This window comes from Glandiceps talaboti, chromosome 17, assembly GCF_964340395.1.
Source record: "Glandiceps talaboti chromosome 17, keGlaTala1.1, whole genome shotgun sequence".
Classification (NCBI taxonomy): domain Eukaryota; kingdom Metazoa; phylum Hemichordata; class Enteropneusta; family Spengelidae; genus Glandiceps; species Glandiceps talaboti.
Genome location: NC_135565.1, coordinates 16,073,079 through 16,217,257, shown reverse-complemented (window position 1 = coordinate 16,217,257; position 144,179 = coordinate 16,073,079). Strand labels below are relative to the sequence as shown.

Below are 144,179 nucleotides of genomic sequence, written 5' to 3'. Positions count from 1 at the left end.
AGTTTTTTTCTCATTTGTAGGAAGAAGACGACGTGAACGATGATGAAGTAAAAGTTACAAAGACAATGTAGAACTCTTAGTCAGTAGTGCTTGACTAAGACAACTTGTGTTTGCTTTGATTATGAGTTTAGAAAAATGTCCTAAATATCAAAAAGTATGTTAGAAGTCTCAAGATTGACATTGGGTTTTTTTTCACCATTGCTGGATGCATTTTGTAAATTTCAAAAAAATCAAAATGAAAAATATTGAGAGCATTTGTGTAAAAATTTCGGACAAATTTTTCATTGAGAACATACAATGGAACATCTCTGACTGAAAATTTTACCATTATTTGAAGTTTTGCAGTCAAACATTCTCAAAACTGCAAAAGGGTTGAAAAAAAGGAAATTGTGCAGAATTTAATATTATTGCACTATGTATAAAAACTGATTTCTGCAACTGTTACCATAATTAATAGTACACATTGTACATGCAGTACCTGGTGTGTGCTTATGGCCTTGCTTTGTAAGGCACACATGGTTGCATTTTGGACATAATGTGCGATCAAACTTTCACTGTGTAAAAGACACATATGCTATTTGCATGTATTGTTATGAGTTGTTAGACATATGTATAATGTATCAAAGGAATACCCTTTGTGTAGCAAACTGTAAATGTCAAAGTTCAAATGTCAAAGTTCAAGGCTTCTACATTGTCTTTATACTAATATGGAGCCAAGGTGTAACATAAATGTACAGAGGACAGGTTTATATGACTATAACTATGTCCTGGGCACAGAATTATGATAAATGAGTTTGTACATGACAGTGCTTCAAACAACAGCCTGCTGTGTTCTCTAATAAGCTTCTGTCAATATGTAAACGCATGGCATTGTGAAATACACTGCGTATGATTCAAATATTTACTCTGTCTCTGTATACCATGGTGTAACCTCTTATGCTTAGATAGAGATATACATGTGTGATATTGTTTGACCATACAAAGGGGTTCACAAACAGTGTTATTGTCTTTTATACCTGGCCTCTGTCTAAGCCCAGATAAAAGTCTTCTGTAAATGATAGAACAGAGGATGAACCAGAAACAGGTTGTTGTAATGAAGCACAGTCTGTCATAACAGGTAGTTTGTGCCTTGGAAGTATTCTGTGTGGCTCAAATTTTTTGCAGGGTGCTGATGGCTAAGAAGTTGGACACTTCCTTCTAGTAACCAAACTTTCTATCTACTGCCCTCGATGGTCAACATAGTTGTTGGACTTTAGTCATGTGACATCCACAGGCTAAAGTCAACAACTTTTTTGGACACTTTCTGATCACGTTTGTATGTTTGTGTTTTGTTTTGTCATGTGACATTACTACAGGTCACACAAGCAGTATTACTATACATACACCGCTACTGGTGAGTCACAGTGGGAATTCCCTACCAAAGATCTGGAGAGACACCAGGAGAAAGTCAGCAAGGATGGAAACGGTCTGGAAAGGTTTGAAGAAGAGAGTCAGAAGTTACATTCCGGGATGCAGACAGCCATGGCAGCCAGTGCTGCTAATATTTCAGTACCTGCACAAGGTATTGGATTTCAATAAGATCTCTTGTCATGTTATGATTTGATATGATTATAAATTATTTTATTTGATCAGGATTTCGTTGATTTGATATGACCTACATTTAATTTGATGTGATTATGATTGATGATTTAATTTGACCTGATCATGATAGCATTTGATGATTTGGTTTGCCCCGATCAGTATTTTAATATGATAAATGATTTGATTTCAAAATGATTTAATTTGATAATGATTTGATAATGATTTAATTTGATAATAATTTGATTTGATAATGATTTAATTTGATAATAATTTAATTTGATAATGATTTAATTTGATAAATAATTTGATTTGATAATAATTTAATTTGATAATAATTTGATTTGATAATGATTTAATTTGATAATAATTTGATTTGATAATGATTTAATTTGATAATAATTTGATTTGATAATGATTTAATTTGATAATAATTTGATTTGATAATGATTTAATTTGATAATAATTTGATTTGATAATGATTTAATTAGATGATTTAATTTGATAATAATTTAATTTGATAATTTGATTTGATAATAATTTAATTTGATAATGATTTAATTTGATAATTTAATTTGATAATAATTTGATTTGATAATGATTTAATTTGATAATAATTTGATTTGATAATGATTTAATTTGATTATAATTTGATTTTATAATGATTTAATTTGATTTGATAATCGTGATTGAATTATCTTACTTACTGTAGTTGTCGCCGTAGGACAAACACCCAGTGTTTCATCAACCCAATCACCCCTAGATGATATATTACCACCAGTACCCGGCGTTGAAGCACCACCCCTCCCACCTGGCTATGATCCCCCACCGCCACCACCACCTCCACCAGATACACCTCCACCACCCCCACCAGACTCTCCAGAGGAAGGGGAAATACTAGACGTTGAAATGGAGATAAGTGATGCCAATTTAGACTTTGCAACCCCACCATTGTCACATTCACCCCCACCACCACCTCCTGGAACGTCGCCACCTCAAAGCACATTCGTCATATCAGCACCTCCTGTCAGAACAGTGGCTCCACCCCCACCAACAGAACCCCCTCCCCTACCAGGGGAGAGTAATGGTAGTGTGTCAAGTGTAGGCAAACCTCAACTGTATGCCAACATTGATAGAGGAGTGACTAGTGGTTCCGTGACGAAAACTCAACAAACGACTGCATTACCAACTGCCAAACCTAAAAAAACAAAAAAGGTATGTGGTGCTACACATTCAACATTCATTAGTTATTATAGTACCAAATTAGTAAACATAGTCACAAGAAAACCCAACACTGATACACAACAATAAAATTTGTCTTTTAATAAAGGGCATACTGATCACTATATTATATGGTTCATTATGATAAAACTAGGTTTATACGCAGCACCATAGCATTGTTCATTGTTAGACATTGGAAAAAAGTGAAATTTTCACCCGCATTTTTGCATATTTGACATAATTTTCTAGAGTGTGTGCTTGCATCTGTACAGGAATGGAAAACAAATGTGTACATGTAGTTGAAGAGAAGTACACTAAAAGTTTGTTGAACTTACAGAGTGTGTGCATACCTCTGAAAGTCTGGACATGAATGGGAACCAAGCGCGTGTGTAGATACCGTTATATAGTTTTGAAGACAGGTACACTAAAGTTTGTTGAACTTTGTGTTGCAGGTGAAGAAGAGTCTGACGAATAAAAAATTGCCAACTTTGGTGAAAAAATGGCAACAAATCAAAGAAGAAGTGGAGAAAGAAGAGGAGAGTTCATCAGAAGAGGAAGACAAAGCTGTATTAGCTAAGAGACAGATTGATAACTGGAAAAAAGAACAGTTGGAAAGGTAACAAGAGAGCAGAACCACATTGTGTGTGTGTGTGTGTGTGTGTGTGTGTGTGTGTGTGTGTGTGTGTGTGTGTGTGTGTGTGTGTGTGTGTGTGACTGACAGTATAGTGTGGTGCAATCTAGATACATGTATCTACATGACTGTGTGCAACAGTTGCAAACATGAATGTAAATATGCAGAGTACCTGCACTGTCATATGTCATGAGGTTTTGTTATTATTACATATGTTTATCAAAAAAAAATGCAAATTTCGCAAAAATACACAACTGTGCACTGGCGTGATTTCATTTATATAGACCAGTCGTGCTCATGAGGTCATGAGGCACTGTTATTAAATTATTTATCCAAAACAGCAAATTTCGCAAAAAAACCACAAAAACTCTGCACTGGTGTGATTGCGTGTATATGGACTAATCATGCTCATTTGCATACAAAGGCATACTATTGCATGTAAGATTTGAAATGGTGGATGTGATGATGTGGTCCAAGCCTTCATAGCCATTAACACTGTATCTGTCTAACTTTGTATCTTTCAGTGGTACATCAGCATATAATCCAAATTTCACTACGATACAAGGAGACTGGAGAGCAAGACTTAAAAAAAGGAAACCCACCTCTGATAACTAGATGTTTTGATATGTAGATAAATTGTAGTTTCTATCAGTTAAATCATGTTTTGATACACATTTTGATCTACTATTGTTCCTGTTCAGCACCATAGAACATTACGTCATATTGGATTTTGGCGCTATACACATTTTGATTGATTGATTGATTGATTGATTGATTGATCGACGGCGCTCTACTACATTTGTTGTTAAAGTATACCTGTTTTGATGGGCACATTGACCATTGGTGGCGCTCTACTATAGAATTCCACCTCAGGAACATTTGGACCATGTACAGCGTACTCTGAAGTCATGGATATACATTATACAATCTACAGAAATACAATAACCTGTCTTGGGCGTCATGTGAAAACAGGATGTGTACCTTCAAGGAGATTACTGTGTCCACAGATGTTGTGCTCCTGGAAATTCATGTATTTTTAAAAATCACTTGTGGAATGTTCAACAAATTATGGAAATTTTTAGAACATTTTGTCTATGAAAGCCTTGAAAAGGTTCCCGATACCTGACTTGTAAGATGTCCACCATATGACAACATCCAAGCAGTTAGGAAATATAGACAACTGATAAATGATTTGAGAAGTGGATATTTCAGTGTTTTCAAATGAATGAATGCGTGTATTTGACATGAAGGAGATACTACTAGTATTAAAATTGACTGTTACTACGACATTGTTAGAGCCCCAGTTGCTATGACAGTGGCAAAGTTTTCAGTATTTTTGTTCCAAAATGATTTACCTTGTGATCTATGTATTATCAGACAACACTGTATGTACAACCATTGTGGGTCTATACTTTATAAGTACTAATTTGTTGTAGACTAAAAAGTTCAGAGGCAGTGGAAATACACACATCCATACATGTGCTTTTTTTGTTTGTCAACAAATATGGTGCATTACATCTCCATCACTGTGTAGACTACTATCCATCTCAAATTCTGACCACATGATGAATTTAGCTTATTTGCATAATGCAAGAGTTGACTTAGGGAAATTGTCTTTAGTAAATCATGTAAATTTTTGCTCGTCAACAAAATTCCATTTGAGGGCTCATAGTCACTGGCTAGATTTTCGTAGTGTGGGACCCCCAGTATGTGTCCGTCAGAATTAGACGTCTGTTGCCCATTAACGTCTTTAATTTAGGTCTCTAATTGTTATTCAGAATTCAAAAATTATACAAGCTCAGGAACATCAGCATACATTTCTTACTATGTAAGGTAAAATCAGCATATTATTAAGAATTAAAATCAGAACATTGTACAGTTTGCAGTAATGTAATTTTTGGTGGATTTTTCCAAGTATCCAGTTACATCTCAAATGACTTTTAAACAACATTTATATGTGACACCATTTTCCAGCTGTTCTGAAATAATAATAAGTATTACTTTGTAGTTTGATAGCCAATATACTATGTCTCTGATCGTATTACTGTATAATACTTATTTTGTCAACAACTGTATAACACACCTTCACCCCTTTTATAACGTTAAAGTAAAAACCGGTTGTAAATATTTATTAACGCTTTCATTGTTAGCAATAGATGTTAATATAACTTGGCCAGTAGTGTAATATGCAGAAAGAATAGGCAAGCTGTACACTTAGGCAAGGCATTATGGGAAAAAACAATGTTAGGAGCTCACTCGTTTTGAAACTGGCCACAGTGCTGAGGATCGCTGTTAGATGTTAGAAGAAAATAAGCTTCTAGCATATATATCCCATAATACTTTGCCCCAGTATACAGCTTGCCTCCTTTCAGCTACTAAGATTTGCCATTTTTATAATCTATTCTAGAGAGGCCATGCTTTGTAGAATTGGTGAAAATCACTTTTTTGGTTCCGTAAACATAATGAAATCCGTCCTTGCCTTTGTTCCTGTAAAAGTATACAAACTAGTAACACTGTGGCAAGGAAATATACCTGATAGTTTTAGAATATTTGAATGCATATTGTAAGACTTGTTTCTGCAGATGTACTTTTTTTGACCAAATATATCCTGACCTGGCCCGACCCAGTAATTCTTGAGGGTCTAGTCTCTGATGTCTAGTGCAATTTCTATGGAAAAATCGACTGTCGTGACCTTTGACTTCACGAAGTCATGAAAAAATAAAGATTAAAGTCCAATAGAGTACACAGATGATTAGTGCAGAACAATGTCAATGGAAAAAATCAGAGGTTTGCTTAAAATAGACCACATGCAGTTAGTCATGCAGAAAATTAGGTAGTTTCCATTGACTATATGCAAGGTGGTTCATTTTAACTGACCTGTCAACAACTATACCTACTTGTTTGTTACGCATGAGGGGTTACAGTGGTGAGCTTATTTTCAACAACTTACGACACAGACAAAAAAATAATACAATTACTATATGTTGACACCAGTAGGGTGGTGTCTCAGATAATACATCTCATGATGAATTTAGACCTGCAAATTTCTAGCTTTACTACCTATAAAAGAATGGATCATTCTCTGGGAAAGCCCAGGCAGTGTTTCATTTATGTAGACTTCCAGTGTTTACACTTTCTCAGTTACAGTGTAATTATGGCCAAATCACCAAAAGACGACTGTAACATTTACCAACTGTGTTATAATGTGTATGTCTTAATTTGTTGAAAGTGAGCGTGCCACTGTTGTATTTGGATGACAAAACAAAGGTTGGTAAAGTATGTACAATGGTATCAACACAGCTGAAAAATACAGCTGCTGAGTAGCAGTGTTTTTGAAGGATAAGGAAGGGACCCAGTATTAGTACAGGGAAAATTAGTAAAAGTATTCAATGTATGATGTTGATACACCCATGCAACATAAACAAGGCTAGACAACTTTTGATATCTGTTGACTAGGTGTTTTGTTGTAAGTAGTCCACACATCTCACATGAGACATGCAAGACACATGCATACACACACGCATGCACAAGGACACAAAGGCAAAAGTAGACACAAGCACACACACATAAAAACAGACACATAAGGACAGTCATAAACACAAGCACAATAAAACATAGATGTATACACACACACACACACACATAAATTGTACAGACAAGCAGACACAAATACACATACACCTTAAATCATAGAATGTAAGGTACATCATGTCACTTCACCCTCCTAAATGGTTTTGATCTTGAAAGAGGTTTGCTTAGGGTGCCGTGACATGGTATCCTTTCTAAACTGCGAAAAACACACATACACATAGGGTTATACAGCTACACACATCAACACAAATACCCCCAGATACACACACTCGCACATGTATGCGAAAACAGCTTTCTTATTACTTATTATTCCTCCCTGTACTAGTTGAGTTTGTGATTTGCTTTGGTCATTATTAGCAAGAATGGCCATAATGAATGACAAATCCCACCAGGAGACAGAATAGACATGATGCCCACTTGTGTTCAGTTTATTGTACACAAGTCTGCAGTTGAACAGAACTCCTTAGCTTACTATTATAACTTTCCTGTACTTTGAATGTAAGACTAAGAGAACTCCTTAGCTTACTTTCTTGTAGTTTGTCTACTGGTAGGTTTATAGTATTCTGTTTTGTATTTTCATCAATTTTATATGTACTCGTGGCTTTATTGATAAAAAAAGACTTCATTACATTTCACTAAATGTCGATGTCCAAGACTTAATTTCATAGTGAGATGTCAAAGACTGTGTGTGTGTGTGTGTGTGTGTGAGACTAACTTGTGATGTCAAAGACTGTGTGTGTTTGAGACTTGTGATGTCAAAGACTGTGTGTGTGTTTGAGACTTGTGATGTCAAAGACTCTGTGTGTGTGTGTGTGTGTGTGTGTGTTTAAGACTTGTGTTGGATTAGGAATCTGGTGAAGATCACAGTCTTGCCTAAGTGACCTGGACTGCTCTAAGCAAGTTTACATTGTTTTACTTTGTCAATAATTATGCTGTATTTGTTATGTGCTGTAGATCGTTTTAGCAACACCAAGTCATATTCCTTTTTGATGTTTAGTCATATTGGTCAATAAAGTAATCTAATCTAATTTAATCTAACAACACTTTACTGCTTAATACAGGAGAGTCTAAACAATTGAATGAACATAAACAAAACCAGTCACAATGCTGCCATGTTCAGCAATAAAAGTTCTCTTATCTAGCAAGGAAAAGAACAATCTCAACTTGCCAAATAATCAGCTTTGTGTTACTTACAGCCTTTTGGCTAACACTATCTGTTTAAGCTGTAAATGTATATGTTATGTACAGTCTTCTGGTGAACACTCCATATTTTAGCCGTAAGCAAATGCAAAACTGGTGTACTCCTATTCTAAATACCCTGCAATTGTACCCAGTATAAAAATATAAACTTAAAATATATACATGTACTGATAGGGTTCAAAAGTCATGGCATGTTGATAGATGTACATTATGTATCTATATACTGCCACTGGGTTTTTGTTAGCCCTGCTTGCATGGCAAGTGTGGGTTCTTGACTCGATTCCGACTGTTGTCACTTGAACCTCCCCCTCCCCATGTGTGTGTGTGTTGGGGGGGGGGGACAACATACACTACAGCCATATAAGTTGGGCTAGGTTGTTGAGATATCAGTACCGTTTACTTACATGTTACAGGGGAATGCCACTCCGTTAAATAGATGAATAAGCACTTAGGAATCATGGATATTCATTGTTCAACCATGAATACTCAATTTCTACCGACTTGCATAATACATTGTGACCTACAGCAAAGATACCCGATAAAGGCACAAGATCAACTTGATGTTTCTCTGCAATTGTAGGTGATGTAAAATCACGAAATGACTCTCCAGAACCCATAGTTTATGAATATGACTACATTTCCCAGCGTAGCATTCCACCTATAATTATTGGTTTACTATCTAAATGGTTGACACTGTTTATAAAATGATTATTTAAGGTATTGCCCACTTGTCCACCTACTAACTATAACAAGAAATCACAATGCTGGTCAAAAATACTTGATTTATGCTTTATTACAAAAATCTGATACAAAGTTTCACATTGAATGTGGGGGAAGTTATCAAATGCTGAAGGCTGAAATAGGAAAGTTAGTTTTGTACAAATCAAGATACAAACACATTCTGACTGGCTGAACATTACATGTGGCCCAGGAATAGCACTCATTGATGATAACAAGCAAGTATCATAACCTTGTATAAGTGAATAATAAATGTGAAATATGGCTACTCACAGAGTCAGAAAATTATGACGAATAATCCCAAAGTTTTGCCAACATCTTTTCGACATGGCCATACTACACTAATTTAAATATTTCTTTAATTTTCTGACTGCGAGTGTAATATTTATTGTTGTAAAAAACCCAAAAGTCCAAAAAAATTGTCAATTTTGCAACAGAATAGTAGTCAGTGTAACTTACATAAATAAATACTTATCAGCCTCAGCTTTTGCAATAGCTGGTCACAGATATTGTACTGTACACTTTGGTATTTTCTATACTAGAGGAATCTGCCAATATTAGGTCTTATCTTTCTCAGACTACATTGTTGGCATTCTTGAGGCTGTTGCATTGCATTATTAATACACATGGTAACACAATACAAGTATCCACTTTTTTTTGTCATCCATAAAAAAAGCGAAACTTTGTCTTTGACAAAAATATTCATGTTTACATTCGGATTTTGTTACCCTGGTTACCCGGAAGAAAGCTGTACAAGTTACACAGATTTTTAAATCAGGTTACTGGAAGTTTGGGTGGGGGAACTCTAGTCTCTGGTAAAATACTTGAGGGAACCCATGTAGAATTTGCCTACTTATCTTCCTTAGCAAAAATACTTAGCAGGGAGCTCATGTACAATATGTGGAGAACCTAGGTACATTTTACTTACTGATACCGCTTTAACAAAAGCACAGAGTACCCCATTTATTCATTGTTGGCTAACTTTTATATTTGGATAGAACTAAGGATGTAGACAAAAAGTCAAGTTAAACATTGGTGATTTTGATTTTCAAGAGCATTACAGATTACAAGGCACTTTTTACTACAAATACAGATTGATGTATTTGATGCACTGCTCTGGAGACTGGTGTTATAGAAATTGACTGACGTCACACAGACACAATCAGGAACAAAATGACATCAATAAAAATAAAAAAATAATGAAAATAATATTGTTTTATAATAACAACAAGTTCTTTCATGTCAGAGGAGAATAATTACTAAGACAATTGCTTTATTAGTAAACCAGATTGTATAATAACTCATTTCTCCTTTAAATACGTTCATCGGGCCAGTAAAAAAAGTAATAATTAGTTCTTGTATCACAACCTAGTCTCGGTTACCCAGACTCTCGCTGCTGGGGGCTCTGCCTACGAGACCTCCCCAAACGAGAGTCTGTGAAAACCACGTTCCAACTACCCCATGACACAAGTCACACAGTACATTTCTTCCAAGCATAAAAAATGGGCTTACGAGGCCTGTTTGTTGCAATTAATATATAACAGTTGCTTGAGAAGTGATAATCTGTAGGGAAGGTACCCAAATTGTTCAGCCTGCAGTGTTGGATGTGACGTCTACTCCCCATGATGCACTGCTCCAGAAGCTACTTCCTGCGTGGGCAAGTTGAATCTCAGACTCTCGTTTGGGGAGGTCTCTGAGGCAGAGCCCCCAGTGGTGGGAGTCTGGGTAACCGAGACTAATAACAACCATGAACAAGTGTCACAAGTCTTTACCTAGCAATAATGCCAGAGAACTGACTGTTTGACAAAGTCTGTCAACATAAACAAGACAAAATATTACTTGTAACTTGTAAGTAATAAGAACAGTACCCTTTGTCATAAAACAAGAACTAATTCTTATACATGTAACAACTCATTTTCATTTCATTCAGACTGGGTTGCCTGATTATCCAGCCAATTATTTAGATAGCAACAACTTGACATGACAACATTACAATCTATCTAAAACATTTCTTAGTTTTCATAAGAAAGTATATCACAGGACATCATCTTGTTTTTGACTGGCACATTGCTAATAAATATAAACTGTGATATGTACAAAAATAAAGTTCATCTCAGGACAGTAGAGATTCATGTGACATCCAGAGTGAACAATTTCCACCTTCAATCTTCAGGTCTGCTATTTCAAACTTGAATACGAGTATCTTCCATACCACTTACTAACTGTAAAAGAAAAATATCAGTGTTATAGTTACAACATTTTGAAATGAAATTAACGACTCCTAAGTGCTTATTACCTTAAGTGAAAGTGCTATGAATATTCATTGTTGATCTATTGCATATATGCATTTCTGCAGATTCCCAGGAAGCAATGTGGCACCACAGTAAAACTCACCAAATGAGACTGGAAATTATTCCATTTGGTGTTTTTCGGAATTCATGTGTAATGCAGGTGATGTAAAATCATGAAATTACTCTCCAGAACCCATAGTTTACATAAATGTCTCTATTCCCTGGAGTGGTGTTCCCCTTTAAGAACTTTACAGTATGGAATGTTGAGACTTGGGAAATGGCTAGGACCCCTAACAAACCATATGATATAGCAAGAAAAGTGTCAGAATAAAAGAATCACTAGATATAAAAGCCAAAAATAAATACCTGATTTATGCCTGGTAAACTCAATACAAGGCCTAGAACTGGTATTCTTCTTATAAAATTTATAACAACGGGAAAAAAGCCTCTGTAAATAATTAAGATATCCTTGTTTACTCTTTATTATGTCTTACACACAAATATATATACATTGTGTAAATTATGTACATATCATTTCTGACATATCACACATGTATGTGAGGTCAATAAATTATCAATATAGCTATAAACATGAACTGCATAAACACTAAACAAAGTACATACACCATATACCCACCCTCCATCAACATGGAGGGTCTATGCACACACACACACACACACACACACACACACACACACACATATGCGTGAAACTCCGAGTTACAACCAAGAAAGAGTTCCAGTACTACCAAAACTATATTTGTATGGCTATAAAGAGACCATTATCTGTAAATTATTAGCATACTTTATTAAACATTATATTACATACAATATTAACGCAAATACTGCTTACCTGAAAAGAAGGAAAAATCCATATAATTCAACGATCATACCAATCAACGGCCAGCCAACTAAAACTACTAAGATTCCACCAAAGAAGAAAGTACTACCTTTGAGTTTATGTTTTTGAAAGAAAAATCTAAACGTTCTTTCTAAACCAATGATAAAACCTAAACCACTAAGAAAAAGTATCTGTAAGAAAACAACAATAAATGTGATAAGTTAATAAAAACATCTATCAAATTGTCAAAGTTAAACGTAGGTAAAATCTATGTGTGTCATTCACACATTGACAGGGGTTATCCATCCAGGTTATACATAAGATGGAAAGATGGTACAGAAATATATATTTGAACTACAAATGCAAGTCTAACTAGATTTCCTCTCTGTTACTAAGGCTTTCAAACCATACCAGAAACACAAAACTGCAAAGATGTCTTATGTTTATCAATAAGGATACCATCAACAGTATGCAATCTAAACCAATTTGACACGTTACTTACTAATGTACAACAATTTCTTATGACATATCAACCACTGTGGTCCCATACCCCTCACTATGTGTTCACTAACAAGAAATACCAGTTTTAATCATTTCCTTGCACAACAAATAATGAGTGCAACTGTGTTTTATTAGACAGTGCACTGATCATCAGGTGTAGTATTAACAACAGTCATGAGAGCGCTACATTTCTCTCTGCATCCTTCCTAATGTTTTCAAGGGCATTGCTCTTGTGGCGACCATTCAACAAATTTCCGAATTTATTTGAACGCATACAGATTATTATTATTATTATTACTAATTGTTTCTCAGTCTGTATCCTTTCATTTTGTTAGTAGTTGTGTGTCTGCGCCTGGAGCTCTTCGGAGTACAGGCACATTATAACCATTCTTTGTTATTTTTGCTATAAAACTTCTTAAACTATAGGCTTGAGACTTGACTATCTGGCTTGACAATGTCATCCAATAGAATATTCTGTTGAGCCATATAGCCAAGTCTCTGGGCTACTTATAATAATACTTCTTACACCAATACAAACACCTCATAACCGAAGTGGTGAAATATCACTTACATTCCCAATTGCAAGAAGTCCTTTATCAAAAAAGAATAAAATTCCAAGGAAAAGGAAAAAGACACCAAATCCTGTAAGGCCAACGCCAATTTCTGTGAAAACGAGACAAATGAATAAAAATTGTCAGTATGGTGATACGAAATAGAAGGATATTACAATTATTTCCGATGTAATGACTACAATAAAGACATCCGTCTCCAATGTTTATGTTCCGATACTGCCAACATACACTATTGGAAGAAAATAACCTATCGTGAACACTTGCATCTGGGAAGTGGCAGGCGAGAATAAAGCATGGGTGTGTGTGTGCGTGCATGCGTGTGTGTGTGTGTGTGTGTGCATGCGCATGTGGTGCAAAGAGCGATCATCTGAGCACTTGATCTTATCATGCTGGATTTGAACATTTCAAATTTGAACACACATAATCATGCCAGATCTTCTCAAGAGGTTATGATTTTATGTCATTTCCAAGACACTGTCAATGAATATGCCAATGAGAGGAGGTGGCATCACCAATCACTTACACTGACAGTGTAACATGAATATAGAACAGTGGACATGAAATTGAGGTGCTATATCACCGAGATCTACACATAAACCATTACTCTGTAAATGAACATTTTGGTCTGACAGCCTTACACATGCAGTTTCTCTGTAACACACGTGTAGCAGCTTCATGGGCACCTGTTGGTGAGAACTGCAGTATATAGCACCCGGACAGTGTGCCCTTTAATCCAATTTGACACGCCACTGACGCACACAATTTCTAGTGACGCACCAAAATTTGGTGTTCCCCTATCTCTTATTATGTGGCGACTCACAAGAAATGCCAGTTTGTCTCATTTTGACTCAAAACAAAATTTAGCTATCATTAGAGGGTACACTGCACCCAGACAAGTATTAGCTCGCGCAGCGGCAGCAAAGCTGCCGCGAAGCGGCTCAATGCCTAGTACGCATGCGCGTCGTATATACTATGCGAAAAAATTTGGTGGTTCTCCCAATGATGCATTGCGGCGCGCACTGACTACGCATGCACCTTCCATATACTACGTGCATTCTCCACGTGCTACCGTATCATCGTATATCATAGGCGACATAACATCACCATGTATTGCAATATTGTAACAGTAGGCCTGTTGGCACGATTATCGTAACATTGTAACGAGTATCGAGGCATCACTGTACCTCAAGGAGAAATTGTTACACTATTTGGAAGTCTGATGCACGGCGGTACGCGATACGGACCACTGGTGACATAGCGCAGTTTAATTTCCGGGTTGTGGAAGTGTGGTTTTGACATTTATATTGTCGATAATTGTTTTTTTACATGTATTAAAAAGAATATCTACTTCCCTATGTTTGTTGATACAGTAACATTCCTAAATCATCGAGTTGATTTGTCCAAAGACCAATGTACGTTGGTGGAGGGTCTATGATAAGTTGGCTGATTGAAAATGAACAATATTAATCTAATGGCTATGATGGTTTTTGAAACCAACAACTGCATAGAGTGTTGACTTGCTTTACTTCTCGTCCATGTCAGAGAATTAGTTGTCATTCAATAAAATAAATTTTGATGGTCAATACCCCTGGCAAATGACCCAAATCAAGTGTATCATCAACCCTGGCCCAGGCAGCCGGTCACAACTGAATCTACCCTGCGCGAGCTTATGGGCTTTGCCTAGTTATGATATTATTTGCAAGGACTACAGTGCACACACACGTTCCAACAGGTGGATAAGTTTGTCTCTGAAGTCATGGGGTTTTATCTTATTAAACGTCACACATATTCGTATCTACTTTAATATTTCAAGAGGATTTCTACCTTTCATACAAAACAGGATGTGTATTACTAATACTATTATACTTATAGTAATAGTTATACAAACCATTGTTGAAAGAATTTCATTTTACAAAAAATATGTTTCATTAGCTGGGTTATCTATAAATCTGACGGTGACAAAATGGTGGTGAAAGGCTGAATTATTATCCGTAGTGTGACCTGAATTTGATTATTTTTATTATCTTGAACCCATTGACACGGAATCCGGATGGATCAAACAGCTGTTTGACTATTAGTAGGGTTAGGGGTTTCGATAAGGCTAGTACAGTGAGGAGTCATGCACAAAATGAAACAACCTTTTCTCGTCTGATATCATTTTCGTCACAGAAAACGTAATAATAAAGGTACCACCATTTGTACACGCTATGCTATAACGGTTAGCGATTGAATGTGGCGTACAGATAGGCGGTTCGCTTGTCACAACAGCGAACAACATGTACGTCCAGATGTGAACGTGTTTTCTACGCACGAGATAACAAGTACCTTAAGCTCATAAATACCAACTAACTGAATCAAACGAAAATACTTACTTTGATAATCTGTTATTTCGAACATTCTCAACAAGAACTGTTGCTAATCATGAATTTTCACGTTTACAACAATATTTAGATTTGACATCACACCGAACAAGTCAATCTGGCCACGTCTATGCGGAAGCAGTGTAGACGGTTATACTACCATTTAGAGGGGTGACTGCATCCTAGAGAAAAGTCTTGTGTCACTTTGTATGGAAATTTGTCAAAAAGTCATCAATTGGACATTTAATATCATTACTTATTATTATTAATATACTAAAAAGGAATGTATTTTTATGTGTACAGAAAAAAACTATACGGTGATTGGTATGTTAATGGGAAAGGTATTCACTCACATCTATTGCATAGTAGACTGTTCTCTGAATATTCTGTAACGTCATATACGATTGGCTGAGATAATGACATTTTGTCCAATCGGTTCAACTTTTTTGTAAAACTTCTAATTGCATCACATTTTGTATACATACGTACATAAACAGCCAGGGTCGAGTCCCCAGAGTGACCAAACGTGATGGCATCCAAGTTGTGCTAAATATATTCCCATTTACTTGAAGAACCAACAGATAACTTCTTTGAATGTTACATTCGGGTAAAAAGAACCATTTACTTCACATGCAACTGGACCAGAGAGCTGAGAGCGTACGGATTCACAACAAGGTAAAACAAATCACTAGTCCAGTACTCAGTTCTCTTTGCAGAGGAGAGGATGGACTTCGCATGCATGCTTCGTCTGCAAAGACGTCAGCGCTGTGCATCGTAATATAGTACGTGTTATGTTGTTAATTAATTCTGCTTGCAGATGGAGTAACTCGGGACTTGCATCTGACGTTGTCTCGAAGGGAGAATATCAGAATCAAGTCCCGACTTACTCCGCCTGACTTGAAGCTGTTAAATTTTTACGAGTTGACTTAAGTTGTTAATTTTTATAACGAGTTGATCTAAACTACCGAGGATAGGTACACGTGCCTCCTACATCGTATAATATTCATGTACATATTTCTGTAAGTTTATTGAAATGACATCATTTGGACGAAATTGCGTAATAATTTCTCATTCGAGTCCGTTGTCCCTCGATGACTGAGCCTTTAATTTTATACATCACATCCTGCCCTAGTCCTGCATGCATACGGAGTAAGTCGTCCCTTTCTGTGTTGAGGGGCATGTCAGTAATCTAGACCCATGCACCGTCTGCCAGCCTAGGTATCACGTGTATGGTCTGACAAAGTGATATACATTATACGTACATCTGCATCACAGTTTCGTAATGAATGCTATCATGCTTATGAATGCTTGTATTGTAAATAGTTTTGATACCTAACATTTTTTAATAACTATAATCTTTTCTCACAAAGTCCTCAAATAGCGCTATTCCACGAATATTGGTAGGTATGGGAATTAAGGTACACTAAAGCATAGACCCTTCTCTTCGTGGAGGGTCTATGACTAAAGTAACAAATAGCCACAAATATATGACATGCAGACATCACTTTAGATCATGCTTGGATGATAAAATTGTTTGCTGGCTCAAATCCAAAATCTTAAAGGCCAGGGGTTCAGGCATAGATTCTCACATAAGTGTTATCTTGGTGTGAATGTTAGTAGAACCATAAGTATTTGATAGGATCATTTTTTTTGTTTTGGATCAACTTCATAGCTCTTACAAACAACTATTTTCCATGCCTACATTTACATGTAAACTGTAATCCTTTAACTCAATGCATCTAACAGCTGTTGGGCACATTGCACTTTTTATGAACTCTGTGCCTTATGCCATGTGCCAGGGTGAGAAATAGTATTATGAAAACACTGTAAGCATCTTAATAATATGTGCTCAAAGTGCTGTCATAATACCGTATTGTAAATAGGTCATGACCAGTGTACACCCTGCTAATGAATGACAACAAATTTTGTGGTGGGTCAAAATGGTAGAAACCTGGTTTTCTTGTGAGTTACCCCCACCACCACCACCACCACCATCACCACCACCACCATCACCACCATGATCAGGGATCATTATATTTTGACGGTTCATAAAGTGTTGCTTAGTCTAGTTTCTATATGTGTAGTTGTTTTCTAATATCTCTCTTTCCACATCTAGTCAAACGGACAAATTCTACCAAAATCTACCAGCTAAATCTCTTGTTTGGGAAAGGGTGAACAGTATGTCAGGAGTAATCTATCAGATAATCACAGACAGACTGACAGTGACAGGCAGTTGTAATTGGTTACTTCATTCAGTTTACTGCAAATCTAACTGCTAGCTTGAAAGTAAGTCATATAAGGATGCGATGACATCATCAAATTTATAGCAATGCTCCAATAACATTAAATTAGTGCTGTTGGTGGTAAGAACAGAATGCTGCACAAGATAAATCCATTTGACTATATGGTGGAGATGAATGTATGTATATACATGTAGATACTAGCATAGGATTTGCTGAGTGTCTGGTGTGTCAAATTGGCTTAGACGACACATCAGTCATGACACTCTTTATGGTCACTCAAGTATGGAACACAATGAAACTAAAAATAGAATACTGTAGGGACAGTCAAACTGAGAAAAACAACCATAACCAGTGTTTATAAATAGGTAAAACTTGCCAAAGTTCCCCAGTTATTTTACCGGGGTTCCCCACCAAAATTATGTTACAATATATATATGGGAACTACGCTAGTTTTACAAGATTTACCCCTTTCCATTACGAATACCAGGTTTCCCACACCTAAAAACACTGATGACAGAACCAACCAACTAACACATTGTAGGCACATTCAACCCCCTGTACTTAATCATGTAACTATGGTTACATGTATCATAGTTACAGTAGCACTTTCCATGGTATGTATGATTATGTAAATAATCCTTTGTCTGAGGACAGATCAGAAGCATGTACTCTGACAGGACAATGAACTCTTGACTCCTGATGATATAATAGCACTTATCAGTAAACATCTTTGTCAGCCTTTCTGAAACAGATACATGTACTGTTACACAGTGCAGTAACTAGGAGAAAATGACTTGTTCTTGATAATGGGCTTCCTTAAACTTGTTAAAGTGGTCATATCCATGAGGATTGGGTATTTATTTTTTATTTTTTATTTATAAAACAATGTTATCATGGCTTCCTACTTGAAAAATCCCTGTAAAATAACCATATGCCAAGTCTGTGTTTGTAACTCAATATATTGCAAAAGAGTGACATGTGTAAAATGTTTGTTATTGTACACACAATAACAAACTTTGTTACTCATTTTTTTAGCATTTTACAATGTATTGAGTCACAAACACATACTTTGTCAATATTTTTTTACAGGGTTTTTTCAAGTAGAACGCAATGATAACATTGTTTTATAAATTAAAAATCCAAAATAAACACCCAATCCTCATCCATATGGCCACTTTAAATATGTAGGAATTACACATTTTCATAAGATTTCTTCATCCTTCAGTTTGTTATTACTAGGGTTCAATACTTTGAGCAAAGATATGGTATCAATTGTGTATTTTCAAAACAGTCAATTTTCATCAAGAAATGTGTCTTTGCATTGTAAATACTACATCCTTTTAATCATGTTTTAAGTGTTGCTATGGAAATATTGCTAGCTCTATGCATGCAATAATTTTCTGCATCATGTCCTGACACACTTTATCCAATGACCTTACTTGGCCCATAAGCACATCAAGACATCTGTTCAGCAGAGCATACTAACAACTCAACTCAGACTTTGTTAAGCATCATTGAATATTACTATATATTGGAGTTTGGTGCTATATAAATCCATTTGATTAATGGCAGTTATTTGTTAATATCTCATTTTTTACAAAAAATATGTAAAGTATTTATTTCAAGTATATTCTAGCACTTCATGAATTAAATATATGATAAAACCTTATTTGGCCTGGATATGGACTGTGGTAGTACGGCTCAGTACAGCTTACAAGGTGGTGTCCTTCTGCTGGATAACCTCGGTCTGCAAAACCCATATGCTGGCCATAAAGATTAATATCATATCATATCATAAATACCCTAGATTTATGTAAATTGCCAACAACTCTGTCATCATTGCCTAGATACAACAGTCCTCTGAGTGGTACAGTATTACTGGTAGTTTATTAAGATATTGACATTCATGCCACGCTATCAGCCAACACTAAGAACCCTGCAGGTTGAACAACACAACGATTTTACAGTCTATATTATTGGTTGAATGTATGTTTATATTTTCATATCCTGTAACTAGCTATACCGATAGATAATAAAATTGTTTAAACATAGGTTTTTTCTTCCATCTGGGATTTTGAAACTGATATAAAGTATTATCTTTTTATACAAGGAATTTGTTTTAAAGATATCTGTTTCTAAATCATAAACAGAGAAAGAGAGCTGTAATTATTTCCCTGATCAACATAATATAATATTATAATGACAAGGTGTTACTACAATGCACATTGTAGTGTAACTGAATTTATAAAGGCCAGTGATTCAATCCCAGGTTCTTGCATTAGTACTATCTTATCCGTGGAGCCGTAAGGATTACAACTGCCGACATCAGACCGTTGACAAATGGAACCTGTTACAAAAAGGAAAAGTAAACAACTGAATTGGATTAATAATACTTTGTTGGAACATCAGAGACTTGTATTACACACCATGGTTTGATAAGAACAGTTTTATGGCCTCGATCTTTATGTGTACATGGAATGCAAGGGGAACTGGAAATTTGTTTGTGAATGTGAACTATCATATAAAGTGGCGATAAACCTTCTTATCATATGATCGAATGTAATACAATTAATTTTCTGTACTTCCAATACATGCTGTGCCAAATGTTATTCATCCAGTTCAGCCGTTTACTTTCCTTGTTTGTGACAGGTTCAGTTCATCCATGGTCTGATGTCTGCAGTTGTATAGAATCATTCTTTTGCTCAGGATCAATTTTTCTATAGCTAATCAGACAATTAGTGAATTACATGTATTGTTCACACCCAAGTTCTAATCCCAAATCTGAAGTAGACATTTTACAGTTTTTACAGTGAAAAAAGTGGGTGTTTGTTTGAGATTTTTTATCAATAAAAATGCCTTCACTTTGTTTTCCTACATAGAAAATGTATGCAATGTGAAATATTATCACTACTTTCACTCCATGCAAGTCTTTAGGCAAATGTAAAATTTATAATCTTTAGCATTATCAGCAATGAGCATGGAGCCCAGTGTTATTATACAGTTTCTGAACATTGGTGGCGCTCTTTACTTTATGCTCCACAGTATATAGTTGGAGCAGCTACATTTGTATACATGAGGTGATTCACCCAATGAGCTAGATGAATACCTTAGATGTATAGAACCACAGAATTTTCTCATAGCAAAGAATCTAGGTATGCAGTATTTTTTATAAAAGTTGTTGATACAGTTGACAAAGATAACCATGTGTTTTGTTTTCTTATAGGTTGACTGCTGATGATGTACACCTGGCAATAAATGTCACGTCATTGAGGGGTATGTTAACAAACCAGTCAATCACAGAATAACCCCTCATCGTATATATTGCCATACAACAGTTAATGTAATTCAAGCTTCTTGAAAAAGCCCACTGAGGTACAAAACTGGTTGATAATTCACACTCATTTACTGAATTGACATGGAACCATTTCCTCAAAATACAGTGTGGATAAAAGTTTGGAAATGTTGTCTAACTGGTATGGATGTCACGAAGCACTTGAGTAGCCCATAAGATCCTGTATATCCTCCAAAAAAACAACATAAGTTTAAGAAGATATTCTCATCACATCATTGACATACAGCATGTACAATTATCCTGCAAGTATCACCATATGAGTTCATGAGTTCATGTAAAACCTTCCTTTGATGTGTGTTCATTCGGTATCCAATCAAACTCAAGCTTTTAAACATGTGATCAACATGGGAATGTCATCTCATCTCATTACATTACAGTCAATGGACATCAGTTTATATACTCTCATTTCACCACTGTTGGTTCAATAAAACAGCAAGCAAGCAAACATGGGTAATGTCACATCATCTCAGCGAAACAGGCGTCATAAACTAGTCATTACTGAATGTGGTCATCACTCGGGTGTCTTAACATTACTTAATCAAATGAGAGAGAATGAAGAACTAACTAACTTCAGTATTCATGTTGCTGATAAAATTATTCCCTGCCATAAAGCTGTCTTAGTAGCTGCCGGTAGTACTAAAATTCAAAAAGACGAAAAATCATGGACCAATCACGATAGCATTACACTAACCGATGTCAAAGCCGAATGTGTCCGTCAAGTCATTGATTACATTTACACGTCAAATATCAAAATTGTTCGACGCAATCTGACAGATATTAAAACCATTGCTAAGAAGTTTGAGCTGTGCTCCTTACTGAAGGCATGTGAACATTTCAGTACTAGCAAACGTTCAAAAATGAGATCTTCAGACTGGCGACATTTTTGCGATGTTAGCAACGCTGAAGGACTGGTCTCCAGGTTAGATGGAATGAGAAAAACTTCTTACTTAACAGACACAGTGATTCAAGTTCAAGGTCGAGAGTTTCCCTGCCACCGTGCTATGCTTGCAAGTTGTAGCAAGTACTTCAAAGCCATGTTCACGAGTGAGATGCATGAGAAATGTTCTACGCGAATCTGTCTCAGTGAGGTTCAGTCGGACATCTTTGATATCTTGCTTGACTTCATCTACACATCAAGGTTTGTGTTACAACCTAGTAACATGCAAGAAGTTCTCGTCACAGCAAATTATTTACAACTACACTCTGATAAGCTATTGGAAATCTGTACCAATTCTCTCCTCGAGAAGTTGACGCCATCAAACTGTTTACAGATACTCGGCATGTCGCCTGCTTTTCTGAGTCCAAGAATTGATCAAGCAGCTGTCAAGATGGTTATTGCTCACTTCTCAAAGTTGTACAAATCGAAGGATTTCCTAGCATTATCCAAGTATCACCTTATCCAAGTAATATCTGATGATAACCTTGACATACACGAGGAAGATACAGTCTTAGATGCTGTTATTAAGTGGATCAGCTGCGAGAAGTCACGAGAATCCGATGCTGATGAGGTCTTGAGTCACGTGCGTTTCCCTTTCATCGATAAAAAGTACCTGGAAACGATGAAGACGACACAGCCACAGATTTTACAGTCTCCAAATGCTAGTAAGTATGTTGAAGAAGACTATGATAAACCACCACTCTCAGCAGAAGCTGGAAACAGCTCTCGTTATACGCCACGACTTAGTCTTACAGTTGACGCCCTTGTAATGATAGGACAACAATGTAGCAGTAAGACAGGCGTCAGAAGTAAGGGCGTTAATGTAGAAACGTATAGACCCGATACCGGGAAATGGAATACGATAGCGTCAGTACCTATGTCTCTAACATCCTGTATAGTGCTTACTCTGAATAACGATTTGTATGTCCTAGGAAAGGAGGATACATTGAGTCTATCGCAAGAAAGTAACGTCTTATGGAAATACTCGCCAATCACTAAAACATGGACACAAAAAGCCCCTTTGAGGATCAAGCGATGGAATCATGCAGCATGTGTATTGTCAGGTCAGATATATTGCATGGGGGGTCTCAGTGTGGGGAAATATCACCTAGATGATGTAGAGATATACAACCCTGATACTGATACATGGAATGAGGGGGTACCACTCCTAGATAGTATGGGCAATCCAATAGCAGTTCCATATGAGGAAAAACACAGATTACTTGTCATAAATGGTGATAGTAGTGTGGACACAATGCATTTCTTCTTACTTGATCTCAATCAGTGGTACTTAATTTCAAAGTATCACCCGCCACCAAACATTGGCCATTTCAAAGCCGCATTTCTGAAGGACTTAGAATTGTACATCCTAGGACTAACCAATGGATTAGAACCATATTTATGGGTGTTGGACATATCAACGATGCAGTGGAAACAATCCATGCAAATCCCATACAATAGTACTAGAAGTGTGGATGTTTTAAGTGCTACAAGGATAGGCAAGAAAGTTTACATAGTGTTGAAGGAATACTTGTACACTAGGTCAGGAGTAGAAGTGTTAGGGGTACTGCTAGATAGCTATGACATCACTACAGAGAGAAGTGCCGTAGTGCAATCATTGCAGCATTTTGGCAGTAACAGACCATGCTGTGGTCTCTCAGTATACAAGGAATACAAACACATTTCAAAAACTTACAGTGATTCATACATATGAATCAAGTATGGAAATTTCACCAAGTATGTCACCCAATATGCTAGGTGGTATTGTACATCCAGTACACAATATTCTAATTTCTAGGTGGATATTGTGTATATCCAGTACACAATATTCTAGGTGGTATTGTACATCCAGTACACAATATTCTAGGTGGTATTGTACATCCAGTACACAAAATACTAATTTCTAGGTGGATCTTGTGTATATTCAGTACACACTATTCTAGGTGATATTGTGTATATATCCGGTACACAATATTCTTGGTGGATATTGTGTATATCCAGTACCTAATATTCTAGATGAATACTGTATATCCAGTACTCAATATTGTAGGTGATATTGTATATCAAGTACACAGTATTCTAGGTGGATATTATATCCAGTGCATATTATTGTAAGTGGATACTGTATATCCATATTCCAGGTGAAAATGTATATCCAGTACACAATATTGTAGGTGTTATTTTGTAATATGTTGTTTCTATGTTTTATCTAAACCTGTGTAGATAAAGCAGACAGTCTTTAGTTTGCTGTATCACTGAAAGTGAGTATATTGTTATTTTGGTCAAACCAAACAACTTACAACCCATAACACTCAAGTAAAGCAATTTCACTCCATACCACACTTGCTTGTAGCAGTCGTGTTAGGTGTAAAATAACACAGTTTCAACAGCAATTTTGCTCATAAGTCCAGTAAGTGGTCATGTTAAACAATCAATCTGTAAAAAAATGTTACTAGGAACTCATCAATGATTACAATGTTTAGATTGAGATGTCTTTAAACAGTAGCTAGATCTGATGGATAGCTCAATATAAAATTAAAACAACTTAGTTGTGATGTTATCTTTTCCTCATTGTACACACAACGAATAAATTGTTTACAATTTCACTACATCAGAAGGACCACTTACTTTGCCTATTGCACCATGCACAAGCCAAGTTATTATCTTTGAACAGAAAATATAGAGTATATACCCTGCTTGTTCTACATCACGGCAACAGGGTCTATGTCACTAGTTCTCGATGCTCAAAATACAAGCCAAAATGTTCCTAAATCACCATTCTTTTAACCTACTTTTGAAAATAAATTTTAAATGCTGAGGCATAATAATATTATTCTCCAATATTGTTCTTCATTCAGTTGCAAATACTTGTTGCCTCAGGTTTTGTTACTACTCATCTAGTGACTCATAGAGACAGTGCCCCTTAGGTCACTTGTCTTTTCCTTGGCTGAATGAAGAAAAACATTGGGGAGTAATATCTAAAACATTGCAATTGTACACTTTATGTGAATGTTATAAATGAGTATGGCATACTATGAAATCACGTTACTTGGGTGTTAAAGGTTGCATAAGCAACAGTAGTGGTATTAAAAAGGGTTGTAGAATTATGCTACAAAGTGGCACAATATGTATTAATCGAGGACCTATTGTCGAGTTGCACTCTACCCAAAGACAATATATTGTTTTGTGCTGTAATAATCTAACAATACTACTATTTGTTCATACAAAGCGGTTTGTGAATCTGAATTGAAATAACAATGAATGATGTTGTGTTTTGTTATAGTTTATGTATTATATAAGGGACGGTCGCACAATGTTGCACAAGCTCAATAAACGAATATCGTTTAGGACAAAACCCTCCCCCTAAATGAACATTTTTGAAAACTGTTTTAATAGAAGTGTGAACATGAAGTTCAGCAATTTGCAATGATGCCATACCCCCTCCCCCTTAACAAATGAAGTTATCTTGTTGAGCTTGTGTGACATTGTGCGATTGTCCCTAAGTTAATACAAGTCACACAGTGCAATATAAATGTATGCTATTTTTCTGTGCTTGCTCACATTTTTAAGCTTGAATAAATATTGTTACTTAACCCATCTCACCTGTGTTGAGTTGTTTTGTCGAATGAAGTTATTAATGTGCAATGCACATGTCATCACTGTGTTGTGTGTCTGTACCTGAGACTAATACAAGAATGAATCAGTTTGTACAATATTGGCCATTCTTGCAAACCAGACCTTATTTTTTCTTCTGTGGCACATCGAAAATAAAAGTATGTTTTGGACTGTGCCATAAAAGTAGATTGTAATTTACAACAATGGTGCATCTGGAACAGTGCTTTAAAAAGAGACTGTGGTGAACGACAATCGTTTTAACACAAATTGGATGAGTTTGGAAGCAGAATGCTGAGAACGTTGCATAAATGTATCACACCCTTAACTCTCTAATATCTGATCTGCAGAATGTATACAAATTAAAATGGCACCAAACATCCAAAGAATTCAATTAATAATTTCAAGTTGAAGTTTACCAGGACTTGTTCTCATTCGGTTTCTTTGAAAATTAGTTTTAACTTTATTGATATCATAAGGGCTATCCATTATGAATATAAAGATTATTACTATCATATCTAAGAATATTATCATTCATTTACAGATGCAAAGAAGACAATCACATTCGGCATTCAAAGTTTTCATAAAATGACACCAGCAACTTCTTGACAATTAAACATTTGAGAGTCTAGAATTCACTCCGTACCACACTCGTTTGTAGCAGTCATGTTAGGTGTAAAATAACAGTTTCAACAGCAATAGTCACAATCGAGTCTATAATATAATATAATATATTAAAGGTAAAGTTTGCCTTTAGTCCCAGCCTTTAGTACACTTGTATTTGTCAAGACAGATTGTTTTTAACATGATGTCATCACCAGAACTTTTCCCATAAACCCTTGCTGGAAATCTGAATAACAGCTGAAACCATATCAAGCACAGTAGGGCATCTTTACAAGATTCTAATGTTGAGTAAGTTACCAAGGTCTGATTTCATCACTCCCATATCATATTCAGTGTGCCCTCTAATGCTTATTTGACATGTCACTGATGCATACCATATCTAGTAACAAACTAAAATTTGGTGTTCCCTTAGTATCTCTTACTATGTGGTGACTCACAAGAAATGTCAGTTTTTCTTATTTTGACTCACAACAACAAAATTTGGCTATCATAAGAGGGCACACTGATCTTGTGTAAGTACTTACCGTGGACAGAAATAAGCCTGACATGACTTCCTTTAAAGCAATACATGATACATATATATATGTACTATTGTGTGGACAGGCCTAGTAGGCACTCCAACAAGACACAGCTCCTGTGTCCTGTATACAGAATAGATCAGTATAAAGTATGATAACCAGTTAGCAATGCAATGCACCACACATTTGTGTTTTGGCAGGATTGTATGAGATTAATACCAAGTCAGAGTGCAGAACATTTGCATGAAAATAGAATGGTAGGAAGATAACAAAAACCCTGAGTTGCATGTGGACACTGAGTGGGCTGCATGGTTGATTTACAAAAATGTTTCCCTTTAGACTGAATGGTTAAGGGTTTAAATCATAACTCCACACATGTGCTGTTTGTGAACATAATATTGGCTGAATGCACAAGAACACAGTGTGGGCTATATGTTAACATGTTATGGACTGCAAGTGGATGATAGTATGCACTGCATGTGGACATGGTGTGTGCAGTGGGCTTGGTATGGACTGTGGACACTGTGTGCTGTATGATGACATGGTATGGACTGCATGTGGACATGATATGGACATGGTGTGTGCTGCATGTTGATATGGTATGGACTGCATGTGGACATGGTATGGACTGCTTGTAGACATGATATGATGCTGCATGTTCACATACTGGTTCAAGTGGACATGGTATGGACTACATGTAGACATGGTGTGTGTTGCATGTTGATATGGTATGGACTGCATGTGGACATGATATGGACTCCCTGTGGATATGGTATGAACTACATGTAGACATGTTATGAACTACATGTGGACATGGTGTGTGCTGCATGTTGATATGGTATGGACTACATGTGGATAGGGTATGAGCATGTAAGCAGATATGGCATTGTCAGCATGTGGACATGGTCGGTTTACAAAAATATTGATGAACCAAACATTTGTATGTGGACATTGAAACACTACTCATTTGTGTAACGAAAGGAAAGCTGTATATATTCATTGATGGACAAGATATAAACCCTTGGCATTAAACAGTCATAACTCAACAAATGCATGTGTTTACATATTTACATGTCCACCTGTATGATGGGACAGTATGAGATAATGATGTAAGAGTAACCAGGAATACATGTCAGAATGTATCAAAAGAGAGTTTTTTTACTTGTAAAGAATTGTTACCTATGCATGATATATTTATAATGTCTAGAAGTACAACATCTGGATGTTTTGTACAGGGACTGAATTATATAAATGTTTTCTTTCCTTTTGCGGTATTAAAGGAACATACATGCACATAAAGATTGTTTTGTGAATGTGTTCATTGCCAGCCAAAAAGGTCCCTTGAAAAGTGAACCACGGCTTAGTTAGTTGTGTATATAAAACAAACAAATATAAACATAAACAACAGCAACATAAACAAACAATAAATAAATACTGACAAAATTAAACATCAACAAAAGACTAATTTAAAGACAAATAAGTATGTTTATGTTTTCCTACATGCGAAGTGGTCACAATATGTACAATTGACATACTAAGAGAGGACAAACCTGTCATTCAATCTACTATTTATGGCAGTTACTGTTCTTTTTATTTAGAACTTTAGAGCAAGTGTGTATATCTGGCAGATGCCATTTGCTTGTTCATGATTGGCTCTGCAGTTGCCTTCACTGAAGTATGGAGGGTTATTTTTGTGTCCCCCCCCCCCCCCGATCTACAGACTGCATGGGCTGGACAAACACGAAACAAAAGACTGACCAGAAACAGTTCTTTTTTACTTTTTTACTTTTGTGTAGCTAATGTCATATATCCATTGTTACGTCATAGACTGTCTCCTAACACAGATTTGACCAGATGAACCCTAGGAATTTAAGTAAAATTGATGAATATGCCTGCCTTTCTTTCTTGTTAGCTTCTCGTGCGGTTTCACAAGACGTTTTCGGTCCCCTAACCTTGACATAGCTTGACCAGCTGCTGAAACGACGGCAAGGCAAATGCAAAGGAACCCTGATGACAACACCCCATGGATTCTACTTCTTAAACTCATTCGTTTCTGGTTTTGTTTCTTTTGATGCCATTGTCGAATTACAATACAACCGATCCATCAGGTAATTTGTATTTTAAGTAATTGCTCCTCTCCAGTCGTATTGTCACAGGGAGCCCAGGAACCGTATTACAAACAAGCAAACAAACAAAACGACAAATAAATAAACAAACAAACAAACAAACAAACAAACATAAAACCAAAAAAGCAAACATATATTCATGGGGTATACTAGACATGTTGTTATACTCAGCACACAAGTGTGTGTGTGTGTGTGTGTGTGTGTGTGTGTGTGTGTGTGTGTGTGTGTGTGTGTGTGTGTGTGTGTGTGATGAGTATAAAAACATATCTAGTATACCCCATGAATATGTTTACTATATTTATTTACTTACTTATTCATTTGTCGTGTGTATGTTTGTTTGTTTGTTTGTTTGTTTGTAACACCGTTCCTGGGCTCCCTGTGGTATTGTGGCTGTTGGAATACCATCAGTGTGCCAAGTGTTGCGTCACAAGTGAGCTGACATCCAGATCACAGGGGCACGTAATAGATTGCCGTTTTCTTATTACTACTAAGTTATTTTATCTAACAAACTTTTTTCAAAAAAGTGTTCCAGTTGCAGTTAGAGCAGCTTTAATTTTACGCCCCCACAAATAAGGTGAGATTATGACCCTGTGTGTGTGTCTGCGCGCGAATGTGTTCATGTGTGTGCGTGCATCTGTCTGTCTGACTGACTGACTGACTGACTCTCTGTTTGACTCTGTCTGTCTGTCTGTCTGTCTGTCTGTCTGTCTGTCTGTCTGAGTATTAGTATCTAAAAAAACAAAACAGATTCAAATGAGATGAAATTGGCATGAAAACTATTTTCGTTGATACATAATTTTATGCTTCATTGTAATGGCTAGAACCTATCCTGCTATTAGTGTATCTAATTTGATAACATGGTACTTTCGTGCAGGGTCTATGCTTTGCTACTGTTTTAGTATCCACTACCATCACATTTATTAATTTATCGAACCAGACAGAGGGGCTTGACATGTACAGTGCAGCTTGCCAGAGAGCAGAGAAGTAGGCTTGGCGAAATTGCAAGAGTAGGGAATATTCGATAGTGGTCTGAGGCCAAAGTTATATCACCCAGTGAATCCACAAGTTGACCAACGAAATATTTGAAAATGTCCCCTTTTTAGATACACTAAATCCCACCCGTAATTATGCCAATGAAGTACCGTGTAAAATACGTGTTGTCGTATTCCATCTTTGGGCTCCAAGTGATTATTACAGCTTATCGGTGTAAATTGTAATATTAATGACAGCTAGGAACGTATACAGACAGCATGATAGTTAAATTCTGGGCAAAAATGGATATTTTACAGGATGGGGGGGGGGGGGGTACTTACCCACTGGTATAGTTGGAGTGTGCCGCCCTGCTGATAAATCCCAGACCCCATGCTCTTATATATTCTTTGAATGTGTATATTTTTTAAAGACTCTTAATTGTCTCTCTTACTCCTCTCGTAAGGCGTAATAGAAGAAATAAAAACTGTTATTAAAACCACTACCTATCTCGGAGGTTATTGGTTATTAACCTCAAACCACCAAGTGGTGGTGGTCTTAGATTAAACAGCCAGGCATACAAATCAGAGAGGGTTGTGGGTATTCTACAGCGTGTGCCATTCAACCGATCTGCAGAATACCGCTAGCCGGGGTACTAGGTAGGTACGTGTATACTTTACACTTTTCTTTTCACATAGTACAAGGAGTACATTGTAAGATACGTAGTGTGATGTTCAGCCCTATCATGCTTCTTAACCACGACTCTACTAATCTACCCAATTTCCCACATCAGCAACCAGATTGGGTTGCAGCGCAGCCAATAAAATACCTTTATGTTCTAATAGGTTTCAAACTGACTATGATCTTTGCCTTTCAATGCTGATTTATGAGACCAGCCACCTAATTTTACGTCAATAGTAAACATAAGTTTCCTGGCCAAAGTCTAGTATTTTATCAAGTACAAACAATTAACAAGTATCACCATAATCTGTCTATTTTGATTTTTCTAATCTACATAATAATGACCTATGTTTAAACTTCTAATCACAAGGTCAAGGAGTGACCTAAATCCTTTTGATCTAGCAGGCACAGTCCCATAGAATAGTACAGACGATAAGTGCTGGCTGATAGCGTGGCACGAACGTCTGTATCCCGCTTGCGGGCAATACGTATACATCATGTACAATAGACAATAATAGTGGAAAAATAAACAACAAGGCGGAGCGGCGTTGCTTATCTTTCCACCGGTGTCTATTGTATACTTAATATGCCCGATAAGTTCTGGCAGGATTAGCCCACAGGAGGCACTTGTTTATCGAGATATGTATCAGAACATTTCTATCAGAATACAATAAAATGTCGATAAGATCGATAATATTGACGTATTTAGCCAACTGTATATAAAAGGGCTAAAATTACACTTGTTTCTATGATCGCGCAAGTCCACCCACAGCGCTTGTTGTTATTTCGCGGTGGTGGACTTGCGCGATCATAGAAACAAGTGTAATTTTACTTCTTTCAACATAAACATTTCGCTAAATACGTCAATATTATCGACATTTTATTGTATTCTGATAGAAATGTTCTGATATATATCTCGGGAAACAATCGTCTGTGGATTAGCCTCAGAATCTCAGACCATAATGGTCTGAGGATTAGCCCATCTCACCCTCGCTAGACTAGATTAGGACACAGACAAGTACTTGCCTGTGATTAGGATAAAACATAGACCCTACCATAGACCCTCCACCAACGTGGAGGGTCTATGACCCTACACATTTCGTATAGGGTCTATGGGTAAAGTACACACCGTGTCACCCCTTGCCAGGTTGAGTGGTGATAAAGTACACACTGTGTTGTCCCTGCCAGGCTAGGTGATGATAATACTGAGATAAAAGTGTACACATTCGGATGGGGACGTACGGCATGCACGTTGCAGCGAGACGTATCTTATAGTCTAGTTCATATGAAGACCTGTGTAAAATTCGGTTTGTTTTTTTGTTGTTGTTTTTTTTAATTAATGTTTACCGTTTCTTTGAAAGGTAACAGTTATGCCCCACCCCTTAAATATTTTACTGTGCAGTCACTACTACAGCCATGGTGCAGTAGTATGACTTATTTTTCTCCGTCTGTAATTTTGGCAAACCATTTTGGTCCGGGCAAGACTCTTGCATTTCATCTTCAGACCATGGAGGCTTCCCTTTGGTGAGGGTCTATGTTCAGACATATGGTTTGTGACTTTGCTTGAGGGACAGCTGTTTTTACTTGAACTACAAATGTAAGGTCAATCCCCTTTGTCTTACACTATCCATTACTGATAAGAGGAGCAGGAACACAGACAAGGAGGTGGTTATCACTCTGCACAAACTTTAATATTAGCTCCGGTAGAGCACAGACAAGTAAGAAACAGATTGAGTACAGACTTGTCTGTGGGTAGATGACTGTTAATCCTGTATATGTCAAACTATGGCGCATCATTGGGGCCTTTATTATGTACAACTTATTTGATTCGAGGAGCCAAAGAAGTTGTCGAGGCAAATACGTTATCGGGGAGCCAAAGAAGTTGTTGAGACGAGTCAAATAAGTTATCGAGGAGCCAAATAAGTTGAGACGAATCAAATAAGATGTCGAGGTGCCAAATAAGTTGTTGAGACGAATCAAATAAGTTGTACATAATAAAGGCCCCAATGATGCGCCATAGTCAAACTCTGAGTCAACATTTTGACAGCTAAAGGCATATATGGAGGTACATGTGTATCATGCATGTATTAATAAGACATTTGATTGATTTACTGTTTACAGTTGATCAATAAACAATACCTTCGATATAGCTGGGGGTGTTTTTTTAAATTCATTTTTATTCATTTTTTCGATATAGCTGATTTGTATCATCAAAATCTGACAATGGCATCAAAAGAAGCAAAACCAGAAACGAATGAGGAGTTTAAGAGTAGAATCCATGGGGTGTTGTCATCAGGGTTCCTAAGTATTGGCCTAGCAATTGGTTCAGCAGCAGGTCTGTTTCAAACTATGTCGAGGCTTGGGGAACCGAAAACGTCCAGTGAAATTGCACGAGAAGCTAACAAGAAAGAAAGGTCAGTTTGGCCTATATTGATAGTTTGATTCCCAAACACTATGGGTACCGACGAGTGACTAAAGACGTCCAAGTGAAATCCCAATCTATCAAGTGTTGATTTTCGACGAGTTTCAAAAAACGAATGTCCAAAAATCGATATCAAAATCCAAAAAACAACTTCATAATTACAATGTCATGTATTTATAAATGTTGATTGCTTAAAAACGTTGAAATTACGTCAAAAAACGAATCATGTCATCTCTGGATAGATTTGGATTACACTCGGACGTCATTTAGTCACGCACCTGGTACGTTTGTAAAGATCTTGAAAGGGTGCGTACGAGTGAATGAAATCCGTTGTATCGCACATTCTTAAGACTACAAAGTAGGCAACTCACATTCTTCAACCAGGGAATGGGACGTCAGGTCACTGCTGAGTCTCAAGGCCATAACAATATATGTACTTTCCTGGCTCTTTTATTACAAATTTATTTCTATTAAGAAGGTGCACATAACTTTCTGAAAAGTTTAGTAGGCCTTAATCCGGAGTCGGCCATATAAGAGCTACTCCACATCCCTGCTGTGGATATTGAGTGGTCCAAAGCCGGAAACAAAATTTCAAAAAATCTTGAAGAAAAAGTTTTCTTATCCTTTTTAAAATCCTGAATGAAAATTTAAAAGAAATCACAAATAAAATGAAATAAAATGAAGAGTTGAAATGTTTATAAGACAAATTATATTTAAAAAGCGGAGAAATATATTTAAAAATAAAATCGTACAACTAAAATAAAAAATTCAGGAAATAAAATGCAAATTCAAAATTTGTACTTTTTGGCCTACTCGACTTGCCATATATTTCGAGCCCCTGTGACTGGATGTTGCGTTTGTAGTAAACTGAACGAATTTACCAATTACAACCACCTGCCAGTGTGTGGTTGATTATGACTGACATGCGCTGTCCATCATTTCCCCAGCAGGACATTTAGTTACATTTTCAATGAAATGTGTCCGTTTGACAATATGTGTAGAGAGAGGTCGTATGAAGCGAAAATGACTACACGCATAGTAACTTAGTCTGAATGCCACCGTGGTTTCTAACTAAACCACGTCTAGTCAAAGTCCCTCAATCAACACAAACAGTTGTTCATCCAATCAGTGAACCCCAACTATTATAGTGACGTAAACAGTGTATAAGTAGCATCCTGAGCTGACAAATATACCATATTTGGACATTACATAACTGCCCCAATAAACCCTAACTTTATGAGGGACTGTGTTAGTGGTTAGAATTTCTGGTTGATTAAAAATGACATTATGTTAATGACTGTGTGGGTGGCTGTGGATGAATTTTAAATCGCATCTCGGGACTTCTAGAGTAACATCTTCGACTATACTGTCAGTGGAAGTGTAAATCGTAACGTTACTGTATAGGAACTAAACTAATAGTAACTAGAGTACCTGTTCACAAAACCGTTACTAATGACGATAGTTTTAATGAAAATGAGCATTCAAACATCACACATACGTCAGTGTATGTAATAAATTATATGGTTGAAAATAAACAAATCATTGCAATAAGACATTAGAATGAAAACCTGTAACTATATAAGAGATTTACCATAGTCTAGTGTGAGATGTTCTAAGTAACAATAAAATCGTGTTTTGTTGTTTTCTGCAGATATGTACGAGAGTGGCTTGCAGGCATGGTCACTGGGAGAATCATTGACTACAACCCTGAGGAAGAAACTTATTTTATATCTCCATCACGTTTGGACTGTCTCCTTGGGGGACAAGCACACGCAAATGTTTCCAGATTAGTGCAAATGGTGCCTGGAATGTGTGAAGCTTATAACGATGTTTTACATTGTATGGATCCTGAAGGACCTAGTGGTAAAACCTTACCTGCCTAATGTGTGTGTGTGTGTGTGTGTGTGTGTGTGTGTGTGTGTGTGCGTGTGTCGTCTCAATCGATATTGGTTATAATGTTAGTACTTATCCGAATACAAGTTTGATATGTAAGTAAGTCCAGTCTTTTGGAAAGGGATGATAACAGCTCCGATAATGCCTGGAAATGCTCATGTAACTGTGTAACTATATACCAACTATACGATCTTCTCAATCGAAATAAGGTCAAGCATGAAAACTGAGGGTGTCACAAAATTGACGCCCTCAACGGCAGGATAAAAAAATCACGCCGCTGTTTGTCAGATGAACTCAACATGAACACTTGCCTTAAAAACGAATTTCTTTAACCGACTGACCTAATATTTCTAAGGTGCTACGATGAGAAACAGAATTAAATATGGATGCCCGAAGGATGAGACTGCGATTCAGAATCTAATTTATTTTTTAAATATACTTTACAGGTGTTCCTTATTCTGCTTATAAGAGTTTTAGTCGTTTAATGAACGAAATCTCAATTACCAGATTTTCTGGCAGTGTTCCTGACTTCATTAGAGATATGGATGACGTCATGGCAAACTTAGGTAATACCAAAATTTAATCATGCAAGTTGTATCACTGTATTTAGATCCTTCTCCGATTACCACCCATCATCGAAATGTAAATAACATAATTCGTACTGCACGAGAACTACTTTCCCATACTTATTTGTACTTTGCACTTCTAAATAAATAATATCCTGTCCAGTTGATACAGTTAAAACAATCGTTATCAATGCCAACACATGAATAATCGCACACTCACTGGACTGTTTTCCTTTTTATTGCAGAATCTGGTATCAGTGTCTGTGATATTGGATGTGGCAAGGGTACAGCTATTCTCGAATTAGCGAAAGCATTCCCAAAGAGCACCTTCTATGGCATAGACTTCGCTGAAGCAGAAATGCAGGAAGCACAGTTGAAGGCAGCTGAGTTAAAGCTTTCAAATCTGACCTATTGCTGTTACGATGCTGCCAAGCTTCCCTCTGATTGGTCAGAAAAATTCAAGCTTCTGCTATCTATTGATTCAATTCACGACCAGGCTCGTCCTGATTTGGCATTGGAAGAGTGTTATAGAGTGCTCAAGAGTGAAGGGTATTTCATTGTGATAGATGTTGATAGCCACACTAAGTTATCCGATAATTTAGATAACCCAGGAGCTTCTATTTTTTATGTTGCCAGTTTGATGCATTGTATGCCAGTGTCTTTATACTTTGATGGTGGCTTTGGTCTAGGCAACATGTGGGGAATGGAGAAAGCAGTTTCCATGTTTGAAGACGCAAAATTCACTTGTGAACGGCATTTTCACCTGGAAGGCACTGCAGAGAGAGTTTTTGTGTGTAGAAAAATATTGAAATAAGAATGGGCCAGGATTTTCACCAACAATATATCTAAGAATAAATATATAAATAACTAAATTCTTACTACATTGAAGATTAATTAACTTTTATTTTGATTCCCATGCATATTTATTCAAATTAATCATTTCATCTATTTCTATAGTTGGCATTTGAAGAAAGGACTACCTCTGTGGTAAAAATGTGTGTATAATTGACGATACATGTTGGAAACTAATATTGAAATAAAATATTACATAATTATTGTATACTTTGCTATTTGTTGTACACTTGAATCTATTCTGAACACGTGTACATGTTTTCGATCTATGATAAGTTTAACAGTGTTACCATCATAACTATCCAGCCATCTACTATGTTTTGTGTCTAGCACACTAGTCCCCTTGGTATATTTTTCTTTTGCAAATGATGTAATCTCATTAACTGTGTATAGCAATTCAGATTATGCAAAAAATATGTCTAACTGTACGGGAGTTTTTGTGTGTAGAAAAATATTGAAATAAGAATGGGCCAGGATTTTCACCAACAATATATCTAAGAATAAATATATAAATAACTAAATTCTTACTACATTGAAGATTAATTAACTTTTATTTTGATTCCCATGCATATTTATTCAAATTAATCATTTCATCTATTTCTATAGTTGGCATTTGAAGAAAGGACTACCTCTGTGGTAAAAATGTGTGTATAATTGACGATACATGTTGGAAACTAATATTGAAATAAAATATTACATAATTATTGTATACTTTGCTATTTGTTGTACACTTGAATCTATTCTGAACACGTGTACATGTTTTCGATCTATGATAAGTTTAACAGTGTTACCATCATAACTATCCAGCCATCTACTATGTTTTGTGTCTAGCACACTAGTCCCCTTGGTATATTTTTCTTTTGCAAATGATGTAATCTCATTAACTGTGTATAGCAATTCAGATTATGCAAAAAATATGTCTAACTGTACGGGATGTTGTAGAATGTGCCTCGGAAATAAAAATTTGCTGTAACAATGTTCATGCATATTGTAGATGCTTTTGTGGTATTTTGTTCTGAAAATTGTTGCGCTGGCAATTGATTCACACACACACACACACACATATATACATACACAGACATAACACAATGCTACAGATTTTCCATTCATTCAAGTCTTTGTTGCAAACTGGCTATCAAGACTGTGGGGACTGTCAATGTTCTCCCAATGCACAGTACCTATAAGCTGTGCAAATAACCATCCCCAAAAGCTGAAATATCCTCCAAATTCACACTCGTCATGAGAGTGAGGCACAGCCAACTCATCCAGTCTGTACAACACTCAACCAGGAATTGGGCCGGTCAAAGAAAATTCTGTCTCAAATGGGCCAAGAGCTTCAAAGTAGTTCTCCAAGGTTCAATCACAGGGAGTCAGTATAGTAACACCACTACAACCACGATCACTGTTTTGTCCAACCTAGACTATGCAACATCATTATATTAAAGTGAACCACCTTTCTGCCCCTTTTGCTTAATGTCATTGAAAATACTTGTAACATGTTTCAACGTTAACTGTATTTGGTACTTAGTTGCAATGCACACCTGGCATAGTTTAGTAGGTAAAGACAGATTATGTTTTGAATAACTTCACAGACACTGTGTTCATTGTCTGAGATAACGCCAAATGTTTTTGACATCACAAGTGTTGTGTCTGGTAGCCTTTAGTTTAGTATCACTTCACTGAAACAAAGTTGCAATTATACCTGCATGATTTAATACTACAGACTCGTAAATAGATGCCCAAGCTGTCACAGAGTGGCATTTTCAAAAGAAAGCCCCCATGGTCAGACCAATTATAATAATATTGAGCAGACTGCACTTAATTCAGAGACAACAATGATCTCAACTTGTATTTCTCAGCAAAACTATATTCAAAATCAACTACATTAAACTTGATGTGTTTAAAAAAAATAACATTTAATACTGTGAATGAATTACATGCCAGAATTCAAACTAAACTAATTTGAAGTTACAGGTGGAGATGTCTGATATAATCGTAATTCTTGGCAAGTCTTAGTTTAAAGTAGAATGCACCTCACAGATCAAAGTTTGTCATACGAGAACATTTTCCTGGTCCTTTAGAAGGTAATGCAAGAAATTCGGAGGTTCAGTCTTGTTTTTAGGGAAACTGAGTCTTTTATTTCTCTCATACAGTTCACACAGTATTTGGTGGCCATATTGGATTTGGCAGCCATATTGGATTTTGATAGTTTTGACCAATATTTCTAAAATTTGTACAGTAACCCCTGACCCCCCCCCCCCCAGAAGTTTGTCAAAGAATGGGCTTTCTTGATCAACGTAATAACAAAAGTTTAAGATTTTTATTTATGAGGTGCATACTACTTTAAGTTACCATGAATTATTCCGAGCATTTGTACGTTACACTATTGTCAAAAATGAGGCAGCATCTTAGGAATATGACACATGAAAAATAACATCTTGACGAAATTCATCAACAACATATGGGCCGGGTGAGCTTGTCAAACTTACCTTGCATTAAAAAAAAGATACCTAACAACATAAACCTACCATCCAAGTATTCTACCTACCTGAGCAGTAGTAAGTTCAACAATTTAGTGACCTGATAATATACACACCTCTGAACATAATACTCAGATTTCAGCTCCAATATAATTCATTCCTAGCTCATCACTATCATCATATAATTAACATCATCAATTATTTGACCTCTTTCAATTCTTTTTTAAAAATAAATTCAAAGTCATTAAAAGTTTGCTTAAAATGCTCAATGACAGATTGGCTGCTGTTCAATTGTACTTGTTGGCAAATATGCGGTTAAAATGTTGCATTTTATTGAAACTGTTGAGTGTACTCCAGGGAGGTTTACGGGGAAAAAAAACCATGATAAAGAAGATGTTTGCTTTGTACCTTTCATCAATATTAATATTTAAGTAAACAAGAAGCTGCTCCAGAGTCTGCTTAATATCCCAATTTTAGCAAGACATTCCAACGAACTGTCAAGACAAAATAAAATAAAATACATTCACTATCATGTCAAGTAAATCACTGATTTAGCATTCCTGTAGCAGAACATTGTAAAGATCAGCTACACAAGATTTTGGGCTAACTTGATCAAATAATGGAAATATCTATAACAAGTTATAACAATTCTTGGTACCTGCAATAGCTTTTTACTTTATCCTAGAGGGTCAAAATAGAACAAGAAGGTCGGCTTATTCTCATGTGCATCTATAGTACATGCAATGCATGTGAAGCGTGTGGAGCGGAAATTATGGGGTCGATAGAGAAACCGAATGTTCATTATTGTTATGTGTCTAGGCAGTTATATTCTATTTCAGTACTGAGAATTAACACATTCTTTTAGAAGACTTCATGCCACCTAAGAAATTATCCACTTACAAATCAAGGGTATAATTTCATGATCCCATCCCAAAATTGTCAAAACAAAGAGCTTGTGGCAAGTGTGATGGTCTTGTCATAAACCCCTACAGCTCATCCCCAAAATGGTCAAACACGTCAAGTGCTGATGGGCTTCTTTACAAGATTTCAAAGTTGAGTAAGTTACCAAGGTGGTATGCCATCATCAAAGATTATTGATAATAATTCTGTACAAGTTCATAATCTTCAAATATTTGAGTTTGTTATTCCCCTTTTAGTTTTTAATTAAAATGTTGTTCTAAACTTTTTAAAACTTATTCCCAGTTACAAGTAGTGTGGGCTTACACGTTCACCCATTGGTAACTATGTTTGCAGTCACTCACAAAGGTCATCATTACACACAAAGGAAGACAGTTGTGGGTCTTTTTTTTTTACTTTTTAAATATTAAAATAAAGAAAAAGCCCAGAGACTTCAGCAAGACTAGGCAGAAATAAGCTTAACTGGACTTTTCCTTTACTGAGTCTAAATCAGACTACCAACCTATCACTGGTGTTCCATTTCAGCATCTGGTATCTCTTGTGACATGAATTCTTCAGGTGGTGGGGATGGCGGTTGGTGATTGAAAGTGATCTCTTCATCTTCTAAGATTTCTCTTTTTGTTACTGGTTCCATGTCCGGGGCTTGTGGTTCTATTTCCTGTTCCTGTTCCTGCTCCTGCTCTCCATTTTCAATGTCTCTCTCCCTTTCCCTGTCTCTATCCCGCTTTCTTTCCCTATCTCTATCCCTATCTCGGTCTTCATGATCCCTGTCTTCTTTACTCCTTTCCCTGTCTCTGTCTCGGCCCCTATCCCTATCTCTATCCCTATCTCGGTCTTTATCCTTACCTCTGTCCCTATCTCGTCGGTCGCGGTCTCTGTGTCTCCTTTCTCTATCTCTATCTCTGTCGCCACGGTCTCGACGTCTGTCACGGTCTCTGTCTCTATCCCTTTCCCTATCACCCCTATCAGGTCTCTCTCGATCCACTCTTTCTCTATCCCCTCGTTCTCGCTCTCTATCCCGTTCTCCCCTTCTCCTTTCACGACTGCGACTTCTTGAACGTCTGCGTTCTCTTTCCATATCTCTACCAACACCAGGACCAGCACCAGCACCACGATCTTCACGTCTTCTGTCCCTGTTTCTATCTCTGTCATCATCACCACGGTCTCTGTAGGAACTGTTTCAGTTGTACAAGACATAAGTCACTGTATATCTATGTATTGAGGTAGCATGATATCCCTTGTGATACCTGACTTGTCTACATTGTAGCACAATATCCCTGGTGATACCTGACTTGTCTACTTTGTTGCAGGATGCTACCTTGTAGTTCGAGTTCGTAAACACGTTTTACACTATCAGAAAGGTTACACAGTCAAGCTTTCTAAATAATTATCATATTCTTCTGTATTGTATATATTTTTGTCATCACTGTAACACGGTTACTAAATACTTTTTGAATTTACAGTTTTTAGTATGAGCTGTCACCCCAGTAGCTGAAATATGGCTATTCTGTGGCAAACAATTATGATGGACGACTTCAAACTGGTACTTCTGTTCCATCATGCATCATTCAGTATTTGTTAAGCAACAGTTCTTCCACTGACATAATTATATCTTTGACAACGAAAAACCAGATCCTTATTAGTTTGCTATCATTATCACGAATTCTGGCAACGTTGGCTGCTCAAACAGATACTCATAAAACCACTACATTAGAAGCTTGCTGTACTACTGTTTTTGTCTTTATGAGTACTTACCTCAACATCATATCTTCTCTACCAGAGTGACGTATATTGACATCGGGTCCACCTTTACGAGTGCTTCCCAAGCCTCCACCTGATAAAAACATACATATCAAATATTGAACATCTACAAAGACATCAACTTCAAGTAGGCACATTGTATGGATTAGGCATGACTAGTTTAGCTACAGGTGATATATGCAGCAAGACTGACAATCAGTACATCATTGTCTATAAACACAGAATGGTATTGCATGTTTCATCGGTTTGGCAAGTTTGGCTATATATCTAATATCATGTTATGCAGTACTACTGACACGTCATTGTAAACATGCATGGCTTCTTTGCAACAATAGGAACACATGCTCTCCAAAACTTTTCATACAAACATACAAACCGAATGAATGAGAAGTTTGAATTTGTAATAGCTCACCTAAACGTCGAGGCATCCATCCTTTCACTGTTCTTGCCCTCTCAACATCTACCAGTACTCTTCTTCCATCTATCTTCTTGCCGTCAGCATATTTGTATGCAGCTGTTAGGGTAAGAAGTTGACATGGGACACATATGTAATATTCCACCAAATAAACACATATTTTATATCAGCAAACTGTTTTAGTTGATACTTACTCTCAGCATATTTCTGCAAATTAAGACAAACTTCCATCATAGGGTGTTAAAAATTGGATTGGGGAATTGATAACTTTTTGTGCAGCTTACCTTATCTGCATTATTGAAAATTAAAACTCGAAATCTATACACTTAGATAAGGGGCACACATTATACATGTACACACACATTTAAGTGTAAACACGATATGAACTTACGACACTACATTATTTGCAGGTCTGCATTTCGTAAAACACCACTTGGGTGACAGGTGCCCAGAGATGTCTTTCCACTTTCTTTGCACTTTCATAATTCTCACCACAGACTGTCATTGTCAAGTTACCACGTATGGCTTTTTACCATACAAGGCGTCACCTGCCTCAACAATGTTGTGAAAATCACCGGTTGCACCCTTTCCTTGCTGTTGCAAGTTTTGATTCACATACAACTCTCACTGAGGGATCTGCTCAGTGCCTATTAACAAACACATAAAATACTACTGTAGCCAATACTGGACTACAATTTTGAAGTTCTCTTAATAACAGAAGTATTGTGTTCTTTCAAAATGATTTTCCTAAAGACATGTTACCATTGGATGATCAATTGCCATCTGATAACAGAAATTTGTCAGTCATGCAAACTTAGTGGTACTGACCAAGTATGTAATTTTTGTTGTTACTCACAAAAATATCACATGATGAAGTGCTATTCAGAAACATGATGCATTTCGTATAACACCACAAACATATGGGGGGAAATATCTTTAGGTGTACCACTATGTCCACACGACTTGACAAAATAGTCATAATAAACGGAGGGGTGGTGGTTAATCTTAAAGAGGAATGCCACTCCAGGAGAGTCAATTCATGATTTTACATCACCTACAATTACTTGCCATTTCAGAGAAACATAAAGTTGATCTCGTGCCTTTACAGGTTATCTTTGCTGTGGGCTATTTCATCATAGGAGCCAGCAGAAATAATGTATTCAATGGTTGAACACTGAATATTCATGAGTAAAAAAATGCTATATGCGTCAGTGTAAAACAGCTGTCATGAATATTCAGTGTTCAACCATTGAATACATTATTTCTGCAGACTCCCATGATGTAATAGCCCACAGCAAAGATAACCTGTAAAGGCAAAAGATTAATTTCATATTTCTCTGAAATTGCAAGTAATTGTTGGTCATGTAAAATCATGAAACGAGAACCCATAGTTTATGAAAATGTGTCAATTTCCTGGAGTAGCATTCCCCTTTCAGTAGTTTCATAATTTGATGATTTTGTATCATCCCAGCCTTACCATAATGATAAAGGCAATAGTGAAAGGGGCAACAACTATTGATGGGGTTGCTAACCTGCAACCACTTACTAAGAACTTTCAAACTGCTTCTTGAAGTTCTTGCCTGTTGTTATGCAACATTCAAAAATACAAGAATACCCAAGCATGCATGTATGTATTCAAACAGTACCTCTTTTAAAAAAAAATCTGTCTCACATTGATTAATTGAAATGATACCTTTCAGACATGCATGCATGTCAACACTTATTAACTTACAAGTAACAGCATTTTGTTCTTCCTGGTCAGACTGATTGCTTCAGTGCCAGTATGGGATGGTTACCCAAAAATGTTAGCAAAATAAACACTAAAGTTCCACAATTAAAAGTTTGATAAAACCTACCGAGGAGTTTATGTCTTGCAAACAATGCAATGTTTGATTGCCACTCCTCTAAAAGTACAATCTGTCACTTACTTGGAGAAACTTACAGGCACTCCACATTAATGTTTTAATACTTTTTACACACATGATTTAAAGCGTGGTATAACCTGGCATATGTTTTTAGTGAAATAGCATAGACTTGATACCCAGTCATATGGTGTTACGATGTAACCACTCATCCTTGTATGCATGTGATTTCAAGAGACTCAACTCCTAGTAAACCCATCCCATAAACGTGATATCCTAACACCATATGGTAAATGTATAACATTAAGACCTCCCACAACCCAAACTTTATTCCCGACTTTAATATACCACTACATGATACCCACCCCCATGAGTCCATTGTGTTACTTACATGTACAAGACCCCTGGTGCTTTCATTATTTCACTTACAAGACCCAAGATGCTTCCTTCGTTTCACTTACAAGACCCAAGATGCTTCCTTCGTTTCACTTACAAGACCCAAGATGCTTCCTTCATTTCACTTACAAGATCTGCAGCCACTGCTGTACTGGTATTCTGCCTAATTCAATCATTTTCATGAGACCCTAGATGCACCCATCATTTCAATTACACCACTGCCAAATGACTTCATCGCTTCACTTACAAAACCTGTACCCACTATTGTTGTTTCACTTTAAACACACTCGATGAATCCTCATTTGCTTACAATACCTGTCCACCCGATTCCATGGTTTCATTTACAAGACCTTTGATGCTTCAATTGTTTCACTTACAGAACTCCAATATGACCTCCATTTTACTAACAAGACCCCAAAATGATTCCATTCTTTCACTTACAAGATCTGGACTTACTGCTGTATTTGTTTTCTGCTTGATTCCAGTTTCACTTACAAGATCCAAATGATATTTCACTTACAAAATCTGTACCCATTGCTGTACTGGTATTCCAAATCTATCATTGATTCCATTCTTTCACTTAACAAGTTTCCCAAATGATGTACATTTAATGATGCAAGGTTTCACTTACAAGACCCTCAAATGATTCTAACATTCACTTACAACTTACAAGACCCGTTGTACACACTGCTGTACTGGTATTCTGCTGGATCACATCACTTCACTTACAAAACCTTCTACAGTTCCAACGTGCCACTTACAAGACCTCCGATGATTTTGTTGATTGACTTACACAACCCCTTTGATCTATGATTTCGTTTTTTCACTTACAACACCTATACCACTGCTGTATTGGTATTCTGCCTCGATAAAGTTCTCAACTTCTGCATACATTTACCAATTTATATTACCACTTGTGTAGCAGAGCTACTCTGCATTTCCACAGTCACCGACTCCAAAAGTTGCACTGGCCTCCAACTCAGGTTATTTCAACAAATAGGTTCACAAACATAGCAAAGAGAATGTACAAGAAGGTTTACCTGAGGACCCTGACAGCACAGTCATTAACTGAAAGTGCCAATGTTTACCTGTTTCCTACCCAATTTTACCTACACCAGTCACTGCTAAGCCATACATACATGTTGTTGTTTAGACACTAGTCCAGTAGTTCATCATGTAGTAGTCCTGGGCACTCGTTTCTAGTGACACCAGTCTTCAAGTTCTGTCCAGAAACTTGGCAACTTACCCGACGACTTACCCGATATACAATTTAACATTTTCTAAATCTAGCCATATCTGTTTTACTTTGTCAAATGATGAACTTTTGAATATTTTTTTTTTTACAAACACTTGTCATTCTTCAGCCTATCAAATCACCTCAGCAACATATATCCAATATGACAATGTGTTCATCTGAAGGGTCTAACTTTAGTTGTACAAACATCCATTGCACTATATGCAAAATCTAATAACACTGCAACTCAGAATTTCACATTTGAACACAAAAGATTTAAAAGCCATAGTTACTTTGGACCTAGCAGTTTCTCTACTTGGGTTATTTTATTTTAATCTGACATGCCTCACTTTTATAGTTACTAAGAGTATGGACATGGTTGCTAGGGAATGTCTAAAACTATTTCTCATTTTCAACACTTAATGGGATTAATAACATGCACTACTAGCATGTAGCTACTAGCAAGAGTTTAGGAACTTTTTCAACGATAAAGGATACAGCTAAATGTAATATCTCTAGCAACAGTACTTAGGAAAGGGTGGTGGTGGTGGTGGTGGTGGTGGTGGTGGTGGGGGGGGTCAGAAACTCACAACTCATGTCCTGTCAAATTCTCAACATGTAGGTTGGTAGAGGCAGACGCTTCATGAGTTAAAAACAGAGATTCCTAGAAATCTTCCATGTTATGCAACCCCAAGTGTATATGCTTGAAACAAATAGCTTGGAAACAAGCAAACCTTTACTTCTAAGTTCTCTTGGTGGTGTAACTTTTAAAGTACTGCAATTACGAGGTGATCTGATAAAACTTTTTACTTCCATTCTTCTTGCCACAGCACAAGACCCAGCTTTTAGAAGCATTATTGGCTATTAGTTTTGCCACATTGATCAAAAAATTTCACTTCTTTTCCATGTAATAGATAACAGATATGACTAGAACACACTGACATATACAACAACCAAATAACTTTAATCAAATTATTAAAGTGGATAATTTATGTAGTATTTGTCTGTGATATCAATTTACCCACTTTGGGGAGCTGTCATTATTATTTGTGTATTTTCTATCATAATGAACACAAATGACATTTATGATTGATATGGTCATTCTAAAAAGTTATCTATTGGTAGGCACATTGTAAGAAAGTTGATTTCTTTTTGCGATTTTAAGCCAAGATTTTTTAGTTCTTAAAAGGTGAGATATATCGTACTAAATTATACCCATGGGGGACATGGGCAATGTAAAAATAGAAGAGTGAATTTTTCTGATTTAGTATTTGATATGGGGCTTTTAACAACTGTCTTATCCTAGGTTAGCTGTGCTTAATTGTTTTACTGGTACTACAATTTGCTCGACTTTTGTCTGGACTGAAATTTGCAAAACTGCATTGTTCAGAATGTAATTTTAGTCAACCGTAATTTGTCAGGCCAATTGGCCGGACTGAAATTTGCCTAACTGCATAATTTGGACTAAATTTGCCTAACTGCTTTATTTGGACTAAATCTGCCCAACTGTGTAATTTGGACTAAATTTGCCTGTTTTGATCAGAGTACTTTTTTCTCACTGAATTCTTAGTCAAGTGATTCCAAAATATTTCATGAATGGATAGTAAAGTATACCTGGGTCTGCTTACCACATACCCACCCATCTTTGAATGTCTTTCATGTCTTTGTCAATGCAGACTTTACGTACTCAACAAAGGTGTACGTACAACATGTTCTCTGGAAGCACTGTGTCAAAAATATAATACAGAGACACAGTTAAAATGGTAAAAAGCACTACCCAAAAAAGATGTGTGTGGTATTGCAACTGATACTAACACAGAACCACCACAAAAAAATTGCCAAAATATACGGTCTTACCTGTGTACTTACTGTATCTCTTTTTCACACCCCCAAAACTTCAATGTAACACTTAAATCAGTCTTTTTCCATTCATTTGGTGACAGTTTAATCAAATGTATTCTAAGACAGTGTATCATTTCCATCACAGAATAAAAGTCTATCTACTGATTTATACTTTGCTTTTTGTATGAACCTACCAATCGTTCCCCATTTTGAAATGACACATGCATCAGCTCGACTATACTTAAAATCACTTACAGAAAGTCATGGGACCAGTATTTACCGTTTCAGATCCCTGGATATTTGTGAATTACTGCTTGTACATTGAAAAGAAAAACAAGTCATTTTCAAAGTTTATACTTTGTACACCTCTACTACTGGAAAAAATGTAGCTGACAGGAATTTTGTAACGATCACAAATCGAAACAGTATTGCTGGAGCTGTATCACATAAATGTAAAGGTTCTTTTGTAATAAGTTTTGTAAAAACGATAAACTGGTAAGTCTTGTATAAAGTTAGATGTGCAGTACATTGGATTTGATCTGATGCTTCAAAAGTAAATATTAATTCAAAGCATGAAACACTGCTTTCAACTCAATCATAAGTCAGAACTAGTAGATTTCAGATTCAGTCTGTGTATGTTTGTTGATTGACACGTATGACCAATACTAGACTATAAGATATGTTGTATTGTTAAGAATGCAATCTCATCAAATAATATAATACATCGTACACTTATTATTGATCATACTTTTCAGAAAGATGTTGATATACATATACCAAGAGATGTTTATTTATTTATTTTATCTATTTAAATGGAAGACCAATGGAGGCAAGTCCCATTTACAGGCTTCTACATTGATGCACATACATCAGTGTTTTCGCTAAGGTTGGGGTGTATCGGTTACAACTAGGGGGATGAGTAAATGTGGCATAGTGTCCAATATAATCTACAATAATTTGATGGTATGACTGGAGACCCTGATATATTTAACCGATTTACAATATATGATCCTTGGCAAAAATACTACATATATGCAATGTATGTAGTTCATGTCATCTTTTGATGTAGCACCTTTTGTACATCACTTTATCCCTTACAATGTATAATACCCGTATGCTCTCAGGACACACTCATTGGTAGACAAAGATATTCGTTGTTGTGGACATATGTGGGGTTAATTCTCATTACCTGAAATAGGATTTTACCACCTAGGCATGCTATACAAATTACAATCATTCAATGTCTTGTTTGACAACATGACTTTGGCCTCATGCATTCTTCTAGCAAATCTGCCACTGAAGTAAGTCTGGTTCATGGTTTATGTTGACAAACAAGTTGACCCTCTTGTTCTATTTTAACCCTCTAGCATGAAGTAAAATGCTAATATAATTACTGAGAATGCGTCAACCTTCTTGTTCTGGTTCATGGTTTATGTTCACAAACAAGTTGACTCTCTTGTTCTATTTTAACCCTCTAGCATGAAGTAAAATGATATTGCAATTACTGAGAATGTGTCAACCTTCTTGTTCTATTTAACTCTCTAGTATAGCATGAAGTCAAATGTCATTACAAGTACTGAGAATCAGATGAATATCCACATCAACAAATCTTTCAGTCTGGTTAATCTGTAGAAAACTATCAGTTCCATTTAATTTAGTTCTCTTGTTTATATCTTTGGTCTCATAATATACTGTAATGGATATGGTGACAATAAAACCAGCTGGTGAAGGAGTGCATAATAATAGCCTTGAATCCATGCTCTCCTGCAGTGTTCTCCCTGAGAACAGTAACACAGATGTCAAGCATTTTTGTAATTTTCTTAGTGCCCACTTCACGCACACATTATTACACCCCAAAATCCTTTCCTTTCATGTGAACATGGTATCAAAGTAGCAACCACATCCAAGACACTTGTTCCTTTTCTGACGGCATTAACAGTCTCTGTGCCTTCTTCAGTAAACATTCTAGAGAGAACATTTTCTGAGCCTTCTCTAGAAAACATTCTAGAGAGAACACTGCTAGCCTCTAACAAGGCAGGGTTACCAGTCCTGAGCGTTGTTGTCTATAAATTGTGGGGGAAGACACTGCTACTATTTCTATCTTTGGAGTCATAGTTTACTGTTCTGTTGCTATAACTTCGGCATCTACCATACATGATAGCACTACAACAGATGTTAACCATTAATTTTACAACTTCAAAACTTGTTACCAATGGACGTTTAACACAAATATATCATTGCCCATCAGTGTGTCCTCTCTGAAGCAATTTAACACACTACTAATGCACAGCAATTTCTTGTGATGCACCAAAATCATTTATGTAGTGTGAATCACGCGAAAACTTGTTTATCAAATTATTTTCACCCACAACGTCTTTCTTTTATAAGACTGCACACTGTTGATCATACAAAACACAAGAGTTTATATTCAACAAACAGGATGAAGATTTGAAGCGTATTATAGGTATGCTGTCTAATATAATGAAATTAAATGGCAGCCTTGATGGGTAAGCATGGATTCCTGGCTATCATTATCCAGTATCTTAACATATTATACGTTTCAGTTTTTCTTGACTTAGATAAACGGTTGATTTTTCAGTTCCAAGATGCATTGCGTGAGACATCACTCGCATATGTTTAGGCCTGTCTTGTTTTTATTATGTCTGCAATAACATTGTCATCATGAAATGATGGAAAGACATGTCAACCTCTTGAATTGTGAGTGATTTCATAGCACAAAGACTAACAGAGAGGGATTTTATTGGTAAACCCAGGGTACTGTTAGGTGAAAAACTGACAATCATCCCCGAGAAGTGCATGTAACTCTATTTACAAGTACAGAATACATGGCATTGTTTGGGGAGACATGCAATACATCTTGGAACCTGCATCCGGTCTACAGATGTCTTTATATTCAATAATGGAGTTACCCATAAATAAATAGTACAAAATTGTACAGGCAATGGCCCTTTGGCTTGTGTTAAACAAGTCTTACAGCGACACTGTATTTTATGTCTGGGTCACCAACTTGTTTTGCTAAACCGTCCCATTATCTGCTATGACAGGACTACTTTGGGTTAACTATGTGAGTGACACAGTGCTTGAACTAAACATTGAAATACAACCCCTAATTTAGCCCTTCAGGGTGGTTCCATTGTCATTCAAGACACAAGAAAACTCTTCCCATTGTTGAGATGCCTATAAAGTTATCTTTACCTCACTTTACTTTCTTATAAACTATCTGTATTACCTCGTATGCTGCCACCACAATACAAAACACACAATTTACATATCAAAATATCAACATTGTTGATCACCTCCTTGCAAAGCACACTGTGTCCCTTTTTCTGTAGAGGTCATTATTTGTGTTCTCCCCAGGATATACTCGCGGCATATTGACAATTAAAGGACTGAATAAAATAATTTGTTATGTTGATTGATTTCTATTGGTTTGCATAAATTAGTGGATATGGATCCATACCTCTAGGGAGAACACTGAATTCATTCACTATGACCATACAATTCATTTTTAGTAAAGGGGAACACCACTCCTAAGTGCTTATCACTGTTTGATAAATACTCATGAATATTCATTGTTCATCTAATGCATACATATCTGCTAACTCCCATGATGCAACATTTGACAACTGCCACAACAATGAATATATGAGAGTAAGTTTAATTTGGCGTTTCTTGGCAACTGTGTAAAATTCATGTTATGTAAAATCACAAAATGACTATACAGAAGCCAAAGTTTATGAAAACACCTTCATTTTCTAGTGTGGCATTCCCCTTTAAATGTATTAGCGTCAGAGAGAAACATTAACGCTGAATAATTAAATCATTGCATGATCAAGGTCTGTAGTAGACGGATCGAAACGAAGCATTCGTTTCCAATTTACTGTTTCAAAGTAACTATCTGGCACTTTCAAATTAACATCTTGTTTTAAGAAGTGCACTCGCGATTTATTCAAATTAATAAACCTTGTCCGTTGAACTATGCACTCATGAAGAATCACACCCCAACCAAGTTACTTCTTGGTGTATAATTCTTTTGTATAGATCATTTGAAGTCTAAAATTTTCAGGATATTATTTAATCATTACCATACAAAAGAACCGACTCAAGTTATACTTGAAATACCTATGACCAAAATTTGAGCAAACTACTTCCATTGACCTTCAAATTTTCACTTCCGAAGGCCCTTTAATGTATTTGACAATTCCCGGAATGGTCTGATGTGTTGTTTCTAATTAATACTTTGTTAGGGAGTTTTGATACTTACAATGCATATCTCTCTCATGCTCATATTCTATGAAAGCATACCCCCTAGGTTTACCAGAGTTAACATCATGCACCATTCGAATCTGTGAACAAACAAAAGCGAGTCGGTTAAATTACAATTTTTTTTATTTATAATATGTCAAATAAAATTAGAACTATATATACGTTCTTTGATACACGACCAAGTTACTTTTGTTGATGTCTATTTGTTAGCAACATCACAGTTGCCTTTCTTAGGACATTCTGAAAATGGTTTCTGCTCACCACTTGGTGGCAGTGTGAAGACACTATGTTGTAAACAAGTTTTCTCTGACATGACAAGGAATCCTTTACCCAATGTACCTTTATGTCGCTTTCCCTCTCAACTGTTTTTCTAATTAAAACAATTACAAACATTTTCATGCACTCTTCTTTTGAAATGACTGCAATAATATGACAACATCATTGGAATGCATAGGCTATGAAGAACAGATGAAAAAACACACCAAAAAAACAAAAAAAAACTTACTGATTTTATTGGTCCATATGATTCAAATTCTCTTCTTAATTTGGATTCTGAAGTATCATAATTCTGTAAGAAATTCACACAATTCACTTGTTATAACAAGAATGGTTAAAAACCACTTGTGATAATGTATAGCATAAACATCATTCTATACATCAAGGATCTTGGTGCTGTACTTGACAGTATCCTACAGTTGATACAATGTTGATATATATCAATAACTGACAAGTAGACTGTACTATTCAGAGCTACGGAGGACATGCAGAAGTGTAACAAATAAGAATATTTGTAGGCTAGCAGACATATACTGTTAACCGAGATACTTTCACTACGACAAAATTTTGCAATTTTACAGTCTTCAGCAATTTCTCAAAAACCAATTTTCTCTAATTACCAGACTGGTACATAGTGTTCATATGCTAGAAGGCATTTTAGTCAGTATTTATTTTTGCATATTTTGTTTTCCAGAAAAATTAGCAAAAAAAGTCTTAAGCTAAAATATCCATGTTTATAGTACATATAACGAACCATATTTACACATTATCAATATACAATACACCGAAGACTTACTATTCTGGCAACAAACAGTGTTTTAAAAGCATCTCCAGAGTTAACATAACTTGTAGGATCCCCTGTGAATAATATAAACAAAAAAGAATTCGTACATCAGAACATGACAATCAGGCCAACTGTTTCAGAGTTTTATGCAGCCACATGGGAACTCACAGAAAATGTCAAGGCATATTCTTGAGGTACCACGATAACTTTTTATTAGCTGAATTCCTTGCAAATTTGGATAATATTCAATATTCAGTATCATACTGTCACACAAAAATTATATAAACGTTACATGAAATCTGAACACCATGAGAACATTACACAGCGTTTTCACTCAGTGTGGTAAATACATCAAATCTACCAGAATTAGTCAGTTACTCAGTCATTTTACTCAGATTCCAAAACAAAAGTATGGTATAATGTATGGGAATCTTTTCAAGTTTCACTTAATTTACTTGTATGTGGTACTGAGGTTATGATAGCGAAAGCACTGATAACGGTCATCATTTTCTATTCTTTCAAAGAAATTACAGGATGGCAAGTACTGTAAAGGCCTGGAGAACACCCTGATAATGATGCTACTAATGGGATATTATCTTGAATATCAAGCAATGCTAGGATTGTAACCAAGCATGCCACAATGATACCAATGATATGGTGGTTGATATACCTGGTGTTTACTACATATAGCATCATTGACTGATACTGTATGTGAAAAAGCCAGGACCTGTCACTCAACTGACAGCAAGCAACACAATTTTACAATCATTCAAAGGGTGGCAAGTAAGTAAATCTACCCATGTTCCTTCGCCATTTCTCTTGGGTTTTCCCACCAACATTATGGTATGATAAATGGAAAATTGTCAATTTTAACTGATTTCTCCCTTTCTGAGAAATTACTGGGGTTTCCAAATTTTAGCAAACACACTTAACATTGCTACGCACCATAAAACCTTAAACCTCACAATAAAACAGCTTTCAAGTGCATGAACAGTTTCATCTACTCCAGTATACTATTCTATATATCTTTTTCTTTGCTTTCATTTTGAAGGTTGGTGTTATATTTTTACAATCCTCTTTCTCCCAACTTCTTACATTGTACTTGGTTGTGTATAAACAAATGCCCCCAGGTAGAAAGTTGAACTTCTGACACAATAAGAAATCCCCTTGAGATATAGTAAGAATTACAACTGATAAAATATGTTAATGCTTTTTTTAAAATCAAATGTCCACCTGGCAATATTCAAAAGTTTGTAGACCAACTTGTCAGGCTCAAATTTGCAAATTTCTCAACTTGTATCTTAAAAGTTAACTTACATGTTGACCGATCTCCTTCTAGTCTCATTGAGATCTCTTCTTCTTTTTCTTTTCTCTGAAAAGATGGAACATGAAAAAAGGTGATAAACAGATCTTTTCAGACACCATAAACCTGCAAAGCCTGCTTACAAAGCATTTGATGGTATACCTTTGCAGCAGAGAGAGAGAGAGAGAGAGAGAGAGAGAGAGAGAGAGAGAGAGAGAGAGAGAGAGAGAGAGAGAGAGAGAGAGAGAGAGAGAGAGAGGGGGGGGGGGGGAGAGGGAGGGCGGGAGACAGAGAGCTATATATCAAATGTTAGTGTAGGTATGAGGTGTTTGTACATTTCTTTACGTGACCAGGAAGAGCTGACCATTTTGTTTTCCTCTCAAAGATAAAAGACCACAACACAAAAGCTGATCAATATTTTCAAGGCCTTCATTGGATTTAGGTGAGAAAGCAGTTGTCTGGTTGTACTACAGACAAAGTGGGTCCTGAAAAAAGAACGACCACCTCCTCCTTAAAATCAATGGCTAAAAAACAATTCTCATACAAGACATTACAGGTTAGTTACAATTTTCAATCTTGCACTGAAATATGAACACTTACCTTTCTTTCTAAGCGTTCTTCTTTAGTTTCTACTCTAGTTGGCGGTGGGGTATCCTTTGGATCCTGTCAGGATAAATAAAGACAACATCAAAAATCAAGCTACAAATTTGTAAATACACTTGTAGTACATATACATGTATAGTAATATTGAATAACAATATACGACAAGTGAATCACCACTAAAAGTAAAACACACTATATTGTTAATTGCTATATATAAATTATAATATTATAATAATAAACCACCCCTGGGAATGTATAAACCTTGATTTTGACCATTTGACTCCAAGCACTTGCTGAACTTAGCTTCATGAATATATTAGTATATCACTAACTGGTTAAAACCTTAGGGGCATACCATCATGGGTGGTTTATTATTGCTTAATTGTGGTAAATTACATCAGCAATTACATTTGAATATATTATAAATTATCAAGTTTGGGGTCTGTCGATATAGACAGCGATGATTAAGTATAACACTACATATCACTGCATTTTAAAACGTAGAACAATATACACCCCTAAAAACGTTTCAATTAAACAGTACAGACGCACCCACAATGCATCAGTCACAACACGCATGGCGTCTAAGTCACGTAAGTGTATGCAATATTATGTGGATCATGTCCGTGTAATATTTCAAAATAATCGATCTTTTTTCAATATCGAATAAATGTGTCAGTGAAGTAAATTATTTTTTAACCTTCTTACCTCAAATTGATCGAGAAAGACACCGACGCCGTGATATCCCGGTCCGGTCTTTTCGTGCGGAAGTTTGTCAAGAGGTGGCATGAATGGCATCGGCTCGCGCGGAGCGAACAAAGCCAACAAATTGGGTGGTAAAAACTGCGTCATTTTCGGAATTTGAAAGGCAACTCCAACTATAAATAATTGAAACCGCCTAATACAGTAAAAACTCTCTCAACTTGCTACGAAAAACGGATAACGCTGTACATAACGCACAATAATATCCGTTAATATTTCTGGACCCTTGCGTCAAAATACACAGCAGCGGCGCTGTCTCTGTTAGCCCACAATGCACTATCAATTTCCGTTTATATATTCGGAAACAGTCGGTATATTTCGTACAACGTCGGAAAAGTACTTTCTTTTTAGTTGTATGCACACAACATGTGAAACACTATCAAACCAATGTTTTCCCCACCAAAGCTCCCTAGATCCTGTAAAGAAGTCTAACCAACATTGAATAAAATTACATTGTTCTATTCCTCCTTCTTGGTATTTCTAGTCATGGAACTGAAAGTTTGATCCAAGCCACCAGTCCTTATAATTGTACATCATGCTGTTTCATCTCAATCTAAATTGGATTATACAATGCACGAGCCAACTTGAACAAAAAAATATGGCAAATATACTCTGGTCGTTTTATATCACGACAACGCGTATCTACGTCACTGGTTCTGCTGTTCAAAATATGAGTCAAAACGCGAAACGTTCAAAATTGCCATTACTTTCTCCAGTTTTTCTTTGATATTACTGGCGCTGGTATAATTACGTTATCCTCCAATATTTGTCTTCATTCAGCCGGAAAATACTCGTGACCTAAGAGTTGTCACTACTCGTCTAGCGACTCGTAGTGACAAAGGCCCGTATTTCCTCGGCTGAACGAAGAAAAATATTGGGGAATAACATCTAATTGTTCTTACAAGGGTGGAGAATGTTTCTTTCTTTTATTTTATTTTATAAAACAACACGTAAAAGCATCATATCAACTTATAAGTTTTTTGAAAAATTTCCGTGTTATTTTTTTCATGTGTTAAATTGTGAAGTCTTTGATCATTTTTTGTATTTTTAATTACAAGACGATTATAGTTGTGTGATAATGTTATGATTATTATCATTTGTTCGGAAAACTGTCGATACGTCGATATTTGTAGTTGGCTATGGTAGTTGGCATTCTACATTGCGCCCTCTTGAGTCTCCAAGGCTACACGTAATGTTCTTTCTTTTTTTTCTTCCCACTCGCCGCGCCATCGATAAAGCGACCTTCCTCTAATATTCACTTCATACTAATCACATATCGTAATCTACTGGACATTGCCTGCTACATATTTCAAAAAGGTGTCCCACTCAACTGAAGGGTCACTCTTAACTGACATACGTGGCTTCCATTTGTTCTTGACAGTTACGTTGACGCCATTGATCGGTGAATGCTTTGTGGATTATGTACTATCTTCTTTCTATCTCACCTAGTTCAGAGTACTGTTCTTGCAATTAAGTTGGCTATTTATTTGGTTAGTTCACCAAGACTCATCAAGAAAGATATATATAACGTTGTTAGTATTAGATACTATAGGATATAAATAGATTTCAACGATGATGTTTATGTACAATGTATATTTCACTGGGAAAAATTAAAGAAAATAAGCAAAACGTGACAGCGACATTTCTGAGACTCTATTATTAAAAAAAATCTGATAAATCTCCCTCCATGGTTTTTTCACATACGCCAACAATTTGATACAGTATTCCACTTCATGTTGTAGGCAATTGTAACAATCTGAAATAGAAACTAACCATCAACATGACAAATAAACTTTGACAAATTAAACATAGAGAACGGATTTGAGGGAATGAAAAACAGAAAAGAAGATTAACACACATCATTACACATAACGGAACAAGCTTTAAGTCGGTTTCATTGCGGTTTTCAGAACTTCATATGATCGTTGACAGACTAAACAGACATAAAGTTATTCAAACAAACCCCCGACTTCAGGAACTTAGAAGACGAACCGGGAGGGAAATGAAAAAAAAATATTAACACATATTGTAACAAAGACGGAACAACTCGATTTTCACTGCGTTTTGAAAACTTCACATAATGTATTTTGGTACATATACACTTAAACGGAAAGAAAAATAATTAATATTACTCTCATTTTGTATGTGCTAGTCTTTTTCCGACCACGAAACGGAAGGAGATCGTTTGTGAGATCCAACAGTTCTAATTTTTATTATGTGCGTAAAAACTTTACAATATAACTCATCAATCAAAGAGATTTTTATGTCCAAAAATAGACAGATTTCTTAACCTAAATGAGAAACTTTAATTAGGAAAGTGTCACGTACGGAAATGGTGACAGAAAGCTAGTCTATAAGACATACTGTCGGCAACACCCTTCATTCATCAACTTAGAATTGATAGCGTGGTTGTCGGTCACGACATACACAGTCTGTACTTGTATGATGTACAGAGAGACATGGCCTCATTCAACTTTACTCAAACAGCTGCAATGTACGTAGCTACTAATGTGAATTTACAATATAAAGCTAACTACATCATGACCACAACATCTAAGGTTGCTTCTAATAGAAAACTATATAGGTATGTACAGCGATGTTATTATTATGTGTGTCAGTATTGGGGGTGATCTGAAACGCGATATAATACAAAGTTACATTACACGTATTCAAACTTTTATATACAACTTTTTAAAATCCTCCCACGCCACAAAACAGACAAACAAACAAACAAACAAACAAACAAACACACACACACACACACACACACACACACACACACACACACGGACGGACGGACGGACGGACGCACGCACGCACGCACGCAAACAAACAATGGTTGAGAAACGTGTAACTTTTCCTACCTATAAAATGATCAAATGGTGGCTGGATTGAAGTAAATTCACGTGATAAAGTGATTCCCATCCCTGATAATCTGGAAATCGATTCGACTGCTGAAATGCACCGACTCAAACAATATTATTATGATATGAGTAGATTCGCTATCTTACTACAACTAATAAACAAAATTATTAATCTCGTTTTGTAAACAAATAAAATATACCATCTTTTGGATATGTGCATTCACATTGGTTCTTTTTTTACACTCGTCGTTGTCCCGCGTTCGTATTGTTAGGCAACTTGAAATTTTCCATGTCACGATATGTTGTATCACGATGATATGGTGTTTTTCTGAAGCTGAAATTAATATTCGCGAACTTTGTTGTTATTTCGCGGTGGGTGGACTTGCGCGATCATAGAAACAAGTATAATTTTAACCCTTTCATATACAGTTGGCTAAATACGTCAATATTATCGATATTTTATTGTATTCTGATAGAAATATTCTGATACTAGTACATATCTCCGGAAACAAGTGCGTGTGACGTGAGTTTCAAGCGGCTCCAGGCAGTGTGGCGGGGGTTCGCAAATGCTCGAACAAATTTCCCTTGCTTGCGTTATAAACGCCACGCTGCCCTGTCATCGGTGTCGGTGGCACTAGTCACTGTAAAAAAACACAACCCAACACATGGGAACTGCATTTCTGTATGGTAGCTCAGACTACTTTGTTTTTATAGTGGTCTGAGATAGCAGGGACCCTAAAGGATAATTGTATCCAACCATAGAGATTCTCCACAACGTCTCTGATCAAACATATAGCATATACCCCGGTATGTATAAAGCAACCTCTCCAATGATATAGTTATACATAAAAAAAATTGTATATCTAGCTGAGAAGAGGCCTGCTGTTGTACACTGGGAAATGCATTATGGGTCATTGCTGGCCCCAAGTATGCATAAAAGTACACAGTCTGTTAGGTTTTCGATAACCCAAAAATTATATAGAGATGTCAATTTTTACGTCACATCTGAATTCCTACCGTTTCCTACCCCAACACAAGCCATCATCTTTTAGATCTTTTTTTTTATATTTGAATAAAAAGAGCCTATTTCAATATACTAGTAGAACAAAATTAATGTAACCACTATGATCCATAGTTCCTTGGTCACGCCTGTTGTCACAAATCTCACACGTCATTGATATAACTCGTGACGCAATCGTTATGCGCCAAAGATGACGTCATTGAATCGATATGCTACACTTGGATTAGTATTCTACAGGTAGCTAGTAATGATGACGTGAATATCGTTTCCCAAAGTGAAATTATATAAGCCTTGACAAACACGCAGACGTGTTTCTTCCTTGTATGTGACTAACATAATGACTTCAAATTAGTCGCACCTTCGTCGTAAACTACAGCTTCGACTCTTTTACGGCACTGACACCGTCAATGTTTCACAGAATTCGAAGAAAAATAAGCTCTGGTTTACGACGGAGAATGAGTTGCATCTACCTACCATTTAACTGTCAATATTACAGTGACACTTAATTTTACACACTGCTGTAAATGAAAAAACACCCCGAAATACAAAACAAAGCAAAGCAAAGCGAAACAAAGCAAAGGAACATACGCATATCTAATACCCATTATGTTTTCCATACGTTTATGACATACAAGTCCAGTTAGACTAGAAGTTATCCTTCTTCAGAGGCACGGATTGACAACAGACCAATCCAATCAGTTGGGAGGTATGGTTATTCACTTATTTTTCAGGGACTGTACCTTCACTGAATGCTAATTATCCTACGTGTATGTCACTATATTAAATAAATAAATAAATAAATAAATAAATAAATAAATAAATAAATAAATAAATAAATAAATAAATAAATAAATAAATAAATAAATAAATAAATAGATAAATAGATAGATAGACAGACAGACAGACAGACAGACAGACAGACACATAGACAGACAGACAGACAGACAGACAGACAGACAGACAGACAGACAGACAGACAGACAGACAGACAGACAGACAGACAGACAGATAGATAGACAGACAGACAGACAGACAGATAGATAGGACAAAACTCCCGCTTAATATTATAGATATGACGTTGGCATATAATCACAACTTGAATAGAGGCTTAGTAGCTTGAGGGTGGCGGTTACATCGTCCCAAAACGAACTCGTTCTAACACTCGTCCCATGACCAACTCTTCCCATTGCTACCTCGTCCCATTGCCGACTCGTTCCACAGTCATCTCGTGCCATCTGAGAACCCTAAATTCGTCCAAGTATACAACACTCCCAGACAAAGACAACTCGAGAATCTAGTACCCTCTGATCTGGCCTGCCGCGACCTCAGTCCGAAAATGGAAACAAAAGTGATGATAAAAATAAATGTAAAACTTGCAAGATTATGATGTATATTTTGTATTTAGTGGAACATCTCAGTAGCTATTGCTTCGCTCAACTATTTTCCAGGAGCAAGCAATGAATATTGAGGAGTTTGCGTTTGCAATCACAGAGAGAAAAAGGAGGAGAACACGACAATACTTGCAAAATATTCAGAGTGTAGAGTTTCATATTGCGGTTAAAAAACGTAAATTAAATGCATATATTAAGAAATCTTGGGGACAGTTTTTGAATTTGATAACTTAAAAAAAGTTTCCAAATATAATTTTAAACATTTCCATTCAAGAAAAGAATCGTATCTTTGTAATAAGCCAAATAAAATGTTATACAACACCCCTTCAAAAAAACAAGAAACCCCCCCAAAATAAAAACCAAACAAAAAACACACACGACAATATTAATAATTAATATTCAACTATTTATAATTATGTTAGCTGCTTCAACCCTAGACTGTAAGATATGTAGTGCCGTTCCACCCTCACCGGCCGCCTCTCACCCTCGATCACTTGGAGCACTTGAAGGCGTTGACCGATGTGTGAGGGCGCCCTGTCACGGCGTATCTTACTACTTCAACCCCTATTTACATCTCAGTGCATAGGTGAGATCGTCATAGTTAATATATAGTTTCTGTTACTTTAATATGCACCTCAAATGTATAGGGTTTGTTACTATTGTGTCATCTGTAGCTTTCTTTGAAAGTTGACATTTTATGCCAATGTTTTATCTGAAAATATCCAAATAATTTGGCATTGACACTTCTAACTTGGTATAATCTTGCTAAATATCGATGATTTTCATAGGAAAGTAACCTTATTAGTAACTTGAATTAATAGTGTATGTGTGTGTGTGTGTGTGTGTGTGTGTGTGTGTGTGTGTGTGTGTGTGTGTGTGTGTGTGTGTGTGTGTGTGTGTGTGTGTGTGTGCATGGTGAATGCCAATCAGCATATATGCTGTTTAGGTGAGTTGTGATCGAATTAGGGTTTACCAGAAAAATATATTCATGAGCAATCCCCTTCACATGGTTACACAGCAACATGAAGGGACAAATTGGCTATCATTCGGACAAGTTGATCGTGGGACAAGTTGATCGTGGGACGAGTTGGTTTTGGGACGAGTTGATTTTGGGACGATGAGAATAACGGGGACGAATCACACAAATTTCGTGTAGAACTGTTTTCTGAATACAACTCCGCTAATATTGTTCTAGTCCATTCGACCGAATCGGAAAAATACCCCGAACAAAACTCCCGCTTGTAGTAGGCAAGCGTATGCTGAACGGGTACATATAGTAAATATTTAACCTTGGTTTAAACACGAGAGGTATGAGGTCATTAAAAGTCTGCGTAATTCTGGTAGCACTGCACACGAGAGGCGCTGTTTTTAAAAGGGGAACGAACTATCACAACAGATACAAGTGTCCGCTACGCTCACTTTATAATTTACGTGTTTCAAGTGCCGGTGAGGGAATAATACTGATGCAAATTATATTGATCGTGGCTTTGTGTTTGTTTACACTTAGATTTCGTCTGCTGGTGCGCACCATTCAAAAATAAACAAACATGAGGGGTATCAAATAATTTTTTTTCTCAAGCGCCTAAAAATGTTACTAACTTCTCATCTTTTTTCCAGTGGGGAATAGGTAGTGACGTCATTAAATATCATCCTTTTGCTTTCATCCGGGTACTGCTTATTAAGTGTAGCTATGTCCGCCATGATGATACGGAGCAGAGCTCGGGTTGATGATGTTATTCGGCAAATTCCAGACTAATATTGCAGAATGGGATCAGCACTGTAAGAAAATTAGAATGTGACTCGATACAATATAAAGGAGGGAATGCGGAACGCGTGTTTACTTTGGTTTGACACTATAGACAAACCTTTGCAGTCGGGGCAGTAGTTCCGTACAGTCGTCCGCCATATTGGCTATCTTGTCAAAATTGTGTCCAAATTAGACTTCATAGAAAAGTGGGGTCTTACCCCAATCTGGAGACCACGAGCACACCCATACACAATGGAGGTTGCTATGGCAGGACTTGAGGGTAACAACGGCTTGAGTTTCAACCGTACCCTCCCCCGCTCATCGGGGAACGTGCCGAATTCGCGATCTATGCCTAAACTAGTCCACGATGACAGCAGCATGGACGAGGGTTATGACAACCAGGTATCGGGCCATGACCAGTGTTGTGAACGGGTAGTTATCAACGTTAGTGGTCTCAGATTTGAAACGCAGCTGAAGACTCTCAACCAATTTCCAGACACGCTGCTCGGGAATCCAGAAAAACGAATACGATACTTCGACCCACTTCGTAACGAATACTTCTTTGATCGTAACAGACCCAGTTTCGATGCTATTCTACACTACTACCAGAGTGGTGGACGGCTACGCAGGCCTGGTAACGTACAACTCGATGTATTTAGTGAAGAAATAAAATTTTATGAGCTGGGAGATGATGCTATTGCAAAATATAGAGAAGAAGAGGGTTTTATTAAAGAAGAGGAAAGATTATTACCTAAAAATCCATTGCAACGTAGTATATGGTTATTATTCGAATATCCTGAAAGTTCACCATGGGCAAGAGTAATTGCTGTCTGCTCTGTTACCATAATTTTAATATCAATAGTCATATTCTGTCTGGAAACTATACCTCAATTCCAACCCAAAAATCCGGTACGAAAGAACGAAACGGGTAAGAATGGAACTTCTGTCTATGTACCTATGCCGCCGTTTTATCATGACCCCTTCTGGATCATAGAGACTTGCTGTATTGTGTGGTTTTCTCTTGAATTTATTGTCAGGTTCCTATCAAGTCCAAAGAAACTACTGTTCTTCAAAAACATTATGAACGTTATAGATATTGTGTCGATTGTCCCCTATTTCATTACGTTGAGTACCACATTGATAGCCCAAAATACGCAAGAAGACAACAAGGCCATGTCACTAGCCATCCTTCGTGTTATCCGCTTGGTACGCGTCTTTAGAATCTTCAAATTATCCAGACACTCTAAGGGTCTACAAATCTTGGGAAGAACGCTTCGAGCCAGTATGCGTGAACTTGGCCTCCTTGTCTTCTTCTTGTTCGTTGGTGTGATTCTCTTCTCCAGTGCGGTTTACTTTGCCGAAACAGATGCAGAGAAGTCACAGTTCCACAGTATTCCAGATGCATTTTGGTGGGCTGTTGTCACTATGACAACTGTTGGGTATGGGGACATGAAGCCGATTACTGCAGGTGGGAAAATCGTCGGATCCTTATGTGCAATCGCGGGTGTATTGACAATAGCATTACCGGTACCTGTTATAGTCTCCAATTTTAATTATTTCTACCATCGTGAGACAGACAATGAGGATAGTACGCAATACTCGCATGTATCAAGTTGTCCCTACCTGCCATCTCCAACTGTTGGGAAAACGAAAAATGGTGCTAGCGATGAAAACGTTTCAGTGGACTATGTTGAAATGGAGGAAGGTATGAGTGGGTCAGTTTCACAGCAAACAACTCAAAGTCAGCCAGGTGGGAGCCGACAAAACCCTACTGATCGAACTAAAATGAACAGTGTGCAACGAAACTCTGTCAATTTGAATATCAATGCAGTAAGTATAGAAACAGATGTGTGACTAGGCCTGATGAACCCTGTCAATATACAATCCCAATATGATAGGTGAAGAGAACGAAAGAGAGAGAGACAGCAAAATTGTAAATAAGTAAAAAAAACTTCAATTTATGCATTAAGCAAGTGAGTGAATAAGTGAGAGAGTGAGTGTATAAATTAATATAAAATACACATTTTCACCTTTTAGAATATTACAAATTATTCAATCTTGTCATGGTTTTCAATTCATGGATTTTTAATATAAGAGGGGGCTGCTATAGGAATAGAATAGGGACGGATTACTGTGTGAAGTTGAACTCCTCAGAAGTTACATAAATACCCATATTTACAATTCTACATGATGGCTACCCCTTCCAAAGAGTAGTACATTCTATGTGTATTTTCTTAGCTTTACTGTTCTTTGCATTGATTTTCCGTGTTAGCATATACACAAAAGCCTACATGTACAGATAATAATTGCGAGGGAATCTGACTCCTGATATGATAATGCAAATACAAAATACCCTCAGAATCAACAATTAGAGCTTTCATTTTTTTTTTACACAAGCATTTTTAGGAGTTGAAATATAAGAAACAAGTGATAATGAGATGCCTATTAAGTTTGAAATAAGAAAACAAAGAGTTTAATGGAGTATTTTTCATGGCTTCGCTATGTTGATATAAGTACACACTACAGTAGGCTGACTGACTGGATAGCATGTGAATCATAATGAAAACCCCTACACAAACTTGGCCTCAATTGCCTGACTTGGAGAGTCACTACAAATGTATGTCTTCTAGGAAGTGTTCATGCCGTAATTCATAATTCAGAAAGCTGTGTGTTGACTATGATAAAACTGTATGGGCTTTGCTTTTTTCTTTACTTGTCCACATACTTTTATATGTTGATCAGACCCTTTCAATTATTTGTTTATCTCTGCTATGATGTGACAAAAACATATTTTTTATTAATGTTCCCACATATTATTTTATCCCAGATGTGTAGAATATATATATATATATATTTTTTTGTCTAATTTTCTGTCTGTGTAAATTTTATTTTCATGATCGTATGAGAGTTTGCAATGTCCAGCAAGTGATAGCCTTACAAGGCATTTCAGGAATTTTATATTCTGAAACTTGTAGAACCCTGGGATACAATGTGATGTTGAAATGCGTATGGTGCATTTACACGTGATTTGATTTAGAAATTGATGTCGAAATGGGTTACCATGTAGAGTTATGACAGGATAACTGAAAGGGAGGGAAGCTCAGATTAGAAGTCTGTCGGCGTGACCTAAATAAATACATAATAGGCCTGATAATGTACCTTTTACAGCAGATCAAAATCACATTATTTTCACATTTTTATTGACACAATTAACATGAAATACCTGTATTACATATGAAACGGTTAAGATGAAACCTCCATAATGCTGTAAGTGCACATTGATTAACAATCAAAATGTCTTGTCAATTATTACCATTACCCTAACAGGGACCTAACCTTGCTTTAATAGGAAATTTAAATTATTGACTTTATTGTTACTCTTAAGAATTTGACTCGCATACATTGCCACAATACTGATTGCTAGTGTTGAGTTGTAGTCAAACCACATGAAGATATTGACATAGTAGTGAGAGTATGAGGGGGGCCAAGGCAGGGTGGTTCCCAGCTGGGCTGGCGAGCTTGTCAGGCTCTCAGAATTACCTTGAAAGGAATATGACTGAAAGACCGGGCTTTATCTTAATCACTAAAGCACTCTAAATCAAGGTATAATTAAATGTAAGTTAACGTATAATGAGTGTGAAACATCTTCCATAAACATCAAATCCAAAAATACTTGTGTACATCTTTTAAGTATACTTGAAGCCATTCATGTTCTTACACATGCGGCGTGTAAGTTTCTAACATCGTTGCCATAGTGTTAATAGTGTGAAAGAACTAAGATTTCTGAGATAGCCTGGTGTGTGAGATTTTATCGGAGAGAATGTACTGTGAAGTTTGTCGGTAATTATCTATCTTACTGCATTGAGAATTTTAACATTGGCAGTGGTTTTCACAATGCCAAGAATGACAGCTGCCGGAATACACATGCACTTACGAGATGGAAATCTGTTCTGGCAGGATGATGTAATGGCTGGGATGACAGTGGTAGCAGTATCTAATGACAAGTGACACTGACTACAGGAATATTTGGACAAAAGTACGGAATATTTGACAAAAATTGGCATGAACATCAACTGACGATATCAGGCATCAGGGAGAACTTGGATTAATGATCGTGGCAAATGGATGAAGGTGCAAGGTGTAGTTTGTTATTGAAAGATCCATGTGTGGATGTGATGCAGACAAAAGACACGTCTCTAATATGGATAATAATCAAAACAAACAGTATATCAACGAAAGTGTCGGAAGTTCGAAGAGAAGCTAATCAAGCTGTTGGGAGACATCATGGTACAAGCACTGTGATGCACATCAGGGACAAAACATTAAAAAAAACCTGAATATATTACTCTGCTTGTCATACATTTTCTTTCTAGCTCTACAAATGTGTATTGAAATCATTAAGCGCGTGCCCGCGGGCAACACGAAGGACGGCTAGTGACAGAATGTATGACAAGTTATTTTCAGGTTTTACCAAGTCAACTTGTGGTACCCAGAAGATGGGAACATCGACACGATTCGGACCAACATCCTAGTACCATACCACTGGTTTTGCACCTTTGATTGCCATGGATACGAAAGATTAGATAAGAACAGGTACGTCAGTTACATTGTATTCAAAGGATAATTGTTGAGTGATGTGTGGTGTCAAGTATTTGATTGTGTGTGATTTAGATGTTTAAGTAAGTATTTTACAGTTCCATTATTGTGAAATGATGTGATGGATGAGCAAGGCTTGGAGATACTTTTTCTATGTACATGTAAGCATTCCAGTGTTTATTAATTTATTTATTTCAATAGCGAAATCAACAGTAATAAGTACCAAGATAGTACACATTGAACATAACAGCATTTTCCCCTGGGTCATATACAGCATGATGGTGTCAGTGCCATATTATTATTAAACAATTTGTTTAACAAAAGAACTTATTATTATGTAAATCATCTGAGATAGTGTTGAAATTCCAGGGGAAAACACAGTATCAAAGCTACATTCTCTGCAGAGTTCTCCCAGGAATTCCTCAACACTGTGAATTTGCATACTGTTTAAAATAGTTTTATATCAATGAACTAATATATTAATTATAGTACATCTCTTTACCTGAAATTATCACTACAACACCCCTGACCCACTATTATATCTTAGCTCTGTGAGAACATATTTTCTGAATGGAAAATATAACAGCGACGACTCTATGTATATCAGCATCATTAATTTTAATGTTTTATTAAAAGTCCATGAACTGCTGTACTACTGGATACTGTAAACATGGAAATTTTCACTGAAGACTTATATTTGTATTTTAGCTTATTTTGCTGGAAAAATGCAAATATATGCAGTGACTAAAAATGCCTTCGTGCATATGAAGACAATGCACAATTAGTCTTTGAGAACTAACTGAAGATTGTAAAATTGTAAAATCTAGGTTTACACTATGAAATTATAATACAGGTCCTTTCCCTAAAGTATTCTATCTTAACTCTGTGAGATCGAGAACACATTCACAATGGAAAATATAATGATGACAAGTATTATATGACTTGTAATTTAAAAAAAATGTTTTTAGCTAAAATAATATTTTATACATGAGCTACACATCCACCCCCACCGCACCACACCACATGTTCTATAATAGACATGTGTAACTCTGTGAGAACTTAAACTCTTTAGAATATTAGCATCTGCATGGAAAATATCAGGAACGAAAAACAAATATATGTATGTGTACGGATGGTATTCATTAAAATTGTTTTTTTTACTGATGACTCGACCAACATTTATGTTCGTTAAAATAATTTTTATTCTCCTTGCCACCCCACCTTCCATGTTTGTTGTAACTCTGTTAGAACATATCTATGCTTTGAAATTATTTTTTCCTTTTGATTATTAACATGTATAGGTACATGTATGAATGTTATTAATTTTTAATATTTTGCTACTGATGACTCTACCAAGATGTATATGCTCTTGAATAAAAATTATTATTTTGAATAACTAAAAATGATTTTGTAAAAATTGTAAGACAGTAAATTATACATATGTTGCATTATTTAGCAAGAATTTTCCTTCTGTCTTTTACAAAAATAGTTTCTGTTGGAAGACAAAAAACAAGTACGCATGTGATCTGAACAATTTTTATTGTTTCTGATGACATGCCCAACTGTGAATTTTTCAAATGTTTGCTTAGACATGAGCGAAATGTAAATTATTTTTTTTCAAATGACAGAGTTCAAACAATTTTGACATCCTGCAAGTAAAGTTTGACCCAAAGTGAACTACTTGTGCAAGGATTTTCTTTTTATATTCAAATTGACCAACTGTTTGAAGGTCATACCCTCAGAAATAGTACACAATACAGTAAACTAAACTCCTCAGGACAACAGAGAATTATAATGCTGTAGTACTGAAGGGCAAGCAGTGTTGACATTCAAACTACATTGCTTCTGTTATGGTTTGGCCACCTTAGTAACGTTATGAGGCAGAAATGGTTTGGCCACCCTAGTAATGTTATGAGGCAGAAATGGTTTGGCCACCCTAGTAATGTTATGAGGCAGAAATGGTTTGGCCACCCTAGTAATGTTATGAGGCAGAAATGGTTTGGCCACCCTAGTAATGTTATGAGGCAGAAATCAGGCACAACTGGTTAAATTTCAAATTCCGAACCACTTTTATGTGTACACTAATTTCTGTTATAATCCTGGTAAAACTAACTTGGAAACTCTGGTATTAGATTTCACCTACTTACTAATACAACCATTAACAAAAAAAAATGGGGAGTTATAAAGTGTGCTGAACTTTTCAACTGAGCATCGTAGGTCATTAAGTTAAACCAGGACTAAAGGCAATTCTAGTTCTATGAATGAAGGATTCATTCTAAGTTGAGTTTGGTGAATTCACTCTTCCTAGTTTGTATGTGGGTGTTGTTTGTTTGGCCTGAGTGGTGAATGCAATGGGGGTTATTGCAATGGATCTGATTGATTGATTGTCTGTTGTTTGTCTGCCTCTCTGTGTGTCTCTGTCTGTCCAACCATTTATGGCACATTATGTGTATCTGTCCATCTCTGTGTCTGTTTGGCCATCCATTTGTTGGCCAATCATCTGCAATGTGTGTGTGTGTGTGTGTGTGTGTGTGTGTGTGTGTGTGTGTGTGCGTGCGTGCGTGCGTGCGTGCGTGCGCGTGCGTGCGTGCGTGCGTGCATGTGTAATTATATAGTGTATCTGGACTACAGTACCATTTTGAGTTGTATATTGTGTGCAATGGACTGGGTCTGCATATAAATCAGGAAAATTTGCATATGTATAATATAAAATGCATTGTTGTATTTGTAGTGTGTGTGATTGATAAGGCCTGAATAGTAATCAGGAGAATTTGCATATTTGCATAAAATACAGTGCTATTTCATATTTATGTATGATGGACAAGGTGTGAATATTAATCAGGAGAATTTGCATATTGTCTAGCAGTATACAATGTCAAGTCATATTTGCATTGTGTATGATGGATAAGGCCTGAATACTAATCAGGAGAATTTGCATATTTGCGTAATACACAATATCAAGTCACATTTTTATTGAACATTAAATTAATAGGAGGATTTGCTTTTTTCATAATATATCATGTCATATTTGCATTGTATATATGACCGATAAGGCCTGAATAATGATAATTTGCATATGTTATAAGTAAAGATTATTTAGAATATGTCTGCAAAGGTCACTGATGTTTTTAGTAATGTTGTATTATTTGTACGTAGATTGGTTATACATGGCACCTGTGCTTTGTAGTTTTTAGCAGATACAGCTTGCATGTTATTATAGGATATTTGCATTTATAAAGTTCTACTAATGTTTAAATGTACATATATTAGATGTGTAACTTATTTACTTAGTAGCATGACATTTGTTGATAAAATGCAGAATGCAGTAGTTGTCAGGTTTATGTGCACACACACATACATGTACTAGTATATATATATGTATCATGTGTTTTTAGTCTCACATTGCAAACACCTAGGTGATAGCAATTGTCGCTTGAACAAAAGTTCTTAGCAGAAATTTTCGTTATCTACGAAAGGACTTTCCCCAAGTCAGAGCAAGTGAACACTGACTATTCAAATACAACCATAACACCATTGCATAATATTAACACCACCAAGTGGTCAAGTCGGTTGTCAGCGTAGGGCCACCTGAGACTTTTTTGGAAAACAAAAATTACTGACTTCACCCAGTTGACACGACATTTTGACCTATGCTGACTACCGACTTGACCAGTTGGTGGTGCTGGAGGGTGAATTTCTCCCTACATAAAATTGGCTACGCTGACCACCGACTTGGCGAGCATCCATATCAAGTGTAGAACGAGAAGTCTACTGTTTCATTTGCAAGTTGACTGCATTAGAAAGGCCACATGCTGGACTTGTAGATAAACCACTTGAAACAGTATACTTTTTTTCAATTGATATGAATGCTATAAACCAGTGTAGCACATAGAGAAAGTGCTTTACTTCAATGTTGCTCATTGTAAGCAAACGTCAACCTGGTGGCTGGATCATGCCATGTTAGTCATCAAACAAATAGCATTTCATCTGGCACATCGTAGGTATCGGATGACCACTGAACTATGATATGTTATCATTTTTTGATAAATGGATTGCATAAATAATTATGTACATTTGCATATATCTCAATGTATTAAAATTGAATGCTTTTTTTTCATAATTTCAGAAATCAATGAAATCAAATCAAATAATTCCTGTTACCTACCACCTACATGTAGGGGCATCATGCAAATAACAATAATTTGACATTTTTGGTTTATGCAGTAATTGCCCCAGGTTGGACCCAATGGTTTTTACAGGGTTTGTTTACTTGATATATATCTGTAGTCTTTCGTTTTGAACATGGGTATCTCATGAGACAGGTGTTTTGTCATGGGACACAGTTTCAAATCACAGGGTCTCACAGGACACATACAATTTACATCATACACAGGGTCACATGGGACATGCAAATGTAGTACATTTTTTTGAAAACCAGGTCCATAGGACATTGGTTCCCTGAGGGACATGATGTACCTCCAGTTCTGATAGGACACTTTGAAATAATGGGAAGTGTCTCATGGAATGCATATTTGAGCCCAGTGGGCTCACGGGACAGAAGTGTAAACCCCAGTGGTCAGGGGAAAAGGGGCACATAGCACATGTTTGAATTCAGTGGTCCCACACCTGTCTCATTGGAGGAGACATGTTCAAACACAATCGTCCCATGGAGGATAAGTATATAGATTACGAACCCTTCAGTATTAGCCATGTCTTCAGTTAGGGTGATATGGACAGTGTGCCCTCCTATCCAATTTGACGTGCCACTGACACACAATTTCTAGTGATGCACCAAAATTTGGTGTTCCTGTATATGGAATAGACATGTTAATTATCTTGTAGTGTCTTATGGGGGCAGGCATGCACATGTGGAGTTTAGAAGTTGTGGTATCTCATGGGACAAGCGTGTGAGTTGTGTTGAGTGATCTATTGTACATGCTCAAAACAGACTCACTTCATCATCTTGTTGACATGTATGTAAACGTAGACCCGCACACCAACATTGGTAGAGTGTCTATGATGTAAACCAATGTAGTTTCAACATGGCAGTTCATGATATTCTGAATCGTGAATGCACACATATTGCAAATCACAAGTACGTAAGGAGTGTTGGGCAAGCTAGAAGCGTATCCTGTATAATGCAAGCTGACAGTATACTTCTGCCAGCTCAATTAAAAAATCATATAAAATTCAAATTTCAAAACTACAAAACCCAGGAAAAGTCTGGAGATGTTAAGAATCACTTACCTGATTACTAGTTATTGAGTAAACAAGGAGATGGTTCCTCCCACTGGAAAACTTAATTTTATGTAAATTTTGCAAGGTTTGTTTATATATACTGGCACTCCTTGAGGAGGCCAAAATATTAATTATACTAAAAAGCAAACAATTATAAAAGCTGGTTACCATAGGAATGTCTCAAAAAGCAAAATTGAAAAAGAAAGTGACTTTGCATTTATAATCATCCATCATGTTCATAGTTTCCGGTCTTTTGTTCATAGTTTGCATTTCACTGGAAGCCATTAGATATTACATGTATTAGTGTCCCATTTGTAATGGTGCATGTACAGTGTGTTTATATTTCATCCAGCCAAAGTTATGAAACTTAAGAAGGCAGTACGTAGATGATATGAAAGATTCTTATGCATACTGTGTGCAAGTATAGAATTCCACCGGGCTAGTAGTAATCCAGGCTATTATATTGTATGAGTAGTGAGTTGTAGTCTGTGTCAATATGGAGAAGTGAGTTGTACTCTAGGTCAATATGGAGAAGTGAGTTGTATACAAGGTCTATGTAGAGTAGTGGGCTTTCCCTAGGTTATTATAGAGTAGTGGGTTCTACCCTAGGTCACTAGAGAGTAGTGAGTTGTACCTCAGAACATTATCAAGTACAATGTAGTGGGTTCTACCCCAGATTGTTACAGAGTAGTGGGTTCTACCCCAGATTGTTACAGATCGAGTAGTGGGTTCTACCCCAGATTGTTACAGAGTAGTGGGTTCTACCCCAGATTGTTACAGAGTAGTGGGTTCTAGCTACCCCAGATTGTTACAGAGTAGTGGGTTCTACCCCAGATTGTTACAGAGTAGTGGGTTCTACCCCATATTGTTGCAGAGTAGTGGGGTCTAGCTACCCCAGATTGTTAGAGTAGTGGGTTCTACCCGAGGTCATTATAGAGTCATGGGCTGTATGTATTTCAGAACATTATCGAGTAGTGGGTTCTACCCCAGATTGTTATCGAGTAGTGGGTTCTACCTAAGAATTTTTTGAAAACAATAACTTAAGGTACTATGGTAATACAATAAATTTATTGAGTGAATAATCATTTACAAGAGGCAAAGAGTTTTGACTGTAAGCCAGAATACCAAATTTGAAGTGACTTTTCAACTTGAACCATGATTAATATATTAAGCATTTGTAAAATAATAATAATCTTGAAACAAGAGACTTTCTTTTGATATTTATGCAGTTGATATTCAATGCAGTTTATCTAACTTCTTAATTATGAGATACCAAAATTAATCAAAGTAAATTTACTTTTTCTCAAAACACTCATTAGTGCAATGATTTCTTTTCTAACAGACACAGGTAGTTCTAGAATCCCTCATGTGGCCTTTTGTTTGACTGAACAGCTTCTTTCTTATGTAAAATGTATATTCACTGCACATCCAATCATGTGAATGTTACAAGTCACACACTGTCAGGTTGGTGACAGGTTGTAATTACGTCTACCAGCGAGGTTTGGTAGAGATTATTTTTTCGTCCTTTTGCTTGGTGTGTGTGTGTGTGTGTGTGTGTGTGTCCATCTGCCCACCTGCCTTCCAGTCTGTCTGTCTGTCTGTCTGTCTGTCTGTCTGCCCGCCTGCCTGCCTGCCTGCCTGCCTGCCTGCCTGTCTGTCTGCCTGTCTGCCAGCCTGTCTGCATGTCCATGTCTGCCTGCCTGCCTGCCACCCTTTCCATTTGTCTGCCTTCCAGCCTGCCTGCCTGCCTGCCTGTCTGCCTGTCTGTCCATTTGTCTGTCTGCCTGCCTGCCAGCTTGGCTGTCTGTCTGTTTGTTTGTTTTAAGAAAAGATGTTGAAGGACTTAGATGACACTGTAGAAAGATTGCCAATGAGACAAGGACCAGTTGATTGTAATTTTGTTGGAGCCAATTCCATTTCTGTTTTATAGTGAAGCCATCTCATAACTTGCAAGCATCTGGCCACCAGGCACCAACTATAGCCTTATAGGGCAGCTGCTCCACGTTGGCATCTACATCTAGGTATACACTCTATTGAGTGTTCTCATTTTTGTTCTGGAATTGATCAGTGTTGCCAGAGATATGTGCTAAATTAAGTGCCATCCAGGTATGCATTTATCTGTTCAATACCGATAACAATTTTTGATTTTAGCGAATTTCCATTCACAAAGTGATGAACAGGAGTTCCATTTACAAGTTTTTGTCAATTTGAATGCTTTTCTCTAGAAATGTTGGACTTCTAGTAGCTAGACATACTATTGGGTTCTAAATACAGACTTAGTTCCCGTTACTTGATTTCACTTGTCTAGAACGTCAACAGTATTTCTGGTAAGGGTTAGTAGCAGAAGGGGTGCATATAAATAATATTATGTACTATAACTTTGGTGGGGACGGGTAAAATACACAAGGGGAACTCAGGGATATCTTACCAACTTTGAGCCCTTAAGGCCAAAAAAGAAAAAAAGGAATTGTTTCTGGTCAGGAGAGTTTGTATAAAATGGGTGTGATGACACAACTTTTTTTTTTTTTTTTTTTTTTTTTTTAATTCTCAACTTACCTGTCACTATTTATGGCAGTTACTGTTCTTTTTTTTTTAGTACTTTAGAGCAAGTGTGTAGTGTGGGGCAGATGTCATTTACTTGTTCATGATTGGCTCTGTAGTTGTCTTCACTGAAGTAGGGAGGGTTATTTTTGCATTTCCCCACGGATTTACAGACTGCATGGGCTGGACAAACACACACAATGTGAGGGTATTTAACAAATCTTTATTTTTGGTCAAAATGGCATACCTGCAATACATGTAGCATTTTACTTTGTGCTTCAGGATCAAAATAGAATAAGAAGACCATCTTATTCTCATGCATGCCTATAGTAATATATTGCAAATGGTATGGAATTCATAGACCAAGAAATCAAATGGTCAGTCTCATTATTTTGATGATTTGCCTCAAGCGGTGGTAAAATTCTATTTCTGTATGGACAAGAAATTTTTGTTCCTGTGCCCAAATGTAGGCTGCAAGTCGGAAAGTTAACCAATAATATGTTTTGCTGTAAATATGTACAGTATGTTCAAGGTTTTACCTGTTGCTTCAAATGTAGAATGCCAGTCAGTGCTTGTACTCAGCCAGAGGTTCTGCAATCTTGTCTGAAGGTCTAAATTTGTTACTGATAGCCGAAAGGACTAAAATCGACATGTCACATTTACATGCAGTCATTGATATTCTAACAGTGCACAATTCACTTGTCCACATTAATTTCTATACACAAAATGAAGCTGCCTGCTACATACTGATGTGATGGTTGCTATTATGTACATTTAGAGACATCAGTACTTCTTTTCAGTCGCAGTCTGTCTACTTCATCAATTCTGGCATTTTTTGAAAAACTAGAAAACAAAGACTAAAAGGCAAAAGACTGCAGGTTATTTTGTATTGCCATCGTTTCATTAGAAATAACAAGGACAATACGATTGTAAGAGCCTTACTGTGGGAAAGTCACGATTTGAATTTATTGACAACAAATTGCATCTTGACGTAATCATTACATTTGAAAGATGGAAAGGAAAAAAACAAATCAAGACAACATTAAAAGGGAACGCTACTACAGGAAATACAGGCATTTGCGGAAACTTTGGGTTCTGGAGAATAATTTCATGATTTTACTTCACTTGCATGTGATTACTGAAAAATGCCACATTCAGACGTGTTCCTTCTTCCTTGTTCAGCGGACATATTTGCCATGGAAATGAAATTTCTACTCACAGAGTCAAAACAATTCTTGCAAGTGAATCCCAAATTTTCATCATCATCGGGATGGGATGCCGATGGGATTTGCTTCCGAGAAAATTGTTTTGACCCTGTGAGTAGAAATTTCATTACTAAATATAGAATTATCATATTCATTTGGAGTTTTAAGATGCAAATATGCTAAACACTTTATTTGAATTTCATATGTATTCACAATTTAGTGGTTCATATCAGTCAAAGCTTCAAAGAATTGAATTGTATGCTCATGAGGTATAACATGTCATATAATCTGAAAAAATGTCGCTGTATGATGGTGATTTAACGTACTTCAGTAAGTACAATGACCAGTGTGCTCTCTAATGATAGCCAAATTTTGTTGTTGCAAGTCAAAATGATAAAAACTGACTTTTCTTGTGAGTCACCACAAGTAAGAGATAGGAGAAAACCATATTGTTGGGGCATCACTAGAAATTTCATGTGTCCGTGGCATGTCAAATTGGGTGGGCACCCTGATAATGACATTGTAACTTGAAACAAATAATTAAGAACATCTTAAGATCTGGCCCATGTCCCTTTTGACACAGACACAAAAAATACTGCTACTAGTACTACTTTATTTCCAGTAGATTAAAATTCTAAAATGACTAAATAACAAAATACAATTGAGCAGACATGGAAATGGAAACAAAAAAATAGTTAACAAAACAACTAATCGAGTTTGACCTCACTCAATGGAGGAAATTAGACAATATTCACAAATTTACAACCAGATATAATACTGATAATAAGTCATAAATTGTGAAGATAAATATTAAAAATATTAATGAAAAGATGACATCTATTAATGGCTTAGGATAGGAGGTAGTTGTTGAAGTCTTTTTTAAACTTACTCCGACAACAGATATCTGTTTAGTAAAAATAGAATTAATGTAATTTGAGTTTCAATGAACACAAGTATTAAAAACTAGGTAACGTAGAATTTGTGAAAGTCGAGTTTCAACGATCCAGGTGAAAATGTTTGAAACATTATTTATAATGTATATGTACAAATATTCAATATTGTATGTAATTCAGTTGTAGGAAAACTGGATCGCATACAGACAATTCACTGTATCAAGTTATACAAATAATACATATCAAAGCAATTGTGTAGTACTACATGTAGTAGATCAAAGTGTGGCACTCTTTGTAAGGAGAACAACAGAACTATTCACTGTTGTAAACCACATAAAACTGCAGTAGTCTCATCCATGGTAGCTTTTCAATTACCATCCTCAGCTATTGAAGTATGTTGATGTGGAAATGTAAAATGCTGAAATGATGTACATCAACACATGACAGTGAGTACAATGATCCTGTATTGAGTACACTCAGTAATACTGGCTACATACTATGGAATGCATTCATAGTGTATTGAATGTATTAAATGTGGGTGTTTGTGTGTATGCATGTGTTTATCTCTCTGCCTGTGCTTGTGTATGTATGTATATATGCCTGTGTCTTTATATACGTACGTACATTGTACAGTGCACATGTACAATGTATGTATGTATGTATGTCGTATGGATGTGTGTGTGTATGTATATGTATGTATGTATGTATGTATGTATGCATACATGCAATCACACACACACACACATGCATGCACGTACATGTCTGTCTGTATGTACAAATGTGTATATACATTTGTATGTATGTATGTATGTATGTATGTATGTATGTATGTATGTATGTATGTATGTATGTATGTATGTGTGTGTGTGTGTGTGTATGTATGTATGTATGTATGTATGTATGTATGTATGTATGTATGTATGTATGTATGTATGTATGTATGATTTGTATGTATGTATGCATGTATGCATATGTATGCATGTACATGTATGTGTGTGTGTGTGTTTGTGCGTGCGTGCGTGCGTGCTTGCATGCGTGCATGCATGCATGCCTGCCTGCTTGTCTGTCTGTCTGTCTGTCTGTCTGTCTGTCTGTCTGTCTGTCTGTCTGTCTCATCATGTACATATATTTATGTTACATTGTATAAATTATATTTTTGGTGGCTCAGAAACAAGTAACACCTTCAGTAACTTGTACATGTATGTTTAATACTTTGAGGAAAGACACATCTCGTGTCTAGTGCCATTGGTGTTTTGACCAAAAAAGAAGTCTTGGACTTTGGAGTGTGATTTTCGTTTCACCAAAAAAGATGATTAGAAATTACAAGGAGGCTGGATGTGTAATTTTGGCTTCAGTAAATCATGACGACACTTGGTGCTCAATCCAAGCTTTATTTGTAGATGATGTACATGTAGGCATTAATTGTCTTATATAGGAAGTGAAATGATGGCGTCACAAAGGTATTGGAAAGGATGTTTGACTTATCAATCCCCAATGGAGACCAACACATCAGATATTCACTTTTATCTGTAAACATAGTTTTGAATTATTGCTGTCACACAGTGCAGGAATATGTCCCTGTGGATTTCTGCTGTCATGTCTATCCAGCCTACTCATTGTGGACCAGTTCAAGGCAGGTGCTCATGGTGCTTTCATTTACATACACATCAAAATATTTCATTGATAAGATTGTCATGGTGCTTTCATTTACATACATGTCTAGAGATATTTCATTGATGAGATTGTCTTGGTGCTTTCATTTACATACATATTTAGATATTTCATTGATAAGATTGTCATGGTGCTTTCATTTACATACACATCTAGATATTTCATTGATGAGATTGTCTTGGTGCTTTCATTTACATACATATTTAGATATTTCATTGATGAGGTTGTCTTGGTGCTTTCATTACATACACTTCTAGATATTTCATTGATGAGATTGTCTTGGTGCTTTTATTTACGTACATGTCTAGATATTTCATTGATGAGATTGTCTTGGTGCTTTCATTTACATACATGTCTAGATATTTCATTGATGAGATTGTCATGGTGCTTTCATTTACATACATGTCTAGATATTTCATTGATGAGATTGTCATGGTGCTTTCATTTACATACATGTCTAGATATTTCATTGATGAGATTGTCATGGTGCTTTCATTTACATACACGTTGAGATATTTCATTGATAAGATTGTCATGGTGCTTACATTTACATACATGTCTAGAGATATTTCATTGATGAGATTGTCATGATGCTTTCATTTACATACACATCAAGATATTTCCTTGATGAGATTGTCATGGTGCTTTCATTTACATACATGTCTAGAGATATTTCATTGATGAGATTGTCATGGTGCTTTCATTTACATACACTTCTAGATATTTCATTGATGAGATTGTCATGTGCTTTCATTTACGTACATGTTGAGATATTTCATTGATGAGATTGTCTTTAGTGCTTTCATTTACATACATGTCAAGATATTTCATTGATGAGATTGTCATGGTGCTTTAATTTACATAGTTTATTACACGTTGAGATATTTCATTGATAAGATTGTCATGGTGCTTTCATTTACATACATGTCTAGAGATATTTCATTGATAAGATTGTCATGGTGCTTACATTTACATACATGTCTAGAGATATTTCATTGATGAGATTGTCTTAGTGCTTTCATTTACATACATGTCAAGATATTTCATTGATGAGATTGTCATGGTGCTTTAATTTACATACACGTTGAGATATTTCATTGATAAGATTGTCATGGTGCTTTCATTTATATACATGTACACATCTAAAGATACATGTATTTCACTGGCGAGATTGTCAATTTTTATGCTCATTTCTAGCTGTCAGTATGTGTTCTTATGTTATGATTTCTAGAAGCTTGTCTGTCCAATCTGCTTATTTAGTATGTCCATTTCCCCTTTAGCATGTCAATGTCCAACTCTCTGCCCTGTAACATGTCAATTTCCAACTCTCTGCCCTGTAACATGTCCATTTCCCACTCAGTACCCTGTAACCTGTTGTCTTCACTGGCTGCCGTGCAATATTCCCCATTCGCTGCCCTGTTATTGACACATTTCTCACACCCTGTCTTGTAATCCACCCATTTCCCACTCATTCCCTGTAATCTGTCCATTCTCCACGCACTGCTTTCAATATACCCTTCCGCTGCCTTGTTATCAACACATTTCTCACACCATTACCCACTCGCTGCCCTGTAATCTGTCCAGACTCCATTCACTGCTGTCTTATCCAAATGTTCTCAGAAAAGTCTCATTCATGCCTTCCTACTCTTGTTCCATTACCCTTTCTTCTTCCTTTGTCGGTCTTTTTAATCCTTTCCCATTATTCCATCTAAGCCTGCCCTTCTCTCCTGTCTGTCATGGCATACACATGTAAAGCATTAAATACACTCTGTCAATCTCTGTCATATTCTAGTGAACTAAAGTGTACATTGATAGCATTTAAGTAGTATTTATAGGTTTGCCATCTGTGGCCAGTTTGTATTCATATATGATGATTAAAACAATTGATTATTAGTGTATTTCAGCACAGTATTAGCATACTATGAACAATGGTCACTCAAGTGAAATTACCTTTTAACTTGTCAGCTCCAGCTGTCTGTGATATATTCAGTGATGCATTAAAAAATGCCCATTTTACCTTGAAGTATTTTCTAGAATTATGTATGACAATAAACTGGAAACTGAATTGATCAAATTGACACATTTGTAATTTTGCTTGGTTACTTTAAGATTTTGTGGACATGGGTAAAAAATGTGTCCATTATGATTTAAATCTATGAGCCAGTACTCTTCATGACTTTCTAATTGCAAATTGAATTGATAAACATATATATATATATATGTTAGTGATTTTGCTTTCAATACTTCTGATATTAGCACTGCAGACTAATACCGAAAATAGTATTGCATACCTTTATGCAAATGATATGCAAATTAGCGCACAGAAGTTCCTAGTACACAAAATCATGTGATTGCAAAGCAGAGTGCCCTCTCATGATAGCCAAAATTTGGTGTTCTCCTATTTCTTGCTATGTGGCGAATACCATTGTGCATTTTGACTCGCAACAACAAAATTTGGCTGTCATTAGAGGGCACAATTTGGTAGTGTGTTGACACAGGACTACCATTAATTTTGAGTTTACCTTATTCATGACTGTTTATCCTGTGAGCCCTGTGAATAAGGTAACAGGGATGCCAAGCCCTCTTGTAATTTGCAAGTACCCTCTTGATATTTTAAAATGACAATTGCACTCCAAACCACTTCATTTTTGTATGTGAAAAAAATAGTATGACAGCAATCACCAGACTCAAGATGCTCTCATCCTGGTCTCCAATGGCAACATCAGACAGTGTTTGTCTTTGAACCCTCTAGTGGAAAAGTCTGTAAGGAGAACACTCATTCACATGTTACTGAGAATGTTTTGATATTGGTACCGTACATAGCAAATGTAGGTGAATGGCATTTTAGGAAATGTCATGTGCACATTAATTTTGATGGACAGTGCGAGGAGGGAATCAGACACTACTTAATATGAACAACTCATCTAGTCCATCCGCCATGTTAGTTTGGATGCCAACGTGGTCTCTAACTAAACTAGTTGAGGTGTACATGTAAATCATAATGATACTGTATAGGAACTAGACTAGCCATGTGTATTCAGTACAGCTAATGTTGACACCTTTCACAACAGTTGACTATAGAAATACATGTAACCTCTATACCAATGCTAAATTTGTAATCTCTATACAAATACAAACACAAAAGTGATATTTCTCAACAGATTAAAAATGAATAAAAAATAGGAAAAAATTCTTATATATTGTCTTGACAGAATAAGTCCTTGCATTTTTCAACTAGAATGAAATTATGGAAAACTTACAGCTATATGTATACTGCATAGTTGTAAAAATGTGTATGAAATGTAGTCTAAATTTGTGTAAAGCAACCCTTGTATCTACAGACAAAAAAATAGGAAAAAATTAGGAAAAGTGACATAAGTAAAAAGCAATCCTTGTATTTTTCAAAAATCTAAAGTTACCCCCCCCCCCCTCCCCAAGAAAAAAAGAAGAAAAAAAAAGAAGTGTTTCTGGTCAGTGTTGCATCACTTAAAATACCCTTGCGTCAGTCTTTTTTTGTGTGTGTGTGTGTTTGTCCAGCCTATGCTGTCTGCAAGTCCGAGGGAAACGCAAAAATAACCCTCTTTACTTCAGTGAAGACAACTGCATAGCAGTGAACAAGCAAATGACATCTGCCCCACTTACACACTTGCTCTAAAGTATAAAAAGAACAGTAACTGCCATAAATAGTAGATTGAGTGACAGGTTCGTTGAGAATACAAAAAAAAAAGACAAGAAAAAGAATTTGCGTTGTTGCACCACTTCAGATAAAATATCCTGACCAGAAACAATGTTTTTTCTTACTTTTTTTTTGCCTTACAAATAGTGGGGTTTACAAATGCACATATATAGTCTTGGCTCTAGAGAACAAGCCTTGTATTTTTCAACTGGCCAAAATGAATGAAAATACGAAAAAGTTACTGCTATGTACACTTCATAATGTGTGTATATTCTTGATAAAAAAAAGCAATTCTTGTGTTTATCAGCTGGAAAAATTAATAAAAATAGTGAAAGTTCCAGACACTGAGGTTTTAAAAAAATAAATTAAATAGTCATGGCAAAAGCAATCATATTTTTCAACTGGCCAAATTGACAGAAAATACAAAAAAAGTTATAGGTATGTATACTGGATGAGGCTTTAAAAATGTTTATATAGTCTTGATGTAAAAAGTGATCCTGGTATTTTTCAGTTTGCAAAAATTGATGAATGAAGAGAGAAAGTTACAGGTACTGGGTGGCTTTAGTTTATAAATGTGTCTTTGTTGTATGTGAAGAATTCCTAGCACCTTGTCATAATAGAATCATAGTGACACACTGTGTTAATGCACATTCTAGAATAAATTGAATATCGCCAAAAATAGAATATAAGAAAAGTGCAAACTGAATCAATTAACAGAGAGCATCACAAAATATAATTGAATTAATTATCTCAATTATTTGGACTTCGCTGTTTGCAATCGATTGACTTCAGCTCTTACTGTACATTTACTTTCACCACAATGGTTGCCCACACAGAGTTACAAGGTTGACAAATCAGCAAGTTGATTGATAAATAGAATAACACATTTTTCTCGTCTTCTACAGTTTTGTATTAAGGAGTTACAACTACCAGACTTCCTTTTCAGAATGATTCCAATGGCTTTCTTATTTGTACCCTCCAAGGCTTGTCTCCCTTACACCTAACTATCAGTGTGCACTGTCAGTGTCAGTGATACCTTTCCTTTCATGTCTAACCCATAGTAGTTGTCAGCGATGACATACAGTGGATATTGACCAAGGACTTTATGGATATCAAGGGGATATCTGTCAACCAGGGACTTTTTCCCAGTGATATATCTCCCAACCAACTTTATGGATGTCTGTCAATCAGGAACTTTTATCACCTATACACCCCTGTCAATCAGTGATAGCACCTATATACCCCTCTGTCAATCAGTGATATCCACCCTAGCATATCCGTTCTGGACCTAGTTTCTGTCAGTCTGTTATATATCCCTAGGATAAACACGTAAATCTTTTCAGCAGTCAATATGTGATATTACCTGTACCATCCCTATAACAAAACATAACTCAGTCTGCGATATCAGCTGTACACCCCTATAATTGCCAATGTGTGAATGCCTGATGTATGTGTGCATAGCCAATTTATGTGTGGTGGAAATGTGTGTGTGGAAATGTGTGTGTTAGGGGATGTGTACATAACTTTATAAGTCATAACACTTGACTTGTGTATGTGTATGTGTATGTGTATGTGTATGTGTATGTGTATGTGTATGTGTATGTGTATGTGTATGTGTGTGGTGTATGTTGGTATGTGTGTATGATGGGATGTATGCATAATTCATAACACTTTACTTGTGTGTATGTGTGTGGTGTATGTTGGTATCTGTGTGTGTGTGTGTGTGTGTGTGTGTGATGGGATGTGTGCACAAGTCATAACTGTGTGTGTGTGGTGTAGGTTGGTATGTGTACATGTATGTGTGTGTGGTGTATGTTGGTATATGTATGTGTGTGTGGTGTATGTTGGTATGTATCTGTATGTGTATGTGTATATGTGTGTAGTGTATGTTGGTATGTGTGTGTGATGAGAGATGTATGCATAAACACTTGTGTATATCTATATGTGATAGGATATGTACATAACACTTGTGTGTATGTGTGTATATATACATACATGTTGTAAATGCTCTTGATATCTTGGTGTCCATATTTGCATCAGAAATTGTTTATTTTGTGTCATGGAAATAAGTTACAGCTCACTACTCATTTCCTAGTACATGGGACTGGTTGAATACAATCCATATGACCAGGTTGAGGATAAATATATGGGGTTTCTATGGTAACAGTGGCTTATTTTTTAGTCGGCTTTTGATCTATCAATGTGAGACATTTGAGTGCAGTAACATTTGTGTCATTTTTATGACTGAATGTGTATTTGACTAGATAGATGACCAGCTGGTGCAGTGACAGCTTGGTTATCAATAACATTCGTATATTTAAATGTGTGTGTGTGTGTGTGTGTGTATGTGTGTGTGTGTGTGAGAGAGAGAGCGAGACCGAGACAGAGAGAGAGGGAGGGAGGGAGGGAGGGAGAGAAAGAGAGAATTATATGTGTTGAATGATCGATGGCCCCTTTTCCTATAATTTCATGAATATTGAAATCAACCTCGAAAAAAAAATAAGTTCGGAGAAATATTCCTCATTGTCTCATTATTCTGGAATATTCTAAAGATAGAGATGGAGATAAATTCGGGAATAATTACTCACTTTCTTCAGTTGTTAACATTTTATTGTCTTCTTTTAGTAATTCTCCATTGATTAATATTTCTATCTGTTGATCAAAATCATATATTCTGAAATTTAGCTATACTCCTGTATAAGGACTTTATAGATTGTCAATTGGCATAAAAATACTCAAGGAAAAATCAGGGCTCGAAATTAGCAGTAGTCCTGTGCCCACAGACTACCAATTCTTGTCATGGGGCTACGATAATTTGCAGCCAGTAGCCCGCTCAGGCTACCACTGATAATGCAGTGATGTAAAGGAGGGAAGATTTATGGACATGAAAATATTAACACACATATTTCCAATAGAGGAATATGGGACTGTTGATCACCATCCTTTTTCTGAAATTGGTAGCCCATTGAGGATTACCAAAGAAAAAAGTTAATTTTGAGCCCAGAAAATGATCATTTACATGATGTATGTTCATGTAGACATGGAAGAAAAGTGACAATGCCAAACATTATCTATTACTGTATAAAGATACAGAAGAAAAAAACATGTTCATTTATGATGTACATGTAAGTGATGAAATTACATAATACAATGGAAAACACAGACATGACGTAAAAGTGATGATGACAATCATTTTCTATTACTGCGGAAAGATACAGATCATTTACAATGTACAATGTACTTGTAAGTGATGAAATTACATAATACAATGAAAAACAGACATGATGTAAAAGTGATGATGACAAACATTGCCTATAACTGTATAAAGATATAGAAGAAAAACATGTTCATTTATGATGTACATGTAAGTGATGAAATTACATAATACAACGGAAAACATAGACATGACATAAAAGTGATGATGACAAGTGATTGTTATCATTCATCACTTAGGCCAAAAAAAAATAAAAATCTGGTTCTGGTCAGGGTAAACTTTCTAAAGTGGTGCGACGACGCGCGTTTTTTTTTTTTTTCCTAATTTTTTTTTTTTTGGCAAATTAGTAAATACACATTTTTGACACTTTACATGCTCTCGGAAGATGTCATACAACTCTGGAAGTTGGCACTGTTGTATGGCAAGTTTTATACGATGCGGATCAATCATCCATCAGGGCATCACTAGTCACATTTACAAATTTATCTTATCGCCCAGTGATTTGCAGTTATAATCCCGATTTGCAGTTATAATCCCATCCAAGATAATGAGTCTTGCCTTGCAACCACTGTATAATGTCATTGTGCAACTTGCAACGTTAAATAACGAGAAATAGGTCTGTCCAACGGACGTAGAGGAGGCAGTGTTTTCTTTCGAGCACCGTCCATCATCAGTCTGATACGCAGTCTGTATACGGTACGATGTTTGACACGTCTTTCCAACTCATCGCAGATGGAAAGACGTGTCGAACATCGTAGCGCATACATCCAGAGCTAACTGCTTACGCTACAGGAAAATCTTTGTATTCAGAAGGCAGAACGAAACGATCACCAGAACTAAGAACACCTCGAAAGTCAGCTGAATTGATATCAAAATTTCGATTGCTCACGACGTACTCAAACTTCTGACATTTTCGAAACATGTGAGCGGTTTACCACCTAGCACAGTGAACACACTATTTCCCGTGATTCCCATCAACCACGCTCATCGTACATATTACGTACACATATCGTACGGGGGATTATGGGTATGCAACAGTACTAGAAGAAAAGGGTACCCGTTACCAAATAGAAGTGCGCCATCACACGAGTTAAATTTTTTCCGCTAGCCTTGCATACAGTGTTGATCGACGGGGAATTGTAAATAAGGAACGGGAAAGCAAAAATTATCGGAAAAAAAGGATCGACGCGGGGGTATTCAGGGCACGCGCGCGCTGACCAGAACCAGACATATTTTTTTTTTTGGCCTTACTCTGGTTTTCTATTTGTATCGTGGCTCATAGCCTGACTATTTGTTAGTATTTTTCTACTGTTTGTGATAATTAGTTTTCAGCCACAAGCATAATAAATAGATAAAATGGATAAAAACAAAATAAACATTCGGGTATGATTGTGAAATTATTTATAAACACCGGGTACATAGGCTTGAATCCATGCTAGCTACGTGTAGCGTTTAAATTATAACCGAGTGGCTGTCAAGAAAGCATAAAACTGCTGAGTCAGGAAAAGCTAATTTGTGTGTAATCAAGTGTCTATTAAAAAAACTGCTGAGTCAGGAATTTTGAAAGCTTAGACTAATCTTTATGGTTTAGATTATCCACAAATAACTGGGTGACTAAATTAGAATGCCCTGACTCATTTACCCAACTTCCTGTCTCAAATATATACCTGTACTATATGAGTCATTGTATGTACAGTTCTGTTTCTAGTCAGCGTAACCAAGTAACTGTATCATAGTGTATGTGTCCATCCTGTTTATTTTCAATTTTGTCTAATAATGTATATCGATTGTGTGTATCTGTATTTATTATATTTTTTATCATTACTGCACGAAAAAGCATATTATGGATGCATTCCTGTCAATAAATAAAAAAATAATAATAAAAAATGTATAAATCTGTCCCCGGTTTGAATTTAGCAGACTGAGTGGTCTTGTGTCCAATGAGTGAATTTCATTATGAACCACTGAGTTGAATATTCAGTGGTTCATTTAGGCTGCTGATTGTTTTCAAAGCATGACTAAGCTGTATGAAGTGTAATCGTGAATATATATGAATATATACCTCGATTAAGCTACTCTAGAGAAAAAATAATGTTTTTTTACCAGGCTCCCTGTCAAAATGATGGTTCAAGGTATTGAAATATGTGCAAGTTTTACAAATTTCAACCCTCCTAAAAGAAACCCATTGCAAAACAACAACAACAACAACAACAACACTGTAATGACAAAATTATACTATCCTGTCCACACTATTTGCATGGTCCTTTTTCCATGTTTCATCTGATACTTTGAATAGACAGATGAGAACATACATGTACATACTGTAATCCAGATTTGTGTGTGTGTGTGTGTGTGTGTGTGTGTGTGTGTGTGTGTGTGTGTGTGTGTGTGTGTGTGTGTGTGTGTCTGTCTGTCTGTCTGTCTGTCTGTCTGTCTGTCTGTCTGTCTGTCTGTCTGTCTGTCTGTCTGTCTGTCTGTCTGTCTGTCTGTCTGTCTGTCTGTGTCTTTGTTTGAATGTGTAATATCTTCCTGCCTGCCTGTCTGTCTGTCTGTCTGTCTGTCAGTCAGTCAGTCTGTCCATCTGTCTGTCTGAATATGTCATTTCTGTTTGTCAGTCTGTGTGCGTGTGTGTGTGTCTGTCTGTCTGTCTGTCTGAATGAGATTGAATGAATGAGATTGAATGAATGAATGAATGAATGAATGAATGAATGAATGAATGAATGAATGTGTATTGTTTCTGTCTGTGTCAGTCTCTCCCTCTCTCTCGCTCTCTCTTTCTCTGTAATGTGCATGTACTTGTACCATGGTGAGATAAACTTGACTATAGGTGAATTGTGTATTATTCATTTCTAAATGTAACTCAAGATTAATCAAATGATCAATGTTAATGGTGAATAGTTAATGAATGTGACTCCAGTTTGGTATATTCCGAGGTAACTACTACAAGTCAAATCACCTTTACTATCACAACACCCATTAACTCACCAACATAGATAATAGTATTACTGTTTTACTACCGGTATATGGTTAAAATGAATAGTTACAGAGTTTTGAGATAGACGTAATTTGGCAATGTACAGCTGTGGCTAGTGGTTGGAAAGATATTATGTAACAATAAGTCGTTACTGACCTTGTATTTGGCTAGTGTGTCACAAGGAATGGTTAGGCGTTTTTTGTTAGGTTTTGCTATTATGTAATAATAACTGGTTATAGACTTGTAAGTTTGAATATACTGGTAGTATGTAACAAACCATATGGTATACACTTTTAATAATAGTTGTGGCTATTATGCAACCATTAATAATCATACATTCTGTGTGTAAAGATGAATGATGTTAGAATTTTCAAAAAGTGTGGCCTTATGTATAAATGATTGCAGCTACAAGTACTACTTATGATTGACTGTCATAGCCGAACTATTTTAGTGACGATCACATTATGTCACACAAGCTCAATAAATGAACTGTGTTCGTTTAGGACAAAACCCCTCCACCCTCCCCCTAAATGAACCTTCACAAATGCGACATTGACACATTTGTATGATATAAACCATGATGAAAATTGTAGCAGTCACACCACTACCATCGATGCAATGTAAAAACGTGATGGTAAACACATTAAAATACTAACTGGAAACCCAGCACTATACAAATGTATATGACATTAGAAGTAAATTTTAATCAACTTATCAACATCACAGTAGTAAATACAGAACCTGTTATCATTGAAGGCATGAACGTTTTTTTTGAAATTTGGTTAGAAGTGTGAAAATGAAGTTTAGCAATGACATTGATACCTGACCCCCTCCCCCATAAACGTAAGAAGTTTGAAGTTGGTTTAATGAGCTTGTGTGACATTGTGTGATGGTTTTGCTATCATGTAACAATAATAAATAGGTAGCCTTTTAGACATTTTGGCTATTATGTAACAATAATCTGATTTAGTTTGGCTACAGGGTAATGCTTTTAGAATGAATTCATGCAAGATAATGTTCTGTGAATACTAAATGTACTAATGTATGTGGGTGGGTATTTTGTTCAAGTATATTTTATATCACCTACATAATGACATAATGTATATTTTGTATAACAAGTCAGTGAATATTGAATTTTATGCTAGATTTCAGTGCTAGTATTTGATCACATCGTGGACATCATTACAGGTAACTATACATGTACAGCATTAAAATGTAATCTTTGGTAGGACTATAGTTATTACCATGGAATTTGTAGATTATAACTGATCTTGCATCAAGTGGAACTGTACTTGTCATTCTAAAAGTTTATGCAACAGTGAAGCTGTATCATGTCATGGTTTGAGAGAACAACTAGGGTGTATTCTGTAGCTGTATGATGTCATAGGTTGAACTAACAACGAGGGTTTATTCTGAAGCTGTATGATGTCATAGGTTGAAAGAACAACTAGGGTGTATTCTGTAGCTGTATGATGTCATAGGTTGAACTAACAACGAGGGTGTATTCTGAAGCTGTGTGATGTCATAGGTTGAAAGAACGACTAGGGTGTATTCTGTAGCTGTATGATGTCATAGGTTGAGAGAACAACTAGGGTGTATTCTGTAGCTGTATGATGTCATAGGTTGAACTAACAACGAGGGTGTATTCTGTAGCTGTATGATGTCATAGGTTGAGAGAACAACTAGGGTGTATTCTGTAGCTGTATGATGTCATAGGTTGAACTAACAACGAGGGTTTATTCTGAAGCTGTATGATGTCATAGATTGAAAGAACAACTAGGGTGTATTCTGTAGCTGTATGATGTCATAGGTTGAAAGAACAACTAGGGTGTATTCTGTAGCTGTATGATGTCATAGGTTGAAAGAACAACTAGGGTGTATTCTGTAGCTGTATCATGTCATGGGTTATGACTGTTTTTGATAAGGACAGTAAGTTATGACATTGCATTGTGAGGGTTTTTTGATAAGGATGGTAAGTTACGACAACTTGGCATTATGAATGTTTTTGATAAGGATGGTAAATTATGGGAACATACTGTTACGAGTTTATATTCACTGAAATTTGATAAAAAAATTAGACATTGTACATGTTAATTGGAGGTCAAATTTATCAATAAAGTAGTGCAGTAACAGTTTGAAACTGATATGTTGGGGGCGCTGATTTTTAAGGTGAGGATCGACTCAAAAATCAATTTGATTGGATTTATTGCACCATATTATTATGTGCACTGCACTACACAGATATGTTTACCGACAGGTGATTCAATACTGTTCAGGGTGTACAATATTACAAGTAAGACATTATATCTAACAACTGTTTTAAAAATCCCATTCCAATTGCAGCTAGCGAATGATTATCATAAAGGTGAATTTTGTCAAGGGTAGTAAAGGTTGGCAAAATCTGCACAACTGCTCTATGCATTTTACTAGGGTAATGCCAATAAAATTTTACCCATGGGGAAAGATTCTTTATCGGCTATATCCTTTGCTGACTCTAGCATTCAAAAAACATTAACATAAAGACTATTCAGGTGTTTTGGGGCCCTCAGACATTGGCAGGTATACAAGTAATTGAGAACGAATATATATATATATATATATGACCTTTTATGTAACACTAATAACACTGCTACAGTGGCTTGATAAAATGTCATAAAAATATTTGAATGTAAAAAGTCTCAAATATCTATATTGAATAACAGTTAATTGTGTAATGATATTAAGTAACTGTGTTGTGAACTAGCTATCTGAAGGGCATGGTGATACAGAGTATGCTAATACATACATGTACAAATCTAAGTCTCTCTGGTCAGGAATTTCAAGACTTTCAACTGTATGCAGAGTGTACTGTGTGCAAGGTTTGTAGACTCTGAATGAATAAAAGAAATGGGTAATTTATATATTTGCCAAATATCTGAAAGATGACTTTCTATAAGTATGTAGATTCTTGAATCAGAGGTTTTGGTAATGTATGCTAGCCAGATGCCAGCAAGATGACTGCCTATGCAGGGATACATGTCCTGGAATAATTTGTTTTTAGGAATTTACAACAAATGTATGTTAGCCAATTACTGCAAGATGACTGTCTATGCAATAATAGGCCAAAAAATCATCGATTGGGTGCATTTATACATGTATAAATTTATTTAAAGGGAAACACCATTCCTGGGTGCTTATTCCCTTCAGTGTAATATATATTTCATGAATATTCATTGTGCAACCATGAATATATTTTTTCTGCTGACTCCCATCATGCAATGGCCCACAGCAGAGATACCCGATAAAGGCACAAGCTCAACTTGATGTTTCTCTGAAATCACAAGTAGTTGTAGGTGATGTAAAATCATGAAATGACTCGAACCCTTAGTTTATGAAAATGACTTTATTTCCTGGAGTTGTGTTTCTCTTTAAACAGTGTAGTATATCACCAGGTGCAACATTTTTTCTTGACTGTCAATTGCCTTTGGTAGAAATCAGAATAGGTCTGCATGTACATGTATGTCTCTAACACAAAATACATGCATGTTAGAGTTAAGTATGTGTAGATTAGCATATGAGAGTCATGTTGTATCAAATGCCGATTTGGACTCATAGAATCAAACAATTTTTTGGGAGTAAATCTAAAACTTTTGCTGAAGTCTTGTCAGCACTATTAAGCAGTGTGCCCTCTAATGATAGCCAAATGTTGGTGTTCAATGTTGTGAGTCGAAAATGGTAAAAACTGGCATTTCTTGTGAGTCACCACATAGTATGAGATAGGGGAACACCAAATTTTGGTACATCACTAGAAATTGTGTGCATCAGTGGCACATCAAATTGGCTTAGAGGGCAAACTGTTGTCAATTATACATCTTTGATTCGATGCTGATGAGATGTCAGTGAAAATTTGGAATTCACTTCCAAAAAAATGTGAGTAGAATTTTTCATTTGGTACTATGAACCGAGAGTCCATGAACATTTGTTCTCATAGGATCAAGTTGATGAAATGCTTGAGGTTTTAGCCAGTGTGAAATTTTTATCATGTTGAAAACTGGACATGTTTTCTTCAATCAGGTGTGTCCAGGCGACTACTAGTACTACTACTACTAGTGTATATATACTGTATCCTTAAATTTAGAGATTTAGTACAATAACAGAATCCCAAGTAAGTTATAAACCACATTCCTGTCGTGTCATAGTGATAATATCATTATATCCACCAACTTGTTTTCATCTATATCGTTTCTCTATAGTAATCAAATGAATCCAAATCTAATTATGAAATGTGGGTTGATGTATATACAGTATTCTTAGAACTCTATTATTCATGCAGGTCTCTGTTTTGCTGTAGACTAACATTACACACGTATGTAATTTTACGACATTCATGGGAAATTAATTTTCACCAGTACCATCAATATTTATGACTTGAAAAAAATGTTGCTACCTGTTTCTTGTCAATATAGTTGCCTTTTATAATAGTTCTAGTACATGAATTTACAATATTATATATGAACTATGGACACACCTGAATGACACAAAGCGTAGCTATGCTGGTGATAAAATTTTGCATGTGGTGAAGACTCTTTATTTGATAAAGTCCATTAATCATTTTATTAACAAAGCCTGTACTCTAAGGTTTGTATTAAACCTTAATATAACTCTTTCCCTGTCATGTCCGGGTTAAGAATGAGCTCGGGTATACATGTACAACATATAGTCTTCTGTAGTCCTGCTGAAATGATCTGTATGTACTGCCTGTCCGTGTGAGCATATTTTTTTTGTCATTTTTTGTCTAAGCTTTCAGTGAATCTGTACTTGCATTACGTTTTAATACAAGTAAAAATGAGTTATTATCAAATTAATCACAACTGTGTGGGCTAGAGGCGATGGGTACACAGTATTATTAGGGCCAGCATTCATTAGTCTTGCCTAAATGATATCTTAATTTGTCCCATGTGACTACATTTGAAAAAAAATTTCTATGTAGTTTTTCAGTGAATTGGTACTGGCTCTACTGTTACAAGTAAAATTTGATAGTATGAATCTCATTCTGTCTGGGAGAGGGCCAAGGATACAATAACACTCGTGTCACTAGTTAATGTTGTGCAATCCTGTCCAATTGGTATATTGTATTTATCCCATATGGACATATTTGAAATTTGTTTTGTATGTGAATTAGTACTTGCAGTAGCATAACGAGTAAAACTGAGATGCAAACAGTGGTGTCATTTTACTTTCAGAAAAAAATGGAAAGAAACAAAAGCATTTTCATGTTGTGTAATCCTGTCCAGTTGGTATACATTGTATTGATCCCATATGGACATATTTGAAATTTGTTTTGTATGTGAATTAGTACTCGCAGTAGCATAACGAGTAAAACTGAGATGCAAACAGTGGTCACAGGTGTCCTTTTACTTTCAGAAAAAAATGGAAAGAAAAAAAAGTATTTCATGTTGTGTAATCCTGTCCAATTGGTATACATTGTATTTATCCCATATGGACATATTTGAAATTTGTTTTGTGTGTGAATTAGTACTTGCAGTAGCATTACGAGTAAAACTGAGATGCAAACAGTGGTCACAGGTGTCCTTTTACTTTCAGAAGAAAATGGAAAAAAAAAGTATTTTCCTGTCATCATGGCTAGGTTATACAACATACCTCTATTACTGAATATATAGACTCAATGGTGTTTAATCTTGTCCAAATGATATTTTTATTGATGACCATTTTTCCTCAATTTTTTCTTTATGCATTAAGCTGTCAGTAAATCATTACTAGCAAATACAGTTACGTGAAATACTAAGATGCAATCAGTTCTGCTGACCTTTAGTTTTTAGCGAAAAAAAAATCCAACCCTTGGAAGTATTGATCAGTCGTCCTTCACCTCAGTATTGCTGTGATAGAATAATATCACTTTCATGTACACTGCATTGTACTTGTGCTGAATTATTGAATTTATTTTGAGGTTTGCATTTAAATAGTTGCCATTGGTAACTATTGAATACCATCATTGTTGCTTTTCAATAATTCCGTGCCGTTGACATTGCTACAAGCTGTGAGTAGGTACTATCAAAGACAGCAAATACAAAAGTAGGTGACATCTATGCTGAGTTCCCTAGGCACCTTACTTGCAATTTTCCTTTGAGAATGCTTTAAGAGAAACTGCACTAAATCATGCAAAGCAGTGGGTGTTGGTTGTTGAAAAATCACTAGCAAAATAATCTGATGTGGTTGAAGAGGGTGATTTCGAATGAATAGAAAGAAAACGGATAAATGGAAATCAGTTTGCTGTCTAACATATCAAGAGTAGTTGTTGGTCAGAGTGATAGAATCTTTGAATATTTTGTAAGTGATGCATGTAAAGGAACATCAAATTTTCAAAATTGAAATTGCAAGTATACCTTCTGATAAAGGACAAGATTTGTTGTTATGGGTCAAATAAATAAAATCTTGGATATGAAACTAAAATTATGGAGAAAAACATTGATATCTGAACTTGTCCTCTTTCAAAGCAGTCATAATGATAGAGAGTTATTGTCATTAAATAGTTCCATATTTTCATTGATTAATCATCTCTATTCTTTGATTTATGTTCAATTTTAGGGTCAAAGGAAATGAGCAGCAGTAGGAGAGAAATATCATCTATCCCTCATCTATCCCCCTTCTGAAGCCATATACCTCTTTTGATCCGTTACCTGAATAATAAAACCCATGGTGAAACCATTCCCAGCCTCTACAGCTGCTACAGTAGATTCCATTATGATATGGGGAAATGCAGACACACAGTTTAGGATCAATACCTGCTACTTGATAGCGATGTTAGAATGTTCCCCTCATTTACAAGCTGTATGTACCTCATGTCGATATGGAACATTCCTGGACGTGTTCCAAATCATTGAAGGTAAGAGTCTGTTCATGTTCAAGTCCATAATTATTATTAGTGTCAAATTAATGGGTGACTATCATTAGCTATATTGACAAGCATTAATGTATTCTATAGCAAACATCATAGTACAAAGAACTCAATTTCTCCACGTTATCAACCGTGTGTTGTGGTTATAGTCACACTTTATTCCCCATCACAATTTAAAAAAGATTAAATAAATGTCACAATTTCCCTCAGATGTCACATTGGTATTGACTCACCTTGCCCCTGGGGTTATATATATGGTGGATTTAATTCACAAGACGGTAATATTGATACACAGGCTTACACAGTGGATTTAATTCACAGGACTGTAATATTAATACACAGGGTTACATAGTGGATTTAATTCACAAGACGGTAATATTAATACACAGGGTTACATAGTGGATTTAATTCACAGAACTGTAATATTAATACACAGGGTTACATAGTGGATTTCATTCACAGGACAATAATATTAATACACAGGGTTATATGGTGGATTTAATTCACAAGACGGTAATATTGATACACAGGCTTACATAGTGGATTTAATTCACAGGACTGTAATATTAATACACAGGGTTACATAGTGGATTTAATTCACAGGACTGTAATATTAATACACAGGGTTACATAGTGGATTTATTCACAGGACAGTAATATTGATACACAGGGTTACATAGTGGATTTAATTCACAGAACAATAATATAATTAATACACAGGGTTACATAGTGGATTTAATTCACAGGACAATAATATTAATACACAGGGTTACATAGTGGATTTAATTCATAGGACTGTAATATTAATACACAGGGTTACATAGTGGATTTAATTCACAGGACTGTAATATTAATACACAGGGTTACATAGTGGATTTAATTCACAGGACAATAATATTAATACACATGGTTACATAGTGGATTTAATTCACATGACAATAATATTAATACACAGGGTTACATAGTGGATTTAATTCACATGACAATAATATTAATACACAGGGTTACATAGTGGATTTAATTCACAGGACAATAATATTAATACACATGGTTACATAGTGGATTTAATTCACAGGACAATAATATTAATACACATGGTTACATAGTGGATTTAATTCACATGACAATAATATTAATACACAGGGTTACATAGTGGATTTAATTCACATGACAATAATATTAATACACAGGGTTACATAGTGGATTTAATTCACAGGACAATAATATTAATACACATGGTTACATAGTGGATTTAATTCACATGACAATAATATTAATACACAGGGTTACATAGTGGATTTAATTCACATGACAATAATATTAATACACAGGGTTACATAGTGGATTTAATTCACAGGACAGTAATATTAATATGCAGACATGCATTGGTCTAATACTCTATTGATAGAGTTCTGTTGTATGTGATACATAACTATGTTGAATTGACACATTGGGTTATTTCTATTCAAGTAATATATGTACAAATGTGACGGTGTCTCCCCCAGCACTGACACATATGTATGGACATACTGGGTGATTTCTGTTATTCAAGAATAACAGCACAGAGTTCTTTTTATGTAATAAATATTAAAGTCCTTGGGCACGATTTGAACCAGATTATTAACCCAGCTACATTTTGTATATAATTGGGGACCTGGTAGGACAGAGGTTGCCACGTGAATGCTTTAATCCTGTGTGCTAATAGAGGCAGCAATGGGTTGTATGCGCCCCAGGGAGTTAAGGTTACTGTTGTGCTATAATTCCATGCCCTGAGTTCTAATTGTGAAATGCTTTGAGCATATTGTGGGCTAACACTGTATTAAAACTATATTATAATTATTTATTGTGATATGTACCATCTTCAGTTGTATATTTGTATTTGATATATAATACCATAGAGCAATTTAAAATGATATAGCACACAAGTTACATAAATCATATTTAATTCAGTAATTTAGTAACTCTCAAAGATAGATTGCAACTTTATGTGCTACTTATTAAACTCTTAGGTGATGGTCATTGACTTCTATTAATTCAATTCAGTCAATACTGATATATGAAATTCTCTCTAACCTTTGTGCCCTCATAATAGACAACGGTTGTAAAAATGAGTTGTCTGGTAAATAGTCGCCACACATTAAGAGCTACGAGAACTTCAATGTCGGTCTGCTATATAAGAAATTGGTAATGCATCAGTGCAGTGCCAATTTAAATTGGGTTAGACTCTGACGACACACTGATTACATTTGCCTAAATGTTGGGTTTGATTTGTTGGACATCGGTGTGCCCTTTGATGTATGACCGCAATAAATCAATACACTTTTCTTGAGGCTGATAAATTTCTTTTCCACCAAGGGCTTTTTCATGGCAAGACACAAATTTTGTTAGTGTGGGCCTAAATTATAAATGATAAACAAAAAATTTTTTCTTGTGAGCCAGCTGATGGTAAGGAATGGGAGGTACATCAATTTTGATGTAACCCAAAGACTTTTCTTCATGTTACTATCTCAAGAAAATCTGTACATCCAGAGACTTGTCTTCGTGTTACTATCTCAATAAGTTCTGTACATCCAGAGACTAGTCTTCGTGTTACTATCTCAAGAAGTTCTGTACATCCAGAGACTAGTCTTCGTGTTACTATCTCAAGAGAGACTTGTTTTCGTGTTACTATCTCAAGAAGTTCTTGACACCATGGAGAGCTTCTTGAGATAGGAACACCAAGACAGACTTTAAGTCTCTTGACTAATTTTGGTGTGTCGTAAGAAATTGCTGTCTGTCAGTTTTGTGGCATATTGACTAAAAATAAAGTGCATCGCTCAAACATATGGTAGATTTCTAATCTAGTGTACAACAGTCATATCACAATTACTGAAAATAACATATTGGACTACTTGTATGTACTTGGGTGTAATAAACTGGACATTGATACATAACGTTGTGTTTTTAACCGTGACGATATATTTCAACTTATATGACATCGTATGTGACCTACACATTTTCAGTTTTAATACTGAAGAACTTAGGGACGATTGCACTATGTCACACAAGCTCAATAAGCGAACTTCATTCGTTTAGGGGGAGGGGGTCTGGCGTCAATGTGTGAACTTCATTTTCGCACTTCTAACCAAATTTCGAAAAAGTTTCACGCCTTCAATGATAACAGCTTTTGTATTTACTACTGAGATGTTGATAAATTAATTAAAATTTACTTCTAATGTCACTTACAGTGCTGGGTTTGTCCTAAACGAACAATGTTCACTTATAAGTTGAATTTGTGCGGCATCGTTCGATCGTCTCTTAAGTTCTACATAGTATTACATATATTTGGGTCCACTGAACATTGATACCTCACGTTATACTTGTAACTGTGGAGATGAATTTCACCTTTAGTGACACCGTAAATGACTTCATATTTTCAGTTTACTGAACAAATGAAGTTGTACATCGTATTACATACATTGCGTTCACTGAACATTAACTGTGGAGATAAATATCACCTTTAGTGACACAATAAATACTTCCATGTTTTAAGTTTACTGAACAACTGAAGTTCTACATCGTATTACATACATTGGGTTCACTGAACATTAACTGTGGAGATAAATATCACCTTTAGTGACACAATAAATACTTCCATGTTTTAAGTTTACTGAACAACTAAAGTTCTACATAGTAAATTACATGTACATGCATTTGGGTTTAATTTACTGGACATAGATACATCACATATATTTGTAATAGGGATGATAAATTTCAACCTATTTGACACCATAAACAACTTCTACATTTTCATTTCATTGAATAACTTCTATATAGACACATTGGACATCAATACATCACATTTATTGGTAAATGTCAGAGATAAATTTCAAAACATAAATAGTTTGAGTGATACAAAGCAAAGTTAACTGATAGAGCAGATGATTTGTATTCTCCAACAGTTTTGTCCATGTTTTCTCCATGTAGTCTACCCATTGTGTATCTATGATTACTTGTGTTGGTTCACAGGCACATGCACACTCTTGGAAGTTACACTACACCATTATCATATGCACTACAATACCGAAAACATTGTTGTATACGCTTATGCAAATAAGTGTAATCATTCCATGTGCACAAAATTATAGTCATTTTTTGTTTACGACATTTTTCTGTTTTGGATAAAGATACCAGTATCTAATAATAAGAGAACCTCATGTTGCTAGTACGATTGCCCAGAATACCCACGCTAGTATATATTGTTAGTGTTAGTGGTGGAATTGCTTAAACTAATGACAATGAACCTTTCAAAAGGCTTCTAGTTATAGTGTTGATGGCTGAATTGCTTAAACCAATCAGAATGAACCTTTCAAAGGGCTTCTAGTTATAGTGTTGGTGGCAGAATTGCTTAAACCAATCACAGTGAACATTTGAAAAGGCTCCAAAGTTATACTGTTGATGGCTGAATTGCTTAAACCAATCAGAGTGAACCTTTCAAAGGGAGTCAAGTTATACTGTTGGTGGTGGAATTGCTTAAACCTGTCACAATGAATCTTGAAAAGGCTTCAAGTTCTATTGTTGGTGGCTGAATTGCTTAAACCAATTAGAATAAACCTATCAAAATGCTTCAAGTTCTATTGTTGGTGGCTGAATTGCTTAAACCAATTAGAATAAACCTATCAAAATGCTTCAAAGTATATTGTTAGTGGCTGAATTGCTTAAACCAATCAGAATGAACCTATCAAAATGCTTCAAAATATATTGTTAGTGGCTGAATTGCTTAAACCAATCAGAATGAACCTATCAAAATGCTTCAAAATATATTGTTAGTGGCTGAATTGCTTAAACCAATCAGTGTGAATCTTTCAAAAATCATCAAGTTATATTGTAAATGGCTGGATTGCTTAAACCAATCAGAATGAACCTATCAAAATACTTCAAAGTATATTGTAAATGGCTGAATTGCTTAAACCAATCAGAATGAACCTATCAAAATGCTTCAAAGTATATTGTTAGTGGCTGAATTGCTTAAACCAATCAGTGTGAATCTTTCAAAAATCATCAAGTTATATTGTAAATGGCTGAATTGCTTAAACCAATCAGAATGAACCTATCAAAATACTTCAAAGTATATTGTAAATGGCTGAATTGCTTAAACCAATCAGAATGAACCTATCAAAATGCTTCAAAGTATATTGTTAGTGGCTGAATTGCTTAAACCAATCAGAATGAACCTATCAAAATGCTTCAAAATATATTGTTAGTGGCTGAATTGCTTAAACCAATCAGAATGAACCTATCAAAATGCTTCAAAATATATTGTTAGTGGCTGAATTGCTTAAACCAATCAGAATGAACCTATCAAAATGCTTCAAAGTATATTGTTAGTGGCTGAATTGCTTAAACCAATCAGAATGAACCTTTCAAGTACTACGAGTAGCTTATTTTAAGCTTAATTGCTTATGAGAGTGCATGATTGTTATGCTTGTAAAGTGTCTGTTCTCCCAGAGTCAAATTTCACCTGTTCCAGTTACTTTAAGTCAAAAGTTCAGTTGGAGCCTACTTTATGTATTCAGTGTAAATCGTGACCAAAATATAACAATTGATAGCCAGATGTGTGTACATGTAGGTGTAAGGCTGACTTTGTAATGCATGGTTTAACCTCCAGAAAACCAACCAGAGAAATGACAGCCATGTTTAATTCAGATCCCGTCATTATTTGCCAATCAGTGTTATAGCATAGGTGATGTGAATTTCAATTTATACTGCTCAATATAAGGTTACCTGTCATACAAACATGTGAAGAATTCAAACTGAATTTTGTCTATACATTTATATCTAATTTCCCCTGAGGTGGAGTAGTGTTATAAAATTTTGACTTTACGCAGACACTTATTACTAGTGTAGATGAAAAAAAGAACATAAACAAAATTAAGAGTTGTGAGTAGAGACAGTTACGGAAAAGCAATACTGCAGTCCAGTTTTTTTTTGTATGGCATTCATCAATTTTTGGTGATAAGTGTAACATGCAATGCCATCAAATCATCAATCATTTAATACGTCCTATGAATCTTGAATTTTAATAAGACTTCTCAAAACTAGTCTCCTGTAGATAATATTAGTTTGACCAAAAATTGAATCATAGATTCATAAAAGCTGTACATGTATGTTATATAGCAGTAGCTAATCAGATGAATTACAAAGTGTAATTTGAATGCTTTTGACTGTAGGTAAAAGGGGGGGGGTGGGGGTGGGGGGTGGTTGGGTTGGGGGGGGGGGGGGTACTCCTATCATGAACCTATAACTTATAAGTGTATATGTGCCATCTGAAGGGATTAACTTTTTAGGTGTTTGAGTCTGAAATTGGATGTTCTTTTTGTATTGTCTGAAAAGGGGTTCCGGGAAAGGGGTTAACACCAAAGACTCATGTTTGTTTTTGTATATTGAATCATAACTGTCAGTTTAGCAATAGCTTGAACCCAGTCTGAAAAGGGATAGGTTATTTGCTATTGTTAGAAAAGATATATGGATATTTCAATTCATGCAAAGCACTTACCCCCACCTCTTAGATGAGTACCCCCATCCCCTTATCCCTAAGGGTAAACACATGAAATAAAACAGACTGTGAAGATGTGTGGTGTGAAGTAGTAGCAATGTGTTTAGTGTCTGGAAGTAGACAAACTAATTATGTATGCTGTAAGCATTGGATACATGTTGCGTGTATAATCATGTGAGTCAGTTCGACATGAGAGACTCTGATAATCTTACTCTGTCAAGACTTGTTTACTCTTGGGATGATGTGAAACGGAAGTTTTGTAGCCCAAGGAGCAACTGAAATGGAAGCATTTTATTCTTCAGGGAATAATTGAAGCTGACACATTGTGCACCCTAAGGGATACTGTATATATACCCTATCCCGTCTAGGAAATCTGAATAGGGAACTTGCAATCCAAACTGAGCATGCTCAGATGCAAAGGACTATGGGATTATCTGTGGTTATTGTAATACCTAATCTGGAGCTATATACTGAAAAAAATAACCTCCCACAAATATCAGGGTGACTATGAATTGATCATTCCTGGTTATAAAGAATGTAACAATACTGTTTACAATGCCAATTGATTAGCATTTATTGTCACATTTCCCATGATGCAACATTCAACATGGCGGGTTTGAAAGTTCCCTATTGACTCAGTCGGTTCCCTTTTCCAGGCAGACTGGTTCAAAAACTGAATTTGTAGTATGGGATTGCAGCATAAAACCTGATTTAAAGTAGAACAGTGTAGGGTATTCCTTGGGAGGCAACATTTTGGGGGTACAGTTATGATTTGGTAAAGAAACAATGGACCACATTTTAGACCATCAAGCGAAATTGAAAATAATGTAGAGTGGCCCCACATGTCAGATTCTTCAGCGAGAAAAAACAAACCCCATTTCAATTATGCTATTGCTTGCTTGAGGGTCTGCTCATTTATAGCTGTGTTAGAGGCAGTTGGTGCAGTAAAGACAAGTCATGACAAGACAAGACAAGACCAGAGGTCTAGAAAACATACTCCAAATGGCGGCATATATACATAGTCAAATATGCTGAGTAGCCCTCCGGGGTAACCTGTACCCAAGGTATGAACTCAGCTGTGTTAGAAAGGTGATGGAGTTTGCAATGTTGGGGCTTTACTTTACATCAATATAAGATTGTAAGATAAAACAAGCAAAATATGGTGTCATCAGGGTGTTTAATATAACTAATAGTTAACTTATAGATCTGTGCTATAATGTAATGGGCGTAACAGGGCACTTGTGTGGGGTATGCCAAGGACAAAATTACTGATGTGTACCCCAAAAGTGTCCTGTTCCACTTCCATAGATATAAACAAACTGATAAAAGCATTGGCCTGAAGTTATATCGGAGGTGCCCCATGTTGTTTCTCCATCAATTGTTTTAACCCAATTTTGTTAAGCAAAAGCCTCAAGTGATTTTTTCTTAGGTTAGACAAGTTTAAACAGAACCTTATCATTGAAAAGCAATAATTTCAGGTATGCCCCAAAGTTACAATGTTGTAGCTACTGTTGTGGGTGTGAGTCTGTTGTGATTAGCAAGCAAAACACTTATTTATTAACACAGGAAACACCAGCTGCGTGCTAAGGAACTAAAGTTGCGTAATTGCAAACAAATTTTGAATAGCACAATGAATCATCATAAATAATAAATGTTGAAGTTAATACCAGAGGTCAGGAGTGGTGAAAGATTTTAGGGAGAAGAAATCATCTTTTCTGGCTTTATTTTCAGAATATATGTATGTATGAATTATCAGGAAGTTGATGAAACATGCTTCTGTTTCAATGAAATATTAGTGTATATGACTGTATTGAAGGAGCTACACACGCACAAACTCTTACTACATGTCCACGAGTCAATGTTTATGGCTCCTTGAGTATGTCAAGTTATAAGAATTCCTTCCCCTCATGCACAAGGTTGACATGTGATTTCTACATGTAAACATTAAAACAATCTCATTCCAACATCAAAAAATCTTCCATAACTGAAAGTATCAACAGTACATTTAGATGTTATTCCCAATATTTTTCTTCGTTCAACCAAGGAAATACGAGTGACCTAAGGGGCCTTTGTCACTATGAGTCGCTAGACGAGCAGTGACAACCCTTAGGTCACAAGTGTTTTCCAGCTGAATGAAGAAAAATATTGGAGAATAGCATAATTATACCACTGCCAGTAATATCGAAGAAAAATTGGGGAAAGTAATGGCAATTTTGAACGTTTTGACACATATTTTTTAAACACAGCAAAACCAGTGACGTAGACATGCATTGCTGTGACATAGACGCCCGTTGTCGGGACGTAGAACGACCTGATTATAATTGTCGCTGATATAATGTTTGGTAGGGAATAAGAGAAATTGTCAATGTGTGATAGGATAGGAACATATGTGATAGAAATAAGTCCAGATGTGTGGTAAGAACATGTCCAACATGTGTTTGATAGGAACATGTCCACATGTGTGATATAAACACATCCATAGGTTAATCCATCTTGCTAACATGCTAATGTGTTGGCATATTGCATAGTCTTTGTTGCTGTAGCAAGGTCCTAGAAGGATGACCTCTGCTGCGTGATCATATCAAGAAATGACTTCTACTGTCATGTACTGGAGGATGACCTTTATTTTAAGGCCATATAGGAGTGACCCACAATTTTCAGGTCATACAGGCATGACCTCAGATGACAGGTCTTGTAGGGGTATTATTACATGTCAGATCATTATGGGGTGACTTCAACTACCAGGTCTAATAGATGTGACCTCAACTACCAGGTCATATAGATGTGACCTCATCTACCAGGTCATATAGATGTGACCTCAACTACCAGGTCATATAGATGTGACCTCAGTTGCCAGGTCATATAGATGTGACCTCAGTTGCCAGGTCATATAGATGTGACCTCATCTACCAGGTCATATGGATGTGACCTCATCTACCAGGTCATATAGATGTGACCTCAGTTGCCAGGTCATATAGGGGTGATCTCAATTGACAGGTCTTATAGGGATGATTTTAATTACCAGGTCTTGTAGGGGTGACCGTATTTACCAGGTCATATAGATGTGACCTCAACTACCAGGTCATATAGATGTGACCTCAACTACCAGGTCATATAGGTGTGACCTCAACTACCAGGTCATATAGGTGTGACCTCAACTACCAGGTCATATAGATGTGACCTTAATTGACTGGTCATATAGATGTGACCTTAATTACCAGGTCATATAGGGGTGACCTCAATTGACAGGTTGTGCAGGGTTGATGTTACTTGCTAGGTCATATAGGGATGACCTTAATTGCCAGGTCTTGTAGTACCTCTTAGATTATATTAAACGATTTGAGTGAAAAAAGGGAAGGGTGTAGATAGACAGGAGGGGATCGCTTTAATTGGGGAGGAAGAGAGGAAGATAAAGATTTTATGGTGAAACCGGTTTGTCATATATAATAAGCATCCTCCATAATTAGGTTAGATCATTTGCAGAAGAAGTACCGAGTAGTGAAATGTGGAAATCAGATTAAAATTTTACCATTAAATGTGGAATATATTGAAATATTGTAATCACATTAGAGTTCTGCTAAAAAACAACCCAGAAGTGGGTAGTAGTGCAGCATTGTATCAGACAGACAAGCTGTAGAATTCTACTATGTACATCAAATTATAATAACCAAGATTTGGGTTGTATTACTATTACATTGGTACTAAGTGTATGCATTGCATCTGTAGCAATGAAGTACAAAAATGACTTCAATTTGTTGAATAGAATTGTACTGCATTGGTGTGTTCCGAAAATATAACAGGACTGTATTTGGTTAGGAAGTCTAATAAACCAACATAGGATGGAAAGCATACTTAGTATAGAGTTGGTCATCAACTCAGTAATACCACATTTCCCACAATGCAGCATTCAGGATGGTTGCCATGCAAGTTACTCATATAATTGTATCAGGTTAATAGCGTTAATAGTGTTTTTCTGTGTACGTAATCTTACAACAGGTTCCATTTGGAGAACAGTGCACTGAAATGTTGTCTGTATATGAAAGATTTATAAAAAATAAAAATAAATGCAAGCTGCACAAGGTAGAATAGAACCACATTTCCCATAAAGCATCATTCAAAATGGCAGGTGTTCAAGTTCCCCTTAGGTCTGTATCTGGTTAGCAGCTAACAAGAAAGCTACATCAGTTGGAATGCATACTTTAGCACAGGGTTGACGTCATTCTAAGTTTTGGAATATCTAAACCAAGTGATAAGACATCTGTCCTCGTTAATTTATATCTCAAGTAAGAAAGAATTGGGTCTTGCTACTTTACGTTCTATTTCAGACTACTTGTTCCTACAGGGCTCATAAATAATAGGGTAGTAGTGACAGAAATAATGGGCTAAAAGTACAGTGGAATATCCCCTTACAACGAGGTGTGTCTGTCTGTTACTTTTCTATCACATTTATGAAATGCAATTCATTGTCAGGTTAAAAAGCTAAATATAACTTTGACTGGAATGTTGTGTATGACATTTCATTTATGAAGGCAGAAGCCAATTTTGGACGTTGTAAAACAATACCCCCGTCTTACTTCTTTCACAAAGGTTAAATTCAGAGCCAAAGGTTTTATAATTTCCTATACATGTACAGTTATGTGGAAACACCATAATATTAGTAGAGTCATCAAGTGAAAAGTAACAACAACAACAACAACAACAACAACAACAACAACAACAACAACAACAACACATTGTGTATGACAATGCATTTATGTAGGCAGTAGCCAACAATTGTTTGTTAAACAACAACAACAATAACAATAACAACAACAACAACAACAATAATAATAATAATAACAACAACAACAACAACAACAACAACAACAACAACAACAGCAGCAGCACTTTGTGTATGACAATGCATTTATGTAGGCAGTAGCCAACAATTGTTTGTTAAACAATACCTCGGTGTTGCTTCTTTCACAAAGGTGAACTTTAAGTTAAGAACCGCATAGTTGATAGTTTGTGGAAACACCATAACATTGATAGGAGACTGTGGTAAAAAGTAAAACCAATTTGAAAATGGCAGTCCATTTGTATGGGCTATAGTCAATTTGGTACAGTATTTGTAAAACAGTACCTCTCAGGTCTTCTGGTCTAACTTAAGTTAATGAAGGGTGATTTTGAAGAACCACAGATTTCATAGTTTCCAATACAGTTATGTGGAAACACCATGATATTAGAGTAACCAACTAAAACAATTATTTGAAGATAGTTGTATACATAAGGACTGTAACCAATTTTTTGGATAAAGTTTATAAAATAATACCTCAGGTCTAACTTCTTTCAAGAAGGTTTATTTCTTAGAACCACAGATTTCATAATTTCTACACATTTATGCTAGTAATATGAGGGTATTACCCAGTATCACCTCTTCCCTTGTCGTATCGCTGTGACTACAGTTTCCGCAACGTGACACGAGTCGTCAGACATATTATTCAAAATGATATGGTGTAGTTTACAATTTTTTGGTGATTTTGTTACATGCTAAATGTTTGTAATTGTGTTTTTTTCTGTGCAAATTTTTTTATAAACCCAAGTAAAAAGAAAAAAAAATCAAAGTTAAATACTTAAGTTTGTTTTAAGGCTATAGTTAATTTTAGACAATGTTTGTAAACCAATACCCTACTTCTAAGTTCTATTTATGGTTTTTATGATCTTTATGATCGTGAAATGTTAGAACACAGTTTCCTGTACAGTTGGTATGTCCTAACTTTGATATACCGTATATGAATCCTGAGGAAAAACTAAACACAAATTTTGAATTGACTTCATGATTTACATGTAAAGCACATTTTGAACAAATTTGTAAAACTAAACCTCTCTTGTGTTGATGGCATTGTGAAAGTTATAGAATTCATTCTGTACACATTTGTTTTTGTATTTGTAGAATTTTATTGTTTTTCAAACTGTGTACATTAAATACACCATAACTTTGATGGAGAACTGTCATTAAAAGAGGCCTAGCATCAAATTGTGTGGGTATGTGACTGTGTGGTTCTCACCTTTCCCCTATCTGTCTTGTATTTTGCTAACGGTCTTTTACTTAAATGAAGCTTTACCAGAAAGAAATACAAATTCTCATTGGGTTTTAGTTTCTTTTGCTGTGAGATAATGTTAATTGTGTCATCATATGATTAGAACTAACTCACAGGTTTGAGGTGTACCCATCTCAGTGGACAGGATGAGCCAATATTGCAAAATTCCATGATGGAATGGACGAAGATGTAGTAAAGTGGTGTTGAACATCGCTGTGGGAAATCGTACTTGAATTTTAGGTTTAAAAACACAGCCATTAGTTAAATCCTAGGCAGGGTGGGGAAAGGGAAGCGCCATATATCCCCAAACCACTGGGGACTATATAAGGCTTAGGCTATACGGTAGTATATTGCTATAGGGGGAGGAGATGAGCAGGGGTTGAATTTACTGATTAACCATGGCATGTCTAAAAGTTATAACAAAATGATTGCCTACTATAATCAAACCTTGGTGTAGAGGCTATCCATGGCTTTGAATCTTACTATCTCCTATTCCATGGATAGCCAGTAGACTATAAAACATGTACTGAGCATTATCACTGATGAACTATGCCTTGCTTTAATGTTTAATGTCATTCCATACCAGACTGTCCACTAGCTTTAGATACAACAAGATAACTAAAACTCTTAAACAGAAATCATAAAGAACTCCCACACAGTGTAGTTTTATTAGATAATAACAGAGGAAAATACGAAATTAAATGTTCACTTCATTGCAAGCAGAATTTATTGATAGCACAACAACATGAAGTAAGCCTGCTTTTCATACAACAATGGACATTCTGTTATAAAATGTTGATATGTATGTGTGTGTGTGTGTGTGTGTGTGTGTGTGTGTGTGTGTGTGTGTGCGTGCGCGCGTGTGTGTTGGTGGGTAGGTGGATGGGTGTTCGACAGGATGTCTGACTCCCCCTTCACTTTCACTCATACAATACGAGCAATTTTCCCTCCATGGTTTATTTAGTGTGACAGTCACAATGCCCTGTAATAGATCAAAGCTACTCTTTACAAGTAATTACCAAGTTGTGTGTGTTCACGTTTATCGTACCTCCACCTTGTTAAGGAATTTTTATTGGAAACGTGTGCGATTTTAACTGATCTCACCAGTAATACAAGACTGTGTTATCTACAACTTTATACACATTCTTCTTACTATACGCGACATGTAACATATATAATGACTTCTCTAAATGATGTTTGTCATTAAATGAATTGCCTTCACTATTGGTAAACTTAATCTTGTGTGTATTATACTATAAACCTTGATATTTCGCTACTAGACAATTTTGAGATTTTATAGTCTTCAGCTTCAAAAACTAATTATTTACTAATTCCCAGACTGGTACATTGTGTTTTATGTATTAGAGGGCATTTAATCACTACTTACTTTGTGCAGTTTTGTTTTACAGCGAAACAATCGAAAATAAGTATTTTGCACAAATTTCCAGCTTTACAACTAATCTGTAATTGGACTAGAAATTGCTTTTTAGTGAACTTAAATTTGTGTGTGTAGCTGTGATATCTGTAGTTACTACTTACGCTGGGTTGGTGAAGGGGAGAATGAAAATGGGCATAGTAACTAAATTTATTATTTTCACAAACCTGAGCTGATTTTTCTTATACATGACACTGTGAAACCCTCTTGATAGTGTGTCTTGAATGGTGCCATAAAAGAGGCTGTGGTTTACTACGATGCTAATATATAAGAAACAGTGTTTTATTTAAGGGCGGTAAGTAGGTAAAATCTACCGGGGTTCCCACATCATTTTACCGGGGTTCCCACCTAAACTATGATACATTGCATGGGAAGCACTACCAGTTTTACCTCTTTCCCCCTTTCTGTTACCAGGGTTCCCAAACCTTAGCAAAAACACTGAGAAAATAAGCAGGATATTGATTTATATTTTTTGTGCAATCAATGCACTGTAGATGGACTAAATTTGAACTGAATTCTGTGATGCCATGCAATGCAAATATATATCATACCATATTACTAGGTAGTCCTCTAGTATTTTTATCTGAACTGAAACTGACACCATCCCCTTAAGTAGAATACAAATTTGTATCTCTCGTACGGTCGGTCTACTGTACTACACTTAAAGGGGCAGAAGCTGAGTGTATATGTTTGGGGCACAATCTTTGCTAAGATATATTTAAAAGGTATTTGCAGTGTTCTACTTATTGAAATGTACTTGACTACTCCTTGCAGTTGACTGAAGTCAACCAGGTACTATAAGGATAGAACTCATACACGAACTAATGATGTAATTTATCATACGTATCAAAAAATATTATGAAGATTTTTCCTATGCAATCAGTTCTTCTAACATTGCGAGAATAGAATTGTTATGTCATAGAAGACATGTATTGACATTAAAGTGGCCATATGGATGAGGATTGGGTATTTATTTTGGATTTTTAATTTATTGAACAATTTTGTCATCATAGCTTCCTACTTGAAAAATCAAAGTGAAACAACTTAGACCAAGTCTGTGTTTGTAACTCAATACATTGCAAAAATATAAAAAATGTGTCAAAAAGTTTGTCATTGTACGTTCATTAACAAACATTTTACACACTTAATACCAGTCTTTTGCTATTTATTGAGTTACAAACAAGGACTTGTTAGCTCCGCTGTCAGCGAAAGCTGAAAGCGTAGCTTTAGGTATAGGTGGGTATTGAGGTATAGAGAGTAGAGTGAATCATAGGTGTCCGTCAAACTTTTATATTTTTACTATCTACTCCATAAGTGACAGTCGGAATTCTTCGATATTTGGTGTGCATGTTCCCTTGGGGGAGGCTATTCAGATTTGTTCATGCCAAGTTGATCTGTGCCATTTTCAATTTTTTATGATTTTTTTTCATAAAATGTCATTTTCATCAACTCCTTGAAAACCTCTCATTAGATTGCTTTGATATCTGGCGTGTTGATGCGCAGGGGGTAGCTTACTCAGATTTGTTAATTTCAAGTCAGCACATCCTCATTTTTATTTTTTATGATTTTTTTTTTGTAATTTGAAAAAAAAATGAATATGTTAATGAGCATAATGACCGACGCCATATTGGAAATCAGTCGACGAGACTTTAAGTAAACTGTCACTTTTCAAAAGACACTATTGACGTCAAACAAGCAATGTAATATGTGCTATAGTCATAATTCTACGCATTGGGCGCCCAAATGACAAGCGTTTGTTCGAAACAGGGTTGTAAACTTCAAATCCAATTCTGCACCCTTCTACATTATCAGCCAATCCGCAACATCCTCATTTGCATACTCTATCCTGATTCGACCAGAAGCTGAAGGTGACCTCATTCGACCGAGCGATTTTCCACAGCAAGTATCTTGAGTATCAACACAGGACGTTCTTAGTACTCACTAAAATCACACTTCAGACCCACTATAAAAGTGTGATGTTTTCAGATAACATGTAACTTGTGGTTAATTCTATATTGTCGTGCAATTTGGAATGACAGTGAACCAGAATTCAGACAACTTGCGTAAGGAAGGGCATGCCAGGCATGCGGTTGAAGTTTAAATATGGCCGACAGTTCACATGTAAAGTTAAACGACATGAACGTGTCTTGCCTTTCCAAAATGCAAATATTTGGCAAGTAAAAATAATTAAAATAATTACAACTTTAATTTGGCTTCAGACTTTGCATTATGTTTTGCGTATCTTTCCCCGTTTTACATGTAAATCCGAAAAGGTTCTCTCTCATCATGTCATCAGTGTCAGTGATCATACCGCGCGGGGTAGTCCTCGGGTGCACGAGTCTGTATTACTGACTTGACTCTAAACACCGGAGGGGGAGGGACAATTGTCAGAATCGAGTCCCGAATTCCTCCGTATGCAAGCAGGACTACGTGAGGGGCTGCTTTGAGTACGAGCGAAGTGAGGCATGTTGAGGTATTTTGTTGAGAATTATAAATATTGCGAAATGTCAAGTACAAGGTTTAAATACAATGGAATGGTGAAAAAAATGGCAGAGTCTGCTGACAGGCGCCGGTCACAAAAAACACTGTGAATTAAAATATCAGACGATGTACATGTATGTATTAATCGCCGACAATCCACCCGTATGCACGAGGGACTAACCCGGAAGCAAGTCGTTGTCAGCCATACGTTACAGTGGTAACATCGTCCGAGAAATCGCTGCGTTCAGAGTGTCATTATTCACAGAATTGTTGTTTTCGAGTGAAAACCCGTCTTGAATTGTATAACTCTAACAAATGAAGACATGTCAAGTTATATTTTGAAAGTTGTATCGCTAGTTTGAGACGATTTTCTCACGTACTATAGTACTATCGAGGCTTACTTGGAAGTAGTAGGACCTTCCAGTTCATCGGGAAGTTTAGCCAGTCCGATAATTCTTTCTGGTTTAGTTTACAACACTTTTGATCACGCAGATTTTGTTGTTGTGATGAAAAGAAATTAAAAAAAGATCATTTCAACCATTTCGTTGTGTTTTCTTTGTGAAAGGTAACCGAACATGAACGAGTGTTACCACTGTAACGTATGGCTGAGAATGACTCTCTTCCGGGTACTTGAGATTGTCGCCGTACGGAAACTAAGATGGCGATTAATACATTTCTTCCCTATATATATCTACCACAACTAGAACAAGTTGAATGTTGTTGACTTTGTAAATTTGTTAGAAAATTGAAATTCAAATTGCCTCAAAATTATTTTAGATCCCTAGTTTATTTCATTCTTCATTAAAATTTTCCAGGGTTACAGCTGTAAGACACTGGAATTACTTATAGCCAACCTCAAAATCCTCTTTTTTTCTTTTTCTTGTGTGCATTTCCCAGTCATTTTTTTCTGAGATTTTGTGCAATTTTTCATAACAGTAGATTTTTGTTATAAAATGGTGACTATGGTATAAAAGTACAATACATTACCAACTTCTGTGTAAAATGTGTTTTATAGTGAGACATCATATGAAACCACTAACCACTTTATTGCATCGCTAAAACAAAACTGCATAGTGACTCGAAGAGCTGAAGACCTGAACCACTTCTACATGTCACCAAAATAAAAAATTAAATTAAAAAAAAAACAGCGGAGCTATTCTGACCGATAGGTCGCTTGTCATATGTTGTTTCATGTTGATTTTTCAAGTAGGAAGCCATGATAAAATTGTTTTATAAATTAAAAAAATCGCAAAACTAAATACCCAATTCTCACTCACTTTAACATTATACTAAGAATAGCTTAATCAAGGATTTATAAAATAAGTATTATCACTTGAGTAAATAGCTTACAAACTTGAGTTTGTGCCACTTAAAAATTGTGTCACTACCACCCTTCTACTGTATGGCAATGACTCCTGCTTAACTCCTGTGGATTAAGTAAGGTATTTATTGTTGGAGCATGTGTTCATTCCAGTTTGATGTGGAGTTAATCTTGTCACAGTCACTGCACCGTCAATTGCAATTTATGACCAGCATAGACTCAGTATTAAACTGATAATACTTTGGCATTAATGGGTGTGAGTTTATAGTGAAATAAAAGCCTGACCTTTCCTTCTATCGTCATTAATTTCTACCTTTTATTGGTTTAGTTTCATGTATGTATGACTTCTGGCCAATTACGAAATCTTATTTGTGTCTTCAAATTCCTTCTCTGAAAGTAAAGAACATGAGAATATTGATATAAGTCCATTCAGACTTACTTCGATCTGCCTTTAGTGCTCTTGTATTGATTACTGTTATCAACTTGAATATGATTTTAAGGAATGAAATAGTGCCCGAGTGACTTACTCGGCTTTAAAATATTGCAAAGAAGCCCTACTGCATACATTTGACATGCGTTTGGCCTTTTATGGATTTCCTGCAAGGGTTTATGGGAAAACCTCCTGTGATGACATCATGAATACTCTTATCTCTTTGTTTTGGCATACACAAAGAAACCATGGTGCAAGGATACTTGTAATGACTACTTCTGTAAAATAAAATAGTTGTAGATATCTAAAGAAGTTTTATATCAAATGATTCTTCCACAGGGTCATAAAAATATATAAAAAATACAATACAATTCTTGGTACCTGGTAACCTGCAGTAGCATTTTACTTTGCGCTAGAGTGTCAAAATAGAACAAGATGGTTGACTCACCCACACCTATAGTAATACATGTGAAGTGTGTGGAGCAGAAGTTATGGTGTCAACCAAGAAATAGAATGTTTGTTATATTTTATGATGCAGTTAGGCAGTAGTGTTTTATTTCAGGTATTGAGAATTCCCGACCAGATATTCTGATAAGATTAATCGTCATAATCCCCCCCCCCCCCACAACAACAACAGCAACAACAACAACAACAGCCACAACAGCATCCTTTCCAACAATAAATGACATACCCCCTAGCAACAAACAACATTTCCCCCTCCCCAACAACATCGACAAAAATCAGGGCATTAAAACAAAAACATATTAAACTTGATCAGATGATTTTTAGCCACATTGTACTAATTTGTTGTAGAAGCCCTACAGTGTACTGTAAACATATTATCACATGAAAAATTAGGCAGAATGTGTATTAGGTACACTTTCAAATTGGCAGACAGTGCAAGGGAAAAGCAGTCACTACTTTTAATAACTTATCTGGTTGGCCTGTAACTGCTGTTGCAACTGTCAGTGACACCTTTCACACTAGCTGAATATAGAAATATGACAACTTGTATTTTAGTATGTCAGCCTGACTAATTTCCAATGAAATATGTTTTCTGCATACTCAGCTAAAATAGATTGAGTGCTGAAAAACAGACAACTACTGTAACAGTAGAAAGATTTAAAGTACACGTACATATAAATTTATTTTGCCAGCACAAAAAAAAAAAATGACCTATGGGTTTCAATTGGACTTTTTAAGGTCAGCTTCCATTGTCTGAATACATTACAGAAATCTGTGAGTGTTGATTTTCAAAGGGTGAGGATTTCAATCCTAGATTAAGTGAAACCATAGAATCGTTCAAAATGAATTCAACTGATTGTGGACTACAATGTGACAAGTTGTATGGGTGAAAAAAACAGTTCCCACTTTATGATGATGTGTATGATTTGCCCTTGAATCAGCCAGTAGTGTTAATGGTCTGTTTTTGGCTAGTCTAGAGTCAATGTGGACATGGACCAAGAATTAATCTGCGATTATTTTGTTTACTGGGACTTGGCCACGGCCAGATTTGTTAAATGTGAACATAGCTTATAGCTCTTCAAGAGAACTGTTTTTGTTTTTTTTCACACCTACATTTTGATTCTACACTGGAATAGGCCCTTAATGCCCTCATTTCATTGATAGATTACAATGCCTTCAACCTGTAAGTATGAATAGGACATTTTGAGGTCATCAAACTACTACAAGACGACATCAGGGTCAACCTCGTTATATCAACTGGTTCAATTATAAGGTGACAGCTTAGAACGTGATTGATTAGTGCAGTAGATAGAATGAAGTAAGATTTACAATGGAAAGATAGAAAATTGTCTTGTAAGATTATAATCTATGTTCTCACACTACCACCACCTTAATTCCTTTCATGATAAAGGTCTCTCTATTTTTTTTTTTTTTGGTTTCTCGGTGTAAATCCTCATAACAATTCATCACTGTCGTGACCTCAGTCTAACCTTCACCTGGAGGCACATGCCAAAATCTATTCAATCTGAATAAGAATTCAAAATGCTTCAATATCTTAGCTTGCTTTGGACGCCAATAAATATACGCCCATGTATACATTGTATCTTTGTCTTATAAGAAGTATTGTAGTAATTGGAACACAGCAGTTGGACAGTATACTGACAATACTATTTAAATCTATTCACAAATAAGACTGTTACTAGACCAAGGTCATAAAATATCATGTAAGTCAACTATTATGGGTTGACCAGTCAGTTCTATAAGGAAGTGTATGTGTACATGTTGGTGATACTTTTACTTTATGTTGTATACTTTTAATTGTCTTAGAAATGACAATTATTAAAGTCAGGTGGAAATAATGAACCGATATTATGAAACTCCTGAATGTCAGTGATAGTCAATGTTTTTCACACAGATAGGCTGTCTTGGCGTGTTGCCATCCTGCTATCATTGATGAAGTGATTTTTCCTGATCTGGCTAAAGAGGGCGCCAATTATTTTATTTTTTTGTTAGATCTATGAAAGATTGGGTCTGTTATGAGTAGTCTTGGTCCTGACAGGGACCTTATTACGTAGTACAATCCCAGTCTAGTCAATCCCCTTGCTCAAGGCGTTAAATGTGGTTCAAGAGAGATTGGAGAAAATTGAGCCAATGGATTGTTTCTATGAGAAATGTAGATATAAAAATAGCCATTGTAATCTCTTCCTCAATTATTGGCGACGTCACTGTCACAAACTATATAGTCCAGTAGGGATTATGTTTTAAGTACCACAGAACAAGTCAGATGATAACAATCTCTACAGATACGTAATTTGTTATAATTATTGTTGAGGACATTACTCAGCAGGAAGTCAGTTATTAGTTGTACTGTATTTTAGCCTTATTTCACTTTGTGGTTGTTGGTATTATAGAGTTTAAATGACCTCTGTGTCTGGTAACTAAATGTCAAACGTGCATGTTGTACGACTGAAATCGGATTTTGTGTGTGTGCAAAATCTTTCTACACTGTGCTAAGTTGTGGTTTCTAAAAATGATAGCCAAATTTTGTTGTTGCGAGTCAAAATGATAAATGCTGGCATTTCTTGTGAGTCACCTCATAGTAAATGATAAGGAGACCACCAAATTTTGGTGCGTCACTAGTACTAGTAGTAGTAATTGTGTGTGTCAAATAGGCTTACAGGGCAGACTTGTCACCACATAGTAAGAGATAGGGGAACACCAAATTTTGGTAGGTCACTAGAAATTGTGTGCGTCAGTAGTGCATCAAATTGGCTTAGACGGCACACTGCTACAGGCCCTTGGTTTACTGACAGCAACAATTACAATGTAAAAATAGGCTATAAGATGTCATTGTGTACTGTGGTGATTGTATGCTCCCTGGGGAGTTGAAAATGTTATATAACTTATAAGGTTATTGTGTCTCTATAGGTCCATGCCAGGGGTAATAATTGGGCAGTGCTATCTTTAAAGTTTAATCATGACATTGCCTGCCGAAGGAGCTCCATAAATCTGTTCTATTACTATTATACTATACACAAGCCCAGTTATTATCTTTGAATAGAAACTATGGATTATTTATTTTGGTTCTACTTCATGAGAACTGGTGTATATGTCCCAGGTTCTGCAATGTTCGAAACATGAGTGAAAATGTTACGATCACCATTATTTTTGCCAATTTTTCATAAATTATACTTGAGGTATAATTATATTACTCCCAATATTTTCCTTCACTCAAGCGGAAAATACTCATGGCCTAAGGTTTTTGTCACTACAAGTCTAGTCACTCATAATGACAAGGCCCCTTAGGTCACTCATATTTTCCTTGGCTGAAGAAAGAAAAATATTGGGAAATAATATCTATTAGTATTGATAATTTATAATATTTAAAATTTTAATTTTTGTGTGAAATAAATGCAGATTTGTCTGTCTTTCTGGTGTACAGGTTTTGAAAGAATGTCTAGAAGTGAAAAGTTGAACACACTTTTTGTTTATGTACATGTATGTTGCCAAGTATGTAATGTGAATACTTGGCAATAATGTAGGTTTAGTGAAGCCATGACGTAGTTAATTTGATGTAGCAGGTGGACTGTTTTCAAAAAGTAGGCTGTACAATCAATTGATAATTATAGATCTTTAATGGATCTAGGTGGTTAAGTTGTCTTTAAATGTAGCAAGTCATAATAACCTGTTTGTGGGTTGTCGGTGTCCGAGTGGTTAAACCACTTGCCTCTTACCACTGTGGTCGGGGTTCAAACCCATTCAGGGTTATCAGTGGCCAAGTGGTTAAACCACTTGCACTTGCCTCTTACCACTGAGGTCGTGGTTTGAACCCATTCAGGGTTGTTTTGTGAGCTCTGTTTTGATATCAGCCATCATTTGTTTTTTGCTATCTCTACCCTGTATCAGACACAGTTTAGTGCAATATATTTTTACATCATTCATATAGCTTGTTATTGCTAGTTCTGCTGTGTGTCATACACAATTTATTTCAGTTATATTTTCACATCATTCATAACTTATTATTGCTAGTTTTACATGATTGTGTGTTTTATATCAATCATTATTTTTTTGTTCACTCAGAATATTTGATATAGCCAAACTTGTTTTTGATTATTCAATATCATAGCTTATATTTGACAGCTATATTTGAAGTCATTTAAACTCTGTTATTGCTAGCAATATTTGATGTCAGACATTACTTTGTTTTACTAGCTGTATTATATATCAGCAAGCTTTTGCTCATGTGTGTTTGATATCAGCCACAATTTGGTATTTGAAATTACCCCTATCTGTAATTGATTAGCTGTATTCAATATCAACTGTATCCTGTGTTTGCTGGCTGTACATGTGTCGTGGATATCGGCCACAACTTGGTATTGTTAGCTTTATTTGAAATTACCCCTATTTGTTCTTGACCAGTTCTATTCAATATCAATCATATCGTGTGTTTGCTAGCTGTACATGTGTAATCGATATCGCCCACAACTTGGTATTGCTAGCAGTATTTGAAATTACCCCTATTTGTTTTTCTCAGCTGTATTCGATATCAAACATTTGTTAAGTTATAGTACCTGTATGTTTCTCAATTTTTTGCCATTTTTGTGTACGCTTTGTGCTTTGTTTGTGTTTTTTTGTGGTTTATATAAAAGTATGACCCGTTTGAAATGTTTTTATTATTATAGGACTTGTACAAACGTGTTATCATCTAACGATGTAGTTAAGTTATATATCCATCTGATAATTGATGTGAATTTTGTCTTAGGAATAGTTCCATGTTTGTACATGTTAAGTTAAAATAAAAAACAAGTATAATCCAGGGTATGAACTGGTCATACTTTGGCAAGTCAGTATTTTGTTAAAGCCCAATGTTTTAGTTCCATGTTCTCATATTAATGCTATCTTATCAGCAGAAATATAAGGATTAGATGGAATCATTCTTCAGCTGAAGACAAACTTTTCTTAAAGCTCTTCCAGACAAATTTTTCTTGTGCAAATATTAAAGGTCCATTTTGAAAAAGGGTTAGGTGTGAAAAACAGTTGACCCACAAAGATATAGAAAAAGTTGACCCAGAACAAAATAATAATCCTATGTAATCCTCATGGCTCCACTGATAAGATACATGTAACAATAATGTGAGAACCTGGGATTGAAAGCTTGGCCTTTAAGTCAAATCGGAGACTGATGCGAACCTTCAAAGGTTGGTTAGTAGGTAAAATCTATCAGGTATTTCACTACCAGGGTTCCAAACATACACATAAAAAATATTAAATAAGAACAAATATTTAAAATCACTTCAATAACTCAGCTCGAGTTGGACAGGACCCCAAAATTTATATCTGTAATTTGGGAAGAGGTATTTGAACAATTAGGAATACAACATTTGGACGGTATGTTTAAATTACTATTTGATTTAAATTTATTCAAAGATGGCACCTGATACCTTTCACCTGTGTCATATTGAGGTCATGAAAGTCAACCATTTGGTGCATAAAAATCACTTTGTTCTATGCTTATATGAATGAGGTTACTACATTTGTTTATAATTGTTAAAAGTTATAATAAAAATACTTCAAAAATGTGTAAAATTATATCATCTGTGGAACGGAAACATCTAATACTGTGTAAATGCATAAATTGGCATAATAATTGTGTATATTTTGTTTTCATAAAATAGTATGTTGAGTACATAAATTGACTTTTTGTGTACAGAATTGATTATTTTGATATTTAGAATAGATTGTTCGTCATGTCTGTTATCGGAAAGCTGTGTGCTTTCTAATAAATGATGGAACATTATGTTTTTAGTCAAAATAATAAAAAAAAAATTCTTGTTTGTCTGTGCCCCATATTAAGGGATGAAGGTACAGCATACATGTACCTCTTAATGTTTGATGAATTCTTTGCCATCTGGAGTATATCAAATATCTTTAGCCAAACTATTTAATAATTAGTTTTCTTCTGAATGACCACATACAACAGAAATATCGAAGGGTCACCGAAAGACTATCTGTAACATACACATTTTATGTTCCCCACGAACAATCTAGAGAGGTAACAGGCTTCCACAGACCACTCATTATAAATACAAACAATACCACACTCCTGGCTACAAGCGAGCACTGTATGTGTACACACGTCACCACTCGGAACCATGCAAGCAGACTCAAATTCTTACTAGTTTCAATTTGTATATGTCAAAATTTGAGCATGCAATGTGATGGCATTAAATAGCTTGTTTGTTCCAAGGACGTTGTGTGTGTGTCTGTGTATCAGTTGGGGTGGATGGTATTGTTTATATATTTGTAATGAGTGGGCAGTCGGAAGCCTGTTTCTTATCTATCTAAATTGTTCTTGGGGAACATAAAATGTATATGATATACACAGTCTTTCGGCGACCTATCAATATTTCTACTGTAGGAAGGATTAGAGCTAGAGGCATAATAAATTCTGAATTGATTCACTTTGCAATGTTTGCCATCTGGAAATTGTTTGTCCTCTAATAAAAGATGAAAAACCATTTTTTTTTTTTTTTTTATAGTCAAAGTACTTCATTTAGCAATTAGTTTTCTTCTGCATGACCACATATACTATGTTCGGACTACAAGTGTGAGTTTTACTCTGAGGTGACATAAAGTAGTAAAACTAATAAGCTGGATTTGAGACTCCACTCACACTGAATTGTTGTACCTGACACAGATCACATACCAAAGTCACCCATTGTTAGCATGGCCTTCATTTGTTCCAATCATTTAGCAGCAACCCTGGAACCCTCCTTATCTAGGAAACTACATACACTTACGTAATCAAAATGGAATTTTGTGTCTGACACAAAGGAAAAGTCGACTCTAAACCCCCCATTGTACCTGACCTAAACTTAACCTGACTCAGAGTCTACATTAAGTTACTGTTCATATTTGTTTCTTTTATGTTAGGTAAGACTAGAGTTGACTCAACTGACTAAAGTGAGAACCCCCTAATAGAGATAGGGGCCTAGCAATTCTGCTGGGATGTAGTGTGCCATGTTTGCCATCTAGAATCTGTTTTCCCTCCAATAATAAATGTTTTTAGTCGAAGTATTTCATTTAGCAATTGCTGTCTTTTGAGTTGCCACATAGAGATAGGGGGTATAGCAAATGCTGAATGAATTCAGTGTGCCATGTTTGCCATTGGAAACCCGGCACTGTGTCCTATTGAACACCAAAAAATGTGTTTTCAGTCAAACTTTCAAAGTAATGCATTTTCTTGTGAGTGACCATACATGCATAGTGAGGGATATGAGGGTAATAGACAATTTTGGAGCATCACTTGAAATTATTTTGAGTCTGTGGCATGTCAAATCAACTTAGAGGGCACACTGCTGGTAGTAAAGTGTGTTTTGTAGTTACCTCTATATCATGTAAGATAGGTTGCAAGGTAAGGGCATAAACTTCAAAGTAAATTACATTCTTAGCACCATCAAATCAATATTGACAACTTTACATTAACATATAAAATTGTTTGTTTTATTAAGTAATGTCATAACTTTGATACGCATAAAATTCTTAAGGTCATCAAAACAATATTGAAAACTTTTAATGTTTAGAATTCTTTGTTTTTACCAAGGTAATGTCATAAACTTTAAAACAAGTAAAATTCTTAGTTCCATGAAAGCAAGGCAAATAACTTTGTATTAGTTCATTAAATGCTTAATACTAAGAAATGTCATACAATGTATTAATACAAAGAGTAACACTGAAGTAAAGCACTTTCTCTATGTGCTACACTCATTTATAGCATTCATATCAAGTGTAAAAGTATACTGTTTCAATTGGTTTATTTACAGGCCTAGCATGTGGCCTTTGTAATGCGGTCAATTAGCAAATGAAAGAGTATACTTGTACACTTGATATGGATATGATGACTGACTGTGGTATATACAGAAAACACTTTACTTTGTGTTATGGGTTGTACAATTCTTTGTTTTATCAAGGCAAAGTCATAAACTTTGAGAGAACTAAAATTCTTAGCTCCAAAGCAAGGCAGCAACTTTGTATTAGATCATTTGATAAGCATACTTTGTTGTGTCAAGGTAATGCCATATATTTTACGATGCATTAAACATTCTCAGCTCCATCAACTCAAATGGCCAACTTTTATCTTGTAAAGAATTCTTCAAGGCAGTTCATAAATTTGAACTGTAGAAAACTTTGTTTTACATAGTCCCTTTTGTCATTTATAATATATTAACTTTGTTGTTCCAACAATTAGAAGAAAGTCAATTGAAATGCAACAACTGTGTCATCTATCACAATCTTTGTTTTATCAAGGTAATAGTGATAACTTTATGTTTTATAAAATTGTTTATTGTATGAAGGTGATGATGTATACAACTCTTTGTTTTGTTTATAGTTATTCATGTCAGAGGTAGTGCATACTATATTTGTCATTTTGTCAAAGTAATAGCATACATTTTATCATTACTAAAAATTCCTTTGTGCTATCAAGTCAATAACCTTAGCGTTACAATATGTGGAATTCTTTGTTCTATCCACCGCCTCAATGATGACAACTTTGTAATGTGTGAGATTCTTCAAAATTACATTTTATAAGAACGGAAGCGATGAATGACGGTAAATCATTGACCATTCTAACCGAGATCTCAAACACTCCCACAACACATTAAGTATTCTTAAAAGCTCTTCTATTCAACGTATGGAGTCTGCCACATAATAGGAAATTTAATGTATTTTTCTTATTTCATATAAATATTGTAGTAGTTCTGAGGCCAACAATGGGCTATTGCAATCCATTACTGGGACTGTACATGTAGAAATGATATTATGTATATGCATTCTATTAATGTATTCAGGTGTATCTTAACATTGAATATAAAATTCTCTCACTTCAGAAATCTATATTATATGAATTATATGATTATTTATATCTCACTCATAATACAATTTATTCCTGAATTTAAAGTTTTAATGAATGAATGAATGGTATTACAAAGCTTGAGCGTTCAAAGGGAAACAAATTGAACAATTTCAAAAGGTGGACCGACTACAAGAATTTCATACTATTGACATCCAAGCTAGGGAGTCAGGGCTAGCATTAGGTTAGGGAGAGGAATAGGACTAGACCCCTAACCTACACCTGATACGTATCATTGACTTGGAGTTTGCATTACACTGCCATATGCTTGCCTCATTTACAAGTTCATGTTCTGAACCTCAGTTTTAGTATTTTTTTTATCAGATTCCGACAGATGGAATCTCCCTTCCCCTGAGTTCACTATTATTATCAGCTTCTTACGCGGTATTAATTCCAATTGAAATTTATGTCTATTTGTCTTGTGCTTTCTCTACCTACATATATTATATCCAGTGCTTGACATTGTAGATGCTCTTAGTACTGAGATCTTGAATTATTCAGAATGAACTCAACTGTTTGGAGGACAGCTCTGAATTGTACACATGTTCTTTTTTATTCAGATATAAACCCATAGAGTAGGTATTATAGGAATGCTGGACTTGTTAAACTTGTCAGCTTTGAATACATGTATGTATGCTTGCCTCTTGGTCTCAAACTGGCACCTGCAAAAAGTGTTACATATCTGTTAGCATATAGTATGACAGAACCCCATGACGTGTGAGTGAAAGTGTGGCATACTCGGAGTATTTGCATGAGTGCTTGCATTGTACTTTGTGACAGTACGTTCACACGAGCTTAGTGAGTGAAAGTGCAGCAGAAACCACTGCAAGCATGAATGCAAATACCCCTGAGTACCCACACTGGAACTCACAAGGCATTGGGTTCTTTTGTTATTACATGTACACATGTTTCTCCGAAACAACAAATTTCCACAAAAATGAAAATATGCAATCGCACGCTGTTATGTAGAATGAACGGTCACATACTCACGTGTATCATTTGCATGCAGGTATGTAGTAATGTTTTCGGTATTGCACTGCAGTGCGAATACCACTTAGTATGAGCACACAGGTGCAAGTAATTTCTGACACATATGTAATTAGATGGAGCCCCTTGTGAAAAATCTGGGAGAAAATAATGACTAGCCATACATTGCACATATAAAGTTATACATTGTATATTTTGAAGTATAAATGGAAACATACAGGTCTAACCACTTGAAGTTGAAATATTAAAGGAATGCTGCATGAACTTGCCAACTCCAGTTCAACATGATGGTGGTCTATTTAAAAATAAAACGTCTCAAGCCTTAATGGTCTGATAATTACCTTGAATTGAGTTTCATTTCAAGGAATCTAGAGTATTTGACATAAGATCTATGTCACAGTACTTTAACACGTAATTGTTGTCAAGTTTTTCACAATAATACATAGTGGCAAGTTCATAGCATTCTGAGAATACTCTAGCTTATTTCAGTATGTCTCCATTTATACTTAATAATATAACTTTGTTTATATAATTTTAATGTACAGGCAGTAACAATCTTATTAAAATCCGATGTAGTGTACATGTTGAGATTTCTTTTTGGCTGTTACATTTACTGTTGTTTGTTCTTTTGTGAGCAATTGTTACATTTATCTATTTATTTATTTATTTGTTTATTTATTTATTTATTTAATATTTATTTATTTATTTCCAAGGGTGACCTATGGGACGAATCACATTTACAGGCTCCCAATCCATTTGCATACATCTGACACAATCTCATACTTACGAGTAGCCAACCAGAATCCTTCTTACAATATAACATTCAACATTCGAAATTAAAGAAAGAGAACCACCAAACAATAACGATAACGTGTTGTCTGCACTCTGTGCTCATGCTCTTTTTGAACTGAGTGCTCAGAAGTCCTCTACCTGCATGTTTTGGCACATTACGCATTTCATAATGGTTGAATGAATTCACTCAGTGCTCTCATCTGGCTTGGGAAAACCTATGGTATTGTGTCAGATGTATGTAACAAGCACTCACAAAAGAACAAATGACAGTGAATGTAACAGCCAAAAAGAAATCGTGACGTGTACACTACATCGGATTTTAATCAGATTGAGACAGCAACAGCCTCGAGACAATGTCAAGAAAAAATGTAAACAGTATGACTGCATTTCTACATAACAGCAAACAGCCTTGAGACAATGTCAAGAACAAAAATGTAAACTGTGACTACATTGCAATATATATCGTAAGTTATGGTGTGTGCCAGTGTGGTGCTTGTTATCTGATATCAAACTATTAAGAACTATGTTATGAGAGTGATTGAGTTGTATGTGGTAATGGTATGTTTCACAAACTGATATACTAGTACATTCTTTACCCACTGATTAATTTCTAGAGATACCATTTTTCGCCCCAGCAATTCTGCAATGATGAAAATTTCTATCAAAAAGGTCTTAGGCATACACAAAAAAATTCCAAAATTATCACCTGTGTATCCAACCCATAGCTGTTTAAAGTTTGTGATTGCTTCCTGGAAGGTGTATGTAATTCTATCCTGTCCTGTCCTGTCCTATCCTGTCCTGTCTGTCTGACTATGTCTGTCCATCCGTCTGTCTGTCTATCTATCTACCTGTCTGTCTGTCCACCCATACATAATGATAACTAGATATGCTGATACATCATGTGACATATCATAATTGACATGAACCCATAACTTTTCCCAATCACATCTGACTCTGACATATCTTGGGACTGAAATGTCACAAATACCACGGCAATTGTTGATGCATGGTGAGAAATACTAGAAGCTATCATGTGGTAAGCTTTCACGACTAAAAATATATCCTACAGCTGAAAATTTTGCAAACAGAATTGCTATGAAAAGCACATGGAGAGAGAGATCTTTCCCCGTTTAACATAATTTGCAGCATCGTTTTCTATCAAATTTTTGTATGCTTTCATTTTCATGACAAAGCTGTGACTGAAATGAAAAGTGATGCAAATAGAATCAAAGTTTGCAAAGGTTGAAAACAGATCAGTTAGTGTGCCAACAGGAACAGGTCAGGTTATGTATAGTATTTATATTACAATAACATGTTACCTGGAGTATTACTATTACTGTATTAGTGCATGACATCTCTACATGTATATAGGCTACCAGTGTTATACAAAGGACTTGTATACGATAAAATAAGACACAGCTGTCTCCCTTACCATCAGGATGGCACCATCCTATACATGTATTTGTTGAATGTTCACTTTAATTTGCCATCAGCTGGGCATTGTCTGATACAAAACACAACATATAGTGGTAAAACGTTGTCCTATGACCTGTACTAGCTTTGGTAGTCAAGTTTCTATTCTACTGTTACAAGAATTGCTTTCCTACTGTTCAGCATTGGGGTAGCTCAGTTCTAATGCTATGCTGGTACTACTACTACTACTACTACTACTACTACTACTACTACTACTACTACTACTACTACTACTACTACTACTACAGTCTGACCAGTGTGTGTGTGTGTGTGTGTGTGTGTGTGTGTGTGTCTTTGTGTGTGTCTTTGTGTGTGTCTGTGTGCAAGTGGAAGTGCACCAGTCCTACATTAACACCAAACCACCTCAATGCTAACACCACTCTAGCATGTCTCATCAAAATTTGTTAGTAAGATTCTTTGGCTGCACCAGACTGATGTTGTTACCAGGCTAACCCTATTGTATGTTATCATTAAGTTAACATTCACATGGGTTAGCTCAGTGCTAATGTATGACCAAGCTTTCACTGACATCTCACTAGCATGTGTTATCAAGTGGAAGGGTTAACGTCTGCACCAGCCTGATGTTAATACCAAGCTAACCTCACATTAACAGTAGGCTAGCTCAGTGCTAACACCAGGCTTTCATGATCAGCATACTAGAGCATGTGTTAGCAAGTGGAAGGGATAATGTGTGCACCAGGGTTAGGTTACATCATCCCTTGATGTTTTTCAAAGACGCAAATAAAGTAATGAGCATGTCTCTCTGAATGTAAGAACCAATGTTGTAAACAAGTCACATATAAAGTTACAATGACCTGGCAATAAATCACATATTTTCTATTCATATGTATACAACTTGGTTAGAATTATGAATTATGTCCTGATGTGAGACAAAAAAATTCTTACTGATATAGCTGTGGTATTTTATTACGTATCACTACAAAAAAGTAATGTATCTGTTTTATGCAGCCCTCTCTAAGACGTAGTGATTCTAATATTGAATTATGTAATGATGCATTTATACACTGCACTGTACCGGTAGTACACCATACTCATTGTTTAAAATAAACTTAAAATTTGGATTTTTTTTCTGGAGTTATTCAGATTTTGTCCCTGTTGTCTGTAATTTGCAAAGCATTTCATGTTGACATTATGAATATATGCAAAATTGACCATTCGACTTGGACAGCAACCATTAAATTTATAAGTTTAAACCCTTTTTTAAAAAAAGTAAATAAATTTTTTAATGAGATTTTTATGAGGTTTTTTTATCCATGCATGGGTGTCATCATATTGCTAAACATATTCATCCAAGAACTGTTAATTATATTCCTAAAATGACCATGACATCATACATGACTATTTCATCCAAACCTATATATATATACATGTGTATGTAGATGTGCTGTGATATTACATGACATGGTAGCTGTGTTTTACTAATTATTACCACCTGTTTAAAACAAAAGTATTGAAATTTGGTAATATGAATATATTAAAATGTATGTTAATTGTTAAACATGTTTATGTTGACATTTTTTGCATAAAAGTGGTCATTTTATTCTGACTTACTCTATTGATTTGCATAACCATAGTTGGGTTTCTTTTGATATTAACTCCTCTTTTTGTAAATTTACTGACATGTTTCTGTTTTATAGATGTTTAATTTCATGTTGATAATGTCATTTTGTCAAACATGTTCATGTTAGAGCTGGTCATTTTATGCATAAGTGACCACACATCTGTTCCATGCAGACATACATTATGTACTATAATTGAATTATGTAAAATAGCTTAATATATTTTTCTTCCTTTTTACCCCTTGTTTAAAACAAACAAAAGAAAGCAATGACATGTTTATGGAGATGATCAGTTTTATCTCCATAATGTGACCATGTTCATTCATGTAATAACTCTTATTATTGTTTGTTAAAATATTTTCCTTATTTTCCCCATATTTTTAGTTATAACTATATGTCATACAATTTGTGATGGCTACCCGTCTGTTTTTGCAAGAGTCGCCTCTCTCTTTGTGTGTTGGCTGCCCCTCTTTTTGGTATGAATGTCTTGATAGGATTCTATTCCATGTCATCAGCGTCATCAATTTGATGTCACTCTATCACCTCTCTGCGGGGTCACCATTTTACCTAACATGTTCATGTAATAATAACTGTAGTGATGACAGTTACACAACTGTTTCACCCAACTTTCATGTGCTGTGCAAATGTATTTGACCAATTTTTACCATGTGTCAAAACCAAAAAGTACTAGATTGTTTATGGCGATGTTCAATTTTATGTCCATGATGTTATCATTCTGCCAAAAGTTGTTTCAGCCAATTGCATTTGTAATGACCAAAAGTTACATGTACACTGTAATATATCTTACCTCTTTTTGCCTCTTGTCTGAAACAAAACTGTCAAACTTTTTACGATTATGTTTAGTTTTATAACTATCATGCTATCATTTTACCAAACATGTTCATGCAAGAAGCATTAATTATATTCGTAAATGACAGCTGTTACACTCAGACCTACTTTTAGATTACATTTTAAATGACAAATGGATTTTGCCTATTTCTGTTCTGCCATTGCAAAACTTTCCAAGTGTTAACAGTCATGTTTGATAGCCTGATTAAGTGTTCATCTGACACTGTCAATGTTATTCAGCACTAACATTCACATTGCCATACTAAGGAACGATCACATAATGTCAATAAACGAACTTTGTTAGTTTAGGGGGGAGGGGGTCTGGTGTCATTGCGATTTCTGAGCTTCATTTTCGCACTTCTAACCAAATTTATGTCACCTATTGCTAGCCCAGTGTTGTTCATTTGCTAGCCCTGTGATGCCCATTTGTAGCCAAGTATTGCCCATTAGACACCTGGTTAGCTAATTATTAGCTAGTCTGGTGTCTTCCATTTTCTAGCCTTGTCACCCATTGGCTAGCCATGTGTCACATGATGTTAACACTGGGCTACCCTGATATACATTGTAAAAAGGGATGGTACAGGCCCTTCCGTTTGCAACTGTACATATTGGCAGTGGTAATATGCTAGTCTGAAAGTGATTTGTTAGCGACATCGAAGTTCAAAGCAAGTGTTAGTGCTGAGCTAGACTAGTGCTAGTCCAGTCAGTAAATTATTCTTGAGGTGTTTAAGTTCAAGCCCTGTGCCAGCACTGAGATAGCCCAGGGCTAGTCCTGTCAGATCTTGAGATACATACTGTAATGATTAGAGCTTCCTGTATTTGCAAATATGTCCATGCCTGAATTGCTAACTGTATTCAGCAATAGCTATCAGGCAGTAATACAAACTTAGTCATGAATTACAATGAGATTTTATCTTATCAGTGTCGGCATTATTAGAAAACAAACACTATAAACTTAATCAATGGATGAGTTCATTTTTATAGTTATTTTGTTATCAACATGGGACATAACAATGAGTGGTCATGACTCAGTGTTGTAACAACACCATGGTCATGAGGTAAACATTTTGTTTGTCTTATATGACGATGTGGTTGAAGGACATGTTCAGTTGCATGACTGTTGATTTCGGTGTTACTTTATTAATACTAGTGGCCATGTTCCCAGTATCAAATTGACAATCACACAGACACACCTGTGATAGTTTTAGTTATTTGACAAGAACTTGAAAAATAACATTCAAATGTTTTTTATCATCCGTATTAAAACAAAAAGACATTCAGTGTCGATTGGTATTACAGATTTGTTGTTATATTGCAGTACGTAATTTCTGTGCGTGGTCTGCTTGTCAATGGCCAGAGTAACAATCAGGTAGTCTTGCCTACTGATTAGGTTAATTCTATTATTAGTGCTAATATTAAAAGAAAACAAAACACAATATACTTTGTTGATGGGCGGGATGGTTTGTGGTGATGTGCTTGTATGGGTCGTTCATGGTATGTGGTGATGTGCTAGTATGGGTTGTTCATGGTTGAGTGGTTAGCTTGTACTCCTCTTACTACTGCAGCCTGGGTTTGAACCTGCTCAACACCAGCGTGGCTTGGTTTGATATGAAATTAACCAGATCTGTGCGTTGATACTCAATTTGACCCTACCAAACAACACAGGTTATCCCTGGGTACTCCAGCTTAACACTAGGATGCACAAAATGTTGACCGCATTTAAATTTCTGAATTTGATTTGGATGAATAAAAATTATGTAATTCTTTTCAATATGAACATGGCCTGGTACACGAACACTTTAAAAATATTCACTTAACATGATGTTAGTAGAAAGAGACACAATAGAAGTATAGCAATAGAGACGCAATAGAGTAAATAAAATAAATTTTATGGTACCCAAGAAATTTTCTGTTTTCAATCCCAATTCCCGATGTGAGCTATGACAAGTTGCTATGATATTCATGAAGTCAAACGCAATCCTGACTAGTAATTAAATTTGAACCACTGTATGTTATTTTAGTTTTCATATTGAATATCACCTATATGAAAAACAAAATACTGCAGACAGTAAATGCAATTTATCAGTGTAAATCTTTGTTGCTATTTTATAGTTATCTCATTTGTACTTGTGTATTTTATAATCTGAGCAGGAGTCACAATTTTCTACAGCCATAGTAAATAGCTTTTACAACCATTATACAGGGAGGTTATATTACTCATCTCATCTCTTCAATAACTGTAGCTGTAGCCTCATGTCATTACAATAACCAAGTGCTTGCAATGTTTGTGACGTTTTTTTTGGAAAAAAAGAAGTGTGTATTCCTTTTTGATGGGTGTTGTCCATTTTACAATTTTTTATATACTAATCCTTTCACAAAGGGCTGGGGATGGGATGGGATGGGGTGGAGGGGGGTTATTTGTTTGTATATACATAACTACGGTATTTTAAACTACATTTATACAAGTTGGGAAAACAGGACTAAATAGTGTACCTTCTAATGGAAGACCATTTTTTTGTTGTGGATCAAACTACTAAAACTTGGTTTCCTTTGGGGTCACCACATATTAAGGGATGGGGAATACCAAATTCCAGGAGCATGTCAAACAATGAAATTTCCTAAATTTGGCTTATCACATGTACTCTTATGTCACTGTGTGACAAGAATCACAATGAGAGAGTATGGTGTTTATAAGAGTCACATAGCCGTCACAACATCAGTCATGTCAATGTGTGACAAGAATAACAATTAGAGGGTATGGTGTTTGTAACAGTCACATAGCCATCACATAGTCAGTCATGTCATTATGTGACAAGAATAACAATTAGAGGGTATGGTGTTTGTAACAGTCACATAGCCATCACAGTCAGTCATGTCATTATGTGACAAGAATAATAATAAGAGGGTATGGTGTTTGTAACAGTCACATAGCCATCACTTAGTCAGTCATGTCATTATGTGACAAGAATAACAATAAGAGGTTATGTCACTGGAGACATTTCAGACATCTGTATGCATGCATAGAGTATAACACAAGGGACTTTTACTAATGCTGAGCTATTACTAGAACACAGCTGTTTGTCTGTATTTCACCATGGCATCATGTATGTATCATCTGTATTGAAATATTATATAATACAATACAATGTGCAGGTAGCCAGTACATTTTAGATAGTAATATCGAAACTCATATTATGTACATGTAATTAATTGAATGTGGAAAAACATGTATCATTTAATAGTAGAGTTTTGTACTAACTACTCTGAGTATTATATTGACTGATTACGATTGAAATATTATATATGTATGATTTATATCATTTTGGTTGCCTGATGATGCTCTCTGTACTAATTGAAAGCCAGCCTGAGTTTTTGGAAACCTTTCATGTTTTAACTTTTATTGAGATCATCTAGTTTCCATTTGTATATGATGTATTATACACACATAATATGTTGATAGTGTGGTAGTGTACATTCTGAATCTGCCAGCTTTATCATTTATTGTACATGTATGTGTGTGTGTGTGTGTGTGTATGTTTATGCATGTGCATTCATGTGTGTGCGTATGTAAACATGTTCATTTGTATGCATGTGTGTCCATATGCTGTGGCACGGTATGTCATGTTTATATTGATATTATTAGCCTTCAGGATAAAACCTTGCACATCTTTTTATTTTAATTATAATGTGTTGGCCACTAATTGTATTCCATCTTGAAAATTTGATATATAGCCACAGTAAGCTGGCTGCTGTTTTTTGATTGCCCTCTATCCATTTATCATTCAAAATATACATAATGAATGCATACATGCATTGTGTATGATTGTAACTATCAATGTGGCAGGAACTACATGTAAAGGTGTCCAGCTTGACAGTTGTCCGGTGTGGAGTGTCAAGTCACACAATTTGGCAGCATGAATGACCTTTGAACGCTAAAGTCCTGTCACTTTGTGCTAAGTCTTGTGCTGTTGACAACAGTGAACCTGCCTTTAACTGCTTGTTAATACATCTGGTGAACTGAGGCTCAGTAGTGGTATGGATGTGTACATGTGTATGTTTGTAAAATGACTTAAAGTCAAATACCAGTGGACAAAATTCCTTGGTATTTGGTGAGGATATTACTTAGGGTGTCTAGTTGATAAAATATTCAAATCAAATTGATTATACTTTAGATGTGTGCTTTTGATTTTGTATGTAAATGTAATATTTGGTCAAAAAATCAAACTCAGAAGTATTGAGTGAACTAGACTGAAATGTTGTGGGGGTGTTCCTGGGGATGTGTAGATGAAGAATTGTTCAAATTGTAACAAATTAGCTGAATGCCTTGCTTTCATGCTAGTGTAGTGACGAGGTTACATCTCCTATTGTGTGAGCTATAGTCATGTCCTAACTAAATACTAAATACGTTAATGACTCGCAAGTTGCTGGAAAGCCTGCAGATGTCTTGAATGTATATTTTGTAGATTTAGTGTGAAATGTTTGTAGTAAGAGTAGCAGGTGGTCACATTGATACATCAACTGAAATTAATGCTGTAAGTAATTAGTACAACATTTCATTTCCCACTGTCCATCTTGCTGTATGACACCTTATGAAGTGTAAGAAGTTAACTGGGAACACATTAGGAATATTTAATGTCCCATTTTCCTGTGTTGATCTATGCAGTTCACATCACGTGGTCACATGTTAGCCCATCTATATGCGTATTTCACCTGTTCACATGCTAGCCCTTGTTGTTCTTTATGCATTATTCACATGTTCATTTGTTTGCCCTTGTTGTTTTATGTGCATAATTCACCTGTTCACATGTTTGCCCTTGTTGTTTTATGTGCATAATTCACCTGTTCACCTGTTCGCCCTTGTTGTCCAATATGCATAATTCACCTGTTCACCTGTTCGCCCTTGTTGTTCAATATGCATAATTCACCTGTTCACCTGTTAGCCCTTGTTGTTCTATATGCATAATTCACCTGTTCACCTGTTCGCCCTTCTATATGTATTATATACCTATCAACATATTAGCCCTTGTTGTTTTATATGCACAATTCACCAGTTCACATGCTAGCCCTTGTTGTTTTGTAAACCTGTTCACATGCAATAATTTGATTGGTACCAGTGAGTGCTGGTCAGCCTAGGGAGAACCCCGAAGTGGTAAGATCTTGTAAGAATAAAATGTATTTATTTAGTACATGGCATTTGATGGGTTTGCTGAACAGTGCTGGTTAGCATAGGGAGAACGGTGATGCACATATAAGAGTATTTTGCAAGAATGAAATTTAATACATAGTATATGATGTCATTACAGGTGATTGTATCTCTGGACATTAACCATACTGGGTATGCGTGACTTTGAAAGATAGCTGGATATCAACAAATCTCAAGGTAACGTTTCTAATTCTGTGAATTTCTTTCCTGAATCCGGCCAAAAGTTGTAATTAGAATTTCTACTAGAACACTTAACTTTTCCCAATGATGTCTGCTCAGAACTCTTTGCTGTTGTTTGGTGATCTTAACAATTTTCACATTTTGGCTTCAATAAATATTGGGGGGGGGGGGGGGGGGCATTTTAGTTCTCACCCTTCAAAAATGATTTTACTTAATGAATCTGTTTTGTACCCCTATATGCAAATATTTCTAAAAAATGTCAAATTGAAAAATGGAAGAAACTGATTTGAAATTGGTTGTGCTTTCTGAAACATTGGCCAATTTAGTTAGAAGCAATGGGAGTGGGGGTGGGGGGGGGGGGGGTGGGGGGTGGTGATCTGACGCCTAACTAAAAGGAGTTAGTTTTTACCCTACATTGAACTATTGATCTCTACCCTTAGATATACATGTACAGTCTGTTGTACATTTTGAAGTCCTGTGAACTCTAAACAGAGGAGGCTCGCTTCATATTGTTAGGATGTGGGGTATTACAGGACATTGTCATTGCTAAAGTTTGTCAGATTACAATGTGTCAAGAATTTTGAATAAGTGCACAACCTTGCTAAATGAGGAGTTATAAATTTTTCCTAAATTCTGGGTCATATATGTGCAACTTTGCAATGTTGTCCAAATGCCAAACACATTTGTATTAAAGATAATTTGGTTAGGAAAGGTTAGCGACTGAAGAAATTGAATTTCTAATGTCTGTCAAAGAGGGCAGTATTTGGTACAAACACATATAGTATGCTGTTAACATTACAATATGCTCTGCAATAGTCTCACCAATAGTATTGACCCACATTTAAAGGTATATGTAGTATTTTGGTAGAGGATGTGATTCAAAGATTAAAAATTGTCCTAGTATAACTTTCTGGGATTTGCTGAATCCAACCTCATACCATAGGGAGTTTGCTATTATAGGGCTCAGATGCGAGTATGTGCACACACCACATGCATACACATATGCATGCAGACCCACATGTACACATGCACACACATGCATACACATTCACCCAGGATCAAGCATACTCTCCTTTGTTCAGGCTTTACAATCAGAAATTAAAACTTATAATTTGAATATGGAATCCCAGTCAGATTTGTAAGGAAGTTTTTGAGTAGATTTTTGCCCTGAACACTGCCAAACATAGAGTCATGATTTCTTGATATTATACATGTACGTATGTACGTACGTACGTACGTACGTACGTATGTACGTACGTACATACGTACATACGTATGTATGTAGGGTAGCTAAAGAATATCAGGGTGGTTTGTGGTGACTAGTAGAGTAGATGCTTTGGCCAGGAGGGCCTAACATCTTTGTCATGTGATGTATGTGTTTACCTACAGGTTTCATATGTTCTCTCACCTGACAGGTACAAATCCAAATGCTGTATAGTGTCTTTTGTTCATATGTCTATGCGATTTCAATGTAAAAGACTGCATTTGAGAATTCAATCAAAATGTTTGACTATGTGAGTTTTGAATTTCAGAGACTCTCTATTTTGAGATGCCAAAGTTTGTGTCATTGAGATTTTAACATCAGAGACCATGTGGTATGTGGGAGGGGTGGGGAGTAGGGGTGGGGTGGGGTGGGGAACCAGAGTTTGCTATTGAGATACGAATTTCAACGAGAAGCCATAACTCATAAGTGTGAGATGTGAATTCCAGAGACTGTACAATGTATATGTGTGGTGACAAACCAAAGTTTGGCACTGTATATGAGATGTGAATTGTAGAAATTATGTCTATGTATATGTAAGAAGCTGGAGTTTCACATTGTGAGATTTGAATTTCACAGACAATGTATGAGAAGCCAGGGGATATAGTCTTATGTGAGAGATTATGATATGTATGAAGCCAAACAATTTATTGGTATGAGATTCCAAGTCATAAGAAATGTTACTGTGTGTGCAGAATTGATTTTGATCGGGTTTGAGAAACTAAACTGGGTTTGACATTGCCTATTAGGTTTTCAAGTTTGAAAAAGCCCATCAAAGTTTACAACATGTGTGTGAGATCAACTATTTGGGGCGAGTGATGAAGTCACGGCAGTCTCACCCCTTGCAGCTTTGCTGCTCGGGGTGCACTTCATGCACCTTACATAGGATCATGCAAGTCAGGAAGTCTGGCAGCGAGAGAGTTTGTCTTTGTCTGTGAGATTTCAATGTGTTGGTCTAAGATTATATTTTGAGACTCCCAACAAATCTGTACTTTTAGTAGGATCAACTCAAGAGATAGTAACATCATGTATGATTTTTCAGAACGTGAGACTACAAGATACCAAAGAGTTTGACATGATTCCAAACAACGAATCTTTCCAATGGTTTCATTGAAGAGTTGAAAAAAAAACTTTTCTTTTCTTTCTTGTTTAGAAATAGAATTACTAACATGAATGCACATGATTTGCCCCTAAAATTTGCCTGTCACCCATACTATACCAATAAATGTGTACTTCTCTCAGCCACTAATAATTCTGTTTTTTTGTTTGTCTCTTTTTTCTGAGGTCTTCATCTCACAAGTATTAGTATACCTAGCACACACCTGATTAATTCCATCTAACGGCTGTCTATGGCTCTTCTGACACTGTCTTCCTCTCAACTCACCTCTGACCTTTGACCCCCTACCAGGTCACAGGTCACCTTTCCAACTGACTGGAGCAACAAATAATGACAGTTATGAGTATAGTAGTTCCTTATACGGTGTTTTAGTGTCCTGTGTATTGCTTGTAGTGACAGAGTGAAACCTGTACTTGTAACTTTGGATGCTGTCAGCTGCAGTCCTTCGCTTGTGTTTCAATTAATTCGTTAAAGATAACATTCAGTAATATGATATGAAACTGATAGAGAAAACCATCGCTGTTGATTGTGTTACTAGTGTGTAAAATGCGTGTGTGTGCATGCAACGTACTAACTGTGTTTGGTTTGGCAGCCCTTTATTCAGAGACATTGACTGATTCAAGGTATCTTTTCTTCTTGTTTCCCTAGCAGTAAGAGTATAAGAAATGCCAGCACAACTGATTATTGTGAGAAGATGGTTGCGATGACAGCAGGTGAAAGAAGTGCCTTGGGGTTTGGTGATGTCCATGGGTTGACATGAATATGTGAATGCCAGAGATGTGATTTGATGTGAAATCTGTCAGTGCCAGAGATGTGATGTGGAATCTATAGATGCCAGAGATGTGATGTGGAATCTATAGATGCCATAGATGTGATGTGAAATCTGTCAGTGCCAGAGATGTGATATGGAATCTATCAATGCCAGAGATGTGATATGGAATCTATCGATGCCATAGCTGTGATGTGGAATCTATAGATGCCAGAGATGTTGTGTGGAATCTATCAATGTGAGAGATGTGGTGTGGAATCTATCGATGCCATAGATGTGATGTGGAATCTATCGATGCCATAGATGTGATGTGGAATCTATCGATGCCATAGATGTGATGTGGAATCTATCGATGCCATAGATGTGATGTGGAATCTATCGATGCCATAGATGTGATGTGGAATCTATCAATGCCAGAGATGTGAGATGAAGTGGTTGATAGCAGAGCAGAGACCTGATGTGGTATCCATTGATTGAGAGATGTAATTTCTGGTATTTGATTTCAAAGAAAATCCTAAAGTAGTTGATGTCAGAGCATGATTTCAGAGGCATGATTTCAGAGACGAACTCCAGAAGTGGTTGATGCAAGAGGCATAATATGATGGTTCCATTGATTTCAGAGGCATGATTTCAGAGACGGACTCCTGAAGTGGTTGATGCGAGAGGCATAATATGATGGTTCTGTTGATTTCAGAGACAAACTCCTGAAGTGGTTGATGTGACAGACGTAGTGTAGGATCAGTTGATGTTCAAGACACAACATGACAATGTATGGATATCATAGGTGTGCACTTGTGGTCATTCCAGTCGGTAACTGTGTGATGTATAACCTGGATGTCCAGAGGTGTTCAGTTGGGTGGATGGATGGTAACATTGCAGATGTGATATACCACAATACTTTGTCATGTGACCTTGACAGAGAAGTTAACAATGCAGACTTTTTAAGATGGTAGTTTGCTACACTAAAGGAAATTGTAGCTGGAACAATTCACTTGGCTAAATCTGACAAACAAGCCTAGAAGTTAACTTCGAGCCCAGTTCAGAACTAAAGATGCGAGAATGATCAAGTATCCATGTAATTTGAAGGGACAGTGACCAGAGTCACTCACCATACTTCAACAGCTGTATGACTACATAGGACTCCAGAATGATATGTACATAGTATAATACCAAATACAGTAAAGCTTTGCCTTGATGTACATAACCTAACAGTATATATTGATACTATTACACATAACTGCTATAATAACTTTTACCTGCATATATTGCTTCACAGTATTTCTTGATGTTACATAACTTTGCTGTAAGGATTGTGCTCGGCTATGCAAACCGTGGTTGCATACAGTAGATGTTACTGACTGGGAACTTTGAAGGGTGTATCTCAGATCTCAAGTATGCTGTGCTGAACTTATAACATGCTTTACAACTTGAAATATTACAGTCTAACTTCCTCTGAAGATCTTCTTGAAAAGATACAAGAAAATCTGTGTGGGATTGAGTAGAGCCTGGAACTACGACTCCAGTTAACTAATGCAGTGTGAAACAACTTCTTGCTATGCAACATGTAAGCCATGTGATGTCACCATATAGATTTCTATTTCGCAATGCTTCTATTTTGCCCTGGTAACCTGACTGTGTGATGACGCTATATTATTTCACAGCGGGTAATGTGGTCATTTGGTATCGCCATATTATTCTTTAATATTACTGTGACAGTTCGTAACCACAGATTAACACAGAAGAGAAACTCATTTCTGCTGTTCATATGATATAGCCAGGTCTTCATGTGATATACTGATGTCTTCATGCGATATACTGATGTCTTCATGCGATATGTCCATTTGTTTGTGGTACACAGTGAGGTCTCCATGAGATATAATAGTAATGTCTTCATATGATATAGCCATGCATTCATAGAATACAGTCATCTCCAGACTATATAGCCACATTACCAGATGATATAGCCACATCTCCAGATGATATAGACTCATCTCTAGATGATATAGCCACATCTCCAGATGATAGACTTGTCTCTAGATGATATAGCCACATTGCCAGACAATATAGACACATCTGTAGACAGTATAGACACATCTTCATATGATATGACTACGTCTTCCGTTACAACCAGTCACTAAGTCCTAGATGCTGCACTTAATAGGTACATTTACAAAACCTACCCAGAGACATTCAGAAAAAGCTCATAAACTGCAAGTGATATATATACTGAAGTGAGACAGTTTTAATGTTAATGCAGTGGAAGATGACTCTGGCTTTTGTCACAACGAAATACAATGCTAGCGACTGCCATATGTGTATCTTGATTGGAACATAACTCTAGAGACCGCCACGTGTTAAACTTGCATGGAATACTGCCCTCACAGTCAACGTGTGAAACTTGCATGGAATACTGCCCTCGCAGTTAACGTGTGAATCTGTCAAGGAATACAACTTTAGCAACCACCACGCATGAAACTCTCATGGAATACAACGCTAAAAACCATCACATGTACAACTCACACAGAATAAAATGCTAGTGACCATCGCATGAAATTCAGATGGAATACAACTCTACCAATTGCTACATGTGAAACTCACATTGAGTACAGGTCTAGCGATTATTACGTTAAACTCGTATGGAATACAACGCTAGTAATGGTGCATTCCATGCGTGAATGGATGCAAATTGGAATGTTGGTCACATGTGACACTCACATGGAATACAGGTAGCGGTAATTGCATCACTTTTGTATGGAATACAAGTGTAGCAGTTGGTGATTTGTATGGAATGTAAATTAAGTGGTGGTTCTATTTAATATTGGGATAATATACAAAACTAGCCGTTGTTTGCATGTAACAGTTACAAAATACAACTAGCAGATGTAACATTTCACATTTGAAGGGGTGCAACTCTAGCGATGGCTTTAGTCTGATGCTTGTATAGAAAATGCAAGCAGCTGTCGTAGTATGACACGTGTATGGACTACAACTCATTTCATGGAATAGGACAAGCCGTTGATTTGATATGATCCGTTTGTATTGGAAAATGCTAGTGTTGTATTACTGTGATACATGTATGGAATACAACTCTAGAGGTTTCCGTAGTCTAACGCTTGTATGGAGAATACTAGCAGTTGGTGTAGGTAGCATGACACCTGCTTGGAACACAGCTCTGGCAGTTCTCGAATGTGACATTTGTATAAAATACGAATCAAGCAGCTTTTGAAATCAGTACTCTCAGAACACTGTCTTTTGAACTATATGCTCTCAGCACTTCTTCATGATATAACCTATTTGACACTAGCTCAGAGGCTGAAAAAACACATCTTCGCTGAAGAGAAACGCGGCATGACAATCATCAGTTCATAACCAGATTAAAAATGTAAAGAAGTGAAACTTCTGTACCTGAATGGCATACCAGTACGAGTCTATCTACTTGTGATTCTGTCTATCATCTCGTCTAACGATTCTTCACTGCCTCAAAGTACTATATACTATATATATATATATATATATATATGCTGTCAACTCATTGCTGTCAACTCAAAGGAAACGTTTGGCTGAAGTAGTTGTAGCTATCAGCATATGCGATGTGCTGTCAACTCATTGCTGTCAACTCAAAGGAAACTTTTGGCTGAAATAGTCATATTGATCAATCTACATAATCTGCTCCACGTTATTGCTGTCAACTCCAGGAAACGTTTGGCTGAAATAGCTGTAGCTATCAGCATGTGATGTGCTGCCAACTCATTGCTGTCAACTCATAGGAAATGTTGGCTGAAATAGTTGTAGCTATCAGCGTATGTGATGTGCTGTCAACTCATTGCTGTCAACTCCAGGAAACGTTTGGCTGAAATAGTTGTAGCTATCAGCGTATGTGATGTGCTGCCAACTCATTGCTGTCAACTCAAAGGAAACATTTGGCTGAAATAATCATATTGATCAATCTACATAATTTGCTCTACATTATTGCTGTCAACTCCAGGAAATGTTTGGTTGAAATAGCTGTAGCTATCAGCGTATGTGATGTGCTGCCAACTCATTGCTGTCAACTCCAGGAAACGTTTGGCTGGAATAGTTGTAGCTATCGGTGTATGTGATGTGCTGTCAACTCATTGCTGTCAACTCAAAGGAAACGTTTGGCTGAAATAGTCATATTGATCAATCTACGTAATCTGTTCCACATTATTGCTGTCAACTCTGAGGGAACTCTTATTATTTACTGAATAATTTATAACTACCAACAATACATCAACTGCTGTTCATTGTAGTGTAACATGATGTTGAAATAATTGTGAACCGTTGCCATGGTAACAAGACAGGAGGATATTAAAGGGTAACAAACTTCACAGTAAGTTGATACATTTTGATGTTATTTCCCAATATTTTTCTTCATTCAGCCAAGGAAAATATGAGTGACCTAAGGGGGCCTTTGTCACTACAAGTTGCAAGATAAGTAGTGACACCCTTAGGTCAGCAATATTTTCTGGCTGAATGAAGACAAATATTGGAGAATAACATAATTATACCAATGCCAGTAATATCAAAGGAAGGCAAGGGAAAGTAATGACAATTTTGAACATTTTAACTCATATTTCAAACACAGCAGAACCAGTGACATGGACACAGTCGTGACATAGAACGACCAGCGTATATATTCCATATTATATGTATTCTATCTACTAGTATCTATCTATCTATCTATCTATCTATCTATCTATCTATCTATCTATCTATCTATCTATCTATCTATCTATCTATCTATCTATCTATCTATCTATCTATCTATCTATCTATCTATCTATCTAATCTATCTAATCTATCTATCTTATCTTATCTCTCTCTATCTCTCTATCTATCTATCTATCTATCTATCTATCTCTCTCTCTATCTATCTATCTATCTATCTATCTATCTATCTATCTATCTATCTATCTATCTATCTATCTATCTATCTATCTATCTATCTATCTATCTATCTATCTATCTATCTATCTATCTATCTATCTATCTCCAGGGATGACCTACTTAGCTCTTAAACATTTGTTCTATTATAACCTGAATTTTGACATCTAGGCAAAGATCCAAAAATAGGATGAAACTTTACCTATTTACTATCCAAACAATGAACAAATAGTAGTGGATTTATACACAAGTATGTTTATTTTCTTTTGTCTTATCCAGGTAAACAAGTGCAACGCTACTGCTAGAAAAGTAAAGATATCTTCCCTTCATTCGACAAGTCAGAACGAGGTACATACTCACAAAGATGGCTCCTATATGATAGTGAGTTAATTATGAAAACATTAACAGTCTGTGGCAATGAACTTGACTGCCACCACTTCGTGAACATTACATCTGAGTAAAATTTAGTCTCAGAAGTAAAAGACAACCGTCTCCTGAAAATGCTTAAATTTACTCATTGTGCTGACATCTGAAAATGCTTACCCATACTTATTTTCTCTTCTCACCTTGTCAATTCAGGGGAGTGTCACTTTGACAAAAAGCAATAAGTTATATTTATATGTCTTTTTGGTGGCAACAAATAACCATGGCAACCAAAAAACCATGGCAACAGACAGCCAACCAATCAGACCTATCCTTTGGGCATACTGGTGCAGAGATTGCTCTCTTTAAAGAATTCTTTTTTGTCGTAACCAGGGCAAAGTTATCTTGAGTTCCAAGTCTTTTTGTGTATAGCTAACTTAAAATTACTCCAAGTGTATATTTTATTAGTATTTCTTTTGCAATTTATTAACTAGAGGCTATAATTTTGAATTTTAACAGAGTTTGTATTGAAGCAGAGTATGTTAGTTTTAACCCCTTCAGTACCAAATAGTCTTCTGCCAAAAACAGTACTTCTTATTTTTGTGCAAACTTTTTTGGCACATTTCACCTTTCAGCTTAAATAAGTTGGCAAAAATTCATGATGTTGTGTAATTTTTGTGACATTTCAACTTCATTTTAGACTTAAATTTTAGAAGTAATATTTTTTTTTGTGAATTGGTGATAAAATAATCATGTTATTTTCCCGCCAAAAGTTGTGGACAAAAATTATTGTTATTATGTAACTTTTTGGTACATATCAACTTCATTTTAGGCCGGAAATATAAAAATAATACTCACTTGTTAAATTGATGTTAAAATTGTGTGAATTTCCCGCCTAAAATAAATTGACAAAATTGTTGTTTACCTGTAATAATTTTGTATTTGTCAACTTTATTTTAGACTGAAATTATAAAAATAATATTCGTTGTTGAATTGATGTGATTTTCCCGCCTAAAATAAGTTGACAAAAATTCTTGTTGTTCAGTAACTTTTTGTTACATCTCAAGTTTATTTTGAACTGAAATCATATTAAAGTACTCTCTGTAGGAATTGGTATCAAAAACATTGTATAAAATTAATTTTATGTACAGTGAAATTCCAATGAAGTGAACTTTGTCTTTTTTCATGTTGTTTCCACTGTCTGGTACTGAAGGGGTCAGATGTAACTCAATTGGGCTAATATTTTTGATACTTATTTATTAATGCAGAAATGCCTGACCTTTGTGTCCTTATTTAAGATTTAATATCCAGTCTGAATTTCTGAATGTATTTATTCTATTTATTGTTGTTAACTCAGTACTTGCCAGGGATTGCTTTACAGTGGCCCAGTGGGGACCATTCAGAAATGGTACAATGCAGAGACCCATCTAGGCCACTGTACTTTTAATTGTCGTCTTTTTAATGGAATGTTATTTATTGTTTAAAAAGTATGTATGTGCAAAGCATCAGAATGAAATGTAGAATATGGTAATCATGGCAAACATGAATGACAAGTGGCTACCTCAGTTCTTTTGTTAAAACTTTCAAGAAAAGAGTTTGAATCATCATTCAGTTATTTATTTGCTTGTCTTTCATTCAACTTTGAGTGGCCAATACTCATTTTGTTTAGTTATAGGTTTAGTTATAGCCCCCTCTTGTGGTCATAATGGATGACTTTGTGAAGTCTCCCACTTGGCATGTGGTGGCAGCTAAATGACTTTGTACAGTTATTAATCCCACTTGAGCTCAAAGACGGTGACGTTGTAAAGTCGTTAAACCCACTTTAAGAGATCTACTATAGTTGGGTAACTTTGTAAAGTCACCAAACCCATTTT

At 35.9% G+C, this 144,179-nt stretch overlaps 6 protein-coding genes and 1 long non-coding RNA gene across 8 annotated transcripts in view; 5 read left to right on the top strand and 2 right to left on the bottom strand.

The window, feature by feature from the left end:
* Nucleotides 1-7,227, top strand: part of LOC144448000 (formin-binding protein 4-like) — a 15,879-nt gene extending 8,652 nt beyond the window's left edge. The window contains exons 11-14 of one of the 2 annotated variants that reach the window (XM_078138142.1): nucleotides 1,356-1,531; nucleotides 2,303-2,793; nucleotides 3,252-3,415; nucleotides 3,955-7,227. In XM_078138142.1, coding sequence (XP_077994268.1) covers nucleotides 1,356-1,531; nucleotides 2,303-2,793; nucleotides 3,252-3,415; nucleotides 3,955-4,045 — 922 coding nt within the window. In that variant the 3' untranslated portion in view covers nucleotides 4,046-7,227. Of the gene's footprint in view, nucleotides 1-1,355; nucleotides 1,562-2,290; nucleotides 2,794-3,251; nucleotides 3,416-3,954 lie in introns of both variants that reach the window. The other variant, XM_078138141.1, reaches the window with a different exon arrangement.
* A 1,801-nt stretch (nucleotides 7,228-9,028) lies between these two features.
* Nucleotides 9,029-15,657, bottom strand: LOC144448288 (vesicle transport protein GOT1B-like). Its single transcript, XM_078138476.1, has 5 exons — nucleotides 15,537-15,657; nucleotides 13,164-13,255; nucleotides 12,104-12,282; nucleotides 11,617-11,698; nucleotides 9,029-11,181 (listed from the first exon to the last, which is right to left on the bottom strand). Exons 1-5 carry the CDS (start codon nucleotides 15,559-15,561, stop codon nucleotides 11,143-11,145), a joined length of 417 nt encoding a protein of 138 aa, XP_077994602.1. The 5' UTR covers nucleotides 15,562-15,657; the 3' UTR covers nucleotides 9,029-11,142.
* Nucleotides 15,658-21,038: 5,381 nt separating this feature from the next.
* Nucleotides 21,039-28,038, top strand: LOC144448292 (kelch-like protein 7). The gene is made up of 3 exons (XM_078138482.1): nucleotides 21,039-22,721; nucleotides 24,280-24,317; nucleotides 26,213-28,038. The coding sequence occupies exons 1-2, from the start codon at nucleotides 21,566-21,568 to the stop codon at nucleotides 24,297-24,299; spliced, it is 1,176 nt and encodes a 391-aa protein (XP_077994608.1). The 5' UTR covers nucleotides 21,039-21,565; the 3' UTR covers nucleotides 24,300-24,317; nucleotides 26,213-28,038.
* A 2,504-nt stretch (nucleotides 28,039-30,542) lies between these two features.
* On the top strand, nucleotides 30,543-36,786 carry LOC144448293 (S-adenosylmethionine-dependent methyltransferase Rv2258c-like). The gene is made up of 5 exons (XM_078138483.1): nucleotides 30,543-30,564; nucleotides 32,784-33,000; nucleotides 34,660-34,871; nucleotides 35,348-35,467; nucleotides 35,713-36,786. Exons 2-5 carry the CDS (start codon nucleotides 32,810-32,812, stop codon nucleotides 36,279-36,281), a joined length of 1,092 nt encoding a protein of 363 aa, XP_077994609.1. The 5' UTR covers nucleotides 30,543-30,564; nucleotides 32,784-32,809; the 3' UTR covers nucleotides 36,282-36,786.
* A 1,797-nt stretch (nucleotides 36,787-38,583) lies between these two features.
* On the bottom strand, nucleotides 38,584-55,500 carry LOC144448368 (U1 small nuclear ribonucleoprotein 70 kDa-like). The gene is made up of 10 exons (XM_078138587.1): nucleotides 55,189-55,500; nucleotides 54,478-54,540; nucleotides 53,892-53,946; nucleotides 52,587-52,648; nucleotides 52,020-52,082; nucleotides 51,513-51,594; nucleotides 41,891-41,992; nucleotides 41,473-41,551; nucleotides 40,220-40,892; nucleotides 38,584-39,293 (listed from the first exon to the last, which is right to left on the bottom strand). Exons 1-9 carry the CDS (start codon nucleotides 55,330-55,332, stop codon nucleotides 40,223-40,225), a joined length of 1,320 nt encoding a protein of 439 aa, XP_077994713.1. The 5' UTR covers nucleotides 55,333-55,500; the 3' UTR covers nucleotides 38,584-39,293; nucleotides 40,220-40,222.
* Nucleotides 55,501-62,227: 6,727 nt separating this feature from the next.
* LOC144448315 (potassium voltage-gated channel subfamily A member 1-like) lies at nucleotides 62,228-64,843 on the top strand. The gene has a single exon (XM_078138503.1). The coding sequence runs from the start codon at nucleotides 62,518-62,520 to the stop codon at nucleotides 64,117-64,119; it is 1,602 nt and encodes a 533-aa protein (XP_077994629.1). The 5' UTR covers nucleotides 62,228-62,517; the 3' UTR covers nucleotides 64,120-64,843.
* Nucleotides 64,844-65,902: 1,059 nt separating this feature from the next.
* On the top strand, nucleotides 65,903-140,022 carry LOC144448365 (uncharacterized). The gene is made up of 4 exons (XR_013482093.1): nucleotides 65,903-66,858; nucleotides 94,859-95,156; nucleotides 133,811-133,887; nucleotides 136,920-140,022. It is a non-coding gene; the product is annotated as an uncharacterized LOC144448365 (long non-coding RNA).
* Nucleotides 140,023-144,179: the final 4,157 nt, after the last annotated feature.

Bases quoted from the DNA above. Each gene is read 5' to 3' on its own strand.
- LOC144448288 (XM_078138476.1), bottom strand. From the start codon at position 15,561: ATGTTCGAAATAACAGATTATCAAA. The intron at 11,699-12,103 runs GTAAGCAGTATT...AATTATTTACAG, and splicing joins GGATTTTTCCTTCTTTTCAG to AGGCTTTTTTCCCGTTGTTA. The intron at 11,182-11,616 runs GTATTTATTTTT...TTTCTTTTACAG, and splicing joins GTTTACCAGGCATAAATCAG to TTAGTAAGTGGTATGGAAGA.
- LOC144448292 (XM_078138482.1), top strand. From the start codon at position 21,566: ATGGGTAATGTCACATCATCTCAGCGAAACAGGCGTCATAAACTAGTC. The intron at 22,722-24,279 runs GTAAGTATGTTG...AAACCTGTGTAG, and splicing joins TTTACAGTCTCCAAATGCTA to ATAAAGCAGACAGTCTTTAG.
- LOC144448293 (XM_078138483.1), top strand. From the start codon at position 32,810: ATGGCATCAAAAGAAGCAAAACCAGAAACGAATGAGGAGTTTAAGAGT. The intron at 33,001-34,659 runs GTCAGTTTGGCC...TGTTTTCTGCAG, and splicing joins GAAGCTAACAAGAAAGAAAG to ATATGTACGAGAGTGGCTTG. The intron at 35,468-35,712 runs GTAATACCAAAA...TTTTTATTGCAG, and splicing joins TGACGTCATGGCAAACTTAG to AATCTGGTATCAGTGTCTGT.
- LOC144448368 (XM_078138587.1), bottom strand. From the start codon at position 55,332: ATGACGCAGTTTTTACCACCCAATTTGTTGGCTTTGTTCGCTCCGCGC. The intron at 54,541-55,188 runs GTAAGAAGGTTA...TTATCCTGACAG, and splicing joins TCTTTCTCGATCAATTTGAG to GATCCAAAGGATACCCCACC. The intron at 53,947-54,477 runs GTAAGTGTTCAT...CCATCTTTTCAG, and splicing joins AAGAACGCTTAGAAAGAAAG to AGAAAAGAAAAAGAAGAAGA.
- LOC144448315 (XM_078138503.1), top strand. From the start codon at position 62,518: ATGGAGGTTGCTATGGCAGGACTTGAGGGTAACAACGGCTTGAGTTTC.